General features: G+C 38.1%; 7 protein-coding genes and 2 long non-coding RNA genes across 10 annotated transcripts; 1 reads left to right on the forward strand and 8 right to left on the reverse strand.

Moving 5' to 3' along the window:
* Nucleotides 1-49,388: 49,388 nt before the first annotated feature.
* LOC141622019 (uncharacterized) lies at nt 49,389-50,540 on the reverse strand. The gene is made up of 3 exons (XR_012532834.1): nt 50,120-50,540; nt 49,690-49,940; nt 49,389-49,609 (listed from the first exon to the last, which is right to left on the reverse strand). It is a non-coding gene; the product is annotated as an uncharacterized LOC141622019 (long non-coding RNA).
* Nucleotides 50,541-51,285: 745 nt separating this feature from the next.
* LOC141622020 (uncharacterized) lies at nt 51,286-52,397 on the reverse strand. Its single transcript, XR_012532836.1, has 5 exons — nt 52,383-52,397; nt 52,088-52,141; nt 51,544-51,953; nt 51,402-51,462; nt 51,286-51,317 (listed from the first exon to the last, which is right to left on the reverse strand). It is a non-coding gene; the product is annotated as an uncharacterized LOC141622020 (long non-coding RNA).
* A 755-nt stretch (nt 52,398-53,152) lies between these two features.
* Nucleotides 53,153-58,242, forward strand: LOC141618006 (serine/arginine-rich splicing factor RS40-like). 2 transcript variants are annotated; one of them, XM_074435130.1, is made up of 8 exons: nt 53,206-53,290; nt 55,069-55,178; nt 55,946-56,264; nt 56,472-56,584; nt 56,706-56,935; nt 57,146-57,673; nt 57,779-57,838; nt 57,994-58,242. In XM_074435130.1, exons 4-8 carry the CDS (start codon nt 56,489-56,491, stop codon nt 58,028-58,030), a joined length of 951 nt encoding a protein of 316 aa, XP_074291231.1. In that variant the 5' UTR covers nt 53,206-53,290; nt 55,069-55,178; nt 55,946-56,264; nt 56,472-56,488; the 3' UTR covers nt 58,031-58,242. The 2 variants fall into 2 exon arrangements, with proteins under 2 accessions (XP_074291230.1, XP_074291231.1); XM_074435129.1 differs by lacking the exon at nt 55,946-56,264 and having other exon boundaries at nt 53,153-53,290.
* A 770-nt stretch (nt 58,243-59,012) lies between these two features.
* On the reverse strand, nt 59,013-62,048 carry LOC141618007 (BAG family molecular chaperone regulator 3-like). Its single transcript, XM_074435131.1, has 4 exons — nt 61,342-62,048; nt 60,329-60,585; nt 59,644-59,790; nt 59,013-59,555 (listed from the first exon to the last, which is right to left on the reverse strand). The coding sequence occupies exons 1-4, from the start codon at nt 61,580-61,582 to the stop codon at nt 59,217-59,219; spliced, it is 984 nt and encodes a 327-aa protein (XP_074291232.1). The 5' UTR covers nt 61,583-62,048; the 3' UTR covers nt 59,013-59,216.
* A 733-nt stretch (nt 62,049-62,781) lies between these two features.
* LOC141620687 (uncharacterized) lies at nt 62,782-63,578 on the reverse strand. Its single transcript, XM_074437494.1, has 2 exons — nt 63,337-63,578; nt 62,782-63,265 (listed from the first exon to the last, which is right to left on the reverse strand). Exons 1-2 carry the CDS (start codon nt 63,576-63,578, stop codon nt 62,782-62,784), a joined length of 726 nt encoding a protein of 241 aa, XP_074293595.1.
* Nucleotides 63,579-63,929: 351 nt separating this feature from the next.
* LOC141620688 (uncharacterized) lies at nt 63,930-65,569 on the reverse strand. Its single transcript, XM_074437495.1, has 2 exons — nt 65,023-65,569; nt 63,930-64,399 (listed from the first exon to the last, which is right to left on the reverse strand). Exons 1-2 carry the CDS (start codon nt 65,567-65,569, stop codon nt 63,930-63,932), a joined length of 1,017 nt encoding a protein of 338 aa, XP_074293596.1.
* A 4,098-nt stretch (nt 65,570-69,667) lies between these two features.
* LOC141620690 (uncharacterized) lies at nt 69,668-70,443 on the reverse strand. The gene is made up of 2 exons (XM_074437496.1): nt 69,928-70,443; nt 69,668-69,823 (listed from the first exon to the last, which is right to left on the reverse strand). Exons 1-2 carry the CDS (start codon nt 70,441-70,443, stop codon nt 69,668-69,670), a joined length of 672 nt encoding a protein of 223 aa, XP_074293597.1.
* A 1,812-nt stretch (nt 70,444-72,255) lies between these two features.
* Nucleotides 72,256-73,084, reverse strand: LOC141620691 (uncharacterized). The gene is made up of 2 exons (XM_074437497.1): nt 72,544-73,084; nt 72,256-72,488 (listed from the first exon to the last, which is right to left on the reverse strand). Exons 1-2 carry the CDS (start codon nt 73,082-73,084, stop codon nt 72,256-72,258), a joined length of 774 nt encoding a protein of 257 aa, XP_074293598.1.
* Nucleotides 73,085-82,219: 9,135 nt separating this feature from the next.
* On the reverse strand, nt 82,220-83,291 carry LOC141622021 (uncharacterized). The gene is made up of 3 exons (XM_074438102.1): nt 83,027-83,291; nt 82,591-82,713; nt 82,220-82,497 (listed from the first exon to the last, which is right to left on the reverse strand). The coding sequence occupies exons 1-3, from the start codon at nt 83,285-83,287 to the stop codon at nt 82,264-82,266; spliced, it is 618 nt and encodes a 205-aa protein (XP_074294203.1). The 5' UTR covers nt 83,288-83,291; the 3' UTR covers nt 82,220-82,263.
* Between the last annotated feature and the right edge of the window lie 60,888 nt (nt 83,292-144,179).

Genomic DNA, 144,179 nt, shown 5'->3' on the forward strand with positions numbered 1-144,179 from the left:
TATCTAAATGAAAGGCTACAATTTCATCTCAGCTAATTATCTTCCTTAATCACTCAAACTCCCTTAAACACTCAGCCTATCCTAACCTCTTCTCATTATCCCACCCACCTACTCTCTCTCTCTATATCTCATTTTCCTCTCATTCTCTCAAAACAAAAAAAAACAAAAAAAACCAAACTAAAAAAAACCAAAAAACATAAAAACCAAAATCAAACAAATTCAGAAAAAAAAATGACACTCCACTGCCACCCCGACCACAACGCCGCCTCCCTCCACTGCCACCCCCGCATCTCTCCACCACCGCACCTCCCTTTCTCCTTTTTTTTTATTTCAAACCACCACCCGACACAGCTCTCCCTCCTTCCTCTCCTCCCCTGCCGGACCACCAAACTCGACGGCGGATGACAACCACCAACGCACACTTCCATCTCCGTCCTTCCTCTCCTCTCAAAGTTCTAGATCTGAAAAAAATACACCTACACATTCGTCCTCCGTCTACCACGACTGCCCTCTTCTTCTTCATTTTTTTCAAATGTGGTGGTTGGGATGTATTGTTTCTCTGTTGTATTAGTTTCAAAATCTAGTACTTATTTTTTTTCTTTTTTAAATGATGTTGGGACTTGGGATGTTGTTGCGTGTTTGTCTTTCAGTACTTATTTTTTTTCTTTTTTAAATGTTGTTGGGACTTGGGATGTTGTTGCGTGTTTGTCTTTCATTTTAGTTTCATTTTTTTTTTTATAATTCTTTCAGATTTTTTTCAGAATTATTTATTGGTTTTTTGATTTTTCAGATTTGGTTTTTTTTTTTTTTCTTTTCAAATCTACTCAATATGGAGTGAGTAAAAAATGGACCAAAGTTATTTTTGTTTTTTGTTTTGTCTTTGTTTTCAGATTTGGTTTGTCTTTGTCTTTGTCTTTGTTTTTTTTTTTTGGTTATTTTTGTTATTTTGGTTTTTGTTATTTTTGTTTTTTTTGTTTTCAGATTCATATCTTTGTTTTTGGTCTAATTTGGTTTGTTATTGTTACATAATTTTTGGTCTAATTTGGTTTAATTTTGTTATTGTTACATAATTTTTACATGAACCAAAGTTATACAAAAATAGACCAAAGTTATACAAAAAAAGACTAAAGTTATACAAAAATTGGACTAAAGTTATACAAAAAATTGGACTAAAGTTATACAAAAATGAACCAAAGTTATACAAAAATGAACCAAAGTTATACAAAAATGGACTAAAGTTATACAAAAATGAACCAAAGTTATAAAAAAATAGACCAAAGTTATACAAAAAAAGACGAAAGTTATACAAAAATTGGACTAAAGTTATACAAAAAATTGGACTAAAGTTATACAAAAATGAACCAAAGTTATACAAAAATGAATCAAAGTTATACAAAAATTGTACTAAAGTTATACAAAAAATTAGACTAAAGTTATACAAAAAATGGACTAAAGTTATACAAAAAATTGGACTAAAGTTATACAAAAATGAACCAAAGTTATACAAAAATGAACCAAAGTTATACAAAAATAGACCAAAGTTATATAAAAATGAACCAAAGTTATACAAAAAATGGACTAAAGTTATACAAAAAATTGGACTAAAGTTATACAAAAATGAACCAAAGTTATACAAAAATGAACCAAAGTTATACAAAAATGGACTAAAGTTAGTCCATATTTGTATAACTTTAGTCCATTTTGGTATAACTTTGGTTCATTTTTGTATAACTTTGGTTCATTTTTGTATAACTTTGGTTCATTTTTGTATAACTTTGGTTCATTTTTGTATAACTTTAGTCCAATTTTTTGTATAAATTTAGTCCAATTTTTGTATAACTTTGGTCTATTTTTGTATAACTTTGGTTCATGTTTGTATAACTTTAGTCCATTTTTGTATAACTTTGGTTCATTTTTGTATAACTTTGGTCCATTTTTGTATAACTTTAGTCCTTATTTGTATAACTTTAGTCCATATTTGTATAACTTTAATCCATATTTGTATAACTTTGGTTCATTTTTGTATAACTTTGGTTCATTTTTGTATAACTTTGGTTCATTTTTGTATAACTTTAGTCCAATTTTTTGTATAACTTTAGTCCAATTTTTGTATAACTTTAGTCTTTTTTTGTATAACTTTGGTCTATTTTTGTATAACTTTGGTTCATTTTTGTATAACTTTAGTCCATTTTTGTCTTAGATGAAAAAAAAAGTATCTCACAAAAAAAAAACGAGATTTAAAACCCGAAATCTTAAAAAAAACGTATAACAAGAAGAGATTTAAGAAAATGAATAAAAAATGAGAACTAACAAAATAAAAGACAACTAAACTAAAATAAAAGACAAAAAAAATAATGAATCGAAAAAACAACTCAAAACATACAAATTAACACAAAACGAAAAAAAAAAAAACCGAGGTGAAAAAAAAAAAAAAAAAAAAAAAAAAAAAAAACAATCAGCGGCGGTGGGGTGGCGGCGGCGGGGTGGTGGGTGGTTAGTTGGTGTCGGGTGGGGTGGTGGTGGGTGGTGGTGAATGAAGATGAGAGGAGTGAGTAATTTATTTGGGTTTTGGTTTTTTGGGATTTTGGGGTTTTTTTTAGAGAAGAGAGAAAAGTGAGATGTAGAGAGAGGAGGAGGAATTGTGATAATGAGATGATGAATGATTAGTGAGGTTGTTTTATTGAATTGATGAGTTAATTAGAGAAAAGGTGGAGGGATTAATTTGTAGCCACATATTGACATCAAATCCTAGCCTTCCATTGCCTTGATCCAATGGCCCTTAGAAGGACTTATGGACTCAAATATATAAGTGGCCTTAGTTGATCCTTCCTCTATATATATATATATATATATATATATATATATATATAGGGTCGAGAGTCAGTGAGAACCACTAGTATAATGAGAACTGTGAGAACCATTCACAGTCCTTGGATCTCTAATTATACTAGACGACTGAACTGAGTCATCCCCCAATTGTCGCGCATCCCCCAACCCTCCAAACATAATTCATTTTCCAATTTTCCTTTCTCTCTCATATTTCTTTCTCTCTCTTTGACCATCAAGCTCCGCTCCACCGCAATCGGCCACCGCCTGTCCTCGTCGCTCACTGATGCGACAGTTATTCTTCTCTTTTACGCCCCCTGCTGCGATGACCGCCATCCTCACCTCCACCTCCGTCGTCCCCTATTGTGGCGACCACCGTAACAAACCAAATCCATATCACTGTTATTTATTCTCACACTTTCGGTGTCGATTTGCTGCTTCGAGTTGATTTGTACGCAGCTATTGCATCGAATCTGAGGGTGCTATTGTTCTAATTGATTCAAGGAGGATTAAATTGGCATCCTATCTCCAATTTCAGGTGTCTTCTAATCCCTAATTGCTTTAATTGCATCAATTTGTTGAATTTGTGAAATTAGGGTTTGAGGAATTTGTTCTTTGGGTTCAATTAGTTCAAGTTATGGTTGACTTTCAGAGGATGATTTACTCAGCATTAATTCAATAATAGACTTTTCATTTCCTCTAAAGAAATGGAGAGGATCCTAGTTCTCCCGAGTTAGCTTAATGATGGATGATGTCTTACCTCCATTGTGTGTAATGCTTCCGATGACTGCAACTTGAATTTTTTTATTCAACTTTAGACTACTTTTGTTCCGTATTATATTTGCTGCACCCTATACCACGCCCATGCCCACATCAACCACAAGACGAATAGATATCACCGAGGCCATCACCCATCCCAATGTGTATTGACTATCGAGGTTTAGAGTAGTAAGCTCAATAAGATTAATTTTGATCAGGAGTATGAGAAATATAAATAACTCTCATTGCCAGCATCATAATTGTAATTGAATAAAACTACAGAGATGGATTTACTCAACATTTTGTGCTGATAGACTTAGTCTTTGGTTGTTCTCCCATATACATCAGTAATTTTTTTAATTAATTTTGTCAGTATATGCATCAGTCAACATGGAACTAGTTTATCCAATCTATCACCCAACTGTCCATCTTACATCTGAATAACTATACTCTCTGCACCTCCTGTGCAATTCTCTAGAGAGCAAAAAACATTGCTGCAATGACAAAATCATCGTCGCCGTTGTCGTCATCATCTATACATGGTCCATGGTCCATCTACAAGCTTTTCTTTTCTATATCTCTTATCTGTACACTTTTTATGTCTTCCTACCTATTATTCAACAAACCCGCCTCAGGTCCGACCTCAATTCTGCGAAATACCCTCCAAAATCCTTGTTTTATGCTCAAAGTGTTTGTTTCTGAACTGCCCAGGTCGTACAACTATGGGCTTTTACAGGATGTTCAGACTTGAGTCGATTATTGGGCAGAAATTCCAGGCCTTATCCGAGTAGATTTCGATGCTGATTTAGGTGTTAAATTTGCTAGCTTGCTTTCGTTTTTGCTGCAAATGGAGATGCGCATACTGGAGATATGCGAATTATGAGGTCGGTTTGGCTCGACTCCTGCTATGTCGAGTCATTGTGCGGGTATGAGTTTCTAGCAAACTTAATGCATTAATCTGAGACTCAAACTGAAATAATCAATTTCCACTACCAATTGCAAGGGAAGTGAAGTAGCAACTTGAATATTCTTCATGTTTCTTCCCCTGATAGAAGTGGATTAAACATCGTATGTTGGCAGATGTTGTCAAATAGTTATTTGCATTATCAGGCAAATGTGCCACCTACAGATCAGAGCAGCATTCATCAACTTTCTGAATTCAGCCGAGTCTAAGTAGCATAGGTCGCAACAGTTAAGTTGATAAAATTCTTACCAGCTCGTAAAGTTCCTGGCCTTGTTCAACAAATACTCATAGCATACCTGAAATTTATTTGCGACAAATTAGAATCACCAAAGTTCGATTTTAAACTGATTGAAGTACAGTAGTATTGAACACGGAGAAATAAGCATCATCAAAACTCTTATTTCTGGCTGTAGAAACATGCAATGCCTTCACACAGATGTCTGCTACATCCTATTTTACTATGAAGTTACTAGGCTGGAAAACAGGATGCACATTTTACTTATTTCGAAAGCCAATTAGCTCAAACGGGAGAGCATTGTGCAATGCAAAAGATGTGGGTTCGATTCCTACATTCGCTAGGAAATACCGGCGTTTCTTTTACATTCTTTTACATTGTAATTGCCAAGGACTGGTAGTTTCTATGCATAAGCCTAAAATGCCTTGAAAAGGCCGATAAATACATTAAATCTCCTTCACAGTCATTTCCCTTATTTCATGCACGTAGAACCTTATTTCATGCACATAGAACCTTATTTCATGCACATATAATCAAAATTAATGTCCTTAACCAACAGTAATTAGTAATATAATATAACCCACTAGTGCAACTGAAGAACTTTTTAATGCACATAGAACCTTATTTCATGTATATAGAACCTTATTTCATACACTTATAATCTTATTTCATACGCATGTAAAATTAATGTCCCTAATCAATAGTAATTAGTATCATAATAAGAACTTTTTCATGCACATATAACCTTATTTCATGCACATAGAACCTTATTTCATGCACATATAATGTCCTTAACCAACAATAATTAGTAACATAATATAACCAACTGGTGCAACTGAAAAACTTTTTAATGCACATAGAACCTTATTTTATGCATATAGAACTTTATTTCATGCACTTATAAATCTTATTTCATGCCCATGTAAAATTAATATCCTTAACTAACAGTAATTAGTATCATAATAAGAACTTTTTCATGCACATAGAACCTTATTTCATGCACATATAACACTTATTTTATGCATGTACACGTGACGGCTATCCTAAAATCATGGGATTTTTTATTTATTAGGTTATATGAGATTCGAACCCATACCTTTGTGCAAAATGTGCACATCGCTCTACCATTGAACTAATAACCTTTACAATACGCTATAAATAAGTTAAGTAGTAAAGTAACCATATCACTATATCAGTATGATGAAAAGACATCTAAGTATCATATATTTATACACAAACAAAATGATAATAATACACAAACAAATACCTTTATTTTAAGTTTACTTATACCGACATTAATTTGAGGCACTTGGGCAAGTCATTTTACCTGTGCACGTGTGTATGGTCATTAGTGTGGGATAATTAGACGTGTATTTGTTGGACGCATTGGCATTTCAGTATAGAAGAGGGACCCTAAACCAATTTGCAGGAAAAAGGGCGCGCCTAAAAGAAATTTCAGGGTTACTACAACATGCTTAGCATACGTACTATTTGTCTTTCGCCACCCCAAGACATCGAGGTGGACAAGCTTGCATTTCTACACAAAGATCCATGTACAAATATAACTACACAAACGATAATTTGGTGAATAAGTAACAGCCAGAATTGCATCCTTTAATGGATAAAAAAAAAAGAATTGTCTGGTATACGGTTTTAAAACAGATATATGTATTATACACATCGTATGTGCCGTCAGTCGCACTGGGAACTACTGACGGCTGAGTAGCTATGGTATCATGGTCGTTGCACGGCTGAGTAGCTATGGTATCTACAGTTTGCTAATTCCTACTTACCCTATTAGTGTCTGTTTTTGTTCCTTTGTGCAATCTTAAACCAAATGAGTAGTAACAGAAATATCCAAACAACCAGCCCATCACACCATGTGGGTGACCTAAAGCATTACATAAAGCCTTTTACACAGGCACAAGGGACATAATTTCAAGGCACACTAGTTTAATTAGGAGGGTGGTGCAAATTTAAGATAACTTAGCCAAGAATTAGTGTGCCTACAACATTTATTTACGTACAGGAGATCACTTTAACAAAGGTTGTTGAGTGTTGACACCGATTTTAAATGACTGTATAGTATCAGGAAATGAAAGAGGGAAAGTAGGGGATGAGATAATATCCTGGTAATGGATGGGCACCTGGATACAGGATAGTGAAGTCCCAAAGCCACACTAGCAACCCAGGCCTTGAAAAGAAGATGCTCTCCATTAAAGCTGCCACCTTTAGATGCTTCCTTCTTTCACTATAAAGACACCCCTCATCCCTATATAAAGAACTCATTAATCAGTAAGGCGAAATAAGACAACCAAGTTAGCAATGACAAGCAAAGAACCCAACAATCAATTACCCTGTTTCACTCTACTGGGAGGCGCGCTTTCGAAGCAGAAATGGCAACCCAGTTGAAAATGCACACCTAAAAGGAACAAATCAAAGAGGCCAAATTTGTAGAAATTACAACCATATTAACCAAATCTAAATGAAAAATATGAAAAAAGTAGAACCATCATCAGCTATTAATCCAATATAAATAGAAATCGTATTAAATACAATTCAGAAACATGCATAAAGATGTGGTACCTTACTGAATGAATGAAATTGAAACGTCAGAATCATGAGTGGAATTTAGAAACACAAAATTAAGGTTATGATCCTAAATAAATAAATCAAAATTAGCAAGGAACACAAGAGATTATAGTGATAGATCAATGATTAGCTGCTTAAATTAAAGTAACTAATAGGAACTAGTTGAGATCCCGTGCTAAAGCACGACATTTATGAGGGTTAAATAAATTGAGCTATAATAGTATGCTGTAAATCTATAATGTACTGATTATAATGTTAGTAAAATTATAAAAAAAAAAAAAGAAAAATTTATTATTCAAAGGACTTTTAGATTAAGTTCTTTTTGTGTGAACCTATTTTTTTTATTAAAAATAACGATACCTGACTATTATGGAATAGTATAATCTAATATAGGGTAAGTACTCCATTATATAAAGCGCATATTGACCTTATAATGGAAACATATATAAACAGTACACGACACATCTAGAAGGACGATTACAAACAATTAAAAACACTATTTACCCCTATATTCTTTTTTCTTTTATTTTTAATAGGAAAAATTAGAATTATTGATTCTTACTTCTTATCCTTTATTAAGAACAACCCATATTAATAAGGATTAGTTAAATTTAAAAAAAAGAGGACAATTTATTTTAGATAAAAAAAAAAGCAAATAAAAGTGAAACCTTATCAACTCCAACCACCAACTTAAAAAAGAACAAATTAGTATACTACGGGTATATTAAGCGTGAATAATGACAGTGTTAAGCCTATTTTGAGTTGGCATTTGATTTGATTGTAATATTTTATTTTGTGGATGCAATCTTTAGTCAATAAATTAAAAGTCATAATTTTAATATGGGCCCACCATATTTGTCAATCAATTGAGCGGGAAAATTGTGAGCAACTCTTATTCTTTTAGTTTAGTGGGATTAGCGAAAAACGCAGGTAATTTAAATCGAACGACATTTGAGAGCAACAAAATAAAAGAAAGGACAAATTAGGAATGCAACCCTAATCAACTAATTTGAATCATAAAAATCGTAAAAATTGAGGAATAAGAAAGAAATTGGGGAAATTGAGAAATTACCTAAATTTGAAGGAATAAAGCAAGAGAATCGTAAATGAAACTAGAGAAACAAAGAAGGAAGCAGCAGAGAGAAAGCCGGTTGATCATTGTACATGAAGTCACAGTAATGGCGGTTGAGTGTACAATTCGAGATGAATGCGGAGGTGAGGAGAAAGATAGTATGAGCAGTAGGGAGGATTGCGAAAACGAGATCGAAATGAGAGACAGAGGAGCGAGAAAGCAAAGAAAGTAAAATGACGGTGTTAGAAGGATTGAGAATAGGCGACTTAATTTCAATCGTCCGTATTTACTTAAGATATAAGTGGTTCTCATGGTTCTCATTATCTTGATGGTTCTCACAGGATCCCGAATCTATATATATATATATATATATATATATATATATATATATATATATATATATATATATATATAGATAGATAGATAGATAGATAGATAGATAGATAGATAGATAGATAGATAGATTTAGGATCCTATGAGAACCCCCTTCCCATGAGAACCGTGAGAACCTCGGGTTCAAAACCTTTGTACCAAAGGTTCAGAACCTTTATATCAAAAGTTCAGAACCCTGATACCAAAAGGGACTGTATTCAGGAGGAATTTCATGGTCATGTATTCAGCTATAATATTCAGTTTGGTGATACATACGCGAGTATTGTTGAATCAACTTATGCTAATCTTACGACACCAACTTCTAGTAGTGTATTTATTGATTATAGGTTGTTCATTACTTATCTGCTTCTTCCTTCTGATAGTTTACGTTTAATTGCTCAAAAAACGAATTTGGATGTGAGCTTATTCCAGAAATTTAACGTCGGTGTACATTTTAAGACGGGAACTAGTCGGGTGTACAGTCCGGGAAAAGGTGAAGACTTTGTTCTCATATGGCTGTAATTTAGCCATTTAAACTTGATTAGTTTTTGACTTTCTTATTGCTCGATGTCAGTTTTTGGTTGGTTTGTTTGTGGGTGCTAAATCGGTTGATTAGAGGTATTTAAGTATTGGATATGGCTCTCCTTTTAATTTTTTGAACATGTTGTTGTTTAATCACGGGATTGACACCTAGCTTGCTATTTTTGTTTCAACCTCCCGTGTTTCATTTCCCCCTCAACAAACATGTTACTTATGGTCCATGTCATCTTTATGAGTGTTGCTATTGTAGTTTATTTTAAGTTGAACGGTCGAAGGATAGGAATGTATGGAGTTGTGTAGTCTGTAACATTACTTACTTGAGACTATTCCCACGTACCTTTAGTACAAAAGTTCTAAACTTTTGGTTTAATAATTTTGTACTTTTAGTACAAAGGTTCTGAACCTCAAGTTCTCATAGTTCTCATGGGAAGGGGGTTCTCATAGGACCTTAACCCTATATATATATATATATATATATATATATATATATATATATATATATATATATGTGTGTATATATATATATATATATATATATATATATATATATGTATATATATATATATATATATATATATATATATATATATATATAATAGTAAAGTTCTAATGAGTCCACCTATATATTTGAGTTCATAAGTCCTCACTACATCCCTTAGATATCCCACTAAGGATGGTTGAGATTGAAAGCAAAAAAGCATACTTAACACTAATGAGTTTCCTATACACTAATTAATCCACTTTCTCTCTCTAACTTTAATTATACATTCACTAATGGATTAATTATACACAAAAAAAAATTGAGCATAATTTGTTTTTTTTGCACTGAAACTTTATACAAATGTTACTACACTTTCACTGTTTTAAAAGTGTAATTTCAACGGAAAAAAGTGTAATTTTAACAAAAAAAATTGCGGTTTGACGGATTTTATTTTGAAATTTGAAAATTTGAAGCAAATTTACAATATATTTTGCGTTTTACGAGTGTAAGTCAGTTTTTCGACAAATATTATTTTGAATTTTTCCAATTTTAACACAACTCATTGTGAATTGAGTGACTTATAAGTGTAACTTTATTCTTTTAAAAGTGTAATTTTAGTCCATTAAAGTGTAATTTTAATCCATTAAAGTGTAATTTTAGTCCATTAAAATGTATTTTTAGTCCATTGAGGGTGTATCTTTAGTCCATATTAAAAGTGTAACTTTAGTCCATTAAAGTGTAATTCCAATCCATTGAGAGTGTAACTTTAGTCCATTGAGACTGTAACTTTTGTCCATATTAAACATGTAACATGAGTCCATTGAGAGTAAAACTGTAGTCCTTGAGAGTGTAACTTTAATAGATATAAGTGTAACTTTAGTAGAGAAAAATGTAACTTTAATAGAGATAGCTGTAACTTTAATAGAGAAATCTGTAATTTTAATAGAAAAAAGTGTAATTCTAATAGAAAAAAGTGTAACTTTAACTTTAATAGGGATAAGTGTAATTTTAATAGAGAAATGTGTAATTTTAATAGAAATAAATGTAATTTTAATAGAAATAGTTGTAACTTTAACTTTAAAAGAGATAAGTGTAATTTTAATAGAGAAATGTGTAATTTTAATAGAGAAAAGTGTAATTTTAATAGAAATAAGTATAATTTTAACTTTAAAAGAGCTAAGTGTAATTTTAATAGAGAAATATGTAATTTTAATAGAAATAAGTGTAATTTTAACTTTAATAGATATAAGTGTAATTTTAATAGAAGAAAGTATAATTTTAATAGAAATAAGTATAACTTTAACTTTAATAGATATAAGTGTAATTTTAATAGAGAAATGTGTGATTTTAATAGAAAAAAATGTATTAAAGATAATTAAAATTTTAATAGATCTAGGTCTAAAAAAAATAACAAGACGATAAAATGAGAACAAAAAATGAGAAGAGCAAAACAAAATTCTGAAAAAACAAAAAAAAAAAAGTGAAAATGTGAAGAACAAAACACAATAAAATGAGAAGAACAAAAAAAAGAGTGAAAATGAGAACAAATAACAACAAAGAAGACTAAAATTTCTGGAAAAAAAAAAAAAACAAAAAACGATTAAAAAAAAAAGAAAAAGACACCACCACCACCACCACCATCAACCACCTCACTCACCACTACCACGGTAGCCCTCACCCCTACGACTACCACCACCTCCACCATGGCAGCCCCCACCCCACGACAACAACAACACCCAACCACAACCCGCCACCAACCTACCACCTACGCAGCACCCTCACCACGTCCTTCCCGCCAACAATGGTTTCAAATCTAGAAAAAAAAATAAAAAAAATAAGATCTGAAAATAAAAAAGAGAAAAAAGAAAAGAAGCAACAGAGGAGGAGAAGAGGAGGTGGCCGTCGGGTTTGGTGGGGCTGGACAGGTGGCTGTGTTGGTGGAGGAGAGGAGGAGGGAGATCGTAAATGGCGAGGAGGAGGTAGGCTTGCGTGAGTTGTTGAGGGTGGTTTTAGCGGTGGTGACAAGTTTTGGGGGTTGGAGAAGAGGGGAGAGGCTGTCGTCATGTGGTGGTTGGAGGTTGATGGTGATGGAAGGGTGGGGTTGAAGAGGAGACCAGATCTGGGCGTGTTGGTGGACGGGTGAGTGATTGGTGGCGGCGTGGGATCGGGTGGTCGTGGGAGGAAGGAGTGGTCGGTGGTCGTGGTGGTGAGTTGTTGCCGGGGGTGGTAGGAGGAGAGGCGGCAAGGAAGGAGAGGGTGATGGTGGTAGTGGTGGCATTCGTCGGGGTGAGAGTCGGTGGGATGGTGGTTGTAGGGGGTGAGGAAGGGATTTTTGAATTTTGATTTTTTTGGGTTTTATTTTTGATTTATTGAGTTTTTTTTAGAGAGGGATGAGAGAAATGTGTGAATTGTGTGACATGAGAGATAATTAGGTGGGAGAATAAATTATATATAGTGGATTAGTATTTAGTTAATATGGATTAGTAAGGGTAGTGAGAGAGAGTGCTTAATTACCCTATAATCCCCTCTTTTTTTGCTTCAATCTCAACCTTCCATCTCCCTTATCTAATGGTCCTCAAGAGGACTTATGGACTCACACTTAGGAGGGGGACTTATATGATCTCAACACTATATATATATATATATATATATATATATATATATATATATATATAGAGAGCAAAGTTCTTCTAAGTCCCTTTTTTTTTTTTGAGTCCATAAGTCCCTCCCACAACCATTGGATCATGCATGGTGGAAGGTTGAGATTGAAAGCAAAAAAACACACTTAACACTAATTAATTCACTTCTCTCTCTAGTTTTAATAATACATTCACTAATTCATTATCATACACAATTAACACCATATTTTGTCTTATACTTCAAAGTTTATGAAAATTTTGTTAACATTTTTCTGTTTCGGTTTTTTTCGTTTTTTTTTTTCGAGACAAGTTTTTATTTGTTTCGTTTTTTTTTTTTTTCCAGACAAGTTTTCGACATTTTAGGATTTTACGAGTGTAATTCTAACAGCAAAAAGTGTAATTTTAAGAAATATTTTCGAGAATTTAGCGTTTTACAAGTTAACTTCAATCTTTACCGAGTGATTTTAACGAATAATATTTTGAATTTTTGTCGTTTTATCACAAGTTATTGTAATTTAGCATTTTACGAGTGTTATTTTAATGACAAAAAGTGTTATTTTAGTCCAGGTAAGTGTAATTTCAGTCAATGAGATTGTTATTTTTAGTCAAGGAAAATGTAATTTTAGTCGAGGAAAAGTGTAATTTTAGTCGGAGAAGTATAATTTCGGTCCACGAGAATGTAATTTTAGTCCATCGAGAATGTAACATTAGCCCAATGAGAAAATGAGAATATGACCAAGTCCATTGAGAGTGTAACATTAGTCCAATAGAGGTAAGTGTAATTCTAACAGAAAATAGTGTAATTCTAACAACAAAGAGTGTAATTCTAACAACAAAAAGTGTAATTTTAGCCGAAAAAAGTGTTATTCTAGCAAAAAAAAAGTGTAATTTTAACAAAAAAAAGTGTAATTCTAACAATAAAAAGTGTAATTTTAGCCGAAAAAAGTGTTATTCTAGCAAAAAAAAGTGTAATTTTAACAGAAAAAAGTGTAATTTTAGCCGAAGAAAGTGTTATTGTAGCAAAAAAAAGTGTAATTTTAACAGAAAAAAGTGTAATTCTAACAACAAAAAGTGTAATTTTAGCCGAAAAAAGTGTTATTCTAAAAAAAAAGTAGAATTTTAACATAAAAAAGTGTAATTTTAATGGAGAAAAGTGTGATTTTAACAGAAAAAGGTATAATTTTAACAGAACAAAGTGTAATTTTAATGAAGAAAAGTGTAATTTTAACAGAAAAAAGTGTAATTTTAGCCGAAAAAAGTGTTACACCAACAAAACAACAACAAAAACAACAAATAACTTCAAAAAGTAAGATGCAATTGACGGATCTCATTCTTTGGTTAACCTTTATGATAGTTTAACAAAAGTTCAGTCAAAAGCCACCATTTAGAATATAGATGGAAGCCATTAATCAAAAGACACATCCCAAAAAAATTTTGTTCACAAAAAAGGTAACAGATGGGAAAATAAAAGAATAAAAAAATAAAGATTAAATGAAAAGAAAAAGAGGGACAGTCGTCCCCGTCAAGCCGCCGCCTGATGTCGCTCCTCACCGCCACTATTTAGCTGTAGTCACCGCTCCTCACCGGACCACAATAACTCAGGTCGGAGGGTTTTTTTTATCTTGTAGGGGTTGCGACCGACGGTGTTGTTGGTGGCGGTGATTGATGGAGGTCGTCCCGGATCTACGGAGGGAGGCGGTGGTGGGTGTTGATTTGGTGGTTAGGAGGCGACGAAGGTGAGTGGTCAAGAGGGGATGTATATGATGTTGGTGTTGTCGGATCTGAGATGAAGAGGAGGTGAGATGGTTGGTTAGTGTTGTCAGATAAGAGGGAGGTTGTGAGATGGGTTTTTTAGTTGTGGGAGGACTGGTCGTAGGGGGTGGCGTGAGGGGGTGTGATGGTGGTGTGGGGCTGGGTGGTGGTCGTGGGTGTAGGGGGAAGGCGGGATTTTTTTTTTTTTTTTTTGAATTTTAGGGTTTCTGAGAGGGAGAGGTTTTGAGAGAGAGTGTGAAATGATATTGTGTGGATGAGAGATTAGTAGGTGGGAGGAAAAAGGTATATATATTAAATTAGTGAATAATTAGGATTAATTAGTGTGGTAGTGAGAGAGTGAGTTTTGTTAGCTTTAATCTCCTTTTTTTGTGTGTAAATCTTAGCCTTTTATTTTCTTCATCCAAGGGCTATAAGGGGGACTTATGGACTCAAATGTAAGAGGTGGACTCATTTGATCTTTTCACTATATATATATATATATATATAGAGAGAGGAAGGATCAACTAAGGTCCATTATATATTTGAGTCCATAAGGTCTTTTGTGAGCCATTGGATGGAGGGAGATGGAGGGATGAGATGAACCCACCAAAAGTCATTATACAACCAAATTAACACACTTTACTAATCCACCCTAATTAACCACTAATTTACTATATATTTGTTTTCTACCCACCTATTTCTCTCTCATCTCACACATTTCACTCTTCTCTTCTCTCAAAAAAAAACCCAAAAAATCCAAATAAATAAAAAACCCAAAAAATCCAAATAAATAAAAAAAAACCCAAAAATTCCAAATAAATAAAAAAACCCAAAAAATCCAAATAAATAAAATTCATTTCTCTCTTCCTCATTCACCACCACCCACCACTATCCCACCCGACACCACCCACCGCCCACATCCACCGCCACCTCCACCACCGCCGTCGGTAATTATATAAACTCGTTTTTTTTTTTTTTTTTTTTTTTTTTTTTTTCCAGATTTTGCGTCTCGGTTTATTTTCGTCACTTTTTTTTTTTTTTTTTTTTTTTTTTTTTTTCGATTTTGTGTTAAATTAGTTGTTTGGGGTCGGTTTATTCTATTTCTTAATTTTTGTTAGTTTTTATTGTTATTTATTCTTTTCAAATCTATTCTTATTATACGTTTTTTAAAAAAAAAATTCGGGTTTTAAATATCGTTTTTTTTGGTGATGTACTTTTTTTCAACTAAGATCTACTAAAATATTGACTAAAATTATACAAATAAGGACTAAAGCTATACAAAAATTGACTAAAGTTATACAAAAATGAACCAAAGTTATACAAAAATATACCAAAGTTATACAAAAAAAGACCAAAGTTATACAAAAATTGGACTAAAGTTATACAAAAAATTGGACTAAAGTTATACAAAAATTGGACTAAAGTTATAAAAAAATGAACCAAAGTTATACAAAAATGAACCAAAGTTATTCAAAAATCGACCAGAGTTATACAAAAATGCACCAAAGTTATACAAAAATTGGACTAAAGTCATACAACAATGGACTAAAGTTATACAAAAAATTGGACTAAAGTTATACAAAAATGAACCAAAGTTATACAAAAATGGACCAGAGTTATACAAAAATGCAGCAGAGTTATACAAAAAAGTGGACTAAAGTTATACAAAAAATGAACCAAAGTTATACAAAAATGAACCAAAGTTATACAAAAATGCACCAGAGTTTTACAAAAATGCACCAGAGTTATACAAAAGTTAGTCCATTTTTGTATAACTCTGGTGCATTTTTGTATAACTACAGTGCATTTTTGTATAACAGTTCATTTTTGTATAACTTTGGTTCATTTTTGTATAACTTTATTCCAATTTTTTGTATAACTCTCTCGCATTTTTGTATAACTGGTCCATTTTTGTATAACTTTGGTTCATTTTTGTATAACTTTGGTTCATTTTTGTATAACTTTAGTCCAATTTTTGTATAACTTTAGTCCATTGTTGTATGACTTTAGTCCAATTTTTGTATAACTTTGGTGCATTTTTGTATAACTCCTGTCGATTTTTGAATAACTTTTGTCTTTTTTTGTATAACTTTGGTTTATTTTTGTATAACTTTGATCCATTTTTGTATAACTTTAGTCCATATTTGTATAACTTTGGATCATTTTTGTATAACTTTAGTCCATTGTTGTATTACTTTAGTCCAATTTTTGTATAACTTTAGTCTTTTTTTGTATAACCTTGGTCTATTTTTGTATAACTTTAGTCCATATTTGTATAACTTTAGTCCATTTTTGTATAACTTTGGTCCATTTTTGTATAATTTTAGTCCAATTTTTTGTATAACTTTAGTCCAATTTTTGTATAACTTTAGTCTTTTTTGTATAACTTTGGTCATAAAATGTATAACTTTAGTCATAAAATGTATAACTTTAGTCGTAAATAGTAAAAAAATCAAACAATAAATATGAAAAATTTGAAAAAAAAAAAAGAATAATAACAAAAACCAAAAAAACTCATAATAACAAAAACAAAAAACCAAATAAGAATAATAAAACCAAAAAACCAACAACCCAACCAAACCCGAAATCTGAAATAAACCAAATAACAATAAAAAAAAAACCAAATTTAAATATCGTGTGTATAACTCTAATGCACGTAGTGTATAACTTTAATAGACAAGATGTATAACTTTAGTCCAAAAATTTGTGTAACTTCAATTTATACAATGTATAACTTTAGACATTAATAGTATAACTCTATTTTAATTATTGTATAACTTTAATAAAAAACTTGAATAACAACCCATCAATAACCAACAAAAATTAAAAAACCAAATAACAATAACAAAATAAAGTAAATCTGAAAAAACACTAAAAAAAAAACGAGACAAACACAAGCTAATTAAAGAATTAAAAAACCAAATAACAATAACACAAAAATTAAAAAACTAGATCTGGGAACCATTCCTATGAGGGATGCCGGTTTTGTAAACAAAACAAAAACAAATCGAAAAAACAATAACAACAAAACAAAAAAGGGACATAACAACAAAAGCATCAACGCATAAACGCATAAACAATAAACAATAAAAACAAAACAAAACAAAAAAAAGGCTGCCGGTTTTGTTTACAATAAGAACAATAGCAGATTTGATGCGGGAGTATGGAAAAACAAAACAAAACAAATCGAAAAAAAGAAAGTTAAAAAAAAAATAGCAGATTTGAAGGAGAGGATGGAGAAATGAGTGGTGGACTCGGTGGTGATGCGGGAGGAAGGAGGGCGGCATAAGGCGGTGGTGGCGTTTTCTGGGTAGATCTGAGACCAGAGGGAGACGAAAGATGGCGGTGGTTTCGTGGTTTGTGGTGGCTGTCCGGTTTAGTGGTGGGGTCAGTGGTGGATGTCCGGTTTGGTGGGGGTCGTTTTCGGAGGCGAAAGAAAAGCGAGAGGCATGACGGAGGGAGAAATGCGAGAGGAAGGGCGGAGAGTCATGACGGAGGGAGAAATGGTGGATGTCCGGTTTGGTGTTGGTGGGGTGGTGTTGTGGTTTTTGGTAAGGGTGGAGTAAAGGAGGGAGGACGGTGGTGGTCGGGTGGAGTAAAGGAGGGAGGTTGTTGGTGGGTGTGGCGGGTTGGCAGGGGTGGGTTTTTTTTTTTTTTTTTTGGGTTTATTTATTGAGAGAGAATGAGAAATGAAAATGAATGAGAAATGAGAAATGAGAAATGAAAGTGGATGGGGGAGTGGGTGGGAGATTAGAATGGGAAAGAGTTGTACAAATTAGGAAGAGTTATACAAGGATTAGGGAGGGAGATTAGGGAGGGAGAATTGTGACCCTTCAATGAGATGAAATCTCATCCCTCCATCCCTTCCATCCAAGGGTTCTTATAAGGACTTAGGGCCTTATATGGTATGAAGGCCTTATAAGAACCCTTCTCTCTCTCTCTCTCTATATATATATATATATATAGAGGAAGGATCAACTAAGGTCCTCTATATATTTGAGTCCATAAGTCCTATTGTGAGCCATTGGATGGAGGGAGATGGATGGCCAAGATCAACCTCCAAAAGTGTGTTTATGTACTAATATCACTCATTCTCTCCTCCTTCACTAATCCTTCTAATTAATCACTAATTCACTATAACTTCTTTTACTCTCATCCACTTCTCTCATATATCACACAACTCATCTTCTCTCTAAAACCCCAAAAAATAAAAACCCAAAAAATCCAAATAAATAAAAAACCCAAAACCCAAATAAATAAATAAAACCCAAAAATCCAATTAAATCAAAAAACCCGAAAAATCGATTAAATCAAAAAACCCAAATAAATCATTCATTCTTTTCTTCCTCATTCACCACCACCCACCACCATCCCACCCGACACCAACTCACCACCCACCACCGCCGCCACCACACCGCCGCCACCTTTTTTTTTTTCGCCTCGGTTTTTTTTTTTTTTTTTTTTTTTTCGTTTGGTCTTTATTTTCATGTTTTGAGTTGTTTTTTCCATTCATTTTTTGTTGTTGTCTTTTATTTTCTTTTATTTTGTTACTTCTCCTTTTTTATTCATTTTCTCAAATCTCTTCTTGTTATACTTTTTTTTAAGATTTCGGGTTTTAAATCTTGTTATTTGGTTTATTTTAGATTTCGGGTTTGGTTGGGTTGTTGGTTTTTTGGTTTTATTATTGTTATTTGGTTTTTTGTTTTTGTTATTATGAGTTTTTTTGGTTTTTGTTATTATTTTTTTTTCATATTTTTCATATTTATTGTTTGATTTTTTAACTATTTACGACTAAAGTTATACATTTTATGACCAAAGTTATACAAAAATGCACCAAAGTTATACAAAAAATGGACTAAAGTTATACAAAAAATTGGACTAAAGTTATACAAAAATGAACCAGAGTTATACAAAAATGAACCAAAGTTATACAAAAATGAACCAAAGTTATACAAGAATGGACCAAAGTTATACAAATATGGACTAAAGTTATACAAAAATGAACCAAAGTTATACAAAAATGAACCAAAGTTATACAAAAAAAGACTGAAGTTATACAAAAATAGACCAAAGTTATACAAAAAAAGACTGAAGTTATACAAAAATGGACCAAAGTTATACAAAAATGGATAGTTGCACCAAAGTTATACAAAAATGAACCAGAGTTATACAAAAATGAACCAAAGTTATACAAAAATGAACCAAAGTTATACAAAAATGGACTAAAGTTATACAAAAATGGACTAATTTTTTGTAAAACTCTGGTGCATTTTTGTATAACTCTTGTGCATTTTTGTATAACTCTGGTCCATTTTTGTATAACTTTGGTTCATTTTTGTATAACTTTGGTTCATTTTTTGTATAACTTTAGTCCAATTTTTTGTATAACTTTAGTCCATTTTTGTATAACTCTAGTCCTTCATATGTATAACTTTAGTCCATATTTGTAAAACTTTAGTCCAAAATTGTATAACTTTAGTCATATAATGTATAACTCTATGCATATGATGTATAACTCTAGGCATATAATGTATAACTCTAGTCACAGTTTGTATAACCCTAGTCATACAATGTATAACTCTAGTCACTTTGGTTCATTTTTGTATAACTTTAGTCCAATTTTTGTATAACTTTAGTCCATAGTTGTATAACTTTAGTCCATAATTGTATAACTTTAGTCCATTTTTGTATAACTCTAGTCCTTCATATGTATAACTTTAGTCCATATTTGTAAAACTTTAGTCCAAAATTGTATAACTTTAGTCATATAATGTATAACTCTATGCATATGATGTATAACTCTAGGCATATAATGTATAACTCTAGGCATTTAATGTATAACTCTAGTCACAGTATTTATAATTCTAGTCAAAAGATGTAAAACTCTAGTCACAATCTGTATAACTCTAGACATACAATGTATAACTCTAGGCATTTGATGTATAACTCTAGTCAAAAAAAAAAAAAATAACAAAAAAAAACAAAAAAAATAATATGAAAAATCTAAAACAAATCTAAAAATCTAAAAACTAGATCTAAATAAATAACAACATAATAAGTAAATAACAAAAAAAAAAAAAAAAAAAAAAAAACCAACAACCCAACCCAACCCGAAATCTGAAATAAACCAAATAACAATAAAAAAAACCAAATAACAAAACCAAAATTAAATATCGTATGTATAACTCTAATGCACATAGTGTATAACTTTAATAGACAAGATGTATAACTTTAGTCCAAAAAATCAAATAACAATAACAACCAAATAAAAAAATAACAACCAAATAAAACCAAATATGTAACACTAACAAAAAAAATACCAACAATAATAAATAACATTAAAATACCAAATCAGAAAAAAAATAAAAAAAATAGATCTAAAAAAAACACCACACAAAATTAATACCAAATAACTCATGAGAATAACAAATTATATGCATAAATCTAACAAAAAACCCGTAAATCTAACCAAAACCGTAAATAAAACAAAAAAACAAAAACAAAAATAAAACAAATAAACAAAAACCAACAAATCTGAAAAATAAAAATCTACAAATCTACAAAAATCAAAACCAAACAAAGCAATTACAAAAAAGAAAAAAAAAAAGAAAAAAAGAGAAAGGAAGTCAGCTCGGCGGTTTTGTAAACAAAACAAAACAAATCGAAAAAATCATAAACAATAAACGATAAACAATAACAATAAAACGGGAAAGCAGGGAGTCAGCTCGTGGTGGGCTCGGTGGTGATGGGGGAGGAAGGAGGGCGGCGTGAGGAGGGTGGGTTTTGTTGGAGATGTCGGGGTGGTGGCGAGGACGAAGACGGGAAAGCAGGGAGTCGGGGTGGTGGCGTGTGCTGTGGTGAGGATCGTGGGCGGCGTGAGGAGTGTGGGTATGACCCACAACAACCACGCGCAGATCTGGACGAGGACGAAGACGGGAAAGGAGGGTGGCGGTAGGGATGGTGTTGTTGTTGTTGTTGTTGTTGTTGTGGTGGTGGGCCGGTGGCGTGAGGAGTGGTGGGTGTTGTTGTTGTTGTTGTGGAGGTATTTGGTGTTGTTGTTGTTGTGGTTGCGGTGGTGGGTCGGGTGTGGTTACGGGTTAGAGAGGAGGGTGGCAGCCGGGTGGAGTTGTTGTGGTGGTGGAAGATATGGTGGTGGGTTGTGGGTGGTGGGATTGTTTTGGTTTTGAAAGGAAAGGTGGGATTTGTTTGGGTTTTTTTTTGGGTTTTTTTTTTGTTGGGAGTGAATGAATCAGGAGAGGGAGTGAATTATTGAAAGGGGTGAATGAATGAATGGATGAGAGGAATTTATGAGAATGAGGAGGATTAAGAAGGGAGATTAATTGAGTTAGGAAGCTAATTAGGGGAGATCAATTTGTGGCCTTTCATTGATATGTAATCTCATCCCTCCATCCCTTCCATCCAAGGGTTCTTATAAGGACTTAGGGCCTTATATGGTATCAAGGCCTTATAAGAACCCTTCTCTATATATATATATATATATATATATATATATATATATATATATATATATAGAGAGAGAGAGAGAGAGAGAGAGAGGCCGGATCCGGTGAGGCACCTCATTATGGCGAGGCGGCCGGTCTCACCAAATTCCTTCATTAGACTTAGAGCGGACTGTTAGCGCGGCGTCCTTCAAATTGGGCTGAAATTTTGGCCCAAATATTTTGTAAATCTGAAAATTTATTCTATTCTTCATCGATAAGTTATTCTTCATAGACAAGCTACATCGATTCATGAAATTGCAGCTATCATACCAAATCTGCTCCATAAAAACTAATCAATTGCAGCCATTCTTCGTAGATTACAATTGCAGCGATTTGCCGATCAACAAGCTACATCAATAATATTGACATTTGATCAATTTCAGAAGACTTCATTCGATTAATTTGAAGGTAATTTCATGATTTTGATGAAAAATTGAATATATTCATATATTTTTATTAATTCACTAATAAGTGATGATATAAGGTTCGAATTTGATCAAATTGAGCGATTTTGAAAATAAAACGTTCAAATTTGATCAAGATTTCATACTATTTCTATTGTAGATGGGTACGTATATTGATATCGGCGCAGGCGGCCCGAGATTCAAGCATATCCGAGTATTTTTGTCAAAAAAGCAGTTTTGATTAATGATGTAGGTGTATCTATTAGTACTCTAAAGACACCCATGATTAGATGATCGAATAGCTAAGTAATTTATCCGCAACAAACTGCACAAATTATTCTCAGTAAACTTTACTAAGGCATTTGCAGGCAAAAGTAACAAAAGGAAAATGTCAAGTTGTAGCATGGCATCATCTGTACTTTGTCCTGTTTGATGAACACTAATGTGCTACTCTAGTACTTTGTCCTGTTTGATGTTGATCAAGTCAATACCGAATAGCTGATCTAATCTGAAGCTTTCAATGCTAAACTGTTGAAAGGCGAACTTTTGATTTTTGAATATCACCTAGAGTTATTGTCTTACATCTGAGTGTTGTGATTTGTTGTTAAGAGCTGCTAGTATTTGTCTTTTGATATTGTTCACCGTTAATTCATTATTAACTCTAGACGCAATTTTCATTGCTAACATATTGAATTAAAAGTAAAATAACATTGTAAAATAAGAAGTTCGCAAGTAGTAATATGCTTCCGTGATGCTGCCTTGGAATATTATGCGTTGACCCTTCAGTGTCTTCACCTTCTTGGCGCATTGTGAAAAATGTTGCCTGCAAGGCTGCTGTGTTCAACTACTTCATGAGCTTCATAGAAGCAATGAAAGGGTGTACAATTGGAAGTAAAATGATTTAGGCTGCAATGTAAAATGATTTTGTATAATCGCCATAGTTTTCATTTGAATTGTTTTCTCGTCCTCTTTTTCTAGGAAGACAATAGATGTAAGCGTCAATGTGAAGAAAGAGGAGGTGACTGACTATGCATGGATTCGGCTGCTGCTATGAAATTCACGTATTTCCGACTTTTCGTTTGCAAGCCTAAAGGTGAAGCTGCATCTTGTTTTGTTGAATGGCATGAAAGAAGTTGTTGGTCTGTTGTAAGGAGCATGATGAAATTAGCTTGATTATTAAATCAGTAATTATCGGAAATTTCAGTTGTATTTTCTCTAAACGATAAAACAGAATGCTGCGTTATGAGAACCAATTTTCTGAGCTTGTTTTGTGAAACTTGGTCATCATAAATGGTTAAAATCACCTTTTTTGCTCTTTTCCTTATTTGGTGAATTTCAGACCTTATTTTGTGAATCTCATACCTTATTCAGTGAATCTTAAGGCTTGTTTTGTGAAACTTGATCATCATAAGTGGTTAAAATCACCTATTTTGCTTTTTTCCTTATTTGGTGAATCTCAGGCCTTATTTTGTGAATCTCAGACCTTGTTCAGTGAATCTTTAAGCTTGTTTTGTGAAACTTGGTCATCATAAGTGGTTAAACTCACGTTTTTTTGCTCTTTTCCTTATTTGGTGAATCTCAAACCTTATTTTGTGAATCTCCTACCTTATTAAGTGAATCTTAAGGCTTGTTTTGTGAAACTTGATCATCATAAGTGGTTAAAATCACTTATTTTGCTTTTTTCCTTATTTGGTTAATCTCATACCTTATTTTGTGAATCTCAAACCTTGTTCAGTGAATCTTAGAGCTTGTTTTGTGATATTTGGTCATCATAAGTGGTTAAAATCACTTTTTTGCTCTTTTCCTTATTTGGTGAATCTCAGACCTTACTTTGTGAATCTCAGACCTTGTTACGTGAATCTTAGAGCTTGTTTTGTAATACTTGGTCATCATAAGTGGTTAAAATCACGTTTTTTACTATTTTCCTTATTTGGTGAATCTCAAACCTTATTTTGTGAATCTCATACCTTATTCAATAAATCTTAAGGCTTGTTTTGTGAAACCTGATCATCATAAGTGGTTAAAATCACCTATTTTGCTCTTTTCTTTATTAGGTGAATCTCAGACTTTGTTTTGTAAATCTCAGACCTTATTTTGTGAATCTCATACCTTATTCAGTGAATCTTAAGGCTTGTTTTGTGAAACTTGATCATCATAAGTGGTTAAAATCACCTATTTTGCTCTTTTCTTTATTAGGTGAATCTCAGACTTTGTTTTGTGAATCTCAGACCTTGTTCAGTGAATTTTAAAGCTTGTTTTGTGAAATTTGGTCATCATACGTGGTTAAAATCACGTTTTTTGCGCTTTTCCTTATTTGGTGAATCTCAAACCTTATTTTGTGAATCTCATACCTTATTCAATGAATCTTAAGGCTTATTTTGTGAAACTTGATCATCATAAGTGGTTAAAATCACCTATTTTGCTCTTTTCTTTATTAGGTGAATCTCGGACTTTGTTTTGTGAATCTCAGACCTTGTTCAGTGAATCTTAGAGCTTGTTTTGTGAAACTTGGTAATCATAAGTGGTTAAAATAAATGGGGGTATGATTTTCTTTCACATTCTTTCAAGATGGAATGAACTAAAGCAGCACATATTCAAAAAAACCGCAATTGTGAAATTCTGAAAAAAACTATTGAGCTTCTTTAGTGGTAATCCTTTGCTCCTTTAGTGGCTCTGCACGACGTTTTGGCTTATGCACCCGTTTGTGCACATCTAAGTTTGAGCTTCTTCTACTCATCCTCAATTTTGCACATCTGAGTACGGATTTGGCTAACTCATCCTCAATGTTATTGTATTTAAGTTTAATACACTAGATTCTTAAATTAACTAGGCTATATGAGATTCGAACTCATACCTTTGTGCAAGATTTGCACATTGCTCTCCCATTTGAGCTAATAGCCGTTAAGATATACGAGTACATAACAAAGATTAAATAAGGGGAACCTTAAGCTAATAGCCTTTAGATATGCAACAATGAAAAGCCTAACCTGCGATTGATTGTCAATGTGATGAACATCCCTAGATTCATTACCATATGACTCCGTGATTGTAGAACGGGCATCAGGAACGAACTTCTGAAAGTCTCACATGAACAGCCCTAGATTCACATAATCTAGTCTAAGCTTCACAAAATCAAGTCCAGGTTTCACAAATCAGGTCTATGTTTGCCAAAATCAGATTTCACATAATTAGGTCTAGGGTTCACATAATATACTCCAAGCTTCACAAAATCAAGTCCAGGTTTCACAAAATCAGGTCTATGTTTGAACCTTATTTTGTGAATCTTGGGGCTAATATTGTGAATCTTGGAGCTAATCTTGTGAATCCTGGACCTAATTTTGTGAACCCTGGACCTAATACTGTGAATCTTGGACTTGATTTTGTGACTTGGGGCTAATCTTGTGAATGCTGGACTTGATTTTGTGAATCTAAGACCTAACTTTATGAAACTGGGTCTTTATTTTGTGAATTTAGGATATGATTTTGTGAATCTCATTCAAAATCAGTGTTAAAGAATAGCCACATCAACCACACTCATTTTTCACCATCATCGAAATGTAAGGACTAGGTGAAGATCAAACCAAGGATTACCTCTTGTGCCTCTATAGTGAGGTTGAGTGTCCCAAAATTGTCAGCAAAATGAGCTCAGGCCAACTCATCGCCAGATATCAAGGAGACATATATGTGCCTAATCGCCTCGTTCAATAAACAAGATTGTTAAGATGGTACTGATACACGAAACTCGGTTTAACGGAACTCAATCTACGTTTGAGAAATTCCCAGGAGCTTTCATCACAATCGGTTTGCACCACTATGATTAATTGCAACAGTGAACCAACCAAGGGCAAGGGAGAAGATTCAATCAAAATGATCATTGTTTAGAGATAACGAAATCGCAAAGCATATCCGAGAAGACGGAAGCGGCAAACGAAACATTCTAATCGGGTTATCACATGTTCGAGTCATTTCGGTGAGGTGCTCTTGGATCATTTCAGGTACGAGTCAATTTGGGTTTGGACGGTTTTGGCGTTTTTGCGGAGTTCATCTTGTCATTTTCTGGTCGTTCTAGGTCATGGCTATTAATTTTAGTAGGCTTGGTTACGGTCTGATTATCTGGTCTAATTGTATCCCTTGGTCCACACAGGGACTGAGTATATCAAGGTTCCCAGACCGAATGAGATTCCAATTGTCATGGATGCATATGCATATGCTCTCCACGGATGACTGCTCTTTCTCAGTGCATTAAACTCTGCCATTAAAGTTGAGACGGTGCTCAAACAGCCCATGAGACCGAACGGGATGCCTGTGGCATTAAGAACACTAATATCAGCCCATGAGTATATCAAGGTTCCCAGACCGAATGAGTTTTTGCACGATGATCCCTGATACTTAAGAACACCAATATCAATCCAATACCAGTAAACACAAACTGCGCAACTCTCGCCATCTTGAGCATTACGAGTATTCTTCAAGCTTAACCGTCTCACAGCTCAAACATACACTCATCATTTCCTAAAATATAAACTCAAGATCTCATCAAATTCCACTACAACTCTCTATAACCAGCTCATGCAATCACAAACTCTTGTCATTACCGCCATAACTTGCTTAATTCTCCGGATCACTACCTTCAAATCCGCTAGTCCACTAAACCACACAACAATCATTCTCATAATCACTCGCATTACACACAAAACCGAATTCCAAACCTAGATCATTCCGATATTACACAACAACTCAAATAAACACACAATTCACAAAGATAACACAAAGCAATTAACAAGTAACTACGGCTTAAAATATCAATCTAATACAGAATCATGATCGCATCATGATCGCATTAGACAGGTGTAAGAAAATACAACGCCGGACAAAGAATGCTTACATCTGAACATTAGTGGATCAAAATTACCTAACTTTCGGATGATAATGGAGATCGAAAAGCTCAGTGGTCATGGTGGACGGAAGCTCGGTGAGAAATGGCGGCGAAATGCGGGGTGAAAGAGGGAAATTGAACGGAGTAAACGCGATTGAGTAAATGAATAAGGGGAAATCAACAGTTTGTTGGGTTATATAAAGGGACACGTGTCAACATCTGAGGCACTTGTAGTTGTTTAATCCAATGGTTTAGAAGGTGTCCAGCCGCCTCACCCTAAGAAGGGTGCCTCACATGATTCAATCTCTCTCTCTCTCTCTCTCTCTCTCTCTCTCTATATATATATATATATATATATGTGTGTGTGTGTGTGTGTGTGTGTGTGTGTGTGTGTGTGTGTGTGTGTGTGTGTGTGTGTGTGTGTGTGTGTGTGTGTGTGTGTGTGTGTGTGTGTGTGTGTGTGTGTGTGTGTGTGTGTGTGTGTGTAAATGCTATAACATTCATTAAGATTAAGAATTCAAGAGTAAGATGAAAGGTTGAAATTAGGGTACGAACTTACAATGAATGGGAGAAGAGGAAAAATAAAAGTGGAGTAAATGAATAATAAAACATCTTGAATGTGTTATTATTATTATTATTATTATTATTATTATTATTATTATTATTATTATTATTATTATTATTATTATTATTATTATTATTATTATTATTATTGTTATTATTGTTATTATTATTATTATTATTATTATTATTATTATTATTATTATTATTATTATTATTATTATTATTATTATTATTATTAGAACTTAATTAGACATGAAATATTATAGCATATTAGGAGGTTTTTGAGAGTTGTCACATGACAATTAAATACTACTCAAGTTAGTCTTTTAATGGTATTTTATAGATGATTTAGCTAGTCATTTAACTATATTGTATAGATAGAAATATATTTCAACGCGGACATCGGCAATCCAATGGCATTTTAGCAAAAAAATTGGGAAGATGATATTTTGAAAATTATATATGTAGTTGATTCATATGTGGGTGGACTAAAAGAACAGGGATTACTAATCCGATTTTGGTTTTTTTTTAAAGAAGGAAAAAAGAGTGGATTAAAAAATAATTTATTGTTAGGTGTCTTTTAGTCGATGTCTACGTGATATTTATAATCCTAGGTGGCTTTTAGTCGATGTCTACGTGACATTTAATAGGTGTTTTAAGTAGCCTGATAATAAACTTTTATAGATTAGAGTGACATGCGGATTAAGATGTGGCATTGCAAATGCATACGTGGCTTTTCCTTATCCTAAGTGGCATTGTCTGCGTGGCCTTTTGAGGCTAGCATTTTAATAAAATTTTATAGATGATGTTAAATTGCATTGCTTTTACATTTGAATCCCAAATAGTTGTCCATGTACTTAGTTTTGACTTTTGACACGTTATTCATGAAAACAAAGCTCATAATTCAAGTTTTGACCGTAATAATATGCCTTATGCTAAGTAAATTTGACAATATTATGGTGGTAAACCACTTAAATTTCTGAAGTCTTTAGAGTTTCCTAGGCCAGGAACATTAATAAACTGGTCTCATTGTCAATTAGGTTTAAGAGTGTGGTTCTGCTTGTGGAATGTGTAATATCAAATTGCATAAGTGTGACATTAGTTTCTTAACTTTTTGCGTGTTCATATGATTAAATACATGAGGATAGGCGGTTCTTACCGTTCAAATAAGCCATACATTACCCTTTTTGTTAGCCCGTTTGAATCATGTAGTCGTTTCATATCCCATCTAATAACTACAATCCAGAATTTGCATACCTTATCGGGACAGTCCCAGTTGCTTGTTTATCATGTTTATTTTACTACTATGGTTGGAATTGGGACTATTATTGTCAATTGTGGGTGTAGTAGAATTTGTTAGCAATTGTGTTGTATCCCTTATGTTGGAAAAAGAAGAAAAATATGAAGCAAAAGAAAAAGAAAGAAAAAAAATCGAGAAAAGTGAAAGAAAAGAAAAAAGAAGAAAAGAAAAATATATGCTTCATTATCATTTGTTAAGGGAACATAAGGTTGGTCACTAGAGTCTAATGCATATTTGGAGAGTACTTCATAAGCTCTCATGCGTTGTAAAGTTAAGATTATTTCTCTAAATTGAGTTTATTTGTATCTGTCATCATAGATTTGGTTTCGATTTTGGCTTAGCGCTGCGACTACCGTCTTAGCTCCACATATCCATAATGTGCCATTGGCATAAACCATTTCTATCCTTTTTAACCCATTTTCCACCTTATTGTCCTTGATACATGTACTTTTATCTATATTGTGAATGCGTATTAATTGGAGAAATTTCTATCACATTAGAATGCATGCATGTTTCATAAGTTGAGTGAGTGTCTTAATTCTTTCTATCTTACATATAACTTACCCATACTTATGAGTGCATGAGTGAATCCGCGAGAATCCGACTAATTTGTCTTGCAAGATCGAAAGGTATTTGGCATTTATCTATAGTACGGTGACATGAGACTTAAGACTTGAGCTACGTTTTCTATTACCCGTGCCTTTGAATTTGTTTTATTGGTACACTTTGGTCATTACTATGTTACAGATATGAATAGCTTGGGATTTGTATATGCAACAATATTAGCTCTGAGTAGTTTAATCGTCATTTGTATGACTGCCTTTTGTATTGTGTGATGCTTTGCTTGGGGGCAAGCAAAGAGATGGTTTGGGGGAGTTTGTTGAGTCATATTTATATACATTTATATGCCTCCCCTTAGTTACTTTTGATACGGTTTTCATGCTAGTTTATATTAATTACATGCCTGTTATGCTAGAATGTCGATACTTTCGTTATTCGGTGTTTAATGCAGGAATGATGCATTTATAGAGTAAAGGAATGAAATGAGCACTCTCGTAGTGGGCATGAAGGAATACACGGAGCATAGCACGGGAATCTTGAAGAATAAAGGAAGAGAAGTGAAAAAGACAACACGAAGAAAAGAGCTGAAACAGGGAGAGTCCTCGATCAAGCCCAAGCAGACTCGATCAACTGAGAAATGTACTCGATCAAGTACACCCAAGCTCGATCGAGTACACACTAGTTTCAGGGTTTTTCCGCAATTTCCTTAAGTCGGTTATGTTTTACTATAAATACCCAATTCGTACCCTATGTTATTTTTACGCTTTTATTTTACCTAGCTACGTATAATTTACCCTAGAAAACTCTCTAAAAACTCTTAGTTTAGTTTATTGCTCTTGTTTCCGGATCTAGCACTCTCTAATTACGGTATTATTGTTAATATTTCTTCTATTATTAATCATTCATTTATTGTTCATCTTTTATGCTTTTAATTATGTCTTCTATTATTATTGTTATTGTTAAATCTCTCATCATGCATAGCTAAACCTCTAATATAGGGTGAATGGGGATCTAGGTTGTTAGAAGGGGAATTAATTAATGAATTGATAGTTAAATTGCTTATTCGTTGATGTTCAGTTTATTGTTCTTCACCTAGTTTATTAATTACTGGCCATGGTTAATTGACTAGTATAGCGATTTGAGACTTTCACCGACCGGGTTAGAATCAATATAGGCTGCGATAACTGAATAGAGATAATTTAATGATAGCGATTGCATGTTAAATTAGATCTAAAGGAAATATTGAATCGACCGATCTTATAACCTTAAACAACGTAATTAGCTCTGTTAATGAATTAAATCTGACCCCCGAATAACTACCTAGTGAACTTGATCCCTAGACTCTTTAATATTATTGAAGTTGTCTTTTATTTACATCGCAATTAGTTTTAGCAAACAAACATCCTTCAAGAAAACGGTTACTTTAAGACGAACTTACATATTAGCAAACTAGATTAATTAACTCGCCTCTATGTGGATTCGACCCTTTCTTACCACTAGCTACCAGTTAGTAGTAATTTATGATTTATTTTGATAGGCCAACGACTGAAAATAACCTTATCACTCTCTCTCCCAATTCTCTCATCTCTCTCTACCAATCATGAGTTAACCTTGAGCATTAATCCGGGAAGGGGGATAGCTTATGCATGGAGTCATCGAGTCGGTTCGTCGCCGTCGTCGGCATCTGTTTATTTGTCAAGGTGAGTTTTTGGATATTGGTTTATCGTTTTGTGTATCTTAATAGTTTAGTAATAAGACATAATCGTGGTTGTAGGGTAAGATGCGGTTTCGTATTTGGCATGGTAAATGAGTGATGCATTTATATGAAATAGCGAAAAGGTAGAGTTTTCGTACTCAATTTCAGTTCATAATTGTTTGTCTGGTTGTGTTATGTGATTATCTTGTTATGAGTATCTTGATGATTTGATTCAGTTGGAGTATGGAGATGGTATTGGTGATGTTGTTATTGTTATTGATATTGATTGTGAAGCCATGGTCGGGAGATGGTCTTCACCCCTATGTTTGCCCCTTGTGGCTCCCGTCACAAGGGGGATGTGCACATAAATGATCTGGGTTTGCTCGTTGCAATGAGCGGGGCTTAGGTGGTCAAGGCTACGGTCCCTCACCGACGGTGTTGGTTACCTGTTGTGATGGGAAGCACTGGATACTATGTGATTAAAGTGGTGGAGTTTGGCAATCGTAGGCTTGAGTTATATTGTACATTGAGTTACTTTATTCTACTGTCCTTATATCCTGCTACTGACTTGCGTGGTGTGTTTGTGTGTTTCTTCTCTTTGTCTGTGTCTGTGGTGATCCATTTGATATTGCCGGCAAATGGTGAGCAGTGAGACTTTTCAGGTTGTTATGGTTACTGTCTCGTTGTAGCTGCTGGGTTGGAGAGGTCGCACGAGATAGAGTTGGCTTTAGTCTATAGTAGTGTCATCAGTGGTATTTCTTATTATATCATAGTTAGTTCTTGTCTATTTGATTCCGATGTAAGTTTGTAAAGAGATTTATTAATTGTTCTTTTATAGTCTATTTGATATACTTACCTCGGGCAACTAAGATGGTAGCGCCTTTACTTACTAGGGAAGGTCTTGTTAAGGCTACCTGGTAAGTGGGGATGTTACAAAGTGGTTTCAGAGCGATGATTTTGGAACCTGAACCAATGAACCAAATGAATGTAGAGTGTCAAATTAAAATGAACCTGGTGTATGTGTGTTGGGAGCCCTCTTATGTCGGTTTTTGGGTGAGAAGGCGCCCTCGTCTCAGAATCTCGGCCCTAACATGCTTAAGCCAGCAACTCCGAGCGGGGTAACAGTGTGGGATTATGTGTGTGTGTGTGTGTGTGTGTGTGTGTGTGTGTGTGTGTGTGTGTGTGTGTGTGTGTGTGTGTGTGTGTGGTGGGGGGGAGGGGGGGGGGTTGTATGGTGTGTGGCTATTTTGGTTTTCATATCGTATGTTGGTTTGAAAGTTGGATCAGTTATGAAACAATGAAAGGATATGTGGATGTGTATTTGTACGAGCTTGTATGGTTATCTTGAGCCCTATGTGTGTTGGCTATAATAAAAAGCAGAACGTATAATGTCAGCGGTATAGTATGTAAATATGTTTATATTATGTGTGGATGACATGTGATATTGTTTCACAAAGAAATTGAGTGAATACTTGTATGCATATGACATCGTTGATAATTTAATCAAGCTTGAATCTTATTGTGTGTGCGTAACATGGTAAGTTTTCTGAAAAGAATTACACGGAGATACGATGCATTTTGTGCGATTAAGTTGAAGTAGGTGTGTGTAGTTATTAAGTTACATAATATGTTACATGGTGTGTGATAGAAATAGGACCTAAATGTGACGAGTTCTGAATAAGTTTAGACTCCGAACAATGTTTTTCGTGTTCCAGAGACGATGGCGTTTATGTGAAACAAATTCTGTTACTAATTTAGGGTACTCGACTGAGTACGCCTTACTCGACCGAGCACGTTTGCACTCCGCCGAGTGCTCAGAAAACAGTAGCTACTGTATTTTGCAAATCCTGAGTACTCGACCGAGTAGCCATGTACACTCGACCAAGTATAGGATACTCAATCAATGAGGCGATGAGGTCCAGTACTTGACCGAGTACGCCTACTTTTACCGGTTCAGCGATAGAATTTCCGGAACAATATAAACACACTACCCTCATTATTTCGACTACTACTCTTTCTATTTCACTCAAAATCTCTCAAAGTTTTCTCTCCCAACAAAAACCCTTGGTGATTTTGCTATCTTACTCTTGGTTCATCATCTTATCCTTCTTCCATTCAATCAACTTTCTAATTCAAGGTAATGTATCTTTAAAGCTTCTTATTCCTAATTAATTGAAGGTGTAAGGTTGCTCAAATCTGAAAGTTTTTGCCTTTAAATTCGAAGAATCATGTTTTAAGTGTTGTTAATTGGTAGTAATTGCTTCAAATAATCGGTTTGTGTAGGAAAAAGATGATTTCTAAGCCCAAAATCCCCAATTTTGTAACAAAAATTTTCTAGGGTTTTCCCCAATTTTTTTGTTTTTTGTCACTTTAATTCCTTGTAGGATGCTTATAGAAGTTCAATTGGTACTAGTAATACTCTACCAAATTGTTACCATGTGTATTTTGATAGAAAAATCTGTTTTAAACTTTGTCTTAAAAGAGGACAAATCTGAAATTTTCATCTTGATATTGTGTGAATTCCGGAAAATTCTTGTTGAACTTGTATTCTTGCAGCATACCTAAAGTTAGAGAACCCGCTAAAAAGCGTACCCGCGCAAATACCGCGGTGGAGCAAGGACAAACGAGTGAGGGGCCCCTCGTTCCTCCGGTTGACCATTATCCTACGATAATCTTTGCCAATTTTGAACAACAAGCTGCATTTGTCACTTTAATGGGACGTACTGTAACATTCTGTTTTGGTGATTGATCTTGTCTCGTGGATTATCTTGGTATCGAGTTTGCTAGCGAGCGTATGGAAGTAGGACAGAGCTGGAAATACTTATGTTATGGTTATTCGATAGTACTATGGAGTTAGTATTAAGAGACTATATTGTAGTTGGGACGATATCGTGAGTCATGTTATGGAATTAAGTGTGGTTGGTAGACTTAGTGTTAGGAGTCCAGGTTTTATAGGTTGGGTTAGAACTTCGGGAACGAAGTTCTTTTTAAGGAGGGAAGACTGTAATACTACGGTTTTCCTAAGCTGGTACTCGGCCGAGTATGGCCTACTCGGTCGAGTAAGGGGTGTCGTGTATCCTAGTTTGGCTACTGCCCAGGAACACTCGGCCGAGTATGTGGAATACTCGACCGAGTAGAGGGTACTCGGCCGAGTATAGTCTAGACCGAGTATCCGGTCTGACGGGTGTTATTTCCGCGGCTTTGATTAAAATGATTAGAGATTATATATAATCGTTCGTCAGTTTCTAAAGCCATTTCTTCCAAAACATAAACTACGTTTCATTCTCCTCTAATCATCTTCATCAATTCCAAGGCAAAGGTCGTCGATTGTGGGTTCTAGCATCTTATTCCGTGTCAATCGTCATAGTAAGTGTCTCATCCTTATTGATCTATTGTCGTTCTTATAAGTTAACAAACCCTGGTTTGGGTTAATTTGGGGGTTTAGGGTTTGGTCATCATATGTGTGTTTATTGTTGTTTATCATTGTTGTAGGTGACGATGTGGTATTTGTTATGCATATTGTATGATTGATTGCAGCATAGCGGATTGCGAAAAGGTAGGGGTTTTCCTACTCTGTTCCTATTTAATTGATTTGAGATTATGTGGTATTGTGTACGATTGGTTGTCTACTGATCATTGTTGGAGTGTTGGTGTGGTGTTGGTGTGGTGTTGTTGTTGGTGTTGTGATGATTGTGGTGGAGTCACTTGCGGGAGTGGCTTCACACCCTAGTTAGCCCTCTGTGGAACCCGCCACGGGAGGGGATGTGCACATTAAGGGACAGGGATATCGCTCGTTGATGAGTGGGGCTTAGGTGGGGATTGGCTGCGGTCCCCCACTGGCGGCGAGGGTTACCTGTTGCGATGGGTAATCTGGCAGGGCTACTCACTTCGATATGTAGTCGGTTACTGTGTGAGTTCGGGAGACCAGAGGAGGATGATGATCAGCTGGTTACCTTTTGTACTTGTCTTGCTTTGATTATTCAGTAACTGACCCCGTTGTTGTTTTATAAAATCTGCGGTGATCCATTCGGGGATGGTGAGCAGATTGTGACAGGTGATGCAGTCCTTTAGCTATGGGCAATCGTGGGGAGTCATTACTCGAGTCTAGCTTCCGTTGCCAAGAGACTTAGCATTCATTTCTAGTTGTCTAGCTTTTTCAGTTGTACTTTGGTTTTGGTTTTGGAAACATGTAATCGTTAAACTCAGTTACACTTTAATAGATGTGTTTTGGATTGTTGCTTTTGATATACTAACCTCGGACAATCGAGATGGTAACAGCCTTTCATGCTAGGGTAGTCCTTGGTAAGGTACCTTGGTATGAGGGGGTGTTACACGTACCATGAGACCAACCCGTTATGTGGATCCGGGTATCTTGAAAGATTTGGGAATTGAGTCAGATATAACTCACATATTCGACATTTTGGGTTTTGAGGGGTTGTATCATCTCCGCAAGAAGTCTTACTCTTTTCTTACCCTAGAGTTCTGGAGTTCGTTTAAGTATGATGTGGCTGAAAAGACCGTCCGTTTCCATCTTATGAACACCGGCATTTCTTTGACCCTTGACCAATTTACTGAGCATTTGGGGTTGGAAACCGAGAAGGAGTGGTACTTGAGTAACGTGGCGACTGAGAGCGGGGCTCCTAGCTACCTTCCTTACATTACAGGCCGTCCTGCCCCTGTCTCTAGTGCCATGTTAATCAATGATGTTCAACACGTGTCTCTTCGTATCTTCTTAAGGATGATGACCTGTTTGCTTTACGGTCGAAGTGATGTGAGCATGCTAAACACCCATGAGGTTAGGCTTCTGATGTCCTACCTTAACCCCCTCCGGAGGGAGCGTTTTTACTACGCGTTGCCGGTGTAGTGTGTAGAAGTCTAGCACTTATAGCTCATTCCAAGACCCGTTGCCTTAGCTGTGGGGCCATAGTGGCCCGGTTGGCCTAGAGACCGACCGACTTTGTAGCCCATACCGAGTCGACTTCTGCCTTGTTTGAGACCGCCCCTACCATAGATGAGGATTAGTTGTGCCACACCAAGTGGTTGAGGCGTTTGGATGACGGGGCCTTAGCTTGGAGGGTGAGAGCACTAGATGGATGAGGTTGCTTGATGTAGAGCACTTACCCGTGATTGATCACTTGAGGGAGTATGACCCGAAGAATGGGGAACCCGAGCCTCAGCCACTGTTCTATCTTATCCCTCCCGATATCCTTGAGGACTTGCCTGAGCCGATTATAGCTTCTAGTCGGCAGTAGAAGGTCGTCCCTATCCCTCGTGAGACATGAGGAATGAGGGTGACTGGAGAGGCGGCGACCGAGTCCCTTACACTTCACAAGGAGGATGTACACATTAATGATCTGGGTTCGCTCGTTATGATGAACGGGGATTAGGTGGGCATAGTTATGGCCCCCACTGGCGGTGTTGGTTATCTATTGCGATGGGAACTATTGGATACTATGTGATTGGAGTGGTGGAGTTTGGCAATCATTGGTTTGAGTTATATTGTACATTGAGTTACTTTATTCTACTGTCCTTATATCCTGTTACTGACTTGCGTGGTGTGTTTGTGTGTTTCTTCTCTTTGTTTGTGTCTGCGGTGATCCATTTGATATTGCCGGCAAATGGTGAGCAGTTAGACTTTTCGGGTTGCTATGGTTACTGTCTCGTTGTAGCTGCTGGGTTGGAGAGGTCGCACGACATAGAGTTGGATTTAGTCTATAGTAGTGTCATCAGTGGTATTTCTTATAATGTCATAGTTAGTTCTTGTCTGTTTGATTCCGTTGTAAGTTTGTAAAGAGATTTATTAATTGTTCTTTTATAGTCTATTTGATATACTTACCTTGGGCAACTAAGATGGTAACGCCTTTACTTACTAGAGAAGGTCTTGTTAAGGCTCCCCAGTAAGTGGGGGTGTTACAAGAGAATGTCTTGCTAGAGACTCCTTAATAAATGGGGGTGTTACAGCAATATTTTCCTTATTTGAATATTTAGTAAGTTGATACATTTTTATTTTAGTCATTCTTTTATGTATAAAATTATTATTAGTTTTTTTCTAAAAACTCACTTCCCACAACCTTAGGAAGGAGTAGAAATCGCGAGTGATAGGAGTAAATATTTCTTCTTCTCCTTTTTCTTTATCGTGAAATGTAACGTCATATTTTAGAATCGTAGATATTTGAGTTGAACTTATAATATAAACTTCTCCATTTGGAACTCTACAATGTCTACATACCTTTTGTCATAAACCCTATTGATATGAGTTTCTCAAAATCAACTTGAACTACTATTTGATTTTCCAAATCTAGGTTGCTTGCGTGTAAGTCTTGAATTCACCTTTATACTCCTCCCATCGCTCCACAAATTTTGACATCGCCACTCAACTTAAGGTGGTTTTTTAGGCGTTTAGTTTATGTTACCGAGTCTTTATCTAATCTCGATAAGGTATGTTGACTTTTGGGAGCTAACTAAATTGCCACCCCACTTAAGGTGGTTTGGAGGCGTTTAGTATATGTTACCGAGTCTTCATCTAATTTCGATGATGAGTCGTTTATTATAACGATCTGAGAGATTTTTTTATTATTTGACACAATTGTCATTTTTTTTAATTAATAAAACTTCTATCATTTCTATTTTTATTAAGATTGACATTTTTATTTTAATTAATTGTTTTGCTTTGCTTGTCTTAAGCAACCATCGTCAACATTGTTCGCCTATGGAGAAAAAATAGAAGCGAAGATGGTCACAACTATAATTTTTGGACAATTATTGTAATTTTTGATATTCTGTAATATTTATGTCTTTAGATTTAATTTTGTAAATTATGTAATTTTAGACGTTTTTAATTAGTGATTAAATTAAAATCAGTGATTTATTAATCAGTGATTAAATTAAAATTAACGTCTCTAATAGCATCACTAATTATTGAATTTAAATAATTAAGAATTGAATTTAAGTAATTAAGAATTTACATTATGAATTGACATTTGATTAATCAGAATAGGAATTTATTAGAGGAGAGGGGAAAAGGTAATTAAATGGGATATAAAACGGGTGTGTGTGTGAGGGGGGGGGGGGGTGCCAAATTTCTGAATTTAATTAGTCAATGGGAAGCGTTTAAAAAACTTGGCTTTTATACTATGTAGATTTCACTTTTTATGACAATTTCTATAAACATAAAATCCTTGTGAGAAAACAATTTGGTCAAAAATAAAAGAGATTAATATTGGTCAATACCAATTATGAATGACCTTTTCCTTTCTAGCAAAAATTACTTTAGACAAAAATACACTCCGTACACCTCCTAAAATATAAAGTTATTTTGACAAAAATGAGTGTTTGGCAGTAACTAGATTATACATCTGATATACTACCACCAGTTGTATAATTTTTTAGCATTATAATAAAGTTTTTGAGTTTTGTTTTAAAAATTATGAGTTTTATAATGTAGTTTCAGAGTTTATTCACTTAAACATTAAGCTCAAAAAATTATTATATATAACTCAAAAACATTACATACTCTCTCCGCCCCGATCAATAGTCGTCTATTTCCAATTTGGGGTGTATCATTGAATAGTTATCCATTTCCATTTTTGGTAACCTTTTGTGGGCCATTTTCCATGTGCATGTGGGGTTAAGTTATTTGTGTGGTCCAAATTCACTCATACTTGTTCCCTTATTCTTTGTATAAAAACAATAGACAACTATTAATCGAGACGAAAGAAGTATATGCTCAGTTAAATTTGAGTTTTGACCGATTTTTTTTAAATCTAACCTATCAACTTTAATAAGCTTAGAAAAATATAAATATGCTCAAAAATAAATAAATAAGGCCCGTGATGTGTCTAATTTATATATGATTCTACTCCCTACTTTGGCTCGGTTTTATTTGATTATTCCACTTTTATAAGTGTATTTGTGAGCTAATTCCGCGTTCTAGGTGTTTTTGCTTGTACTCATTACATTTTGTAGGAAATGAAGCATTCAATAGCTTTTTCCCGTCAAGTTAGCAAGCACCAAAGTTCACGAAGCTAATGGAAACAAGACTTGACCATAGAAGGCATTTTGGGAAGGATTGGGAAATCCCGAGCATGAAGAAACCAACTTTGGTTGGTGGACAAGTAAAGAAATGGAGCACATGAAGTTAAAGAAGCAAAGCTTAGGATCCCCTTTTGTGCAATAAGTCGGGGGAATTAAGAGGCATTAAGACGGGTCTTTGAATTCCTTTTGTCAATTAATCAAGAATTAAAGGAGAATAGCCGGATTACCACGACCCCGATCGGGGTGGGGTGTCCCCGATCGGAGTGACCCTTATTTATGTCATTTATGTTTTAAAACCTCTAAGTCTTATATAAGGAGTGTTGAATCCGTCATTTATGATATACTTTTACCCACCTTCATATACTTTATTTCAGTTTTGAGAATAGTTTAGATTTCCTTTAAGCATTTTGCTTATTGTTCTAAATAATTTCCTTTAGCAATTTCAAGATATAACTCAAGTTTTCTTTACAAGTTATTTGGGTTTTATTTGCGTTCTTCATATTCAAGTTCCATTTCCGTGGTTTCGGTAATCTTATTTCTAGTACTTATTTCGTTCCATTATCATCATGTTTATTATATCATATGTTATTAGCTTAGTTTTTAATATGTGTGAGTAGTTCTTTACTCTTGGGATTAGGGGAGCCATGCATAAATAATATTTGTAATTGTTGAAATAGGATGCTATAATCTCGATTAATAGTTTCTATCACATGCTTGTATTGTTTTGTTAATCTTTGATTATTAATCACAATCTTAGATTTAATTTATTAATTCACTTTTAAAAGTCGAGAGGCACGAAAATGAATTAGACTAAGCATGTTTTAGTAGACCGATCCAGTAATAGCGAGAGCTCGCTAGAAGCCGTTCTATGGTGGACAATAAAGCCGAGAGGTGGTTGTCATTAGACCTAAAATTATAGTTACTAGATTTAATGCCCGGGCCATGCCCGGGCCTAGTGTTTGGAGCTTTTGTAACAATGAAAAGACTTGAATCCAACATATACTCTCAGAGATTTTGCCTATAGTAAACACATTTCATTTCGTCCCTGCACGCGCAACTTTAGGTGACCAGTTACATTACGTTGTGACACAATCTCATCTCATTATACAAAAGACCATTTTTTAATAAGCATTAAAATAAACCCGTTTTGACATGTATTTATTTATTAGTAATTCTTGTGTGAGACGGTCAGACGATCGTCTTTGTCTCCTGTACGTGTACGTGACAAATAATACAACTTTCAATTAAAGATAGATTAAAAAAAAAAAAAAAACTTTCCAAACATGTCCAGGACATTACTTTCAAAAAACTTTCCTAACCCCCATATTTGTCTGTTGTTAATTGTACATTACTTTCAAAACCTTCATCATTCTACTTTGATTCCCCAAATCTTGTTTCTCCACTATACATACTTATATCCGATGAATGACACATCTATTTATTTCCGAAATCATGATTCAATTTCTCCAGAATGCTGCCATTAATTCTCCTGCCGAAAAAGGCAGTCTGATTGTTTCACCTAACTCCGGATATCACGCTTGCTCGATTGGTTAATGGTTATGCAATTTAAGGTATTTCCATCTTTGTGTTTTGTAATGTTATATGCCTCCTCCAGTCCTCCGTGTCAATTATCCGTTTAACTCTGACTAATTTATTAATCAGAATAATTATAAAAGGTGAAGAAAGCTTTATTTAATACTTTGATTTTCGGCACCCTATACAATTGTCCAAATAAGAAACCGGCATAGCATGGATTGTTCAAAATAGAGGGTGCAGATTGGAAAATTCTTCTTTATAGACGATGTTCTCGTGTGACCTTTGAACTATTGGGCTGAATCGTCGATGAAGAACTTTATTCCTTGGTATAAGAACCTTTTCACCCAGTTTTGAATCCGTAATAATTTTCCCTTCGACTATAAATTTTCCAAGGTGAGTTACTGAGTTAACAGTTTTGAACTCGTTATAATTTTCATAAAATTTCCAAGGTGAGTTATAATCAGACGTGTACCATTACATAACCCATGTGACGGGTTTATGTTTCTCAACAACATTATGGCATCCCTACCTTAAGCCTTAACTCGTGGTGTAATACCTTCTCACCCGGCACAACTTTGCCATGTTTGGGTGGTGCCATTGTTGTACGTAATTCTCAAGAATATCTATGAGATACGAATACGAAATAATTGGTGTGTGGAAATTGGGATACAAAAAGACCTGTATTTATAGTCTGTATAATCCTCCTAATTTGAATCAAATTTTATGTTATACATGAAACTGCCTTGGACCTGGGAATTAGCTGGATGATGTAGTTTGATTGGGAGTATATTTATTTAAATATAAATATATAGTCTTATGATGTGAATAGAATTGTAATTGTTGTACATATCACTTTATTTTTATCATAATTGATAGAATTGTATAGGTTATAGGAGTGTTGTAGTGTACGATTGTTTTTTTATAGTTGATATTTTTCTCTTGTAAAATTATTTAGCATTATTTATTAAGCCGAGGTGTTTTGACAATGTTGGAGACTCTGTAATCGCTCGAAAAAAGCTTTCTTTATTAATATAGATAGATTATCAATTCCTAGTTTGACATGAGCATTTACATAATTGCATGTGTGACCCGACTCCCCTAGACTCTTTTATTATTACTAGTCGTTGCGCCGCGCCCTCCCGGGCGCGGAGCCTCGATTTGTGGTTCTGTGCGTAGTAAGCTTTGAGGAAACTGTGCGAATATTTAACGGTTCTGTGTATGGTACATTTTGTGTATAAGCCTACCGATTTGGGGTAATAAAGTAGAATATGTAATTCCCCGCCTGTTTGCAGTTTTACCTTTGAGATTATGATGCGCCAAAGCAAATAGTGCATAGAAAGTTAACAACATAGTATTGTAGAAAAGATAGTTACTTATACACAATATTTAATGTGGATCTATTAGCCGTTTGTTACTAAATAAGCGCAACTGCCAAGAGCTAGTTCTTGATATGCCTTTGCATTTTATTACAAAACACCGTAACATTAGACGGCCGTTGTTTATTCGTGGCACAGCGGTTAATAAACTGGATCAAAACTTGCTAAGGCAGCTTAAAACCGTCTTGCTGTTTAGGTTTGAGAGATTTGCTACACCACCCACTCTAGCTGCTGTGTCCTGGAAAGAGCTGTGGTAGGCACTACCTATTCATACACTTTGGTTCTCTGAATTTTGGATTCAATGTACTTGAGATAGCTATCCCGTTCCTGCAGATCCACGAAACATGTACATATATTGTATTGGTTGTAGGATAGTATTTGTGCAAGTGGCCAACAACCCTGTATAAGGCTATAGATGCAATGCTCACATAAGGGAAGGTGCAATATGCAGCCTCAAACAAATTACACAAGGCATTCAATACCAACAAAGCTCACAAAACCAGCTAACCTACAGATACATTACCAAGCTCCCAATTTTCAAGAATTAATAGATACGAGCGTAGTGGGGATAAGCACAAAAACAATCAATGATTTTCCAAAAAAAGCAACCATTTTATAAGGGCACTCACCAAAAGGTTCAAAAAATGCCTTTTAGAACTTAAACTTATCATTCTAAATAATACCACTAATTTTCCACCGCAACCCATCTTTTAAACACAACTCCTTGCTACTCTCAATGGGAACACATGAAATTCATCCTTTTATATCAAGCACTTCTATGAGTTTAGGCACAAATTCTCATTGTTCGTCTTAAGCTTAAGATGGGTCAAACAACATACAACATATACAGATAAGACAAAAGCAAAATGCTTAGATATTAGAAAAATACTTGTCTTGACTATGCAAATGGTGTGCTACTTGACCCGTTTTATCTTAAGATGGATATATCCGCCTTAAGAGAGACTTATTGTTAGGACTTAGGAGGTTAGGTGGCTCTCCACTTGATGGAAGCCAAAACGAATGAAATTGCAAAGAAAAGCAGCTAGAATGACCAGGATCATAATAATCAAATTAAAGTTCATTTAAAGTGATAGCATTGGGCATGTGTTGTACCATGTTAGCTAAAATATATAGTTTTCTTTTATAGTGAACAAAATGAAGAAATGTTGATGTACTCTCTTACTATTTGTCCATATATTTGTAATTAATGTTTAAATGGGTCACTCCGTCTCTAAGCTTAACTAAATCTAAATACCAAACATAACCCCCCTTGATTCCTGACACTTTTCATACCTTCTACATCCCATAACCACCTATTGACAACCACTTGTACTACGATAACAACATATTGCTTTGAAAAGGCTTTGATGGTCGGCTAACCTCAACTATCAGGTGAACCCATCACCAAAAAAAAAGAAAAACGTAGAAATTGTCCTCGTTGATACATTAATGAGATGGACCAACACGAAACTGTGCAATTTTTTGATGACAAGAGTGCAACAGTTCATGTGAATGTAGCTCTTTTCCTCATTATGTCAACATTCACCAAAAATGAACCATCTCATTGAACAACAAATTTTTCAAATCAATGAGAAAAATTTCAACTCAATATAGCAACAAATTTTCATACAATACAATCAACCAACAACAAAATACATTACAATTCCATTATTATAGAAACAACCAAATACACTATAATTTTCATTTTAAAAAAAAACATGAATTATTATGATATGAGAAGGGGCAAGAGTTACTTGAGTACGAGGTTGAAGCTTCTGAAGATGCACCAAAAATGACAATCTCAGGTAAAATTTCGAGCGATAATAATCATCAAATGTTATTTAGATCTAGAAATCACAACCAAATTGTAATAATTTGAGAGGAGGCAACTCGGTGTACTGGTTCATGAGTTCATTTAATTTAGCCACTAAAGAAAACAATTGAAATGAGAAACCAAAAAGAAGACGGCTGATCTTGAGGGGAGATTACAATTCTACTACTACTACTGCTCCTAAAAGTGATGTTTGTACACTGTACAGGTGTATAATCGACAAGCTTACAAATAATTCAGTTGTCATCGAAGTTTGAAAGATACCTTATAGGGGATAATACCACTTTCGTCGAAACGTAGGTAAAGAACCATAAAGAATTTTAGGTTTGGGCCATATCACTTTGGACATCGTATGGCCATGGACCGGGTAAGTTAGATAATAATATAATAAAGCACCTTGTAATGAACATTGTCGTGTCCTTTCAGTGCTGCGTCTTCCTCTGCCTCTCTTAAATCTGGGTAAAAATAACAATGACACCGACTAAAAAAGCGAGCCCCAATTTAACTAATCGTCTACCAAACCTCATTAGTAGGCATCAAAGTAGAAACGTAAATTGCCTTTCAACTGATCAGAAACGTCAGTATAACAAAGTAGCGTAATAAATATATCTGTTTACTACAATGCATTAAGTAATATGTTCTGTTACTTCAAATTCTGGTGTACTACAAAAAGACCAATTCTCATGTTGCAGATAGTTGAGCTAATATCATAATAAGTGCCATTTAAAACCCAACTATGGTACCATAAATACTTGGCAAATATTAATGATATTCATGCTCTGAAACCCAGGAGTAACAAAAACGACTTCTGCAATAGAAACAGACCCTTCGGGTTATGGATGGCCGCCGAAACCGCCTGCACAGGATTAAAAAAAAGGAAAACATTTTTTAGTCCAAGTCCTTTTGTGTAGTTGTCTTCATGAAAGCCGTAATGAACCCGGTATAAAGGACCTGCTTTACTTGATCTAACTACAAGTACGTAATGATAACTATGAAGTGGTAATTCTAGCTCCTAAACACAAAATCCACAAAAATATTCATCTATCCTGAACCTCTACCTCCATCCCGTACTCACGTCCACTTAATCACTCACCAAACTCAATATGAATATACAAGACGAACATTGGCGGTATCGATTTTTAGGGGAGAACGGGTTTAAAACCTATCAGCACACTGTAATTATTCAATCGAAATCATAATCTTTTCACTTCAATTCTATCAAGTGAACACCAAAACCACACATGAAAATAATACCAATAAATTGGAGTTTGGGATTAAGTACCTTAACTGGATTTGAATAGGACTCAAGAGTAGAAACTAATGACTTGTTGTCACAGCCCTCGTCAACTCACACATCTAGCATCCGCTTCTCCGCCGCGAGTCACCATCAACACCGCCATCTTTAGTTGCGCTACCGCAACCAGCCTCACCCTCTTTAAGAACTATCAGAATCCGTCTGCAGCTCTCAGGATGAGTAAACAACAACAACAATAACAAAATGTCAACATGAAGCCTTTAAAAGCCCCAAAAATAAGGGTAAACTAATATTAACGATGAAGGGAGAATAGTTACGTCGTTAGGGTTTCGGAATTAGGAGTAACCTTAACTACAGGAAGATATACTGCTTTACAGAGCTTATTGGTTCCTGGAAGGAATATTGCAACTATTTGTTTGACTGGTTCAAGATGAACAACTGAGTCTGCGAGTGCCATATGCTTGTGTTTCAATCCCCTCCCAATCTCTTCTACAACAGTAGGAAAAAAACACAGAGAATTAGAAAAATTGAGACCAAAATAATTTAAACCTTCTATTAACATCAAAAGTCCACCATCTAACACCACCCGCCACCGCTAGTTGCACCGTAATGTGTCAGACACAAAAAAATAGTTAAAACAAAAAAAAGTAATGATATATATTAATAACAATACTATACAAATAACACTTATAGGAAATATTAGAGATTAAAACAAGCAGAAAAAAACTTACAAATGAAGGGGAAAATCTCGCAGCTTAATTAGTTTTTTTCCTTCTTAGGTGCTCCATGGCCGACAACCTGGTATTCGATAACCTTAAACATTGGCATGCCCACAATTTGAGATCTAGAAAAAATCGGAATGTAGTAAATAGTCTTTCCGGGAAGTAAAAAAAAAAGGTAAAGAACACATCCAAAAACAATTTATTCATTCTTTTCAGATCAAGTTTATCGATAAAGTGAACGCTACGGATCACCCTATACACACACCTCACCACCCTCTCCCCTCCAAGCCCACCCCCACAGATCTCCATCCTAAATTACCCCTCCCTGGTCGTAAATTTACTAAAACTACCTCTCGCCCTTTCTGAAACCCGCCGCCAACTGTGGCCCTACTACCCCCTCCTCTAGTCCCCCATGAGCAATTATCTAAGAAAACATTTACCAATTTTCATTTCCCCATACCCATTCTTTCTTTTAGTTCATCAATGAATTCATCTTTTCCAATTTGGTTGTTCGTCATGTTTGGTTCATTAGGCTAATGTTTAAGCGGCCTCCTTCGATTCCTGTTCTAAAGACAACGGCAACCAGACCCTTTTATGCCAGGTGAAGTCATAGGCAAGCGGAGCTCGGTTATTACTAACTTGTTTGTTTTGACATGGTACTCTCCCAAGTATATCCTACCATATCTCATAGGCCCCTCTGAAGCTCCGACTATACCTAATAGGATATATTATAATTAACATGACAAAACAATAAGCTAACCCATCGGGCTGCATAATGAACTATTCGAATCACTTAAATAATAAGCATCCAAAACTGCCATTCATCTCCAAACATCATCAAGATCCTACTATGCTAAAACTTATTAATCAATATTCTGAATTCCAGAAAAAACAAATCAGAGCTAAATCAAGACCCCATATCAGAAAACATAAAGCAGTTAAGTTTATTAATAAAAAAACTTTTAAGTATTTAATTCAGTGATTCAACAAGTCTCCTAATACTCAGCAAAACAATAAGCCAAAAATCAAAACTAAAAGAATTAGATAAAATTCAGAAAGCAATAAGCATAATAATAGGGAATTCAAAACATAATGATGTTAATAAACCACCAGGGCAGACCTAATTACTCATATAAAGATCTTTACAAAACCTATATGATTACCAACATCTAGTGCACTAATTAAACCATATTTTTTTTAAAGCAATCAAAGTAACAACATTATATCAACAACTAATTTTAATTAACGAGCTGGAATTGTAATTCATACCTTTCAAAACGCAGCTATCTGCATAAAGCAACCAAGTAAACCAGCCGCAGTAGTTCGGAAGTTCAATATATCCGCTCAGGTTGTACATTGATAGGCTTACCTGAATGAATTTCCTCCCTGAACAGAAAAAGAAAAAAAAAACGATTGTGATGCTAGATTTGCAAAGGATGAACCTAAATGAAGTAGTAATTGATGAGGATATTCATCAGTAAATGTAAATATGGTAATTAGAATTTAGAATCATATGGGGAAAGTCTAATTTACCAGTGCTCCTTAATCAGAAGCACGAGATCAGAAAACAAATATCCTCGCTGTAGTATACTTACAGAGAAGTGTACAAGTCTCTAAAATCATAGTCATTCTATGTTTCACTTAGCTTTGAAAGCACTCAAGCAGCATGCAATCATTCATTCGAGCTATAAAGCATCAATACCTTATGCAGAAGTGATTCCATATTCTAATCCAAGACAACTTTAAAAAGGTTCCATCGCTGCGCCAAACCTGCCGCAAAGTAATACACCATCTAATGCCTGACCAGCAGCTGCCGGTCTCTCCCACGTGGTAATTGGTTTAAGAGCTGCAAACAGGTTTCAAAATGAAATTATAATCAAGAAGCATATAGGTCAGATTTTTTCTATGAATCAAAAGATTTAGCATATTGTACCATTGCATGCACCTGAAGACCAGCTTCAACCCAATCAAGTTCAGTACTCTGGAAAAACTTGGTAGCTGTAAGAGATCTGAAAAGATGTTTATTCTTCTACTTTAGGGGGTCTATGATCCAGCTCATTCAGCACAAAACACTTTTGATAGTTTTTGATAGCTGACTCTCACTTTGACGGTGTATGACGGCGTGCTGCAAATTAAAACCAGAGTGATAAGCATCAGAACAGGAAACAAAAACAATACTCATCTCTGCATAGGAAGATATTCATCACTAAATATGAATATGGCAATTAGAATTATATGGGGAAAGGCTAACTTACCAGTGCTCCTTGAACCACTATGAGCCAAGTGGTATATCTTCAGCACATCGTGTTCAACCAGATCTCATATTAAAGGGCCTTGGAGCATATAACAATGAAATCTCAGCAGCAATAGTGTCAGTGTATAGCTGTGTGTCAATGAGCAGTGGCTGGTGCAAAAAACATAAGCCACCGAACCAAGCTGAGACTAAAATAATAAATAATAAGACGTAAAAATGCAAAGTAATTTTGTAGAATACAATTAATTAGGGTTAGAATCAATACCCCGTCTTCTAAGGGCACGCTCCCACTGCCCAGCAAGAGGCAATTGCAACCGCAACAATGACAATGTACTATATAAAAGCCATAAAAGGAAGCCCACAGCTTAGCTTAGGAATCAAAAACCCTAGGAATACAGTAAGAAGGAAGATAACGATAATGAAAATACAAATAAACAAACGAACAACTTTAATGGAGAGTAAAATCATGCAAGGGCAATGTTAAATAGGCCTGAAAAGCAACAACAACTGGGCCGCAAAATATGATAAGAGGTGGTAAAAAACATGGACTTTAAAGTGACACAAGAATCAACATAGCAAGTAGCAACAAACTCAAAAATTGCTTTGTTAGTAGAAAGTGGTAGAAACCTTTGAAGTAGAGGGTTGGCCCCGAATTTGAGCTCTTACTCCGCAGTCGCAAACAACTGTAACCACAACAATCTACATATATATAAAAGGAGTGGAAGCAGGCAACAATGCCGTAATACCTAAGATCAACACTCTTAAAATAAAAAGACAAACGAAAAAGAGCTATGTAACCAGATCCACGAGATACAATAATAAACACTATACCTAAATTGTAAAGTGAGTGGAAGCGTCCGCTCTACAGCATTACAAACACAACACGGACAAGCTAACAAATATATAAAAGAGAGACATAAAAGGAAGACAGGAACTCAGATTATATCACCTACTGCAGGCAACGAGCTAAAACCCCCAGGAATACAATAATAGGAGGCGTCCACTGCCATAGCCAACAGACCTGCAATCACAGCATTGTCAATCTAAAAAGCTGAAAATATCGAAAAGCAATAAAAGGAAGATAAGACCCGTAAAACCGCAGCCACCCCATGGACCACTTCAAGAACTGAAAAAATTCATACAAGTAGTAAAAGGAAGACAAAAGCTATAGAATGGCTCACCTATTGTAGGTGAAGGGGTCAATCCAGAGGCGTAACAAAAACAGCTAGGTATTTACCAAGAAATGGAAAACAGCCCTGTATGTGAACATCTGCAAACTGTAAGCAACCTAGCTAGAAAACCAACCTCAAAACTGTAAACCATAAGACGGGAATACGCAAGAGGAACAACGCTTTAATAAAACACTAAAACCCAAATAATTAAATAGGGTTACAACCGATACCTCATGTTATGAGGTCAATCTCTAACTCCATTGCCGATCCAATATAAAAAACGATGACGACAACCTAGTCAACAAAGCCAGCTCTGATTAGCAACCAAAAACCCCAGGAATATAGCAATAATTAAGTAGGGTTAGAACCAATACCTCCCGTTATGAGATCAACCTCTACCTCAGTAGCGAAGACAATTTAAACCATAACGACAACAACCTATTTATCAAAGCCAGCACCGATTAGCAACCAAAAACTCCACGAATAAAGCAATGATAGAAATAAAAATGAATTAAAAAAGGAATACAGTAACTAATTAGGGTATGGATTTAATACCAATACCTCTTGATATGAGCTCAATCTCTAACTCCGTAGCCGAGACGATTTAAACCACAACGACAACAACCTAGATATCAAACCCGGTTCCGATTAGCAACCAAAAACCCAAGGAATACAGCAATAATAGTAAAAAGAAATTAAAAAATATAAAAAATTGGCTAAAGTGTAGTGAGTGTAGAGCAAAAACCTGAAAATGAAGAAACACAAAAACCTAAATTGATGAGAAATAGTAGCGAAACGAAATACCTGAGATGGGAAAAGTAATCGTCATCTGAGGATGAAGCAGGGGATGGGGATTGAAGAAGATGAGCCTTTGATTGGTGCGCGGTGGATTGAGATGAGGGTTGTGGATGGTGAAGCTGTAAAGTAGGTTGGAGAGTGAGCAGCAAGATGAAAAGGCGGAATGAAAAAAAATGAATGAAACATAGGTTAAGTTAGAAGGGAAGGATGGGATTGAAAGTGAGAGATCGACGATTGACAATAGGCAAGCACTATTCATCGCTACAATACCAAATCTTACTCGCCGACGATTAACCTTCCTCTTCCCCTGCCTTGCCTTCTTGAGGTTTTAAGTGGTCTCCAACTTATCTTTATCTAAACTCTTTTGGAGGAGTCTAGGATTATCGTGCACTTGAATGCCGATCGTCCTGCCAGTGTCCGCTTTCCAAGTCTGCTGCGTTTTTACAATTTTAAGGGTTGAGTGATCAATCTGACACAGAACTATTGAGCCAAACTTCATCAAAAAAACAAGATCCCACTTCTAATTTGTATCTTGTGAATCCAATGACCTGCCTCTCCCCTCTCTATACCCCTTCCCCATGCTTTGTGCCCCCTCCCCCTCCATTTCTTTAAACAAGAAACAACGGCGAGGACACCGCACGTGAGAAAACAATCTGAACAAAACCAAGCAAATACGTTCTCCCTCCTTCCCTCTCATCAAGAGTCCATGGCGATGATACTAATCTCTAATCATTACAAGAATCTATATCTCACTGAAACACCCCTGGTAATTAAACGTCTTCATTGCCAACATTTGTTTCCTAAGTTATCTACATGTTCGATTTTGTATGGGCAAGTTTAAGTTCGCTGATTACTATGAGATTCAAATGCATGATATGTAAGATCAGATTGGCAAACAACTTCAGAGTTGTCCAATAAATGGATAGGATATACAAAGAATGAGATAAGAAAGAGTGAAACTCACAGGGGCAAGAAATGGAATATAGCCAGCTCTAGGATAGAACCAGCGAGCAATGTTGGCATCAATCTCCATGGAAGCAAAATCAATCCATTGCTCTACATGGGCCAGACAAATGAAACAGGCACATACACGTCAAAAAAAAGCTCACAACATTAAAGATGGCCTTGTATATTTAATATGTAATACTTACGAGTCAATCGGTGAAGCGCCAAAAAAGAGAGTTGTCGGGCTTCAAGCGTGCAACTGCAGCGAGAGAAGAAAGGTAATTAGAAGTAATAAAAACTACAAACAATCATATACAACACACAAAGACCAACAGGGACATACTGTATCTTGCGATGGCATTACTTTCAAAAATGGCACCTTCAGGAGTCTCCAGGACAGAGATCTGAAAAAAGTATTCCTCCAATAATCACAAGTTCAAATGAAACAGAAGCGTAAAAGTAATGTAAGTGTTGCAAACTCTTACCTTGCCAATGGGGTTCATTTTCAGAAACTCAAGAGTTTTGTTGGAGACACCCATCTCAAAATTCTCTGCTAAATCAACTTTAACACCACTATACTCTGCAGCAATGAGTGCTTTGTAGGCATTCTTGTTATTGCTCCCGGTATGTAAGATCTAAAAAATAAAATTCAGCAACAAGAGGTTAAAAAGATCATAAATTCTCAAATGTAAGAAATCATCAGTCACAAGTCGGAATTTAGTACAATCTCAGAATCCAGATAAAATACATCCATCCTAAATCTACGAATATTTACAACAAACCTAGAACCTAGAACACAATTGACAACTACAACCCTTAAAACTGAAAAAAGGTGAATCTAGAACCTGAACTTTTGGCCGATTTTCGTTGCCCTCAACAACTACAGCAACAACATCTGCAATCACAACCACAGTCCACAAACCCCGAAAATATAATCAATATAATAAGTGAAAAAATCATATGATAGCAACAAATAAATTGGAGATTAAATTAAACTACCTAAAATGAACCAAGCCAATTTGATCATACCTCATAAACTCAAATCGATTGACATGGCTGAGTTGCTCTAAATCCGGCAGCAACCTTAAACAAAAAACAAAATAGAAAAGAATGGATTTGAGTCATTCGTGTTGACAATAGTTAAGTTAAAATTGACAGCCACATAAACATCATTATGATAAGGATTGAGAAAGGAACCCACATAAACAAAAAACAAAAAAATCAGCAACATATTGTCTACTTAACAATAAGTTAAAACGAGAAAGGAACCAGATTAGTTTGAAAAAATCAACAAATAATAGGATTCAAGATTAGAATTAAATACCTAGGTCTTGATTAGAGAACTGGATCCCGGCCGAGAAGCAACAGACGGATGAAAATGAGAAGAATGGAACCCCAAAAAGCACAGGTAAACTATTGAAGCAGGGCTTGAGGATCAAAGATGATGAGGGTTGAGAAGAGAGTTGTTGATGGTGAAGGCGTGAAGTAGGTTAGAGAGTGAGACGAGAGGCGTTAGAAAGAATGGAAAAGAATGAGTGGAGCAGAATGACAGAAAGAAAAGGTGAGACTGTGAGAGTGTGGCTGTAAGTGAAGGAGAAATGGAGGGATGAGATTTAGAGGGGAGATCTAACGGTGGAGGGTGAACTTGGGTAAGCACTATTCATAGCTAGAGTTATCCCAAGTATAAACTTTTTAAGGGGTTAAGGATTATTATTATTATTATTATTATTATTATTGATTTTTACATTATTTTATCACAAGTTTTACCAATCAAACCAAACACCAATCGTAACCGATCTTGCTAAAATTCGCTCCATGACAACTTGTTTAGCAACTCCCGTCTCCTTGTGTTCGACCCCTATTACTTTACTACTTTGTTAGTCTTGTTAGTCAAGTCTAGGGTATCATTGTTAGGTGTGCGATAGCCTATCAACCCAACATAATAAATCCGATGTATATTCCCTTTTTCCGGTGTTTGGTGTGGATTTTTTTTTTAATATTGTAACCACTATCGTGATATTCATTTTATTTAATTATTTCGGTGTAAAACCGCCTTATATACTGTGTATAGTAAGGGTAAAATGGACTAAACATTTTCTCTAGTAGTGAACGATTTATAAACCCCTTTGGCCCTCTCTCACTCTTTCGTCCCAATAGTTTCCCCCAATTTCACTTCGCTTCAATTTCTAGGGTTTCACTTGTTTTCAATCAGCTCATTTTGTCAATTTCAAGGTATAATTCTTATCGAAATTAATCTTTTATTGATTTATGATCTGCAATTTCCCTTTCCATCTTCTTTAAGGCTTTTGTGTAGAATTATTGCGGAAATTCATGATTTTTTTATTTGCTAGATCTAGTCTTGTTCAAAACTCTGTAGCATAATTCTGCAGTTCTTCATTTTTTCATCATATATGAATGTGCATTTTGTCGAAATTGATAATGATCAACAATTTATTTGTTAATTTAGAAATTGATGTCAGGGGATCTTTTTCAATCAATTTATCTGAATTTTGGTTGCGACGTTAGTAAAATACGGAGATAATGATATGAGTAATTCGTTTGAATGATTTGTCAAGCTTTCAGTGGATTATTAGAGAAGTGATAATTCGACGAAAACTATGACCTATTCCATAGGGTCAGTATTGTGTAAGGCGGGTTGTAAATATTGTGTAAAACGGATGCAAGCCTTTTATTTTGTCTAACGGATTGTTTAGAGAAGTTTTAATTAGACGAAAAGTATAAACTATTCCCCTAGCCTTCACAACCTTTTCACTTTATAACCAAGGGGTCATTTGTACTTGCTTCTGAAATAATGACTAAATATTTTTGTTAGCGAGACTTTGACTCATGAACACAAAGTGTGTTAAACTCTACTTCTAGTTAAAGTTAAGGGGTTAACTACCCCAATTGAAACTTTATAATGGTTTAATTGTACCGTTTAAAAACGCCAAGGGGTCAATTATAAACTTATGATGGTTTGTTAGGTTGCTCCTGGTACAAATTTCTTTTCCTATCATGTTTTCATTAGAGAGCAATGGAGTATGATGGACCAAAGGGTGACGTTTTACAGTGTGTGACGTCTTGACATCTACTTTTGTTTGATTTCGCTTTATGGTTGAAGTTCATTTATAGAAGAGTGGCTTTTAGTGGACTAAGATTTTGGTTTAGTGTAGATTATGATTATGATGTGTCCAGTGTTTGTAAGTATAATCGCAGCGAATTTGCGAGCCTAATACGTCTTGTAGGCCTACTCAGGACTAGTTTCTTCATTAAAATATTAATTTCTTTCCGTTGGCCTACTCTAACTTAACGTCACTCCTACTTTTGGTAAATCTCATGTATCACTTAGAAAATCAAAATAAATTACAATATGTTTTTATCTAAAATCATTACACAATGGGTTTTTTTACATATATGTTTTTGAAAAGTAATTTATAAAGAAAATAAATAAAAATAAAAATGCACACCAAAATATATAAAACATGGTTTCCATTTATAGAGCATGAAAAATTATGAATATTGATTATTTCTTTTTTTTTTTCGTTTATTTGTAAAATTATAGTTCAATACTTTTTTGAAACTAAAATGGATGATTTTAATTCTCTTAATAAATCTCCCCTTCCCAATACAATGCTGCCACATAGCTTTCGTGAAATGGGATTTCAGGACGTTTCAAGCTCTCTTATCTGGAACGTTTTGCCCTTGTCTCTCAAACATGGGCTAGCTTTTCTATTTCTTCTACTTTAATTTTTCTACTTTTAAGTTTTGTTTTTATCGTAGATTTACTGTCGCAAACCCCACGAATGGTCTGCGACTCTGCGTTGTAGGATTTTTATGTGTACTATTATTGGTTTTATAACTCTTATATTTTTTGGAAGAATAAACGTGAATGGACCCCTGGATATGGAGCTGAACATTCAACGGATATCATACTAAGATGTAGATCTCTATATGCATGTTGAATGTCTTAAAGTGGTTCTGTAACTTGTTTGAGAATTGTCATGTTTCAGAATGGCACGGCCAATCTTCTGTGGAAACTTCGATTTTGAGGCTCGTGCATCTGATCTGGAGCGTCTGTTTAGGCGTTTTGGCAAAGTTGATAGAGTTGATATGAAAAATGGTAATTACTGTCTTGTTTGTATTTCTTTACCTAATGGTTCATTCCAGTTGTGGAACTGTTCTGAAAATTGATTATTCTTAATTCTTTTTTTGAGGTTAAACAGTCTAGCAACTATTTGTATTAGCTTTCATTTTCTTTAGAATTTGCCATTGTCCTCCCTCGCCATTTTTATATCCTGTTCAGTTTCATTTACACGTAGTTATTAATTTTTCTTTTGCGAATTTGCCATTAGCCTCCCTGAGCCTTTTTTTTTATATTGTGTTCACTTACCACTCTAAGCTCAGCTTTCCCTTTTTTCTTTGTGTGTTCATGACTCAACCTATAAAAAATGTCACTTTGAAAAAAAATTGTAAACTGTCAAAACTATCAAAGAAGTTTCGGCTGTTTTTCCCTCCCAAAGGCAAACCATGTTCGAAAATATTTCCGATAAGTGCCAAATATAACACGACAGCTTCTGCATACATGGAAAGATCTCATTGCTGCTGAAGTCTGTCCTGTGGCAATTTATTGGACATCCGACTTCTTTTGTACTGAATTCGAACTTCAGGAGATACTACACTGCAGACAATTATAATTTCTGTTGGAGATTCAGCAAGCACTGAGCAGCAAGATCTTGACATCTCTTCATTGGGCAGCTGAAAAGTGACACTGAATTCCTCGGGCCAACTGTGGACTTTTATTTCCAGTGTTGAGTTTGGGGTTCAAATTTAACTTAGAAGTGTTTTTAAAGGTGTAAACCCCCGTACTCAACGATTTCTTTGGCGCAGGATTGTCTTGCCATATACTTATTCCTGGTTGATTTGGATGGTCAATTCTTGTCGCCTTTTCCTCTCCTTCCACAAAGGAGAGCCCGTTGAATCCATTCTGATGGCATTTACGTCCTATAATTGCACGGGACATCGTTGTCTTCCATTTCTTGTGACATTTTTCCAGTCATTAATCTCCGACATGTTTCACGCTATTTAATGCCGACCTCGCAGTGGAGGCACCAGCATACTTGGAGATGCCCCTTATCCTTGACTTACCATGACATTCTCATTTGCCATTTTCCTTGACATCATTTAGTCAATTCCAGAAGATTTGTTGGTAAATATACTTAGCTTTTTGCATTCTGCTGGTGTATGGGATTTTTTTTAAGGGTTGTTTCTTATATTCTTGACTTCCAAAATGCCTGGCAGGGATATATACAAGTTCTATGGTGTTGTAGTGAGGTGGTTGTTGAAGTTTAATTGAGTATTGCTTTGCAATGTCATCTGTTAAATTCTGTTGCTATATTTTTTTTTTGTTTTCTAGGGTTTGCATTCATCTACATGGATGATGAGAGAGATGCTGGATATGCCATTCGAGCGCTTGATAGAACAGACTTTGGCAGGAAAGGGAGGAGGCTTCGTGTTGAGTGGACGAAGGTTATTCTCAGTGATTTTAATTTTCTTTTATTTAAGACGTAGCATTCTCTTCTGCATCTTGTGTTACTCCTTTTTACCACTTTCTTCTTCTCTTGCTAATATCTTCTTTTTTTGGCTGTAGCATGAACAAGGTGGCCGAAAACCTGTCAGTTCAAGAAAGTCAGCTAATCTAAGGCCTTCAAAGACTCTGTTCGTTATTAATTTCCCATCTCATACTCAAACAAGAGACTTGGAAAGGCACTTTGATCCTTATGGGAAGATTGTGAATGTTAGGATTAGAGGAAATTTTGGATTTGTTCAGTATGATTCTCAGGAGGATGCAACTAAGGCTTTGGATGCAACAAACATGAGGTCAGCTTGTTTTTAAGAAGCTTTGGGAATAATTCTAATTAGCTCAATTTTTGGATTTTTTTTCGTGTAATGGGAGCTCCAAGGGTAATTTTTGATGCTGACGGGATTCATACCCGGGTCATGGGTACCACCTCCGATGACTTTATCATCTAAGCTAGCTGACATTTGCAATTTAGTAAATGCTTGAAATGATTTTCGTTCTCTGTGCAGCAAGTTTTTGGACCGGGTCATCACTGTGGAATATTCTTCCCGCGGTGATGATGACAGCAGAAGAAATGGCTATAGCCCTGATAGGAGAGTTCGTGATAGGTCACCTCGGAGACGCTCACCAAGCCCTTTTAGGAGAGAGAGGGGAAGTCCTGATTACGGTACTGGTCCTAGCCCTATTTCCTACAGAAGGGAAAGAGGCAGCCCTGTATATGGTAATGGCTCAAGCCGTAGTCCTCGTCGATTACAAAGGGCCAGCCCGGGTTACAATCGTAAGCGGAGTCTTACTCCTCGTCGTGATGTAAGAGCTTCTCCTGAGTACCGAGGTCGGGGTAGGAGTAGGAGTCGTAGTCCCCGTGGAGAAAACAATGGAAATGGCTATGGTCGGCAGCCAAGCTTGGTAGACAGCGATAGGGAAGAAGGGGCCATTCTTGATGATGATCCGGAACCTGCCAGTCCAATTAGAAAGCACAATTCAATGGACAGGCCCATTGGTGTATCTCGAAGCCCTGTGGATAATAGATATAAAAGGTCAGCCCTTCTTTTCCGGAAACACTTTTTCATGGATGGGCTCTTACATCGTGACAACATTCTCTCGTGCTATGATATTTGCTTATATGTATTTTTATGATGCAGCCGGTCTCCTTTGGCGCTTGACAGGCCTGTTGGTGAATCTAGAAGCCCTGTGGATAACAGGTACAGCCGGATTCTTAACAATCTAAATTCCTGCTGCTGTTTATGCTTATACTTCCATTATATGGGTTTTTCTCATTTTATATTATTGAAAGACTGTCTCACAAGTCATTAGAGACCAAATGGTTTACTTATATATATATATTTCTGTGCTGCAGCCGGTCGCCTAATGTTCGAGAAAGATCACAATCCTGATATATCAACGGTGCTTCTGAAGCGTGGGTGCGCTCTGGTGGAACTGATGTATCATTTCTTCTGCATTTCACATCTGGGAATCTGCCAGAATGTCATTAGTTTGTAGTCCAGGTCTGTATTTTAATGTATTGAACCATAAGTTTAAAATCCTAAACTAGTCTGTTGAATACTTTTTTTTATCTTTGGATGAAGAAGCAACATACTTTCTTTAATGTGCCCTTTCTTGTGGTTTCCTGTTGTTAGAGAGAACCAACATCCTAAATTATTGACAGCGTCGTGATCTTATTTGAGAATAGTTTACAAACTGTTTCGGGAAAAATATATTGGAATCTTGGTTGGAGTATAGTCGACTGAAGAAGCTTTTAGCTGGATATTAGCTAATCTTGATGTAGTTATCAGTAGCACCTCTGTAGTCTTGGTAAGCCGATCGGGTTGGGTTGATTCACTTCAGGTAAATTCTACCTTCTGTGTTAAGTCGAGTGTCGTTTCGATTATGTTGTTATCGAGTCACTTCGAGTAATACTCGATATTTCAAAACCAGGTTCTACTCTCAAGTCTCACCTACTACCAACTGGGATACCCCATCTAATTTTTTGTGGTGAGGTCACTTTGGGTACAATCTAGTTTGCATTCACTCACATTTGTCAGGAATTCATTATGTGTACCACACATGAAGCCAAGTACCTGGTACCATCCTTTGAAAGCAAGTAGCTTCAGCCAATAATACTACTGACTTGTAACAGAAGGGAAACAGATACACTACCAGACACATCAGATGTTTCAAGATTGCTTGATTCCAATTAACAAATATTTAATTCGTCCAATAAATCATGGACTGTGTAAAGGGAGCCACAAAAGCGATTTTGATACTGGCGAGGTTCAAACAAGCAACTTTGCTTATGAAGTTATGAGTTTACCAACTATAACCGACATGAATCATCATTTGAAAATGTCATATAAAGAATAACGAGTCTAACTGTATATATGGAAGGGCCAATACGGTAGTATTAAACCATTAATCACAGTTTATTTGCATATGATGAGCCGATGAGGAAGCCAAACATGAGGTGATAACAATAGCTAGATACAGTAAAGAATGGAGAGACTGTATGAAGTATATATAATTCACATCCACACAAAAACACAAACATATTTTGCGGTATATGTCGTATATATAATGGCCTCCTTACTCCAAAAGTTCCCATGGGAACATGAGTTTTTCCGGCTTTTGAGAAGTTGATTCGGGCGATCTTGTAGGAGATAAAGCGATGAGTGGAGGTGTCGAGTCAAACATCTCCCATTGGGTAGTCACCAATGTCTCTGGTGTCGCATCCCTTGTCTGCTGTTGTTGTGGTCGTAATGGCGAGTGGCCTAGAGACGGCTTTTGTAGTTGTTTCGGGGGTAAAGGTGGTTTACCCCCATTTGCAGCTTTTTGGTTACTCGTATTAACTTCATTTGCTGCTGGCATCGAGTTCTTGGCCTTAAGCACATCTAGAGTTTCGACATACTTTTGAACTCGACTCACCTGCACAATTAATTTGTTAACAACCAAAACACGAAAGTATTTCAGAAGTATCATAATTGAAGTCGATAGAAGTAAAAAAAAAAACTACCTGCATCTTTCTTTGTAATTTGACATCTCCATCTGCCGGAATACCATCTAATTTGACGAGTTCATTCATTAAAAGTTCGATTGCATTTACTATAACCTTTTCCGGTACTCTTCCCCCTTTCAAGATCACTGATTCAAGGGCTGATACCTGCACAGTTACCATTTCATTGGAAGAAGAACAAACATTCCATAACTATACAAAACCACATCGACTTCGATTTCAGGGCATCAATTAATTTACTGCTTTCTAGACTTGAGAGTTTCATACAATTTCTTGAATATCATATGTTCAACTTCCAAAGGAGTCACAATCATTATTCTATGCAAAATAGTTGTCTAAATTAACAACTCGCATTTATTCTATTATGAAGTACCGATCAATTCAATTATGAGTTCAATTATCATCCTGCATCTGTAGATGCAATCTCATAAGTTTGCGATTTTTTGTACATCCGATTTGGGAGACTTTTCCATACGACAAAGACATATTCCTTCCAATATTCCAGGCTCGGTAAACTTACCCAACCAGAATGACTCGATCCAAACTAACTCTTATCTCAACCGACAAACCAAATATGACTAAATGCAAACACACCCAAAATTAACTTCTACCAAAACTAACCCGACCTAAATAACCCATTTACTAGGTCAAAATATTTCACTAAAAGGGATAAACAATTGACTACCTGACCGGCGAGTTTGTCAACAACCAAGCTAATCTCAGAGACAGCCTTAGCAGCTTTCTCCATCTTGGCATTTCTTCTTGTTTCATAATACCTTTTTTCTTGACTAATCGGATCTTCCTCCAACACCAACTTTGATTTATCTTTTACTCCGACGACATCCAAAAACTGTTTTGAATCCCTCTCTTTTTTCTTATAGAACACCTTCTGATCTTCATGGTGCAACCCTGTTGGTCCAGTTAACATTTTCTTCAACTCCCCTGCATTTTTATTCACATATTATTAAACAAGTCAACCATAATTATCAAAGTTACTAACAGAAACTAAAAGTATCCGACACTGGTGCATATTCATGTGTTAAAACACTTAACATGGCTACTTTGGGAAAAATACTTATGTTTTAGCTTAAAATATCTCATGTCCATGCAAACCGAGTAATAAGTTTTTCAATAGGTCTTGGTATAGACGGGTGGGGTGAACAGGCGGATAAAGACCTCTAATAAAATGGGTAGGGGGACAAGATGGGGCACCCTCATGTGCTTCCCACTTTATGGCAAATGGGTATTTTGTGAGGGAAAATGGTATCCGTCTATACGTATAGACGGATAGTGTCCGTCTATAATTGTGTAAGTTTTTATCAAAAAAAAAAACTTCTTACAGTATTAAATCGAACATTTTCCAATCTACCCATCTTACTATATCAGCTATTCTTGCTTATGACGAAAAGTAATTTGTGACATCACAAGCATCTCCTCATTTTAACATTATTTTAATCCGTTATTAGACGTTTCAAGCTCATAACAAGTGCTAATAGCAATTCAACCTTTAAATAGACAGCAAATTTTTTCCAATTTATATTCTAATCACAAATTTCAAATCTTAATTACGTCACTAATAATACAAAATGTTGACGTAACAAAAAAAAAAAAAAAAAAAAAACAAATACATAGCAATCACAATTCACAAAAAAAAAAAAAAAAAACATAAATTAGTAGAATATCAACAAAAAAACATACCAAAGGTAGCCTGGGAACTAATATGAATTTCATGGTAAATTAAGCCGTACTTAACCCGAACCCGAATTGTCGGTGGTAACTTAATGGGTTGATCTGTATCAATTCTCTTCTGTACCAACATCCCACTTGGTCGTTTCTCCCAATTCTCGGGTTTTTCTTCGCCACCGCCGCCGCTTCCGCCGTTAACTCTGCTGCTCTCATTCATTGACATCCCATTTAACTTATTCCTCAAACTCATCATTATTCTCCACCCAAAAAAATGCTTATTAAGACTTAATATTACACTAAAAAAACAGAATTTCTTTTTGTACTTTTTCTCTTGACCAAAAATGTAAGAAAAGAATAAAAGAAGAAACAAAATGGGCAAAATTTATTCCCACTATTTTTGTTAAAAAATAAATGGATTTTTGAGAAAAGAATGAAGGCACCTAGTATTTGGTGAATATATATAGTGTACAAGTTTTATAATATGATTTTGACATGTGCAATAACTTTATAGTAAAAATGAATTAAAATTTATATGGAATTATAAATTATTGGTAAAGAGATGGAATAATTGAAAGATGAAAATGAGAAAATGCGAAGAAATGAGGACAGATAAGAGAGAGAGGAAGGTTGATATAATAGAAGTAGAAAGAAAGATAGAGTATAGTTGGAATATAATGGACCGACAGCTTATGGTCAGATGTACATACTAATATAATAATACGGAGTATGAGCAGGTGTAATAATATAAATATTAAATCTTTGTTTTGACTTTTCATAATACTCCGTAATACATGCAGACAATACACTATACCATAGACTCTACTCCGTATCGTTCAAGGTACGTACAATTGTAGAAACAAAAAGTTACTTAGAAACGAAAATATTTTAACTTAGTTATTAAGATGAAGGTATAATGGACATTAAGTTCACTCATTCTCGAGATGGTAGAAATGTCAATATAAGACCTCTTATATAATGGCCAATGGGTGGTCACTATTTCATTTTACCTTTGTTTTTTTTAGGGGAAAACCATAACAATAAATCAAACAAAACAGCAGAATTCGTATCTGATGGTAGCTCATCTAACCATACTACCTTACTAGCTACTCTAGGCACAACATGAGCTAAAACATGGGCCACACAATTATTTAGACGATTCGTATGTGACCACAAAACTGACTGAAAAATATTACAAAGGGCAATAAAATCATCAATGATCAACGCGAAGATATTTCGTCCCTTGTTCTTCCCGTTCAGCGCATCAATGACCTGCAAGGAATCACTCTCCATGACCACATGCTGGTGCCCTTTACTCGACGCCTCCTGTAGACCATCCAAGACCGCAACTGCCTCCGCGATTCCAGGCTCCCATGTCACCTCTCTAGCAATCAACAACCCCCACAAAACCGTACCATGCTCGTCCCTGCAAACTGCCCCCGTACCCACCCCCTCTCATTCCTTAACACCGGCATCAACATTTACCTTCACATAACCCGCCTCTGCTGTCCTCCATCCCCCCTGCTCCTGTCGTGCCACTCCTCCATGTCCTTTCCCCAAACGTCTCTTCCCATCGACCTCTCCCTCGTCCATCTCAAACACCACATCCTTAACTCTCCTAACCGCCCTCTTCGGATCCACCATGGCCCCTTCAAAAGCAGCTTTGTTCCGGTGCTCCCATAGTGCCCAGCACCCCAACATAAACAGCCGGCTCTCCACCCCCGCCAACTCCCTCCAACGGTGCTCAATCCATTCCCTAACCCCACACTCTACACCCTCTTCCTCACAACTCAAGCCCAAGCCATTCCACGCCCACTTAGCCACCCCACAATCCCGAAACAAGTGCAGACAAGATTCATTAAAGGCAGAACATAAATAGCATAAAGAATACTCACCTTTAACTCGAGTAGCGATGTTGTCCGTTGCTGCTAGCGCTTTGCTACACAATTGCCGAAGAAAAGCTTGACACGAGGCCACACAAGAACTTTCTAAAGCCGATTCCAAAGCCACCTCTCCTTCTCCCAATCCGAGGACCCACTCTTATCCCCCATCTCTCCTGCCAGAGCCGCATAAGCCATCTTAACCGAATAATCACCTTCCCGCTCTAAATCCCAATACCACGCATCACAAGGTCCGTTTGGACTAACCTGTATATTCAAGACTCGGTCCATCTCAAAAGGCAACAACAACGATCCCACCTTCTCGGCATCCCATTCCCTCCCGTTCGGTTTCAGTAGTTCCGCCACTACCATGTCCTCATTTCCCACCCCACATGGTAAGATAATACGGCCCGTCTGAGTCCCTGGAATCCAAGCATGCCCCCATACTTTCGTACCCAGTCCGTTACCGGTTCTCCTCCGCATCCCACAATTAAAGACTTCTCGTGACTCCACAATACTCCTCCATGTATAACTCGGTCCCGCCCCCAACCCCGCGGTCATGAATTACCCATGGGGATAATATTTCGCCTTTATTACTCGAGCCCATAAACTATTTGGAGCAGTCACAAGGCGCCAAGCTTGTTTACCGAGCAACGCTTTGTTAAACAATTCGAAGTCATGAAACCCAAGGCCACCTTCACTCTTCGGCCGACATAACTTCCTCTAAGCAACCCACGAGATCCCTCTTTTTCCTTCCCTGTGCCCCCACCAGAAGCGAGACACCATCGAGTGAAGCTCATTGCAAAAATTAGCCGGGATTTTAAACACACTCATCACGTAGGTAGAGAGTGAATTGGCCACAGCCTTTATAAAAACCTCCTTACCAGCCCTCGACAATATTTTCCTACGCCAACCTTGCAATATTTTGCTCAACTTGTCACGAAGGATATTGGTTATCACCTTTTTTGACAGTCCTATAACCGTCGGCAACCCCAAATATCGCTCCTGTTCCACCACTTCCGTCACTCCGAGACACTCAGTCACTCGGCCCCTCATAGCATCCGTTACTCCTCTACTAAATGAGACCATAGTTTTATCCAGGTTTACTAATTGCCCCGATGCCGCTTCATAACTCCTTAATATATCATTGACGACCGTCGCTTCATTCACATTAGCTCGCGCAAAAAAAGATACTATCATTCGCAAAGAGAAGGTGAGAAATAGTCGGTGCACTACCCGTCACACGAATCCCATGGATGGCATCTCTCTCGACTGCTTTCCTCACCAAGTTAGACAACACTTCCGCACATAAGATAAATAAATAAGGGGACAAAGGATCACGTTGGTGTAAACCTCGTTCCGTCCGAAAAATTTCAGAAGGCACTCCATTTACCAAGACCGAGAAAGTCACCGAAGTAACACACACCATGGCTCTATGAATCCACCGTCGATCAAAGCCCATAATCTCTAGCACCCTTCGCAAGTAAGCCGATTCAATCCTATCATAAGCCTTGGCCATGTCTAATTTAATTGTCATGTACCCATCCGTCTGTCTGGAATTTTTCATATGGTGAAACATCTCAAACGCAATTAGTATATTATCAGTAATAAGTCGTCCGGGTGTAAAAGCACTTTGGTTTTCTGACACAATATCTCCAAGAAAAGTTTTCAAGCGATTCGCCACGACCTTTGACACAAGCTTGTAAACCACATTGCATAGACTAATGGGCCTAAAATCTCCAATTTTATCCGGCGCTTTCTTCTTAGGAATTAAACACAATATTAGTCATATTAAATTCATCAGGGGCCATCTCACCGCGTAAAATCCCCATAACCGTCTTAACCACATCGGGTCCAATAATATGCCAGAAAGATTGATAGAATAAAGCATTCATATCGTCCGGATCCGGCGCCTTTAATGGATGCATTTGATTCAATGCTTCAACCACCTCCTCTTCACGATAATTCCCACGTAAACCCACGTTCATTCGGTCTGTGACTCGTCCTTCCAGTCCTTGCAGCAGCTCGTCAAAATTAGCCGGATTCGACAAAGTAAAAATGTGACGGAAGTATTCGATAGCCACCCCAGCCACCGCATCATTCCCCGCCTTCTCAACACCCCCATCATCAATAAGTTTACTAATATAGTTCTTCCTCTTCCGCTCCCCTGCCCTCATATGAAAAAAATTCGTATTGCGATCCCCATCTTTCAACCACAGGGCTCTCGATCTTTGCCGCCAATATTGTTCCTCCTGTCTCCTAAGCGTGGCAATTTCAGCCACCAATTTTTTCCGTTGACGAAGCTCCTCCACCGTTCGAGCACCCACGGACAGCCGCGCCAGTTGCTTTCTCTTCTGCTCCATTTCTTAACTAATCTTTCGGACACTAGTTTTCTTCCATTTTTGCAGCTCGCAGGCACACGCCTTAATCGATTCTCAAGCCCCCCTCATCCCAATTCCACACCGCGCACTAAAGCCTCTTCACAGCCCTCTTCCCCAACCCATATTTGTTCGAATTTAAAACTTCGTCTGGGATCGTCACCAGCCACTCTATTATCCAACACAAGTTTAATAGGGGCGTGATCAAACCATTCACGCTCTAAGTGAAAGAGCTTTTCGTAGGGAAATAACTCCAACCACGGTTCAGTACCCATAGCTCGATCATTCATGCTCTGCTTATTATCAACTCCCGCCTACCCATTGTCCCACGTAAATTGGTATCCCTCCCATCCAATGTCCTTCAACCCACATTCATTGACCGCTGCTTGAAAGTTATTCATCTGCCACTGTGCCATGCTCCCCCCTTTCATTTCATTCGAGAACAAGACCTTATTGTAGTCACTATTGCAAAGCCATGGCAAGGACGATTGGGCTCCAAGAATTCGTAGCAAATCCCAAGACAAATGACGGTCAGCTACAATAGGCCACCCATAGAAACCCGTAACCCTTCATTCCCTATTCCCTTCCCGAACTAAAAAATCCATATGATGAACATAGGCTGATCTAAACGTACAATCAACCTCCTTCTTCCACAGAAAAACGAGCCCACCTGACCGTCCCATACTATCCACCTCCATCCCAAAGTAACCCTCCAATCTTTCCCTAACCCTCCTCATTTCACGACCACACAATTTCGTCTCGCATAAAAATAGCATGGTTGGGGCTTCTCTTCGCATAAGATCGCGAAGACCGTTAACAACGTCAGGGTTGCCTAAGCCCCGACAGTTCAAACTTAAGAGATTCATTGGGCCTGGCGTGGTTGAGAACCCTCAACCACCGCCTGAGGTATTAAGATGCCTCCGTCTATGGACACTCTCGACTTCTTCATCATCTTGGAATTTGTACTACTCTCCCTCATTCATTTTCCTCCTTCCTGCTTCGCCGTACTCTCACTCACAGAATACAGCTCCCTCGCCAACCGTTTCCATGACTTTCCTTGCACCAAGCCCGCCTCTTTCACACACTGCCTCATTCCAGCCGGCTCCCCCTCTTCATCTGTTTCCATCACACAGACCGCCTCCCTCCCCTACCTTCTCCCTCACCTGCCACATCCATGAAGTCATATCCCCCCTCTCCCGTACCCCCTGTTCTTCCTCCCCATTCCCTTACACTTTTCTCATCCACATAACCCCCATCATCCTATTGACTGCAGCTTATCGATCATTCGTGAGATATCCGCCTCAACTTCCGTCTTCTTTTCAGCATCGAACTGGGCATTTAAATCTCTACGTGCCTTTCCCGCAATATCTTGTTGAGTTTTTGTTACTTTCCATGGGGAAGCACGCAGCATTCACCGAAAACTAGTTCTTCATCGTCATACGGACCATTTTCACAATCTTTTTCTCCGTGCCCGAGAATCCCACACCCATAACAGTAAATGGGGAAATTCTCATATTTGAAATCGAACTTGACAACCTTCCCCATCTTCAGCTTAATAGGAACACGTGTCTTCAATGGTTGTTAAATATCGTGCAAAACCTGAATACGAATTGCCATATCCACCTCACTATTCGGCCTTAACTCGACACCAACAAAGGATCCCAAGCATTCTCCTATTTTCTTAGCATTATTGGCACTCGACCTCCCCACTACCGGTAAGTCATATACTCGTGTCCAAATTGGAATATGAACGAGAGGCACATCCGCCAACTTACCCGTCGGATTTGGTTCATTGAAGCACCACGCATACTTGTTGAAGTGCCATGATTAGCCTTCTCACACCTTAGCCTTATCCCGCTCCGAGCCAAATCGAAAAACGAAAAATTTCTCCTTAGCATCATATATGTTACCAATCAGGGGTTTAGACGGATTCCAGATCTTTGTCATCATATCGCTGGCCGCCTTTGCATTTACTGATTTGGACGACCATATTTTATTTGCCCACGAGCATAAGTTTGTATTTATCGCTTTCGTCGTCCCTATCATCATCCCATTCAACCACATCCACACCGCGTTCCCCCTATTCGCCATCGACTTTGAACCGTTCCGTGTGTGGTCTTGTATCGCACACTTCCCCTGAACCTGCATAGAAAAACGAAAGAAACAAAGCAGAAAAGATCTTCTCATGATCGAAATCGAGAGAAAAACCTCGAGTTGCAGGAGAACTCTAATAGAAAATTAGACGGAACCCTAGGAGACTCTAGGAGAGTATTTTTTACACCATAAATTACTTTGGGAGTTATCCTTTGTTTTTTAGTTAGTTTCTAGTATGTTTAATGATTATGTCTCACCATTTTAGTGTAAGACTATGAACAATCATGAATTCTATTAATGATTGATGAATATCATGATGAATGATGAATGTAGAGATTAAGATTAATAAAGAAAGAGGGTTTAAGAATTCAGAGAAATAATCTTTTGTATTTCATAATTGGTAAGTTACAATGATGATATGAGAGTGTATTTATAGTAGTAGGTTGGTTGTAGTTAGTTACTTACATCATATAACTAACTTATAACAACTGACTCCTAACTAACTGATTCTAACAAACTCTATCTAAGGTTGTTATTCTCATATTCCCCCCTCAAGTTGGACTCCATTTGGGCAATTGGAGACCAAGCTTGGAAGAAAGATAACAATTTTCATTGACTCCCAAGGGCTTTGCCATGATATCAGCAAGTTGCTGTTTGCTGGTTACATGCCTGGTGATGAGGAATCCTTCCTGTTGCTTGTCATGAACAAAATGGCAGTCTACATTTAGGTGTTTTGTTCTTTCGTGGAACACATGATTTTGTGCAATGTACTCTGCTGGTTTTTTATCACATAGAAAAGGAATGAGATGCTGAACATGTATCTGCAACTCTGCCAAAATGCATGTTGTCCATACCATCGCATTTGTAGTATAGGACATGGATCTATATTCAGCTTCTGCTGAACTCTTGCTGACAGTTTTCTGCTTTTTCGTTTTCCAGGAGATTAAGGAAGAACCTAGAAGAAGGCAAAACCCACTGAGAGACCTACTGCTGAACTAACAGCCTACCCAATCTGCATTAGAATATGTTGTAAGAGTTGGAGCAGCAACAACAGAGTAGAAGAGACCTACATTGACTGTCCTGAGAGATATCTTATAAGATGTTGAGCTGCCAAATAATGAGGTTCTCTTGGCTGTGTCAAAAACTGGCTTAGATGTTGGATAGTATAGGATATATCTAGTATAGTCAAGCTAAGTAGAGGGGTCTACCAATTAGCCTTCTTTATTTCCCAGGTTCTTGTAATAATGTACCTGAATCAATGGATAATTTTAATCCTTTTTGCATAGGACAAGTAACAGGTTTTGTATTTGCAAAGCCAACATCTGTAATAATATCCAATGTGTACTTCCTTTGATTAAGTATGATTCCTTTCTCATTTATGGCCACTTCTAACCCCAGAAAGTATCTCATAGTTCCCAAGTCTTTTACTGTGAATTTGTTGTGCAAGACAATTTTAAGACTCTGAATATCAGCAATGTCTTCATCTGTTAAGAGCACATCATCCACATAAACCAAAGCTGCCATGAACGTTTTAGTGATTGGATTGACTTTGAGAAATAATGAATAATCCAACTTTGACTGAACAAACCCTGATTGTACCAAAAACTTGGTCAATTCAAGGTTACATTGCCTTGAAGCCTGCTTAAGACCATATAAGGATCTCTTCAGTATGCAATCTTGATCTTTAGAGGCCTTTGTATAACCCAAGGGAGGCTTCATATACACTTCTTCATCTAGATAACCATGAAGAAGAGCATTGTTAATATCAAGCTGATGTAGATGCCAATTTTTCATGGCTACAACTGCTAATAAGATCCTGACTGTTGAAAACTTTGCTATAGGGGAGAAACTATGCTTGTAATCTTTGTCCTTCACTTGATTGTACCCCTTTGCTACTAGTCTTACTTTATACCTTTCAATAGAACCATCTGCTTTGTGTTTGATTTTGTACACCCACTTGCATCCAATGGCCTTCTTGTTTGGAGGTAATTAAACCAAATCCCAAGTGTGATTAGCATCTAAAGCTGTAAGCTCAACATTCATTGCTTTAATCCATTTCTGATCATGGCAAGCCTGATGATAATAACTTGGTTCATAGGCTTCAATAACATTACACAATGATTTCACATAACCTCTGTCAAACATCTGCAACTCATTTAAAATCTTAGCATGTAAAGCTGTAGAATGTTTCAGGCCAACTTTTGGACAATGAAACCCTTTGAGCCAGGTGGAGGGTGCCTCATTCTTACTGATCTTCTTATAAGGGCATCTGATGCATTTTTGTTATTAGTCTGAATGACATTCTCAGCTGCAACATTCTCATTATGGACTGTTGCTATGTCATTATGTGTTGCTGAAGGTTGTTCAGTGTTATTGAAATCAACTATCCTTTGTTCAACAACTGAATCAGTGTTGATCACCTTATTATTATTGTTAGATACATTGGGTGTGCTTGACTGACCATCATCATTTTGAGCTGAACCAAAACCATGGACTGAATTGTCAGGATTATGAAAGAAATCCAAGGGCAAGTAACCATAATCACTAGTTAAAAAACTAGAATTGTGCTGATCAGACTTTTCATGTCCCAATGTATGATCAAGTTTATAAGGATAGATGCATTCTTTGAAAATAACATCCCTACTTGTAAATATTTTATGATTCTCCGTGTCATAAAGCTTATAACCTTTTTGGTTGAAAGGATACCCAATGAACAAGCACCTTCTTGCCCTTTTTTGAAACTTATCAGTGGCAGTGGGAGGCATTGAAGCAAAGCATAGTGAGCCAAAAATTCTAAGCTCACTATAATCATGCAAAGTATAAAATAAAACCTCAAATGGTGTTTTCCATTTCAAGGCAGCAGAGAGCAACTTATTAATTATATAAGTAGCAGTGAGCAAACACTCCCCCCAAAATTTTAAAGGAACAACAGATTACAACTGAATAGCTCTAGCAGTATCTAGCAAATGTCTATACTTTCTTTCAACTGTGCCATTCTGTTGTGGCCTCCTAACTATAGAACTTTGATGGACAATATCCTTGTCCTTAAAGAATTGTCCATATTGAGTTTGAAAAAACTCAATCCCATCATCTGACCTAATGATCTTTATGTGAGATTGAAATTGTGTCTCAACATAGAAAATGAATGATTTGATCAAGTCAGGAACCTGTGTCTTATTATGCACCAGAAATGTCCAAATAAGCCTAGAATGATCATCTAATATCGTTAGGAAGGACCTAGCACTTGTGAGAGTTGGGATTCTATAAGGTCCCCAAACATCCGTGTGGACTAAATCAAAACAATTACTTGCATATGAAAGACTTCTTTGAAATGGCAAGGCATGATGTTTGGCTAGAACACAAGTATCATAAAAAAACTTCTTTATTTGAACTTACTCGAGTTTACATGCATGCTTCATCTTATCTAAGGAACTATGTCCCAATCTAGCATGAAATACACCAACATTTTTAGCAGAATCAAGCATTACATAACTAAAATTCTGAAGTGTAATGCTATTCTTATTACAATCTATGAAGTCTAACTTCTTATTTAGTCTCATCTTAAAGATATCTCCAACTCTCTTGGCCACATCAACTGTGTCCTTAGTTGAAGAGTCCTGAAAAACACAGTAAGAATCCAAAAATAACACAATTAACCCAGTAGCTGCAATCAATTTGCCAACTGACAATAAATTTTGTTGAAAATCTGGAATATACAGAACATTCTGCAATGTGATAGAACTGCTGAACTTGACTTTACCAGATTGTCTAACTATTTTCACAGTGCCATCAGGTAAACCAACATAAACAGGCTAAGGCAAGTATTGAAGATCAGTAAGCAAGGCTAAAGTACAGGACATATGGTTAGATGCCCCAATGTCAATAATCCATTCCAAATTAGTAGAAAGACTGGCATCTGCCCAAGCATGAAAAGAAGAAACCATACCAGCAAAATTCACAGAAGAATGTAATGAAGGAGAAGGATTGGTTGACTGGTCTGAGATAGCCTGCAACACCTTTGTCATCACAGAATTAACAATACCCTGAACAAAATCAGCATTAACATGAATATTGTTGGATGACACATATGGCATTTGAGAAGAAGAAGAAGCATTAGGCAGAGCAACATGAGAATTATCAAAAGGTGTGGCAGCTGCATATTGATAATCTTGATTGTCAAGAACCAAGCCAACATTATTAGCAGACCTAGTATAGGTATTAGAACCTCTTCCTTTGCCACTCTTTTCCATAAGTGCCCTGTACTTATAACATTTTTCAATGGGGTGACCCTTGATTTTACCATGAGTACAAGTCATAAACTTGCGACATTCTGAGACATCATGGCTTGGTTTCTCACAGTGAGTGCAGTACTTAGCACCAACAATGGGATCATCTGCCTTTGGGCGTTTCCTGGAAGCTTCATCAATAGAAGTAGTTGTTGAATATTGCCTCTTGGTTGCATACGTCACAGATTCCAGAACTACACCAGAAGTAACATCATTGATGATCTTTTGTTTCATCAATAGAAGTAGTTGTTGAATATTGCCTCTTGGTTGCATACGTCACAGATTCCAGGACTACATCAGAAGTAACATCATTGATGATCGATCTTTTGTTTCTCTATCTTCATCAATAGAAGTAGTTGTTGAATATTGCTTCTTGGTTGCATACGTCACAGATTCCAGGACTACATAAGAAGTAACATCATTGATGATATTTTGTTTCTCTATCTTCTGTAATAGACTCAATGCCTTGTTAATTGGTGGCAAAGGCTCCATTGTAAGCAAATTGGTCTGCACTTGCTCATATCCTGCATTTAGTCCCATCAGCAGTTGAATTAACTTGGACTGATTCTCTCAAATAACCAGACGTTTGAGCAATTGACAAGTGCATTTCCCTATTATCCACAAGTACACTGTGGTATGGGATCCATCCGATCAATATTCTCCCAAGACTTTTAATCTGCCTATAATACTCAAGCAAGGAGAGATTGTCTTGAGAGAAATTGCTTAAATCCTTCTTCAAATAATATAATTCCAGAACATTTGGTTGACCAAACTGTTCAACAATGTCAGTCCATATGTTCTTGGCAGAAATAGCGTACTGGAAGTTCTTACGTAGCTTTGGCTCCAAAGAGTTCTTGATCCACCTTAAAACTAGAAGATCACATCTGATCCAAGAATTATATTTCTTGTCAGTTTGCGCAGGAATTTCGCACTTACCAGAAACAAACCCAACTTTATTTTTAGACATAAGAGCCCACAACACTTCCCTTTGCCATTGTAAGAAATTGGTGTAATTGAAGAGGGAGGAGAAGAGTGTCAAAGATGGTTGATCGGTAGGTGAGATGAACAGAGGATCATCAAGAAGTGAATAGAGACTATCATCTGAAATGTTTTCAGGCATTTTGTAGAGATTTGAGTGATATAAGAATGTTTAAAAAAAAAGTGATTTGAATTAAACTAAAAAATTGAGATTAAATTGGGGAAGCGAATTATTAGGATCAACCTAGCTCTGATACCATATGAACAATCATGAATTCTATTAATGATTGATGAATATCATGATGAATGATGAATGTAGAGATGAAGATTAATAAAGAAAGAGGGTTTCAAAATTCAGAGAAATAATCTTTTGTATTTCATAATTGGTAAGTTACAATGATGATATGAAAGCGTATTTATAGTAGTAGGTTGGTTGTAGTTAGTTACTTGCATCATCTAACTAACTTATAACAACCGACTCCTAACTAACTGATTCTAACAAACTCTATCTAAGGTTGTTACTCTCATAAAGACAGTCTTTCTCATTCCTATATATTGGCCTCAATTAACACAAAAACCTAGGAAGTAGACGACGGGGATTAACAGAAGTAGTTGTCCTCGCTAAACAATGGAATTTTTTGTTTTCCAAACCCTAACGTCAAACCTTTGATTGAAGGTTTAAAATCTCGACGTGGAGATTTCAGTATACTCCGTACTTTTTAGCATAACATTTTGTAATCTTTGAATCAGACTATTCTGTTTTATCCGATGTTAAGTCCGCGTAGATGTATTTTATTGGGGGTATTGTATTTGTATTTATTGTATAAAAGGTGGGATTTTTGAGTTGTAATATTTTTATTTTTGCCGCATTTGTCTGTTTTTTGGAAGTAAATCTATAAAATATTATTAAAAGGCTAGCCTAAAAATGCCACGTAGACAATACCACGTGAGATGAAAAAAAGCCACGTACACAATAACAATGTGACTTGGCAAAATAATATGACATGGATTATCAATTTATTATTATATTGCATTAATTTAATTCGCTTATTTTCTTTAAAAATCCATCCATATTCCATTAGTTTTAAACTTAATTAACTAAAAAAACTATAATAAAAAAATACGCATTAACTATAAGTTAATAATTTCAAGATATTTCATATGGAGTAGTATTATATGTATTCGAAATAAAAAAACTGAATACATAAGAAATTAAGAACGAAGAAGAATAAATGAAGTTGAAAACAAAAAATGTTTTGTATTGTCACTAATTCACTACTTTTTTTTAAAGGCACTAATTCACTATTATTGTTACTATAACTTTGTTGTATATAGAAGATGTTTTATAGAACTATTTAATCGACAAATGAGTATTAAAGATCATATAAAATATTTTCTTAGGAAAATATAAAATATATGAAAAAGAAAATATTTATTTAATTTAAGTAATTTACAGACAAGTTCTATAAATACTTAAGTGAAATTAAACACTAATAATAGAATTTTAGAAGGGTAGTAATACCGTATATTTAGTTCATGAAATTATTTCACGTAAAGTTTTGGAAAATAGTTTTGGAAAATATAAAATATATGGAAAGAAAATATTTATTTAACTTAAGTAATTTACAAACAAATTTTGTAATACTTAAGTAAATTAAACACTAATAATAGAATTTTAAAAGGGTAGTAATACCATGTATTTAGTTCATGAAATTATTTCACGTAAAGGATAAGCTTTTGTAAAAAAAAAAAAAAAATTGCATTGTTTAATAATATATAGTAAGTAAAACTAAAATAATTATATTTAAAATTTTGTGTTCATGATGAATTTAAATGAGATCTTCTCCATTCCACTTTTATTGTTTAATTATCCTTTAAAATTTATTCCAAATTAATTGTTTTTTCGAAATTTAGTATGGTAAATGATTTAACTATTAGTATCTATACAATATAATAAAAAGAAAAAGATGAGTAGTTTATTATTTGACGTGTGTCATGTTAAGCAATTTTAAGTGCCACATTTTATGTTATTTTTCTTTGCATTTTATTAGGAATAGTAAGAGACTATGAGTTGGTATGTATAAATTATGACACAAAGAATTATCATAATTAAGTTTATTAGTGAAATTATGATACAATGAATTTGCATAATTAAGTGTATTAGTGGTGACTTTTCAGTTGCTCACTGAGTTTGTATAAATACCTCCTAATATAGAAATAAGAGAACCAAGCAAATACAAAATCAATATTATAACTCTCTAAAGTCAAACACATTTTATATCACTCATCCTTAATTCTCCATAGGTCATGTGAAATGTACATTGAAGACAAACATGCCATCCGCCTCCTCTTTATTGTGCTTTGAAAAACAATGGTTCAATTTCATATAAATTTTGGATCTCAAAGGCGCTACATTGCTACTAAAGTTTAAACTTTTTAGTTTGTTTGCATGTTGATTTCTCCTAATTGTTCATATTTTTCATAGTATAAAGCTACAAATTTAAAAAATTAATATTTAAGTTCTGCGTAAAATAAAAATATTCAACTTCATAGTTATGAAGTCAAATAACCAACTCTGGTTCCTTCCTTACTAATCTCTAAATCACATGATTAGTATTTGTAATCTGCTTATAAGGTGATTAATTTGCTTACATGTATTTTTTTGTTAACATGCAGGTAGTACGTATAGATTATGTAATTTAACAAGCCAATATGCAAGATATTGTGCATTCATTAAGTATTTTCATTTACATTGCTAAGACAAATTCGTCCTATTTTAAGATTCCGACAACAATTATTTGGGTCACAACTATTGTTTGGATTGAAACGTGATGTAGAATATTCGGTTGTTATCCTATAAAGTAATTAAATACAATGAAAAATGATTATGCATATGACTTGAGGCAACAAGTTACATCATCATGTTTAGAATGTTATGTAGATTATAAGTGTAATACAACTCAAATTCACAAGATAGTCCACCAAAATGAATTTAAGTTTGCATACTGTCATTAACATAAGAATTTCCACGTAAATAAAACTATGTGTTTCTTCTTTGTTTATAATGTCATCACATTAAGTACACGTCGACTTACTAACAAAAAAGTACATCTCGACTTCGCAACCTACTTTGAACAAACATATGCATGAATAAGTTTTAAAAAGGATTATACTTTGTATTAACTACCCACTTCTCAAAAATAAGAACCAACTTTTAAAATGAATAATGTTTAATGGTTTCACACATTTTACAAAGTTATATATTGGTTGTACATTTTCCAATATGTATAAAATTTGTTCTTATTTTAGAATTTGGTTCTTAAAAATAAGAACCAACTTTTAAATTCAATAGAAGAACTTTTCAAAATACAGTTCTTTGCAACAACCCCAATGCTAAGAACTACTATTACTATTGCTCTTAAAGGTACAAAATATTAACTATATTAATATACTTATATACCTAATGATTTGTAACATTTTCACGAGACCGAAAATGTATATTGTTCAATGTATATGCTCATTTTGTGGGAGTTGGGATGTCCTTCTCACAAAAGAATTTTGTGGAAGTATTGTTTTCTTATTCCAGTTTCTAAGTTCTTTTTCCTTTATTTTCATGATGAAAGTTGAACTGTTAAGATCGATGTGAAATGAAATTTAGACTGTTGAAAAGAAATGAAGAGTCTATTTCTTTTAGGAAATAAATATATAGAATCCTAATTGGTTTTGTGGTAGACTGGTAGATGCAAGCTTGAATATTGTGATGATTGAAATAAATTAAAAGTTTGTTATTCAAAACTCGACATATTTGTTGATGTAACATAAATTAACAAACGGGTTATTTAGATCGGATCTTAATCACGCAATTTGAAGGGTGTGATTCATAAGATTGGATGAGTTGTATGTCAAGTAATGAACTTTTGATCAATCGGCATCAGGTCATATTGAGGTTGATTTATACTCGACGGTAGGAGCGGATGTGGATTGTTAAGCTTACGGAGTACTGAATTATTTTTAATGGGACAATACTTAACAAGTTGGTACGTAACGGTGGACGGTTGTTGAGCTCATTTCATATTAATTTACAACTTTATATTAATATTATTATTAATAATAGAGCAATTCTCAAACTACAAACACGACAAAATCCAGTTTTAGTAGGTACAATTAGCACACTTCTGTCTTGAGAATTTGTCCTCCGTGAAAGACTTTTTAAATGTTAAAAAGTAATCCATATTCCCTCTTACTAGAATTAGATTTCATGAAAATTTTGGACAACAAAAAAATGAGTATATAGATGGGAATATAATTAAGTAGGTCTCTACTTGTCTAGTTCTATCAAGGTACTCCGTATTTGATTTTACGGAAAATTCATGTGGTATTGACGTACCATTAAACTTTGCTACTTTATATGGTACCTAGTATTCTATGTTTGTGTACATAATAACCTTTATATTTGATTTTCATGCACAATATACCTTTTTTTGTCGTTTTTTAAAATTTCAAATGACCATAAATCTTAAACTAGAATTCAAAATGATAAAAAGGGTATGTTGTGCTTAAAAATTAGATTTCAAGGGTTTTATATACACAAACTTAAAAAGTTGGTAACCACATGAAAAATGACAAAGTCCAAGAATACTACATGAATTTTTCATTGATTTTATTATCAAATTTATTTATAATACTCCCTTATTTCATATATTATTCCCTTTTTAATAAAATAATACTCACATATATTACAAAAAGTGAAACAACATATATGAAATATAAGGTAGTATATGATCTGTGAACGTCAATATTCTAAATATCATATATTCATATGAGACGGCGACAGTGATCCTGAAACTCTAGTATACTGTATACCCAATGGCATCAATTGGCATGGGATGGCACCCTAGCATTGAATTCTCAAGTTTGGAAAAAGGTGATGTAGTCTTCCAGCAAAAGTGTCGACTGTCGGTACAAGATCTACATGAGTATAGAAATGAGCTCACCATCAAATTGTCTAACCACTTACATTATGCATAACATAAATATAAATTCTAAGTTTATAAATCAAAACTGGTCTATTAATCATTATTAAAATTAAAAGGTGGTGAGAGACTGAGAGGTCGATTAGGATGTAGTTAGTCTAAACTAATATTGAGTATGATTTAGCAACTATCCTGAAAATTAAAGAAAATGAAAGCTTAACATCCACAGCTGCCCAATTCATACCCGTAATAATTTCCTTTTTTTTTTTGGTGATAGAGGAACCCGTATTTGCTATTTTTTATGCGTATTGGGTAAACCCCTAAGAATACATAATAACCTGCAAATCACGTATATTACGTAAGTCATCCGAAAGTAATAGCCTCGAATTCTAGAAGGCATAGACTCTTCTAGGAAACCACACATCACATATTCACATTTTCCCCTATCACATCCAATTTAGTCTTGCTTTATAGGGGATATATCCATCTATGGTAAAGAAAGTAGCTAAATAGTTGAAAGTGGTGACATTTTTGGCCCCCGTCACCCCACTTGTTACTTGTTCTATTAGAAATGTGGTATTGTATTTAACCCGTTTTTAATTATAGACGAATATGTGCAATCTATAATGAGATTTTATGCACATCTAGTACTATACTTTATGTACGTACTACTACTATGTAGTAATAGGTAGTTGTATACTGTGTCAGTGTGTAGTTCGTGTGATAGTAATAACATTCAATTCCGATAATTTGTGTACCGACTACTTTTTATGTTCTTTATTACAGAGTAGATTTTATAATAAAAAGTAAATAAATAATTGGACAAACGGAGTATTAATCTTTAATTAGTGTAAATTTTATTTCATTGTGTTATCCGATATTTTAAGAGTTTTTCCATTTATTTTGCTTTAAAAAAAAGAATTTGATGAGACGAAAGAATAACCATTAGGTATTTTGGACGAGTAATTATAGTTTAGAAAATTCAATTTGTGGGCTGCACGTGAATCGTGACTATTTGTTTTTGAAAACTACCCATCTATAGTAGATAGATTAAAGTACATAAAAATCATGTTGTTATGATAATTGATAAAAGTTGATTATATATATGATTAAAGGTTATTTGTGGGAGTACCTTTTACTAGACAAAATGTAGTCTATAATAACTTTCTATTGCAACTTAATATTTGAAATATTGCCATGTTGACCATATTCTTACAAGGGTGAAATTATCTAACCTTTTTAGTTGGTACAATTTTGATATTTTGTGATTTAAAGATATTTAAGATATTAAGTAATTTTTCATTTGATAATCCAAGGTAAAAAAAAACAACGTGTTCATAACTAACGATGTCTCTCAATATAAATTTTAAAATAATTTTAAAACTTATAAAAATGAAAGTGACCCATTAAGACGAAATTTTCACTAGTATTATCTCACTTGATATGTAACTTGGAAGCGTAAAAAAATTAAAAAAAAAAAAAACAAAAAAAATATTATTAAAAGCAATAAGAATAACTGAATAAGAATTCATTTAAAACAATGGACCACGGTCCATAAACTGTATATGATGGTGCTGCTTCACCATCCACAAAACCACAAGATTGCGTAAATGGGCTCGTACATGTGGGCTAGCTATTGGACCCCCAGTGTGCAGCTAATCAGACCAACCATTTCTGCTCTGTTCAGTTTAAAAGTCAATGCTATATTTTCAACAGTAACTTATCAAGTCAAAGCTGTATTTTTTTTTTAAAAAAAAAAAAAAACGTCAAATGTGATTTTTTTTGTAATTAATTTGAGCAATTTCGGAAAAAAATCTTATATAACAGTTTTATTTATAACCTGAGGAAAGTTATTAAGCACCTTACTAAAAGTGTTTTACAAATTAGATGAGCTAGCTTTTCAATCGACGGTGTTATCTTGCCACTTCGAATCGGCAAGTTATACAACCCGGGCTTGGCTTCGGCTTCGGCTTCGGCTTCTCTTGCTCAATGCATACTGAACAAGTTTTTCAGACGTATTAGCTCACATATCGAGTGACAATACTGTCATGATCTTCAATTCTTGATTGAAAACTTGTCGGCTTCAAAATCGCTCATGTGACTCTCTTTACACACTAAAAAGAAGAATGTAAAAAGTGTAGACAACTAGTAAATCTCATGATTTACAATAATTGCAAATACTATTTATACATTTTGTGCCTAATACTCGTATTAATTACAAATTTTGTCTATAGATAAGCCTTAAAGCAAGTAGCCTAGTAGGTCAAAGTGCTTGTTAAGTCACTATATCTTCCTTAGGTCACAATCCTCAAAGCCAACCCAACCAACAAAAATGTTGGATTTGAAAACCTACTAGTAAGTAGTAATATACACAGCTTGCTCAGGTAGCTGGCTTACATGTTGTCTGTTTAGCAAAGAAGTTTTGTCTAATAATCTAAAGGTGGCTTTTCCTTTCATAATAGAGACCAATGATGTAATGCACAAGTTTCGGCATATTACGCCCCGTCCAGCTTCACTCAATTAGCTTTATTCCTTCTAGATTTACTTGATATGATACCATATCTGGGTTTGTGACATGAATCGGAATCTATAGTTGAATGTCTTAATCTCGGTCATTGTCCATATATATGGATGGCATGTACCGCCTAAAAATGCAGTCGTAATAACTTACAAAGGGTTTTTAATAAACTAAACATAACTTTTGACACTTACAAATCTACAAGTTTAGTTAGATGGAAAAAGTCTATAAGGAAAGAACCAGCTTCAGAAAGGAAAATGTTGAAGAAAATGCAACGAAGCATCGGTATCAGAATGTACCTCTTGCGCCTGCAGTCACCAGGGGAGACTGAAAAAGAAAAAAAAATACGTAACCAGGGTACACACTTTGCAATCACAAGGAGGTACATGATTTTCAGAATGGACAATACAAAAAGAGATACTAAATCGGATAGTTAGATATAAAAAGAGATACACATCCTGCAATCGGATACTAAATCGGGAAGGAGTAAATTGTGTAATCTTAACCTAATTAACCTATGCAGCATTGTTATACTAGTTGAGTAGCAATTTCACATCTTCAGTAACTAGACTACTACTACCACAGAAAGTATAGCCAAAATTACACAAAAGTCTACAATAGCAATACAGAGAAACAAAGGTATTACCTAGAATTCATTATAATGAAATTTGCTAGATAGTTAGATGCCAATTTTTCGAAAACATGTTATCGCACAATCAAGTCATAGTACATATATAGATATTGGTATCTCTTCGTCATCTTTACACTTAACATTTAGAATGAAATTCAAAATTTCCATTCCTTCATTACTTATTTAGATGTGATCAACACTTGCCCTCCTTAGTTCTTCTTATGATCCCTTGTTTGTACTTTTGAACTAGTACGGATCTTCTTACATTGTACTCCCTCTGTCTCAATCGTTTATTCACCTTTGATTAAAATACCATTCACAATTAATATAAAAGGTAAACAACTAATTGAGACGGAAAGAGTAATAAATGGGATTATTATCCCTATCACCACATGGACTTATTATCATAAAACTAGTTAATTATAATGAAAGTCAAAAGGTTGATGATATGAAATTGAGCATACAACATAAAATCTATAGTTATTCATCTCAGGAAATTATCGCAATAGCCTAGTACTCCCTTTCATTCGCTGGGTTCGGATCGGATCAAGTCCATTGGTTTCATGTTGGCAAGAGTTTATGCCGGGTTATTTATAGATAATAATCAATTTCCAGCAACAAAAATTCAGGTCGCGTTATATTTGGTGGTGTCAATTCGAGTTTGGATCAAGCTCGGGTCTTTAATTAAGGCATCATGTCGATTTTGTCAGGTCTACTTCTAACACGTAACCTCTAAGCTTGAACGGGGTTGTTGGGTCCATTGATTCCAACTACGTTACCAGCTATTGCTATTCAGGAACCACCTGGATTAACTACGACGACACGTAAACCATAGCCGCTAAAGTGTCTTATGCAAGGAGTAATAACAGCTTCGCAAACATGGGGAGCTTGAAGCACCTAAACAACATCCAAGTGCAACCTCATACTTTATTTATTTCCTAACTTGATATCCTTTTAACATAATAAGCAAACGTAAAGAATTGACTGAAACGAATTAAGGGGAGTGCTTTTTCTCTTTCAAGCTTTACTATGTCGTAATAATGTAATGTACTACTTGGTTGAAACAATATATCAAGGGGTACAACACTGGACATTTGATTATGCACATTTTCTTATTTGCAAATCATAGTCTTGAACAATTAAGTCGAGAAACTCGAGTCAAGCCTTTGTTTAAGCCATTCAGGCGATGTTCACGCACTTCAATGGATCATACCAGAGATGGATAGAATAGCAAGATTCTTATTGATATTATCGGGAGAGGGAAGCATAAGTAGAGCCAATAACTGCTGTCCGCGAAGCTCAACAATGGTAGCATTATACTCAGCCGAACTGGCAGAATCCATGTCAATTGCGGAAAAGGTCATGTAAAGAAGTGGACCACCTCGGTAAACAGAATTCACCTTAAGTAGCTTCTCCAACTTGAGTAGTTGTTTCTACAAAAAGGATAAATAATTACAGATGAGTATACTACGATATTTATTTGACATAAATGTAAATAGAGGCAACAGAAAAAGCAATAGACCGACCTTGGTAAGATTGTTATATTGATTGATAGCTGTTGTGGCAGAATGGTGGAATGCATCAATGCGTTGGAGCTCTTCGCCTGTGTAGGACTTGACATTCTTGCCGTTGCCCTTATGACGAAATAACTGGAGATCATTATGGAAGAAACCAGTATAAATTATTAAACCAGTATAAAATGCTCCACAACAAGATTTTTAACAAGCGTGATTGACACATACAAACAAACCAGTATAAATTACTAAACTACACCTAACGGACAATAATTGTCAATTTATTAACAAGCGTGATTGACACATACAAACAAAAAGGTCATTTGAGTCGGGTCAATTAGGGTTTAACACTTGTCTATTTCAAGTAGTATCGGCAATGAATTAATTGATATACGAAAAAAAAAAAAAGAAAAAGAAAAGGATAGGAAAGGGAAAGGGGAAATCGAACATGAAGATAAGAGAAACGTCGAGCCATGAGAGCGAAGTCGAGTAAATAATTATAAGTAGCCTCATCGTATAATTTCAAAGAAGGTCCGTCAATTACGATTGAAATAGCATGACAACAATCTGGAGGCGGAAAAGGATTACCACAATAGAGTTTGTGAGGCACGAAATATGCTTCTACTTCTTCCTCTTTACTACCTTCTATCTCCATCTTTTCAGGCTGCTTCATCTCTTTTTTCTGTATAATGCTCTGTATTATCCCCATTTTTGTTTTATTACACAACTTATTTTGCTATTTTGCTATTGATTTTTCACGACTCCTCTTTTTATTAGTGAGATAACTTGCCAAACAAGATACGTATTGCTTAACAATATAATAATGATACGATATGACTCTGTTTGATTATTAGATTTGAGATACTTTTGATTCTAAGGATATATGATATGGCAATGTACGAGTATATGGTACTTCCTCCATTCAACTCCACTCTACCACCTTTCCTTTTCCATCCATTCAACTCCACTCTACCTATTTTCTAAAAAAGAATGCCAAATGACCATTTTGTTTTCATACCCCATTACTTATTTACAATATTTGCCACTCATACCCCACTACTTCTACATCAAACTCCACCATTTTCCACTCATACCCCACTTAATTACATTATACCTCATTATTTATTTACAATATTTTCCACCCAACCCCACTCTTCTTAATATTTGTGCAAAATACAAATAGGTAGAGTGGAGTTGAATGGAGGAAGTAATATATTGGATCTGAGATTTGAGATATTTTGATTATAATAATATAAATATATGATAATGGCGTATATGGTAATATATATTGAATATACGAGATATTTTTGATTATAATAATGATATGATATAGCGGCGTATAGGTAATATGAGGAGACTTTCTCTTCATTTCCTAAAAAGAAACGGAGAGGCCATTTCCTTTCGGTGGTCCAGATCGTATTCCGGTATCATCGAACGACTCAAAATTTATGGATAAAAATAAAAGGATAATGAGGTTTGGTGAGAAAAGTATTATTAAATTAGTTTAAGAGAGAAAATGCCCTTAAACGTTACCATTTCTCAATACCGTAACCAAAAGGCTAACAGCCTAACACTTGTTACTTTTCCCGTTAACTCACTCCTTAATTAGACCCATCTTCCCCAATTTAAACAAAAATCCAGATAAATCACTTATAACTCGGCCATTGTCATCTTCTTCACCACCGTCTCCATATTTTCACCATTGTTCATCATTTGTCACCTACTATTCTGAAATCTACACATACTACCCCCAATACACAAATTCGACAACCCAATGAATCACTTAACTCAACCCCATCAACCATATAGTTTTCGAGCTGCTACATCCTACGACTTATTCATAACATGGTAGCACATTAGAGATATATAGGAATCTTCTTTTTCACAACTAAATCTTCATCACCAAAGTAAAACTAATTAACATCTTGAAAAGATGTTATGTAACATAATACTATTACACACTTTCAAGCATGAAAAACAGAGAAATTACTACCTCTAATCCTAGGTCACAAATTACTCCGGCCATATAAAGCAATGGTCTTCCTCATTAAACACGCAAATTGCACTCACTAGACTTAATTGACATGAAACATTAAAGCATTAAATTGGATGTGGGCGATTCACGGTCATCCGAAGACTAATCATAATCAGAATCTTCATCTTCATCATCGTCATTTTCAGTCCATACATTAGCGGGGATAAGTTGTTCATCATCGGGAATATCAAGCCATACATTAACGGGGAAAAATACTTGTACGAGGACATTAACCTCATTGTATTGAACACTGGAAGCTCGGGTTACTCGATAGTGGCCCCTATTTGGTGCGACCCTCAGCATGGAGTCTCAGATCCAGTATGCTTTCCTCAAATCCGAGTTATCATATCCACTAAGCACAACTGAATGGTTGATTCGATACAGACTATCTTGAGGGTTCATGAAGACCCCTTCCCTCAAAAGTGTATATATTCTTGTTGGGTCCTGCATATGTATTTAATTTTTTTTAATCAAGTATTTTTCACAATATAACAAGGTATAAATAAAGTTAGTGCAAGTATAAATAAAATTACCCTTTGAATTCGGTTGAGCTCTTCCGTATCATACTTCATCACTGCTACTCCAGGACCATCGTCTAAGGCCTCCATAATTTTGTCCTCTTGATTGATACCATATCCACTGTTATGTGCGGAAGCGTGTTGAGACGATGCAATAACAATAACAAAATAAAGAACACAAGAATTTACGTGGTTCACTATCAATATGATAGCTACGTCCACAAGGGCCAGGGAAATATTTCACTATGTATCGAGAGAATTACAGATTACAAAAGACGAGCCCTCAAACTTGCCTCACCAAGTTTTCTACCTTTCTCTCTTAATTAACCTAGAATATAGTCGGATCTTTATATAGTATTATTCCACCCAAAACTATATACCTAAACTAATTAGAAAATTAACCAAATAAACTAAAAGACCAAAAGCCTCGTGTATAATGACTAACAAACTACTTCCAATTAGGAAAGTGGGGGGCCCCACTAATTTCCTAAAACCATGTCATATTTCACGCAAGAAATACACCCTGAAGTCCTGAACACAGTAGTGCGTGCGATCCGCACAAAAGTACGCACAACTCGGTCATTACTTGACTTAGTTCCTTAGTTTATTTTTGCTCCATCTTTTAATCTCACTCTCACATACCCAAATCAAAAACGACTCGGACGAGTCATATTCTAACAATCTCCACCTTGACTCGGACAGTCGGATCTACGAACAACTTCCAGTCAACTGAGCCCTCCACCATAGTTACACTATGATTGCCGATAGCAGTCTCAAACCATGAGACACCGTGCTAGCTCCACCTTAGCCAAGATGAGCTACACTATAGCCAGAACCTGACCCACACCGGAGTCAAATGCCTACACCGAGGCATGGACGCTCCCGTCGGGGCTCCTTACCTGTGCTCGCGCCGAAGCACTCACACCCTCGCCAGGGTGATCCTGCGCCCTCACCAGGACGCGCTAGCTAACTGGTGACTCCCCATAAAATCACCTCTCGACCCGACATCTTCTGGCTTAGACTTGTTGCTCGAGACAAAATAGCTACCTTTTAGTATACAAGGCTCGAAATTTCCAAACCTTATCATACCACTCCGTAACTGAAAGATTCTTTGTTGTTCTTCTTGACGATCTGTTTTATCAACCCGGCCTTTAGGAGTATCCCCTAACTCCCCCTTCCCGTTGACACAATCATCCTCAACACAAGATGAACTCTTCAATTCGGTTGTTGAACTTCTTCTTGTTGATCCTGATCCATCGACCACTAGAGCCTCGGCAAGCTCCACCTCACCTTCGACATCATCAACTATCAAACCAGAAACAAGATTCAACCCCTCTAGACCAACATGCCTAGTATGACGCACCTCTACATTACCACAATGTTTAGAAGGTGACATCCCCCTAGTCAATGCCTTACCTTGTAAAAGATACAAGTTACCTGCACTTGACTTTGACTTCACACCACGAAGAAACTCCCATGGACCCTTGCACACACTCAATACTCCACCTTTTCCTTGAAATTGAAAACCCCTCCTGTCTAACATTCCAAGAGAAATAAGATTACTCTTAAGTTGTGGAACATGCCTTACACCCTTGAGATATCTAACCTTTCCATCATGCATTAAAAACTTCACAGAGCCTACTCCAATGACCTCACAAACCGCTCCATCACCCATGGTAACAAAGGTGCTCTATGATGACTATATGTCGAAACATCCCCGTTTAGAACACATGTGAGATGTGCATCCACTATCAAGAACCCATCTATCACCTAAATGATTCTTTTCTTGGACCACCAATGCTAGATCATCCTCGGAGTCGTAATCACTTTTTGATTGTTGTGCAAACCGCAAAAGAAGCAAAATTTCCCTTCTTTGGCTTAGGACATTCTAACTTCCAATGACCCTTTTCCCCACGATTTATGGCAATAATCACTAGAACTTGGTCCTTTTGACTTAGGCCTATAAGACTTCTTCTTTTTCCCTCCGATCCCAACTGTTTCCTTTTCGACTTTAGCAACCAATCCCAAAGCCCGATTATCTACCACAACATTAGTTGCCTTACAGGCGTAACTCCCTAGTGTGAAGCGACGACTTCACCTCCTCTAGGGTCAAAGTCTCCTTACCCACCACAAGTGACTCTACAAAGTTATCATATGATAACGGTAAAGAAACTAACAAAATAAGCGCAGCATCCTCATCTTCTATCTTAACATCTAAATTACGTAGATCTAGTAAAATAGAGTTAAGCTTATCTAGATGATCCCGAAGTGACATACCTTCTTGCATTCTGAGGCCAAACAAACGTTGTTTCAATAACAATTTATTGGTGAGTGTTTTAGTCATATAAAGACTCTCCAATTTTGCCCACAAGCCAGTGCGTTTCCTCACCGCAACACGTAATAACATCAATGCGGACATAACAAGATTGTAGCATGAGCCCTTTCCTCCATTGTTACCAACTCAGGATCCTCAGTCACCATGACTGACGACTCAGCACCTGCCACCGCCCCTGCGGTAGTCTTTGTCACCTTTGTGGAGAAACCCGACGTCAACGGTCTCCAGATACTGCTTCGCCGCTTAAGCAAAGCTCTCATCTTTATCTCGCCATAGTCCAAAATTATTCCTTCCCGTAAATCTGTCGATCTTTGTAGCTAACTGTTGTGCCATCATCTCTCCCAGATCAAATAACCTAGCTCTGATACCAATTGTTATGTGCGGAAGCGTGTTGAGACGATGCAATAACAATAACAAAATAAAGAACACAAGAATTTACGTGGTTCACTATCAATATGATAGCTACGTCCACAAGGGCCAGGGAAATATTTCACTATGTATGGAGAGAATTACAGATTACAAAAGACGAGCCCTCAAACTTGCCTCACCAAGTTTTCTACCTTTCTCTCTTAATTAACCCAGAATATAGTCGGATCTTTATATAGTATTATTCCACCCAAAACTATATACCTAAACTAATTAGAAAATTAACCAAATAAACTAAAAGACCAAAAGCCTCGTGTATAATGACTAACAAACTACTTCCAATTAGGAAAGTGGGGGGCCCCACTAATTTCCTAAAACCATGTCATATTTCACGCAAGAAATACACCCTGAAGTCCTGAACACAGTAGTGCGTGCGATCCGCACAAAAGTACGCACAACTCGGTCATTACTTGACTTAGTTCCTTAGTTTATTTTTGCTCCATCTTTTAATCTCACTCTCACATACCCAAATCAAAAACGACTCGGACGAGTCATATTCTAACATCCACTTATGCTGGAGAGTCCGAAGATTTGGCAACCTGGTTTTCTACACTTGGGTTCTTCCTTTGACCCGCTGAAGTAACCTGAACCATAGTCTTCCTCCAAACTCAACCCATGTATCCTGATCCACTCCAGCACATTGTCGGGAATTGCAACATATCTGCCCATGTGAGATCCAGACGGAGTATAGTTGTAATAGTTGTCGAGCAACTCTTGTTTCGACAACTTTATTTGATCATTATCCTCATGGGTGATACCATACTTGGCTTCCAATGAATCAACTATCGCGTTTAGCCAGCACAAGTCATCTTCTTGTTCTTCGATGTCCCAGAAAACTCCCTTATTAGACCAATTAAAAGAGTCCCCAGCTCGCGGCTCATCGGCAGATTCATTCTCCTTAATTACAAATTACCAACGTACGAAAAACTTACACCAATGTACATTATTCAAAGAGCTTAACTTAAGTAAAACCAATTATAATCAAATAACAAAAAAAAAAGCCGAAAGTGACATCAGTAAATACCACCAAAACTCTTCAACAGTATGTCACTATCAAAATGCTTTTTAAGAGAACAACCCAAGCAGAACCTTGTTTACGATTTATGAGGCCACTAATGTAATTAAATGTGTTGCACTATTATTTAGGTTAAACCGATAATAAAAGTGATCAATAAAATTGCAAAAAGGCTACACATATACAATGGTGTATGAAATTCTCATACACAACCAATTATATTGCGCCACGTGGCAAACTTTAGTTAATTAGTGTGGTTAGTTTAGGGTTACATTAATAACTTAATACATGTTAGTTAATTTGTTAACCACGCCTAGTTAACAGCATCTAGGGTTAGGTTTTTTTTTATTTGTTATTTTTATACAATTAAATTTACTATTACTATTAGTTTTAATTTCTACTTATTATACATCGTCTAGATTCCGAGGTTACATACCTCAAACTCTTGAGAGTTGTTGTTAGAGTCGGACTCACTGCTATCGGAATTATTACTTGGCTGAAATGAAATCAACAAAACAAGAAAAAAAGAAAGGTAAGTGAGTATTTGTTTGTTTTGGAAAGAAAACATAAACAATAATGTACAATTTCTTATAAATAATACATAAAATATTTGAACTCGATTCAATTCTAGATATATAAATCTAATTTATTATTCATGTTTTAGGACCCTAAAGCCGTCATTCCAATAATTTTGAACTGAAACTTAGTTCTCCTTGCGATAATTAACAAAATAAAAAATACATATAAGAGATTACCCAGGTCTCCCTAGTGTTGTTGCCATAATCGTGCTCATAGTAATCTACCGCCTAAAATTCAAATCATTAAATAAAAATATATTATTACTGAACAACTCATTTTTAAATCAATCAAAGTATATAAATTAAAATACATAAAAGATTACCCCGGTCTCCCTAGGGTAGTTGGGATAATCGTACCCATAGTCATCTACCGCCTGAAATACAATCATTAGGTCAAAATGTGTTGTATAATATTATAACGAAAAATTGACAAGGCTCGAAAGTTTTTACTACAATATACCATAGTCCATAACCTAGTAAGTACGTCTCTATATTTTAGACACACAGAGGGATGGTAATTACTGTACAAGCTAAGAAGCAACTTAAGCATGGCAAAATTGCTCTTAAGCTGTATGTACACATAAATGATGAATATGATTTTCGACGCAGCTGATATGAATAATGAATTCTCTATACTAAATCAACATGTGCATAACCTATATTACTTCGACACTCCATATAATCCCGTGTATCTGTGTCCAACACTTGACACTTGGATACACACCAAAATAACTCTTAACCCACATCCCAAAATGGCCCATTTGTGAGGTCTATTTGTACTCCTACTCCTGTGAACTCATGATCATAGGAGAAGTGTAAAAGGATGTGAGCCTATCACTAAATTCGGTATAACACAATGTCAAGGTTTCGTCTTTTCGATGAATTACACGAGTTTTCATCAGCATTCAGCAATACTACAATATACCATAACTCAAAGCCCAAAGCGTATATATAATTAATTAATTCACAAAGTTTTAAAATTGAAATGAATTTTTTTTTGTACTCCACAATTGACACATACAAACTCGTACATACACAAATTTACGTCTAAGACATTTCATATTACTTTTGAAATGAACTAAAAAATGACCCGATATACACTATTTATATATAAAAAATGACATTAAATTTGCTATAACATAACTTATTATGTTTATCAACAAAAACAAATTGAGTCGATAAATAAATCAGAAGTTACCTCGCCGCTAAGACAACCTCCCATTGTTGTTTTATCACGCTTAAAACTTTTTAAGTTGTTTTTATTTTATTTTGTTTTGCGAGGAAGGGTGAGATTGTGTCTTTAAATGATGTATGTCTTTGGTTTTATAGATAAATATGTTCTAGTTCAATAAATTTTAAGTCCAAAAATATAAGGTATTAAGTAATACTATGTAATAAAGGCCTGGGTTACTTGTATGCATGCATGACCAGAGGATGTAGACGTATGTAGAGATAGACATAGATGTGACCTTATTTTCATGATGGCTTGTACTTAAGTTTAGTTTCAACCTGTGAGTTTTAGAGGTCGTAATCAAGGTCAGTTCAAAGCAGGTCGTTTATATCGGGGCCAGTTGTACCGGGTCAGTGACGAGTTCGAATCGGTTACCGTTCATGTAGTGTCATCTTTGAGTCGCGTTATCAGCATATATTTTATACCATGTAATTTTAAGTGACAATAATTAAAATTAATGTCAATTTGGTCTTACTTATATGGTTATTAAACTAGTTCGTTATCGGCCATCTATTGGATTGAGTTAATATTGAGTCACGGGTCGATCAGGTCGGGTTCGGGCTGGAAAAAATAATCCTGCTACATTATTTTCACGATGCCTTATTAGGGAGTAACAATATATGCACACTGCACACATAACTACAAACTTGAAAATGGCTTGTTAAAAAACCTGCTCTTTTTAAGACGAGGGTACCAAAATCTTAAATCCACACACAAAGCCCAATAAAAGAAATATTACATATGCGTACTACTTCTAACTGCAGATCTCACTTGCGTGCGTAATGTAATACTCGGAAAATTCTTGTGTCCTTCGGGAGGATGATATTCCTTACACTTAAGCTATTATAATATTCTATTTGGTATATTGCCTTTGAGTGTAAGAGTACTGTCTGTTGGAAATAGGGGCTTTTTTAGCCAAGAGTGTTTTTTCCAAATGTCCCACATTGGTGAGGAGTGGAGTGATTTATGTGTTTATAAGTGTACTCTCTCCTTTCACTATCACTAGTGGGTCATGGGAGGCTTTTGTGGAAACTTTTGCGAGGTCTTAATTATTTTTCGCACACACGCGTGCGTCGTGCCCGCCGCTGCCGCCTGCCGGCCGATTCGGGATTCGGGATTTGGCAATCGCTGCGGCGGCTTAGCCTATCTTTTTGGGCGGATTCTTTTGCGGTTGTGTTGTGAGAATAAACTGTCTAAGTTCATTCTCACATGTGTCTTATTGATTGATCAATAAGATTTGTTAGTGGTGAGCCTTCGCTCCGGTTTCGTGCGGTTTGACTGCGCATTCCGGGGAGCACGTTTTGCTCTTAACCGCCCGCTTGGCTATATAAGAGCCTCACTTCGCCTATCAGAAAATACAACTCAATACTTCTCCATCTCTTCTTTCTCTCATAATCATTTCTGGGTAAAGTATTATTTCGTTCCAGGTCTCTTACTCTCGAGTGGGCGAGTGTAAAAGGCGGCGAGAGTGTAATCCTTGGGAATACGGGTCATCGCCGATCGCCACCACGGTCGATCCGGGCAAATAGTTTTCAAGTCAGCGGTTCTTTATCTGCGTCACTACCTTAGGTTTCGGTATTTTCGATTCTATTGTCCTTTGTTTTATTTCATTTCGCATAACAATTTGAAAACTATTTAGTTGCTGTAACTATGTCTGTTATGTCGAAAATTGTGCCTGATATGTCGAAACTGGAGTCATTAGACGGTCACAATTATAAGCGCTGGTCCCAGAAATTATTGATGTATTTTGAGCAGTTAGAAATTGATTACGTTTTATTTAATGACCCGCCTAAGCCTATCACCAATACTGATGCTGAGAAAACTCCTCCTCCCTCTAAAGATGTTAAGTCCAATGAAGAGGATATTGCAAAATTCGTAAAGGACAATAAAACAGCTAGGTGTCACATTTTGAATAATATGACAAACACCTTGTTCGACTTATTTGCTGTGAATAAGTCCGCTAAGTTTATTTGGGAGGCTTTAGAAGCTAAGTATGGGGCTGATGACGCGGGGAAAAAGAAATATGTTGTGGGAAAATGGTTGGGATTTCAAATGGCTGGCGGAAACCTATCATGGATCAAGTCCATGTCTATGAAAACTTATGTGTTGATGTTGTCAATGAGGGGATGACACTTGATGATATCTTTGTAGCCAATGTCCTGTTAGAGAAATTCCCTCCCTCCTGGTCTGATTACCGAAACCAACTTAAGCACAAAAAGAAAGACCTGTCCCTTAAGGAACTTATAGGACATATGAGGACCGAAGAGGCTAATCGCCTTAAAGACCTTCCCGCTAGTCAATCCGTGGATCGTTTCGCCGTTTCGCCGTTAAAGCTAATCTGGTTGAGTCTGGTGGTCCATCTTATACTGAGAAATATAAGGGTAAGGGTAAGGCCAAGGTTGGTCAGGGTAAGAACCAGGGTCCTGCTAAGAAGAATGGTCCAGGGAAGCATACCAAACCGGTTCCTAAGATTCAGAAAGCTGCTAAGGGTCTTATTGTCTGCTATGTTTGCGGAAAACCTGGGCACAAAGCCTACCAATGTTCTGAGAAGACATCTGTTGAGGCCAATGTTGCTGTGACTGATGATGTTATTGCAGCTCTGGTTGTGGAAGCTAATATGGTGGGTAATGTTGCTGAATGGGTCTTGGATACTGGAGCTTCAAGACACCTCTGTGCTGATAGGGGGTTATTTGCTGAGTTCGAGGAAGTTGCTGATGGAGAATGCGTCTACATGGGTAACTCTTCATCTGCAAAGATCACAGGCAAAGGCAAGATCTTTCTCAAACTCACCTCGGGGAAAACACTTGCTCTCAGTAATGTTTTATTTGTACCCTCATTGCGTCGAAACTTTGTCTCTGGTGCCTTGTTAAACAAAGCTGGTTTGAAACTTGTTTTTGAGGCTGACAAGGTGGTAATGTCGCGTAATGGGGAATTTGTGGGCAAGGGTTATCTTTCTGGGGATCTTTTTGTATTGAACACTGAATCTGCTATTAATAATATTGCATCTTCTTCTGCTTATATCGCTGAGTCTATTGATGTTTGACATGGTAGGTTAGGTCATGTGAATGTAGATTATATTAAAAAACTTAGAACTATGAGTTTAATTCCGAGTTTGACTAGTCAAGAATTCTCTAAATGTGCTAGCTGTGTTGAGGCTAAGTTTACAAAGAAACCTAGTAAACCTGTGACTATTAGGAACACGAGTCTTCTTGAGTTAATTCACACCGACCTAGCTGACTTCAAAAATGTTGCAAGTAGAGGTGGCAAGAATTATTATGTTACGTTTATAGATGACTGTTCTAGATACACCCGTGTCTATTTGCTTAAGACTAAAGATGAAGCAGAACAATCTTTTATAAACTTTAAGAATGAAGTTGAGAACCAACTTGAGAGGAAAATTAAAAGGGTAAGGTCTGATAGAGGTGGTGAGTATAAATCCAGTTTTCTAGCTGACTTTTGTGCTGCAAACGGTTTAATACATGAGACTAGTCCACCTTACTTACCCCAATCCAATGGTGTAGCTGAACGTAAAAATAGAACCTTAAAAGAAATGATGAATGCTATGCTTTTAAGTTATGGCCTATCTGACGATATGTAGGGGGAAGCAATTCTTTCAGCTTGTCACATTCTTAACCGTGTACCTCATAAGAAAATTGACAAGACACCCTACGAGATTTGGAAGGGCTATCCTCCTAACCTGAGCTTCCTTAGGGTATGGGGGTGTTTAGCTAAAGTGGGTTTACCTGATTTTAGGAAACCTACCGTTGGACCTAAGACCTATGATTGTGTGTTTATAGGTTATGCTCAAAATAGCTCTGCTTATAGATTTATGTCTATGAGTGACCGTTCTATATCTGAGGCTAGAGATGCCGAATTTTTTGAGCATGTTTTTTCTTTTCAGAAAACTGTTGTAACATCTCATAGTTTATCTGTTGCATCTCCTGATTTGTCTTCACATGCTAGTGCTAGCACTTCTATTGATGTTTCTGTTGAACCTAGAAGAAGTAAAAGACCTAGAAGCCCAAAGAACTTTGGTGATGATTATGATACAACTATGTTATCTGAACTTGGATACACTGTTTGTGCTAGTGATGAGTTTGTTTCAGCTTTTTTAATAGAAGATGACCCAAAAACCTATAGTGAGGCAATGAAATCCATTGATGCTAATGTTTTGGTAAATTTCTACCAATTTAGGGTTAAAGTGACCGCCCTTTTTAGCATCGTATCAGGGGGTTAAATTATATGTGATTTATGACGTAATACGTACGTAATTAAGGCGGAGTAACGATATGAACAAAGTAAAGGACGAAATAGGGAAATAATGACACAAGAGATTTTGGTGACGCGGAAAACCCGATGTGGGAAACAACCGCGGGGGGAGTCGGAATCCCGCCAATATTCCACTATATGATAATTGGAGCACAAGTACAATATACAATTGTCCGGATCTGATGATGAATAATCTGCCCGGTGCATAAGGGAGACAGACGGAGTATTAACCGGATGTCAGGGGCAATTTTGTGGGCATATACGTATGTTACTTTGGTGCATGGTATTCATGGTGTAGCAATTGAGGTAATCATTAGCCAATGATTAAGGGGAATCTTTGAATGATTTATAAGGTAATTTGCTTTATGCGTAGGTTGTGTAATTAAGAGGCTGCACCTTGCTTGCTTGCTTCCTATTTGTCGTAGCCGTTATGTGTGAGTGTTCTTGTGCGGATGAATATCGATCCCTTCTCTTGTTTGTCTTCCTTGTATTTATAGTGAATAAACCCTAGTGGGTTTATTAGGGTTCCCTACTCAATTACCTTGTTCCTCAAGGTAGAGTTTGGTAACAACTTGGACTTTCCTTATTCAGAATATGGCAACAATTAGGATTTCCTTGTCTTACCCAGGATCTTATTAATATCTTAGTCCAAGCCGAACTCTTCTTCACCTGCTGTCTTTGGCGGATTATCCTGCTTCCAGACCTGCCTCCCTGGCTCGGTCCATGGGCCCGACTCCCCATGTATGTAATGAGTCCATTGCTCATTAATTAACCACTTATCTCGTGCCACGTAGCCTAGGCAAAATACGGTAATTTTGGCCCTAACAGTTGCCCCCAATTTCGCTTCTCAGCTTTGTTGAGAAGGGAAATTGATTCTTGAAGCTCTGCTTACTGTCGCTATTCTGCTACCGGTAAACCGTTGCTATCTTTCTGGATTATCCGCTATTCCGCTTTGGATAGGGCACCAACCCTTCGTGGGCATCGCGGGAACAGATCAAGCTACGATGGAGAAGTTTGCTGGAATTCTGCTGGAGCAAGCTGCTAGCTGCTTGCCGGATCTCACTCCTGCTAGATATACTTGAGATAATTCTGCATCCCTACTTTATACTCAGAATTATGGTACCCTGGCCTGCTTGATTCTGCTGAATCGTACTCTGCTGTCCCTGTAGACTAATTTCCGGCTCCTTGTTTCTGCTGATCGGGAAGTAGATGTAAGATGATTTTTTACTGATGGAGACTCGTGAACTCCTGTTAGCAGACTTTTCAACAAGCGGACTCCAGGCGGATTTCTGCTGGAGGATGCTCAGAACAACTGGTGGACTCTAGGATCCTGATCACTGACGTTGGGGTCCTGATGGCTGGTGCGGGGAATTAGATGGCTGGTTCGGATTCGGCGGGGCTCGGGAACCAGGACGGCGATGCTAGAGCCTGGTGGTCAACTGGAACCAGACGGCCGACGCTGGGACGGGACGACCGACGCCTGGGACCAGACGGGGCCGACGCTGGGGACCGATGGTCGGGCGGAATCTCGTTGGCGGATGCCAGGGAGCAGATGCCTGACACTAGGGACCAGATGGCAGATGCTGGGATCCAGACGACTGGCTCTGGGAACTTGACGGTTGGCTATGGGAATCAGAAAGCTGATGTTGGGAGCGGGTGCCGAGTCCTAAACCGGACGGCCGACATCGGGAACCAGAAAGTTGATCTTTGGGAGCGACGGTGAATCCCAGGGGGCCGACACTGGGAAGCACTTTCCACCTGTCCTTACCATACTGTTATCTGGTCACCAAGGGTGAATCTGGTGGCTGGAGCATTCGGCATAACTTTGATGTACACTTGTTATGTATGTGATACCTGCAAAATGTTAGTAAGAATGCATGTGCATGGATGAACTCTCTAATGTATGAGGCAGACTATATGATGGTTAGATATGCTGTAGACTATCATATGTCGTGAATGCAATGTTAACCATGATTATATGCTCTGTCTCCGTGGTTTCTTTTGCCTTTGTCTGGAGTTTAGTTCCCACTTTTGATTTATCAGGAGGCTGACCTGGTTCCAGGTGCACAGCCCTTGCCCCTGGTGACAGATATTTGATAACATATTTTACCCATGACGTAAAATATCTTATCACTAGGATTAGCTGACTAGAGCATACCTTCATTGATTGTTTCTGACTAACAAGGATTGTTGCGTTCCTTGTGGTTCCAGACGTTTGAAATTCCGTGCGTGCACCTTTTGCTCTCTGACATAGCTATGGAATTACTGAGTTAACGTTAAGGTATGGGTGGTCTTAGTATGTCGTACCCTGCGCGCTACCTCGGCGTATGCTCCCCATGTGGCTTGACGTAAGATAAACGTCTTCGTAGCCTCACATGGCAGGGGCTGGACCCTCAAAGTGTCCCTTATCTGACAAGCAACCAACATCAGTGTCAAAGCCTTTCTCCCTAGAAGCGTGAAAGATAACCAAATAGTACAAATACCTGGTGCTATCTCATGGTGTTCCAGAGCAACATCTGGATCCAGGAAGCCACATCGCGTACCACTTGGGTTTTTAGAAAATATTTTGTTTTAAATAAAGAGGAATAAATAAAAAACATAAAAACAAATTTTAAAACTAAAAAAGGACTCGATAAAAAGATATTAGTAAAAAGGTTTTTGCTTCATGGACTGTTGAAAGGTACTCTGTACACTAAAATTTTGGCACTTTGTCAGACAAAGTACTGTCGGGGATTATACAAGATTTGACCTCGCATGGCCATCAATCTGTACACCCTATTACCTGGCGCTTTTAGCCTGTCATTGTCCTTTTCGATTGTAAGCAAATTTTCCAGCCTTGTGATTTTTGGTATTTTCAAATATCCTTCATTGCACTAGGTCCTCTACAGCAAGAGTCCTGATTCTGACGTTGTTATCATATGCCTTTGCTTCTGATTGCTCATACGATGTCATGCGTATGTGAGCACTTCTTAGTTCAACTGTTGTGGCTCTTTCTTTTTGCTACCGTTTCGAGTTCTCAACATTGAGTTTGTTGTTTGACCAAGCTTGCTCGATGGACTGTTGGCTTCTGGCTGTCGCGTGAGGGATGTAGTCTCTGCCCCCTGCATGACTTTCACGGCTTTGCTGTGGATGGCATGCAATATAATATGAGACCCATGCTTGCTTTTTACTTTCTTGTTGAGAGTAGTGTCATTTCTTCTTGTCATTTGTTATTTCATGTTCTGGTGTCCAGGGAACCAGGCTGGTGGAAGCATGTGTTGTTGTGATTTTTCACTTTGGGAAGCTGATGCAAGGATGTGTTCTGCAGCATTCTGGTTGCTGCTTGTCTCCCATATATTCAGGGTGCTAGGAGTTTTTATGTACCAGCGGTACGTTGATTAAATTGCCCCCATGCCATTAATTCATGTCCTGCAAGCTACTGGCGGAGCTACCTATTCTGCTGGCCCGACCTGTGCGCGGGGAGGCTGTTTCTGTAGGCCGAACATTTGTTGCAGGGAGCACTCTGCGTTCTGCATCCGACGTTCTGCGTTCTGCGTCCTGCGTTCTGCATACTGCGTCATGCATTCTGCATACTGCGTCATGCATTCTGCATACTACATTCTGCGTTCTGCGTTCTATGTTCTATTGTAGACACCTCGTTTCTGCACCTCTCGCAAACCACCCGGTGATGATTGGGCCGCATGTTTGATCCGCGGAACGATTTGTGACAATTCGTAAGATTATCGTCAAGTGATTGCTCAAATATTAATGTCAACCTCTTAGTTGTCATCTACGTCCCGATACGGTCGTTTTGGCAGTAATTAGAGTACATTCGGAGTCCGGGTCAAAAACCGTCTCCATTTTCTGATAGCTGTTAAATCCCGAGTCAGAATGTTCTGGAATGTTCCGGATAATTCTATTCCATATTTCTCAAATTTTATCTTTTGGCAAATAATATCCCGTAATATTTACGTAAGATATTTAAGATAATCGAATTAATTCCGTCCTACCATAACTAAGACACGGAAATCTTTCTTAAACAGGAGGAAACCTCCTGGGAATAGACGCAGCAGGTGCTGCGCCTCTTCCAAGAGACGCAGTGGCTGCTGCGCCTCTTCCCAGGCCCTTCTTTGCATGATTTACGTATCTTTTTTATATCTTTCCGAGATTCACTTCCAAAGAGTCTCCGAAACCCTATTTCCTCCGCGTGTTTAGTATAAATAGGAGCCTTCGTTCCTCATATTTCTCACGCGAGTGTCCGCCCTTCTCTTCTCCCTTTGCATTCTAGACTTCGTTCTTACTAATTGGCGCCTACGTGCTTGGACTTCCGACCACGTAAGCTCGGATCTTTCCGGGTACCAGCCTCTCCGTTGCATGACCGACCAATTTGACCATTACACTCAATCAATCTAAATTAATCAATCGTTTTCCTCTTACGAGGGCACTCTTTCATTGCATTCGCGTCGAGCATTCACTAGTCGATACTTAGTTCATCTCGTTCCGTCAACATGTAAGTCTGAGGGTGTATAATTCTCTTTATTTATTGTATTTTATTTATTCATCGTTGTAAGATTTATGTCGAAAACATCTAATTAAAACCGATTTCCAAAGCCGTCTTTAAAACCTTTTTTTGCGGATTTCCAGTAGGCAGACGTCGAGAAAAGACGCAGCAACTGCTGCGCCTCTTCGAAGGAGCGCAGCACCTGCTGCGCCTCTTCGTGAGGCTGCCGCAGTTCCTGCTTCTTTTCTTCTTCCTCCGTCCTCTGTAATTCGTGCCAAAAATATTTCTTTTGTTTTGTTCGTCTGTTAATTCGTTCGTGTATTCATCATTAGTAATTCATATGTATATTATTCATTCATCATTCACATGTTTAGTTCATTATCATTCCGACTTAAATCCCTTATAACCAATATTCGCGGGTTTTCGTCATTAATATTCAATTCGAGTTTTAGAAGTTCAATTTCATCATATTGAGTTTCTGGAATTTACCTTTGATATATTTTCATATTTTTGTCATATATTCGCCATATTCATCATGTTTAGCATTAATTCGTTTAATTAGTTAGTTTATTAATTATTCATTAACATCGACCCTTCACATAGTTAATCCGTTTAATTTCCGTCTCATCCATGTTTTACTGTTTTATGACCTCCATCATATGTAAATAATCTGCTAATTACTTTCATCCGAGTCAATTAATTTAATCAATCCTTAATTTACCAATTAACATTAACGGTTTGCGATTCGCCACGGCCGAACTCACCCTTGGAACAGACGCAAAGAATCGCTGCGCCTCTTCCAAAGGGGCGCGATGCTCTTTGCTTTGTTGTTCCAGGTTGAGCTCTGTCTCTGAACTCCTTTCTGCCTTGACGTAGTTATTTAGATTGCGTATTAACTGACTATTATTCGTATTATCACGCTAATATCTGTTCGTTAATTATTTCTTTTATTCTTTTTCTCAAATTATCCATTTTAAAGGTATTTTCGACGTAAATCGCCTATCCAATGTAATCGTTGTAATTTTCATCATTGTAATTTTCAATTATTCCATTTATCATTTGTATGTTCCCACCTGTAAATCGACATTAAATCCCTACTTCGACCCAATTGTATGCTAATTACGTGTCAACCGACTTAGTTAAATCTTCACATGCTAGGATTAAAACAATGGATGTTGCATTGCATGCATATAGCCGACGATATATCAAGTACGAATAACTTCCCTAATCATTAGTAGAGGCCGCTATCGAGGCGGGCGGGATTAGGTGTTCGATCAAAAGAGCTTCCTAATACGTACCCTCACCCCTTACTCCAGATCTCCGTGAGCACCCGTGTTCATTGGCATCCACGAGAGTCATTCTAGACATAGAATGCTAAGGGTAACGATTGCTTAGTGTTCATGTCACTACTTTGTGTCTTGACATGACACGAGGTATTCAAACGGTTCCAATTTCCCATAAAAATTGGTGGCGACTCCATACAAAATGCAAACGCTTGTCCCTCGTTTCTCAACCAAGCGCCCCCGTGGGCGGCCCGCTGTCCACGAGTTTGGCGACTCATTGGGGATATACACTTACGTGTAGCTAGGGTGAAACTTGAACAAGGTTAGGGAATAAGTTTGTGCAAGACAATTGTCGGTTTTCATAACTCGGTCTTCCTAGACCGTTTAATTCGGCCTTCCTAGGCCCAACCCAACCCATTCGACCAATCGTCCCGTCCAAACGGTCCTAATTCTTATTTGGGCCTAAGGATGGATAGCGATTGACGTCATCCATACCATGATGCTTACTCTTGTTTGTATCAAGGGCCTTCACTACTTGAGGAAATGGACTAGGAATCGGCCTTACTCTTGTTTGGCACGAGCCTCTCCACAGACTTCGGGTTTGATGGTTCGGTATGGCAACCCACCCTTTAAAGCAAAACCCTTCTAAATGCACTCAGCATCCCGTTATAATGCTTGTATAAATGTGTATACCTTACGTGATCACCATTTCAAAACAAATCATGACGAATTTTCAAAAATCAAAACCCAATTTCAATCAAGAATTTCGAAAAAGGGGCCTTTAATTAGCACAAAATCCGGTCAAAACTCTGTCCGTTTGTCGTGTCAAAATTCGGGCCATAAGCCCATTTCAAACCTCACCTCGAGTCCACTCCTACAACTACACTACAGTTGGCTAGGACACACATTTTCAAAGACCTTGTCTTTCTTCAAAACTCACTCAACACAAGTGGCACACACCCACTTCACGAGTCAAAACTTTTCCTCTTTTAGCAAGTGTGATAGAATGGTCGATCGTGTTTTGATTCGTCGTCGATCTCTTATCCAGTTTCCAAGATGCCTGGGTCAAGTGATGAAACAAACCTCCAGCAAATTCAAGAAAATAGTGATCGAATCCTAACCGCGATAGCCCAAATGCAAATCACTCAAGAACAAACCTATGACCGCCTCGAACTTATCGAAGGCCGTATCTTTGATGTAGAGGGAAAGCTACCTCCCCCTAAAGGTGGAGTACTACAATTTTCCGATGACGAATCTAAAGATGAGAATCCTGTCCAAGGGACAACTGCAGCTGAGAAAAGACTCCAATACCTAGAGGAGCAATTGATGTACCTTAAGGGGGATGACATTTACAGGGAGAACAATCGTAAGTATGAAGCCGTCAATTCCAAATTGCCCACTAACTTTAGCATGACGGATATCCCTAAGTTTAAAGGACATGAGAATCCTTTGAACCACATCCGCGCCTTCAAGGACTACATGTCTATCAAAGGCATCAAACCCGAGATGTTCTTAAGGATCTTTCCTTCATCTCTCGACACCATCCCAAAGCAATGGTTCTACACTTTAGATCACAAAAAGGTCGCTACTTGGGAAGACGCCGCGATCGAGTTCTCGAAACAATACGCGGATAATGCCGAGATCCAAGTCAACATGCGCACTCTAGAGGTTCTTACCCAAAATGACAAAGAAGGATTCACCGACTTCCTAAGTAGGTGGAGGAAGACTAGTACCCAACTAGTTGAACGCCCGGATGAGGCCACTCTTGTAGAAAAGTTTGTGGACAATCTCAAGCCCATATATGCCAACCATTTGAGATATCAAAACATCAAGACCTTCAAAGACTTAACTGTACTAGGGACACGAATTGAAGACGACATCCGTAAAGGACTCTTGTCCAAAACGGTAGGTCGAGGGTACCAAGGGTCCACAAGTCGTTCATACGGCTCTACTAGCAAGACCGACGAAGTTAACCTTCTCGAGCCATCCAAGAAAACTAGCCCACCAAGGAAATTCACAAACCTTGGGGATACATACTCCAATGCTCTAAAAAGACTAATGAAGCAAGGTAAACTCCAACCCATTGGGCCTACTCCCGAACCTGAAAGGAAGTCCAAATTCTGGGATGAAAATTCCTACTGTGAATACCATAGGGGCAAGGGGCACGATACAGAAAAATGCTACAAGTTGAAACACGTGCTTCAGGATATGATTGAAGACGGTCGACTTCCAATCCCACCAGGAGGTAAACCCAACAACACTCAGAATCCTCTTGGAGTTCTAGTGATTACAAGTGACGAATCTACCTTAGATTGCTCACATCTCATTTCTCCCACCGAAAACGAAATTCATGCAATTGAGAAAGAAAGACTCTACTCTACCATCTCCCCTACCATTTCCGACTTCATCGCATGGGCAAGGAGTGTAGATAGACAAGTGTGGGAACTAGAAAACATGGTAACGACCTTACGCGATCCCAAGGCAACACCTAAAGAACGCATACCATTGACCTTCGCTCAAAATGCCACTATGCAAGAAGTAGTCGCCGTGGTCGACAAGCTAGTCGATCAAATCATACAACTAGAAAGTGACATCATGAGGATGAAGGAACTAGCTGCAATCAATGGGGTTTGGGCTGATGACGATGAAGACGAATATCTCATTGAAAACTCTTTGGTAAAAGAAATAGTCCAAAATGGCGAAGATCAAGATGTGGATCACCTAACTCGCTCGGGTCGTCCATACCAAAGTACTACTCAAAGCGGTCCAACCAATGTCATCACACCAAATGACAACGAAGACGATCCCACTGATCATTTGCTCAAGCAATTACAGAAAACCAAGGCTGATCTTTCAGTCTGGCAACTAGTGGCAAGCTCATTCCCGCATCGCCAAGCTTTACTGCAAGCTTTGGCCAAATTGAATGTAGCACATAACTCTACTCCCGAAGATGTAGTCAACTTGGTCTTCCAAGAATCACCGAAGTTAAGTAATCCTATTACTTTCTCAGATGAAGACTTGCCACCTTTCGGCGCTAGTCACAACCTTGCTCTATACATCACTGTCATCTGTCTAAAGAAGAATGTGCCAATGACCTTGGTAGATGATGGCTCATGTCAACGTCATACCCCTCAAAACGGCATATAAATTAGGCATGAAAGAGTCGGATTGGACTCCCACCAATCAAGGTGTACGTGCATACGACGGTACGCGACGAAAGGTGGTTGGACTTGCTAGCCTAACCATAGCCACGGGGCCAATCGAGCGAAAGGTCAACTTCCAAATAGTGGACATCGAAGCTTCATTCAACATATACGGGGAGGCCTTGGATTCACGCTTCCAAAGCAAAGTGACATCCACCCTTCACCAAAAGATCAAGATCCCACTCAATGGCAAAGTTGTGACGATCACTTCGTCGCCTATCAAGGCAATAATTGAGAAGCAATCAAACAATCAAGTCCTTGCAGATCCCATATACGAACTTGGGGGCTTCCAAAGTGTAAATGTCATAGGAAGTGAGTTGGCACCCTTATACTATAATCCCTACTCTAACTTGGTGGTCAACCACATACTAAAAAATCAGGGATACTTCCCTGGAATGCCTTTGAACCCGATTCGGAAGAACACCTTCGCGCCATACAAGAAAGGCAACTCATCGAGAATACCACTTGGACTAGGGTACAAACCCACAGCTGAAGAAGTTCTCGAAATGCTCGCTCAAGTCCAAAATCGCAAGTATGTAGGCGTCCAAATGAGGCCATATCTCCCCACCTTAAATGGATACTTCGTTCAGGAAGGAAGTTCAGAACTCTTTCACGGGTTTCCCGAACCTTGGCATTACCTTGAGAGGAAGTTAGCCGGAATCGAGATCTTTCACGATTGCTACTTCATTCCTCCCGAAACGGTTCCTACCGTCAAAACCCGTCAAGCACCTTGCTTTGACGAACAAGCTGTTAGCCTCTTATTTGGAGAGGACCGATTCATTAGGGCCGCGCAGGATGAGATCATTACTACAATACTTCAAGACGATCGTTTCAACCCCACCGCATTGATCACAGAAATCGACACAAAGCAGCAGAAAGGATGGAGGAAATCCATCAAATGGACCAACAATCAAGGAAGGCTCTTCAAGCTCACTACTGGAGAAGGAGAGATGTTCAAAGAAGAACCAGAAGACGACGAGTTCGAATCGGAGTCGGAGTCGGAGTCAGAGTCGGAGTCTAGAGAAGTCATTAGAGAGTCTACTCCTGTTGTCATCCCCACTCCCTTCGTTTCTCCTAGCCTAGCATCGAGTAGTCACAGTAGTTCGGGAAATGCCCCAATTACTGTTCCTTTACCGCCACTGACCATGGATCAGTTGGCTTCTTTGTTTCAACTTTACTCAAATCTTAATATGAATAAATCAGGTTCTGCTTACTCTTTGCGTTATCTTGAGTGCAATTCTGTTTATGATGATACTGAGGATGACCAAGACCCAGACTTGACCGAAATACCTCCCTACGTAGCCAAAGAAATATTACAGGAAAGGGAAGGGGGACCAGTAATTGAGGACACCGAACCCATCAATGTAGGAACTGAACTAGAACCCAAAGAACTTAGGATAGGGACTACCTTGAGCTCTACCGAACGGACCGATTTCATAGACCTACTAAATGAATTCAAGGACGTTTTCGCTTGGTCCTACAAAGACATGCCAGGGATCGACAGGGATATTGCCGAACATAGAATTCCAATTAAGCCAGGTTTCAAGCCTGTGAAACAGAAGCTTCGACGAATGAGAACGGAGTGGGCTCTAAAGATTAAGGAAGAAGTTGACAAACAATTCAAAGCCGGGTTCATCAAAGTTTCCGAGTATTCTGACTGGGTAGCTAACATAGTACCCGTACCCAAAAAGGATGGGAGAATCCGAGTTTGTGTTGACTTTAGGGATTTGAACAAAGCAAGTCCAAAAGATGACTTCCCTCTGCCTCACATCGACATATTAGTGGACAATACTGCAGACCACGCACTACTATCCTTCATGGATGGGTATGCGGGTTATAATCAAATCAAGATGGCCATGGAAGATATGCATAAGACCGCGTTCGTCACCCAATGGGGAACCTATTGCTATACAGTAATGCCGTTCGGATTGATCAACGCCGGAGCTACATACCAACGCACCGCAACTACACTCTTACACGACATGATGCACAAAGAAGTTGAGGTATATGTAGATGACATGATCGTCAAGTCCAAGGAGAGAGAGGGACATATTGCGAACCTTCGCAAGGCTGCGGAAGTATAACATGAGACTCAATCCTCAGAAATGCACATTTGGGGTAACGTCTGTCAAACTCCTAGGATACGTCGTTAGCCAACGAGGTATAGAAATAGATCCTTCCAAAATCAAAGCTCTGATTGAAATGCCACAACCTCAAACAGAAAAAGAAGTCAGAGGATTCCTGGAAAAGTTCAATACATAAGTCGATTCATATCGAAACTTACGATGATTTGCGAGCCCATCTTCAAGAAACTCAAGAAAACAGACCACACCATGTGGGATGATGATTGTCAAAAGGCGTTCGACCGAATCAAGGAGATATTGGCTAAACCACCAGTGCTCATGCCACCACAACAAGATCAACCTCTTGGTTTGTATCTCACGGTAACCGAAACCGCCATGGGTGCCATGCTAGCTCAAACCGTAGGAAGTGAAGAAAGAGCTATTTACTATCTAAGTAAGAAGTTCTTGGAATACGAATGCAAATACTCACAACTCGAAAAGACATGCCTCGCTCTTGTGTGGGCAACAAAGAAGCTACGTCACTACATGCTTAGCTATTCCGTCAAGGTATTCTCCAAAATGGATCCAGTCAAATACCTCTTCGAGAAACCCGTCCTCAACGGACGCCTAGCAAGATGGACCATGATGCTCTCGGAATTTGACCTCAAATATGTGCCACTGAAAGTAATAAAGGGTCGCGCCGTCGCCGAATTCTTCGCAGAAAATCCCATCGACGACGCACAAACCATAGATACTTGGTCATTTCCCGACGAGGATATACTTCAAAAACAGATGTAGACTGGGACCTATACTTTGATGGAGCATCAAACCTAAGAGGATTTGGGATAGGAGTGTTGCTCATTTCTCCCGAAGGTGAGCATACACCGATTCTTTGTCAAACTCGACTTCGAGGTGACAAACAACGCCGCAGAGTATGAGGCTTGTTTAATTGGACTACAAGCGGCAGTAAGCTTAGGCATCAAAAACCTCCGAGTGCATGGAGACTCGTCACTAATCATCAACCAAGTTACGGGATCCTGGAAAATCCGAAGTGAAAGCCTAGCACCCTATCAGGCTAGGATAGACCAAGTCGCTCAATTCTTTGATCACGTAACCTACTTACACCTACCTCGAGAAGAAAATCAATTTGCAGACGCTCTTGCGAAACTTGCATCTTTGATAAACATGCCAGACTACATGATGTAAATGCCTTTGTGTATCGAACGACGGTCGGAGCCGGCTTATGTCCATCAAATTACCGATGAAGAAGAAATCGCACAGGAACCCTGGTTCCAAGCAATCCTAAACTTCAAACTTAATGGCACCTATCCACCAGATATGGACAAGAGGGGACAACGAGCTATACGCCTATTGTCTTCACAATACGTTCTCATGCAAGGAGAATTGTACAAAAGAACACCTCTTGGTGTAATCCTACGTTGCCTTGATCATTCACAGGCACGAAAGGTGATGGAAGAAGTCCACGACGGAGAATGCGGTCCTCATATGAGTGGACCTATGATGGCAAAGAAAATCACACGTCTAGGGTACTATTGGACCACAATGGAATCCGATTGCATCAAATATGTGAGACATTGCCACAATTGCCAAATCTTCGGGAATGTACAACATGTCCCTCCTTCGTTGCTCTATACGATGACATCTCCTTGGCCATTCTCCGCATGGGGAATTGACATAATTGGGAAAATAACCCCCGGTAGGAACAGGAGGTCACTGTTTCATCCTAGTAGCAATTGACTACTTCACCAAGTGGGTAGAAGCGGCTTCCTACACCGCTCTTACGGCCAAAAATGTAGCCAAATTCATACAAAATAACATCATCTGTCGATATGGTTGCCCACATGAGATCATCAGTGATAATGGGTCCCACTTCCAAGCCGAAACCGAACAATTGCTAGCCAAGTACAAGATCAAGCATCACCACTCTTCGCCCTATAGACCACAAATTAACGGCGCGGTGGAAGCGGCTAACAAGAATGTCGTCACAATCCTCAAGAAAATGACTGACAATTATAGAGATTGGCCAAGCAAAATACCCTTTGCTTTATGGGGGTATCGTACATCAGTTAGGACGCCCACTGGGGCTACTCCTTTCTATTTGACTTACGGCATGGAAGCCGTACAACCAGTCGAGCTAGAAATACCATCCCTGCGCATCCTACTCGAAAGTCAAATCCCTGAAGCCGATTGGAAGAGGGATAGATACGAAGAACTCATCCTTCTGGATGAACGTAGGCTTCGTGCCTTACATAATGTCCAAACATATCAAGCACGTATCAAACGAGCTTTCAACAAAAGGGTTAGGCCAAGAAACATCAAAGAAGGAGATTTAGTTCTCAAATCGGTCAGAGCTCTTTTACCTGTCGACCCAAGGGGAAAGTTCAAACCTAACTGGGCCGGACCATATCTAGTCAAATCGATACTCCCAGGGGGTGCGGTTAGAATCACAGACCTAGACGGGAATGAGTTCTCAAACCCCACAAATCTCGACCAACTGAAACGATACTATGCCTAGAACAGGAACAAAAACGCGCCTCGCGTAAACCTACGTGTCGCTCTTGTGGCACTAAATAAACGGCCCCTGGCCCATTTGAATGTCACTATGCTCGTGCATCTTGGCAAACTTGTCATCCTCATATCATCAAACAAACTAAATTCGCACCTCCCGAGTAAGCAAAGGCTCATGCTTATTTTCTATGTTCATTACAAGCTCTTGCTTCGAACAATTATTCTTTTACATTTACTCGAACTACGCACAAGGGTTTGATTTCGCTTTTTTAAAGTGAATACGTAGGCAATCCTTCACGGGATTCAACCCACCATTATATTTAAAATGTAAATAGAAGGACATTTGCATTGCATTTGAAATTCGACAAGAATAATTAAAGAAAATCACAACGGTTTCATAACCACTTAACCTTTTTATTTCATTCAATTTCTAATAATAATAATACGGCAAATAATAAAAATAGACTAGGCTAGGATTCTAAAAATCCCTCCTTTCTTATTACAACAATAATAATAATAATAATCAAATAATAAATAAGATTTGGGCTATTCATCCACCTTTCCCTTGCCCTTGTCGTTCTTGTCATATTTCTTGTCACGACCTCGAGCCGGGCGCTCTTGCACCACTTCAGACCTAATCTCCAACGGTCTTTCTCGAGGCCTGACTCTTCCATTCTTACCAACCACCATCTCCGCGACAGGAGTAGTCTTCGATTTCTTCGAAGGATGAATGACTTGGAACCCGGCTTCTTCTTCTTCTTCAGTCAGATGCTTCTCTTTCTCTTTCTCTCCCTCGCGCACCTTGTAGTCAACGGGCTCACGCTTCCTCAGTCTTTCGCGCTCTTCCGAAGTTGCTGCCTTCCTCCACCTCAGATAAGAGTCCGACACCCACAAGGCATTGGAGGAGAAGTTCAAGAACCACATGTTTCTTTGGGCCCACTTCATAGCCCACTCTCTTCGGCTCTCTGTAGTAAGCGCCATAGCGATCTCATGAACGGTGTCAAGCCTAGGGATCATCGCTTCAACCCGACTTGCCTCATCAATCTCTCGGGAAGATGCATACCATAAACTCCAGTCCAGAATGCGCGCGGACCTAGTAGGATCCAAAGAAGACACTCCAGTGACGGACTTGAGGTGCCACCACGGAACGACCCACCCGATCGGCGGGCCATCATCGGTCTTGACTTGTTCTTCCAATAATCGACACTGGGTGAAGTCCACCATGTACAGCCGTGTCCTCATCGAAATCATACGGGCATGATAGGAAAGTGCATGTACTGGGGGCTCGAGCAATCGGAGCCGTTCCATAAGCCAAACCTTCCAAAAAACAGGTATTAGACACCCACAAACGAAAAAAAAAGAAAACAAAAAAAAACGAGAAAAAAGAAAGACACAAAAAAAAAGAAGAAGAAAAAAAAGAAAACAAAAAAAAAAAAAAAAAAAAAAAAAAAAAAAGAAGGGTGTCTTTTACCTGTAGGATAACGGGACTCCCCAAAAATGGAAGATCGCGGTTGGATTTCCTATTGTCCAAACCCAAGATGATCTCCCCCAAACATAGACAAAGTCGGGCTCTGCGCACTCCATTTGCTCAATAAGACCCAATAGACGAGGATCACCTCTCAAATCTTCATCAACATGTCCCTGAAAGACATAAACATGAAGCAAACAGAAGCCAAATGCTCTCCTCCTAGCAACATAAGAGACAATAGGGTCGGCCCTGTTGATGAATCGGTCTATAAAATCTAGCATCCTCACGCCCTTCGGAGTAACAAGGCGATCCACCTCAAGTCTAGCAAGTCCAAGCAAATCTCTAAACTTGCTCTTATACCCCTGAGCAGTAGAAGGGATGGCAGGTAAATGTTCGGGGTCCCACCCGCCAATAGCAGCAATTTCCTCCAGGAAAAGGACAAATATCACCTCCGGGAACGCACAAAAACATGGTAATTTGGGTCCCAATAATCAAGGCAAGCGTCCAAGAACGGTTTTACAACCTTAATGAGTTTCAAACTCAACAAAGATCCAAGGTTATAAGCACCCATGTCATGTTTCTCAATGTTCGAAAACTCATTAGTCCATTCCTTCAAGCGAATCTCTAAGGTATTCATGATGGTAATTTTCTCTTGAAAATTTATTGAGAGTCTTTATGTGTAAGTCGACGAGGAAGAGACGGAAGAATTATATGATTTAAAGCTTCGTCGACGCTTCTATTTATACTAATTGCTGTTTCCAAAATCCGTCAGAACCGACCTGCTTGGGAACAGGCGCGGCACCTGCTGCGCCTCTTCAAAGGGACGCAGCTCTTGCTGCGCCTCTTCCCCAGCCTTATTTCTGTGATTTCCGCGTTTGGATCTTTCCTAATTCTATATGCGAATAATTTCCTATTCCTACGGGATTTTATTTTGGTAAATCCGAGTAATTTACCATGCTTCAGGTTTCCTTAATCCACAAGCGCGCATTTCGAGGCGACATCGACATTTTCCGCCATTTTTTCTCACACTTTTATATTTAGTTTTCATTTTAATTCTTTTTTTATTTCAACATTTACTTAATCATTTCATTTTATTAATTTCTACTTTCTAACTTATAGATTTCTCTTTTTCTTTTTTTTCGGGGGTAACCCTCCCTACCGTCCGGTCATTTCCGACAAAATTTTTGAATATTTTTGCATTTTCACATCCTTTCGAGTCTCATTTTGCACTAATTAAAGGCCTTATGTGTATAAAAATGTATGTCTTACGTGATTTGTCTATGTAAATTTCGGCAGCATGACGGTGTAAACCGTTGTCTACCAAACCTGTTCAAAAGCTAACCTGCAGGTACAAATAACGCAACCCAGCAACAAAAGGCACTCAGGCCGTCGTATATACAACAAAAAGCAAATATACAAGCAAACTGGGGGCTTCGCCCCAAACAAGTTCAAATGTGCGACTGGGGGCTTCGCCCCAAACAAGTCCAAATCTAAACTGGGGGCTTGCGCCCCAAACAAATCCAAAAATGTTCAAAATCAAAACCACGCAGACTACTGCTGGGCACCCTCCAACTCGGCAACCCTCGCCATAAGGGCGGCGATCTCGGCATCCCAAAACTCGAGCTCCCTCGACAAACGAGCCGTCTCCTCCCGAGACTGGGTCAACTCTCGCTCCAGCTCACGATCGGCCTGTGGACAACAAGAAATTGGCTCATGTCAATCAACTCAAACAAACTGAAAAACCAAAGATCAAGGAAAAACAAATGAGGTTCATACCTGACGACCTCGACCGCCAACGAGTGCCTCAATGGCCGTAGCTCGTAGCCGGTTGGCCACCCTCCATAGTGCCACAAACCGAGATGGCGCGACCTGCATTTCAAAAGAATTTTCAGTAAACTGAACCAGTTCAATCAAACATGTTCTTACACGAAAATTGCGCAAAATAGGAGCTCACCCTCCGAATCAGATGCTGCCAGTCATCTAAGCCAGCATCCGTCACAGCTACGTCAAAGTCACGCAGCTCGGAGATCGTCGTCCTCCCAGTCGCGTCAGTGTACTCGAGGGTCTCGGGGTACACTGGGGGCTCGATGCCCGCCGCCTCAACCTCCTGCAAAGACAAATGGCTCTCATTAATCGACGACCTTTCATCGTAGTTCCCGAAGTCAAATCAAAAATAAAGGATACTCACCACCACTGGCCAGTACGCCAACCTCCCGTAAAGGAACGCCGCGTAGTCCTCACCAGGCAGAAGAAGGTCGTCGCCGCTGGCACCAGCCAAGTCTGCCTCCCTCTCAGCCTCAGAAGGCTCCCTAAACATCGTCCTCGGAGGGTCAATGGGAACCGTCAATGCGCCCCGACAACACTGACGAGCTAAACGCTCGCCTAAGTACCACACAGGACCCATCGACGTCCACAGCAACAGCCGACTCGGGCTCCTAGGTCGGAGGACCTCAGCGACAAAAGGAGGCGCTCCAGCGTACTCCGCCCAAGGTCTGGGCACCCACTGCGATGATATGAAGGCAAAGGTCATTCCTATGATCAATTTAAAACAAAGCATGAGAAGAATAAGTGCATGCGAATGGGATACTCACGCTGCTCGGCTGAAGAGCGTTCACATCTCGCCGGTAGACGTTGTGAGAAGAACGCTTGCTCTTCGTCCGGCACATGACCCAGTCCCTCACCACGGGATAGGCCCTCTCCAGTGGCTCCGTCCTCTTGGGCGCGAGGCCCGGGAAGTAAGAGTACACCCACGCCTGTAAAGCATAATAATCAATGACGATCTTTCGTGATTCAACGAAGAAAAGAATTTACTTTGGTCTAAAGGAAGGTTCATACCTCCAACAGTAGCCCGGGTCCGACGGCACCAGGAGAAGTCCCCTTCTCCATCAACTCCGGACGAACCATGGCCCTCATGAAGCGGATGAGGACCGCAAAAACCAGCAGATGACAGGCCCCAACGCCCTAGGGAGCTCAAGTCGAAAGAAAGGGGAGAAGCTTCGTCGACGACCTCTCGCCCTTGTCTCCGAGGTAAATCGAAGACAAGAACCACCAAAGCCAAAGACGAGCCCTCTCTCGTTTGTACAAGGAGGAGGAGCAGTCTCCCTCCCATCAATCACCACCGATGCCGGGGTCTTCCCCGCAAAGTAATCTCGAACATAGGTCTTTGGGTACCAAACCCGCACGCAACAGCCTTCGCGACGGCGGGTTCCAGCCAATCAACCCCTCGCCTCGGCCGAATCCGCCCTCATGCCGTCTCCGGCCACACCATCTCCTCGGTCCGCACGGCGGACGAGAAATCATGCCGTAATCCTCCAGGTGACTCCCACCTCACCAAAAGGCGGGTGAAACGTGGAAGTCGTATCCCAAAATCGATCCAAGAAAGCGCGAACCAGGCTAAGGTTGGCCCGCAACTTCCTCTTCACGATATCCCTCCAAACTCGAACCGGAGGAGGACCGAACGCTCCACGCTCGATCATGGCTCTCCTCCGCCGACAAAGCCGCTCGTAGTGCTCCATTGCCGTCGTGTACCCGAAACGACCGATGTTCCCGGCCTCCTATTATGATTCGAAATAAAGCTATCTTTAGTTTTAAGTAAATTTGAAAGGAAATTTGAACAAAAATAGAAAGGGATAGGCAATGAGTTAGGGAATTCCTATTTACCAAGCTCTTCACTGTCCTGTAGGACAAGTGACCCTCTGCAGCCCACACAAGGTTCCTACTCTCCCAGGTCTCCGCCCACGCGGGAGCCCCTCTCAGCTGACGACCCCCTCGTCCGAGGTGGGCCCGTCTCGGAATCTCCTCCTCCTCGGCAGCCTCCTCCTCGGGAATCTCGTCCGCAGCAGCCATCACCGCAGCGTTGAAGGCCTGCTCCAAAGCCTCCTCCACAACAGCAGCATCTACATCCATGGGAGTCCTCCCAGAAGTAGAAGCATCGTCACCTGCAACATTAAAGCAAATACAGGCCGCGTCACGTGACGGCGAGCCTTTGTTAAGGGTTTTTTTGAGCCTCCAAGGCCCGAGAATTCCCCATTTCTGGCCATCCTTGGCCATATTCCCGCCAACCCAATCACTCATGTGACAAATTGGGTCAAGTCAAGTCTAAGTCAAAGCCTAGTCCCGGGTCCAAGTCGAAAATTCGGCAGCATTTCGCTATAATGGCGGTTATGCCCTAGAAAGGTGCCCTGCAAAAGTTGTCACCAACCAAAATTCCGAAATGACGGGAAGTTTACCCATCATCCAAGGGTTCCAAATATCAAATTTCATCACGAATGGGCAATCCTAAGGCCATTTTCGAAGCAATTTACGATCTAGCTGTGAAACCGTCTCAAAATTCGCTCAAGGGCTCAAAACCCGATGAAAATTCAAAGCAAATACATGGTTATGTTCCTAACATTACCTACTATCCATTTCTAGCATCAATTCGGCGAGACAAATCCATTTGGGGGAAAAGCCCCAAATTTTCGATTAAATGGGTCGAAAACCCTAGATATTGCGGCTCAAAATTCGACAAATACGGATGATTAATGCAAGATTAAGACACATACCTCGATTAGTCATATTTAAAGCAAGCTTTTGAATCCAACCTTGACGGAAATGGTGAAGATTTGAGAGAGAATGAAGTGATTTATGTTTCGAATAAAATGAACAATAAACCTTCTGATTTCGCGTTTTTACGCAAGAATTGCCAAATTGGGAAAAAAAGAAAGCAGCGGCGCTGCGCCTCTTCCAAGAGACGCAGCTCTTGCTGCGCCTCTTCCTTTTGTTCCCTCCATACGAATTTTCAAAAGTTCGTTATGAGTTTGTTATTTGTGGGCCCATCTTTGGTGCGCCTTTTCTTCAAATGCTATTTTACCATTTTGGTCCGTTTCGACGATTTTCTTCCGTTCCGGCCCGCGTTTTATCCAGCGCGACAATATTTTGCAGTATTGTCCAAACCCATTTTATCCCGCGCAGCAGTATTTTGCGGTATTGCTCAATTTATTTTATCCAGCGCAGTAGTATTTTGCAGTACTGCTCACTCGAAGTTTCTCCCATGACGATCAAGATGTTCCTAGTCGTCAAAATAATCACCCAACGAGAGTTTGCTTGAGGACAGAGACAAGCAGATTCCCCCCAAAGTCATCAATATGGTCACCCAGCCAGAGTTCGCTTGAGACCAACGCAAGCAGATTCAGCCTCCAAATTTCCCAACAAGAGTTCGCTTGAGACCGACGCAAGCGGATCCTCAGCAGTTTCTACCGATGTCCTGCTGCTTTCAATATTTCTTATTTCCCCGCGAAGTTCGATTAAGTCTCAGGTATGGTCTCTTCTTGTGGCTGGCGAGCTTCCTTACGTAGTCTAATGGACTTTAAACGACCCTCCCCGATAGTCGACAGACTCTAAAATGTTCCCGACGATAGGTCCTTGGCTCAGACCCCTTGAGCCGCCTCGCGTCGCCATAGTCGTCAGGTTGTAATCTTCGATTGACCTGATGACTATACTTTGACTTTCGCCTTGTCCAAGCCTCAGTCAAAGTGGGGGCTCTGTAGACACCTCGTTTCTGCACCTCTCGCAAACCACCCGGTGATGATTGGGCCGCATGTTTGATCCGCGGAACGATTTGTGACAATTCGTAAGATTATCGTCAAGTGATTGCTCAAATATTAATGTCAACCTCTTAGTTGTCATCTACGTCCCGATACGGTCGTTTTGGCAGTAATTAGAGTACATTCGAGTCGGGTCAAAAACCGTCTCCATTTTTTCGATATTTGTTAAATCCCGAGTCGAATGTTCTGGAATGTTCCGGATAATTCTATTCCATATTTCTCAAATTTTATCTTTTGGCAAATAATATCCCGTAATATTTACGTAAGATATTTAAGATAATCGAATTAATTCCGTCCTACCATAACTAAGACACGGAAATCTTTCTTAAACAGGAGGAAACCTCCTGGGAATAGACGCAGCAGTGCTGCGCCTCTTCCAAGAGACGCTTGATGCTCGCCTGCGCCTCTTCCCAGCCCTTCTTTGCATGATTTACGTATCTTTTTTATATCTTTCCGAGATTCACTTCCAAAGAGTCTCCGAAACCCTATTTCCTCCGCGTGTTTAGTATAAATAGGAGCCTTCGTTCCTCATATTTCTCACGCGAGTGTCCGCCCTTCTCTTCTCCCTTTGCATTCTAGACTTCGTTCTTACTAATTGGCGCCTACGTGCTTGTACTTCCGACCACGTAAGCTCGGATCTTTCCGGGTACCAGCCTCTCCGTTGCATGACCGACCAATTTGACCATTACACTCAATCAATCTAAATTAATCAATCGTTTTCCTCTTACGAGGGCACTCTTTCATTGCATTCGCGTCGAGCATTCACTAGTCGATACTTAGTTCATCTCGTTCCGTCAACATGTAAGTCTGAGGGTGTATAATTCTCTTTATTTATTGTATTTTATTTATTCATCGTTGTAAGATTTATGTCGAAAACATCTAATTAAAACCGATTTCCAAAGCCGTCTTTAAAACCTTTTTTGCGGATTTCCAAGAGTGACGTCGAGAAAAGACGCAAAGAATCGCCGCGCCTCTTCGAAGGAGCGCAGCACACCACTGCTGCGCCTCTTCGTGAGGTGCGCATGATTCTCGCTTCTTTTCTTCTTCCTCCGTCCTCTCGTAATTCGTGCCAAAAATATTTCTTTTGTTTTGTTCACATTAATTCGTTCGTGTATTCATCATTAGTAATTCATATGTATATTATTCATTCATCATTCACATGTTTAGTTCATTATCATTCCGACTTAAATCCCTTATAACCAATATTCGCGGGTTTTCGTCATTAATATTCAATTCGAGTTTTAGAAGTTCAATTTCATCATATTGAGTTTCTGGAATTTACCTTTGATATATTTTCATATTTTTGTCATATATTCGCCATATTCATCATGTTTAGCATTAATTCGTTTAATTAGTTAGTTTATTAATTATTCATTAACATCGACCCTTCACATAGTTAATCCGTTTAATTTCCGTCTCATCCATGTTTTACTGTTTTATGACCTCCATCATATGTAAATAATCTGCTAATTACTTTCATCCGAGTCAATTAATTTAATCAATCCTTAATTTACCAATTAACATTAACGGTTTGCAGTTCCGGCTTCACAGCCAGAACTCACCCTTGGAACAGACGCAAAGAATCGCCGCGCCTCTTCCAAAGGGCGCGCGTTTCGCTGCTGCTGTTCAGGTTGAGCTCGTCTCACGAACTCCTTTCTGCCTTGACGTAGTTATTTAGATTGCGTATTAACTGACTATTATTCGTATTATCACGCTAATATCTGTTCGTTAATTATTTCTTTTATTCTTTTTCTCAAATTATCCATTTTAAAGGTATTTTCGACGTAAATCGCCTATCCAATGTAATCGTTGTAATTTTCATCATTGTAATTTTCAATTATTCCATTTATCATTTGTATGTTCCCACATGTAAATCGACATTAAATCCCTACTTCGACCCAATTGTATGCTAATTACGTGTCAACCGACTTAGTTAAATCTTCACATGCTAGGATTAAAACAATGGATGTTGCATTGCATGCATATAGCCGACGATATATCAAGTACGAATAACTTCCCTAATCATTAGTAGAGGCCGCTATCGAGGCGGGCGGGATTAGGTGTTCGATCAAAAGAGCTTCCTAATACGTACCCTCACCCCTTACTCCAGGTCTCCGTGAGCACCCGTGTTCATTGGCATCCACGAGAGTCATTCTAGACATAGAATGCTAAGGGTAACGATTGCTTAGTGTTCATGTCACTACTTTGTGTCTTGACATGACACGAGGTATTCGAACGGTTCCAATTTCCCATAAAAATTGGTGGCGACTCCATACAAAATGCAAACGCTTGTCCCTCGTTTCTCAACCAAGCGCCCCCGTGGGCGGCCCGCTGTCCACATCTATGCCCTACGTCCTGCATTCTGCGTCATATGTTGTAGGAGGAGCGATTTTATATGAGGGAAGAGTGGCAGGTTCTGAAGACCGTGTGACCACTCCTGCTGGTAGGGAGATCTCCTGCAAGAAATTATTCTAATAGGGTCAGCAGATGGCATAGCCAACGACTTTCCAATGGTCAAGACAGTAGTTGTTAAGCCTGGAAATCCACAGACCACCCTGATCAGCATCTCATCTAAACCTGACTGCCAGGCTCTCAGGGTGCCAGGCTCTTAGGGCACATAAAGTTAGGCGTCAGGCCATGGAGAGGACAACGGTCCAAATATCAGGACAATATTTGACTATATCCGCGTATATTAATGGAAATAAATACGTAGCATTAAGTATGAAGATTGTGCAGTAAATACGGTAATTAAGAGGGAAATATTCAGCAATTATTACCAGCAATTATGGAGAATATTCAGCCTTCAATGCTTGATCATGCAGCCGTTCAAGATAAGAAGCTATATAAAGAACACTTGAGAGATCTGAAGAAGGACATCATTCATACGCAAGAAGATATACACATATTACATAGAAATACAAGTATTGTTGTTATCATAAGAATATTCGCTCAAATCATATAGTGAAATCCTCTCCTGGCTTGGTGCCCGTGGTTTTTTCCCATTCAAGGGTTTTCCACGTACAAAATTGTTTGTCTTCTTATTTTTGTTATCTTATTTACAGCTTAATATCGTACCATCAACTTTGACGAGAAATCTAATTAGAGCTAGTTAACCCTGCACGATATCACCCTGAACTGATTTCGCCTTGCGCAAAATCCACACAAAACAATTGGCGCCCACCGTGGGGCATCTAGCTCTTTAATCCTTTTTTATTATCTTACAAAAACTTAAAAACCTACAAAAATGGCCAAACCCACCGTTGAAGATCAATTGAATGCAGCTCTCTAAAAAATCGCTGAGTTGGAAAGCCTGAAATAAAAAGTGGCCCAAATCAAGCAGAAATCCTGCAACCGAAAGAATCGAGTCAGCCCTGAAGCAAAGATTGGAAAAAACCCAAGGGGCAGGCTCTAGATTCCAACCAGGAACCCCATTTTCATCAATCATCAAAAACATTGATTTTTCCAGTTTTGGGAGCCCAAATACTCCTAAAATCACTAACGTAGATGGTGATGAAGAGCCGAAAAATGATGATAAACCTGATGAATCTGCAGCGGCTATCATGATGGCGATGAGTTCAGAGATCAAGAAACTCAATGAAAAATTTGACAAGATACCAGGAGTACCTGCCAGTATGGAAGAAGCTGCCCCTGACAGCTATGCTGATTCACCCTTCATAGACGAAATAGCCAAAGTAGACCTACCAAAGAAGTTCACAATTCCATCCATGAGGGTCTATGATGGAACCACGGATCCACAAAATCACGTGGCTCTTTACAAGCAGAAGATGTTGGCTGCATCCATTCCTAGCGAATTCAGACAAGTTTGCATGTGCAAGGGGTTTGGAACGACCCTGACTGGCCCTGCCCTGCAATGGTACATCAACCTGCCTACTGGCAGTATCCACTCCTTTGCCAACCTGATTAACAGTTTCAACCAGCAATTCGCAAGTAGCAGGGAGTTGGAGAAACGATCCAGTGACCTTTACCGAGTTACACAGAAGCCTGACGAAACTCTCAGGACATTCCTTGCAAGGTTCAACAAAGAAAAAGTATCTATACCCACATGTGATGTTGGAACAGCAGTGGAGGCATTTAGACAGGGGTTACTACCACATAGTGACTTATACAGTGAACTCACTAAGTATCCCTGCCACACCTTCGAAGATGTTCAGGCCAAGACCCTTGCCTTCATCAGGCTGAAAGAAGATAAAAGCTACAAGCTTGGATCACCCAGTGGACCAAGAGATCATGAAAAAAGCAATAGGAAAAGCAACAGAGGGAACAATTACAGACCTACTCCATATTCCAGGCCAGATCAGTTAGAAGTCAACCTGACTCATGAGTATCAAGGTAAGGCTAAGGTTTATCCACCTATCTCCGAACATAACTTTTGTGTTGATACTGCAGGATTGATCCAGAGGCTTGACAACATGGGAACAGCTGTTAGATGGCCCAGGAAGGTAGAAAATCCAAATCCCAGAAGAGACAATTCAAAATGGTGCGAATTTCACATGGATATTGGATACACCAAGGATGATTGTTTCACTCTGAGAAAGGAAGTGGCCTACTTGCTGAAATCAGGATACTTAAAAGACCTGATCAAGTCAAAAGGCAGGAATGCAAACCAGGATAAAGAAAATCAGGAGCACAAGCAGGATCGCGACCTCCCTCCACCACCACCACTCTATGAAGTAAAATTCATATCAGGCGGTTCAGAGATTTGTGGCCTGACAAGCTCAGCGGCAAAAAAGATAGCCAGGACACCGAGGACCGTGTCACCCTGCAAGCTGGATCCTGTTCCAACAATCTCTTTCAATGATTGCGACCTAATGGGCATCCCTGATGTTCATCACGATGGCGTGGTCATTTCTATGCAGATCAGAACAGCCACAGTAAGAAGGATCCTGGTAGATGGAGGCAGCTCAGTAAACCTGATCATGCTTGACGTACTGAAAGCCATGAAGATAAACGAGGATCAAATCACCAAAAAATCCAGCGTCCTAGTAGGGTTCAGTGGTGAAACCAGGAGCACTCTAGGAGAGATTCACCTCCCAACCTATGTGGAGGGAGTCTCCTATGAAAAGTTTGGGGTCCTTGACCGCTTGTCATCCTACAACGCCATCCTGGGCAGACCCTGGATTCATAATGTCAAGGCCGTACCATCAACCTATCACTAGTGCATTAAGATACCAACAGACTAGGGCATAGCCACAATCAAAAGGGATCACAAGACAGCCCAGGAGTGCTACACAGCAGCCTTGAAACCTTCTAAGGCAGGTAAGTCCCTAGCATAGCAATTACGTGCCACTGTCAGAGCACGTATGTAGCACCTCCCGAATGGAAACAAACCAGGTAATTCTAGACCACGAGTACCACGACGGTATGTTTTAATAGGATCTGACGCACGGATAATGTCGGGGCCGAACTGGTAAAATTCTTTAAAAATAAATCATCTTGGTTTGCTTGGTCTCATTTTGATATGACTGGAACTAGTCTTGATATTATTACTCATAAGCTCAATGTTGACCCATCTTTTAAGCCTGTGCGTGAGAAAAGGCGCAAATTTGCGGTGAAAGAAACACCATAATAAATGAAGAAGTAGAAAAACTCTTGGATATGGGGATGATCAGGGAAGTAATGTACCCTGAGTGGCTGGCTAACGTAGTTGTTGTGCAGAAAAAGAATGAAAAGTGGAGAGTCTGTGTAGACTACACCGACCGAACAAAGCTTGCCCTAAAGATCCATTCCCCCCGCCTCATATTGATGCAATGGTAGACGCAATGACAGGTCACGAAATGTTGACATTCATGGATGCTTCCGCGGATTCAATCAAATAAAGATGCACCCTGCCGACCAGGAGAGTCTGCATTCATTCTGAGGCATCGAGGCATATCTTGTTACACTTCGCCATGCCTTTCGGCCTGAAGAATGCAGGGGCAACGTACCAGCGCCTGGTCAACATGATGTTTAAAGACCAGATAGGTGACATCATGGAAGTATACATAGATGACATGGTGGTGAAATCCAAGAATGCAGAAGATCATGTGAAGCACCTAGAAATAGCATTTGAGATATTAGAAAAATATAACATGAAGTGAACCCGCAAAGTGCTACTTTGGGGTCTCTGCAGCAAATTTCTTGGATATATGGTCACAAAGAGAGGCATAGAAGCAAGCCTGAACAGAGATAAAGGCCATCCTGGAACTACAGTCACCCAAGTCTGTCAAGGATATCCAAAAATTGACAGGCCGGGTAGCTGCCCTGAACCGCTTTATATCAAGATCTTCTGAAAGATGCAAAACATTTTATAACTTACTCAGGAAAAATAAACAATTCCAGTGGACGGACGAGCATGAGGCAGCTTACCAGGATCTAAAATCCTATTTATCATCTCCACCCTTACTGGCTAAACCAGAAAAGGGAGAACCTTTGTTAGTATACCTATCTGTCACCGACACAGCAATTAGTGCAGTCCTGGTGAAAGAACAGGATGGGAAGCAACATCCAGTCTACTATGTAAGTAAAAGCCTGTTAGATGCTGAGTTGAGGTATGGACTACTTGAAAAATATGTTTTAGCATTGATAATGTCATGTACCAAGCTGAGACCTTATTTTGAAAGTCACCCAATTATAGTCAGGACCAATTTACCAATAAAATCATCTGCGTAAAACTCGAACTTTCAGGCGGGATGGCCAAATGGTCGGTCTGATTAGCACATATGACATCTCCTTTGAACCCAGGGGCGATCAAATCGCAGGCCCTAAGATTTTGTGGTGACTTCACCCTAACCGGAACAGACCTAATAAAAGAGGTCAACCAACTAGAAAATAAAACCCTAGACCAAGAATGGACCTTGTTCATAGATGGGGCATCCAATGCCAGGGGGACAGGGTTAGGATTAGTACTTAAATCACCCCAGGGAGATGTAATAGCTCAGGATGTAAGCTGTGAGTTCAAAGCTACCAACAACGAAGCAGAATATGAAGCCCTGATAGCAGGCTTAAAGGTATGTCTAGACCTCGGTGTTCAAAACCTAAAGGTAAAAACTGATTCACTCTTAATTGCCAATCAAATAAAGGGAATTTATACGGCTAAGGATGCAAAAATGATTTCGTATTTAGAATATGCAAAAAACCTTACCGCTAAATTTCCTTCATTTGATATCGATCAAATACCTAGATACCTGAATACCGGTCGATGCTCTGCAGCCCTAGGTTCAAACTTTACCCCATTTGTTTTTTATAAAATACCAATTGTGCACTTATTAGAGCCGACCATCAACAAACCTGAACAGGTCAACCCTGTCAATCAGGATAGTAACTCTTGAACTAAACCTTATTATGATTGGTTTCTCCAAGGAATACTACCTCAGGGAAGACATGAGGCAAGGGCCTTTAGAATTAGAGCTTCATCTTATGCTATCATCAATAACACCTTGTTCAAGAGATCGCAGGCTGGACCCTACCTGAGATGCTTAGAGCCTGACGAAGCCAAGCTAGTACTTCAAGAAATACATGATGGACACTGTGGCAATCATAAAGGAGGAAAGAGCCTGGCAAGCAAAGTTCTCGGGACAGGCTACATTGGCCTACGCCGAGGGTCGATCGCTGGAATACTCTTCGAAATGCGAAGCTTGCCAAATCCATGCACCAATCATACATCGACCATCCGAACTCCTTCATTCAATTTCCGCACCTGGCCATTTATAAAGTGGGGCATGGACATTGTGGGAAAACTGCCTGTAGCTCCAGGACAAAAAGTCTTCATGTTAGCTATGACTGATTACTTCTCCAAGTGGATCGAGGCTGACTCTTACAGGCAAGTAACCGAAAAAGAAGTAATATCCTTCATCGGGACAAACATTATTTGCAGATATGGAGTCCCATCAGAAATAGTATGTGACAACGGAACTCGGTTCGTGGGGAAAAGGACCCAAGCGTTACGCCAAGAATGGAATATCAACTGGTAACATCAACCCCTGGATACCCAAAAGCTAATGGCCAGCAGTCAAGCAACAAGGTAGTCATAAGTCGCCTAAAAAAGAAGTCGAAAAGAAGACGAGCGAGCGGATGGGTCAAGAACTTCCATTAGTACTATGGGCAGACAGACGACTCAAAAAGCTGCGGCGAAGGCCAAACACCTTACTCCCTGGTGTATGGCTGCGAAGCTGTCATCCCCGAAATACGAGTACCAACATCCGGATCCAACCCGAACAACGTTGAAACAAACAAAGACTGATGCAAGATAACTTAGTCCTGACGGAAGAACTAAGAGACGCCGCCAAAATCAGGATGGCATCATATCAACAAGCAGTTGCCAGGACTTACAATAAAAACGTCGGTCGGGGTCTTCAAAGAAGGAGACCTTGTCCTACGCAAAGTATTTCCAAATAAAAAGGAAAAGTCAGCGGGCAAGCTAGCTCCCACATGGGAAGGCCCTTACTTATTTGATTCAATTGTTGGACAAGGAGCATACAGGCTCCAAACACTAGAAGGGAAAATGATCCCAAGATCCTGGAATGTAACTCATTTAAAACTATTCCATATGTAAAGATCGATCAAAGGCTACGATCGGTACAAATTCAATCACTACTCAACCGATGTGCTATGTGATGAACTACATGCTTTATATGACCTGTCGTATTTTATACCCGCTCAACTAACCCATCTATTTACTTTTTGAATCTGAACAATTATACATAATAAAAGATTATACGCATAAATATTCAGGATTGAGGGCTACTCTACTATATATATTCTGAAACAAAAAATTTGCACTTAATCGTGCCTAACGAGTTGGTAACCACCACCGGATACGTAAAAGTCGGGACCAATCAGGCATGAAATAATTGCGACCGACTAGGTTTATCGCCACGGATAACAACCGGCTAGACGCAAAGAAGACGGTGCAAGGGTGTTTTATCCCGACCATCGATCTAAAATGCCCTCTCGACGGGCCGAATACCAAGCCCTCCTCCAGGCAGGGGAGACATAAGCCCTCCGACAGGCCGGATTTCCACCCTTTCAACCATTATAGCAAAAAACTATACTTGGTTGAAATACTCATGACAAAGACTAAAACGAAATGTACAGGTTATTTAACCAGAATAATGTGCAAATAATGCAAACAAAATACTTGACAGGTCCAACAGGATGAAACTCACAAATCAAGCAAAGACAAAAGTGAAATCAGCCAAAAGAAGGCCATCATGTCTATATTAATAAACCCTTACCCCCTGGGGCAAAGGTGCCAAAATATTCATAAAGGCCAGGGAGAACCCCCCTGACCCAAAACAGGAAAACGAAAATAATGTTTGTCCAGGGACATCCCCCCTGGATGGGCCAAAATACCAACTGAGAATTAAAAAATATTACTGCTTCTCCTCAGAAGCAGCAGCACCAACAACTTGCTCCCCACTCTTAGCCGGCTCGGCCAACGCCCCCGCTCCCCGGAGAGTCGACCTCCTGTTCATTCTCCAAATTATGCAGGTCAGGATACTTCGAAGCAGCAAAGGCCATCTCAGCTGCAGGGTCCCATTTTGCCCTGGCCTCGACAGGCTCCGACATGGCAGCCGCCCTTCCCTTGATGTAGAAATAGAGGGAGGCATCATCTAACTTGAACTCCAAGTCATCCCTCTCCTGGGTAAGCTCTTCATTCCTATCCAGGGCTTCCTGCAACAGCCGTTTACTTAAAGCTGCCTCAGTCTTAGCAACGTCCCTCTCAGCCTGCACCCTTGTCAAATCAGCAGTCTTGGCAGCCAAGTCAGCCCTTGCAAATTCCAGCTCAGACTTCAACCTATCATAATCTGATCTCATCAGATCGATCCCGGCTACCAAAGAAGTAGCGATAGGCATTATGGAGACAGTCGCGGCACCCACGACCAAAGACAAGAAAAGTATGAGTAACTTGTACCAACAATAGAAGACTACCAAAAACAAAACACATGGAAATGATTCCAACATACCTCCCTCACAGCAGCCAGGGCACCAGCCAAGAGGCTGACTGAATGATCCACTGAAGCAACTGCCTGAGTAGCAGTCTCAACAGGGTCAAGGGTGAGCATGACATCTGATTTAGAAGCTGCATAGTCCCTGATTTTCACCCTAGCAGCCTCCATATTATCCAACCTGGCTCTCACCTCCCGACCAAGGCGTAAACGTCAACATCCTCAATCCTCCTTTTCCGGGTGCTGAACTTGTTTCAAGCAGGGGCAGCAGCAGCAGATCGACCTTGGCATCCCCACTCCCCCGGGACCTTCCTCCTTGATTTTCGCCACCTGGTGAAGGTCACCATGCCAAACCTGGCAAGGCGACAGACGACCGGTAGCCGCAACACGAAATACTATATCAGCAATACAAACAAAACATTATCAGGAAGCCCAGGTAAAAAGAAAAGAAGAATTAAAATAGACTTACAGCCTGAGGTACTGGCACCAGCAGCTCCTGACACTTTAGCCACCCTAGGAGCCCCGTCAGCCTTCAAACAGCGAGGAAGATGACCAACCCCGCAACAAAGAGGCCAGGACCTCTCCAAAGGAGGAATAACAAGGAAAGCAGAAACATTGGGAGTAGGATACTCAGTTTCAGTAACCCAGTCGTCAACTGCACACATAAAAGGTATGACTTATTATTTTTTCATTCTTTCACTAACGGAAAAGACATGCAGGTCAAAGAAAGAAACCAAAAGACTCACCAGCCACACAGGCCTCATGATTCAAATACGCCAGGTCAGGACCCACAGAATTGGTCCTGACAAACATATAACCAGCAGCCCAGCCCTTATCATGGCCACTGTCTAAATTGCTCAGAAGGGGAGTAGTTGACGGCCTGACCTTAAAACTTATACGGTCAGGACTGTTTGTTTTAATAGCATAACAGGTCTTCAAGTCATCAAGAGAAAAAGAGATATTGTGTTTTTTACAGAGGTTCTAAATAGAACATACAACTTTCCACACCATCGGCATTAATTGATAAGAGGGAACACCAATCTCCTTAATAACCTCAACCATAAGAGGAGAAAAATGAAGCTTACAACCTGCCCTGAAGGCCCAGTCGTGGATGCAAAACCAACCAGGACATGCCCAGTCAGCCCTGATAGGAGAATTCTCGAGGATCCGGACTTCAAAGATCATCAGGATAATCCCCTTATCCTTCAAAATTTTCTCGAACTCAGGCTTCAAGCTGTTTGCAGGAGACGGATCCTTATTTAAAGCCTTGGTAGACTTGAATTGAAAAGCGCCATGAGATATTGAAATCATCTCCAATGGAGGATCACTTGACTTATCTACTGCGGGAGATGGAGTAGCAGAAGAAGCAGGTAGAGTTTCAGAAGAAACTTCCTCAGGATTCTGAGGAGGAGGAGTAGCAGGAACCACTGCCCTGGTGGATTTTTTCTTTGCAGCCATTGTTTGAAGAATTATGGAAGATTGATTAAGCGATTTGGGAAGTTGAGAATTAAGAAAACTGAAGAGAAAGAAAGTTAAGAGAAAGAAGACGAAGAAATTATGTTGATGAGTTCAAATTAATGAAGCACCCAAGTATTTATAGAAAAGAAGATTAGGGTTTCAGCCGCAAAATAATTAAGGAAGTTGCAGTAAATAGACCACGCGTCAGCAGTTGCAGTAAAAGAGCCATTACAGGAAACTGATCAGGGAAAATTAACCGTTGGGTGATCTTATCAAAATTGAAGTTATCTCCTCATTTTTTCGTCCTGGCACTACCAATGAGGAGATAAGGGGCAATTGTTAAGCCTGGAAATCCGCAGACCACCCTAATCAGCATCTCATCTAAACCTGACTGCCAGGCTCTCAGGGTGCCAGACTCTCAGGGCACATAAAGTTAGGCGCCAGGCCATGGAGAGGACAACGGTCCAAATATCAGGACAATATTTGACCATATCCGCGTATATTAATGGAAATAAATACGCAGCATTAAGTATGAAGATTGTGCAGTAAATACGGTAATTAAGAGGGAAATATTCAGCAATTATTACCAGCAATTATGGAGAATATTCAGCCTTCAATGCTTGATCATGCAGCCATTCAAGATAAGAAGCTATATAAAGAACACTTGAGAGATCTGAAGAAGGACGTCATTTATACGCAAGAAGATATACACATATTACATAGAAATACAAGCATTGTTGTTATCATAAGAATATTCTCTCAAATCATATAGTGAAATCCTCTCCTGGCTTGGTGCCCGTGGTTTTTTCCCATTCAAGGGTTTTCCACGTACAAAATTGTTTGTCTTGTTATTTTTGTTATCTTATTTACTGACTTAATATCGTACCAATCAACCCGACCGTAAATCTAATTAGAGCTAGTTAACCCTGCACGATATCACCCTGACCTGATTTCGCCTTGCGCAAAATCCACACAAAACAGTAGTTATTCAAAATAACAGGGTAACAAGATTACAAAGTTACGAATTAGTTTAAGAGCGACATATGGACATGAATCTTATTGTTCTTTGTTTACCGATGGTTTTAGCACATGAACGAAAAGCATAAGTGATAAGATATTCTAGCTTGAATGCTACTCCCAAGTTGTAAGGACGTCTGCCTCCAGGTTCTGGGTTGTGGCCCCTGGCTGGGGACCTGTCTGGTTTCAGATACTTTCAGGTGTCTGACTCTCAGGGTCACTGCAAGCTTGGACGATCAGGTTCCCTCCTGGTCCCCTCGTGGGGATCTGGGTAGCAGGACTGCTCTTGTCCCTCTTATTGGAAATTCTGCTAGTGTATCATGTACAACTATGATTTATATTTCCTTTTTAGGTTCCTGATGTTTTCATCCACCTAGGTCTGCTGGACTAGAGTCAGGTGCAAAGTCTACCATGGTTGGTGACTTAATGGTCATTCAAGTTTAAACTTCAAGTTATGAGTACTTAGACGTATGGTTCAATTGGTCATTGGTCATTTATCCTAATAGCTCTAGTTTTCTCATATAGGCTTTCAGGTGATAGTAAGTTATCACATGGATACGATAAAGCAATTTACAGAAACCAATAACAAGTATAAGAAACAGTTTTTTAAGTGACGTGTACCTGGTCTCTGCAGGATGCAGAGACTTATTGAGATAATATTCTGGGTGCCCGTAAGACATTAACTAAAGCCTTGGTTACCGTCAGGTATGGGGACCAGGTCCTGGGACTAGACGTGGGGACCAGATACAGGATCTAGGTGCGGGATCATGTACTAGGACTAGGTACGGTAACCACGGTTCTTCTGGTTTCGGGCTGGACGACAGTTGTGGTACCAGGCTTCCCTTGGTTCTGGCTTGGACAGCAGAGGTAATACTAGGGTTCTCCTGGCCCTGGCTCGGACAGCAGGGGTAGTACTAGGGTTCCCATGTCTCTGCTCCCTTTGGATGATGGCTCCTGTAAATGGGCTATGCAGAAGTCTGGCTCACTCTGGGTCCTGCCCTTCATCTGGTTTGCTGCTAGATTCTGGTTGCCTGGGTTACTGACGAAAGGGTTGCTGCGACAACTAATCCTGGTTTCTGTTCTGGTGTCTGCTAACTGCTTTCTGCTTTACGTTTCCTGCCTCCTCAGGTTTCGCCTCTGCTTCCTCCTGCATCCTGCTTCCGACTTCCTGCTCCCTGGAATTCCGTTTCAGGTTCCTTCTGCTTCCTGGATTTCCATTGATGGTTCCTCCTGCTTCCTGCCTCCTGGAAGTTAAGAGAAGACAGGTGGTCGATACTTCTTTATTCTACTAGATCTCAGTGTCTTGGGGACCTGGTTCTGGGTGATGATGAGGTCAACTCCCCAAAAATGATGCTTATTGGGTCAGCCACTCGAAAGTGCCGCTGGTCAGGACAGCTACCCTAAAATGTTGCTGAGGCTGCTGATGTTCCTGAGCCAGAGCTAGTTCCTGCAAAAGAAGGTCAAACAGAGCAAGGTAGAAAAGCTGGTGTAGCTGCTGCCGAGGAGAGAATCATGTTAGGAGGACCTCTCCTCCAGCCCGTTTGTACTCTTGTTTATGAGTGCCTGGCGACTTGGCCTTTTTGTATTTTGCTTTGTTTCGGGATTTTTCCCCGAGATGCAGACTAGGTACGAAACTCGTTTTAGAAGCTCCTTATGAGCTACTACTCTACAAGGGTGACAATTTGCTGGAATCAACATCCAAGCGTCTGGCGAACTGCGTGTTGATTGGTATTGTTGTGTACCGGTTCTTATATTTCAATTGTTTCTTTGCGAGCTCTGATAGTTCCAGCATGACACTCATTCTGATTTGCCACTTGCTAGATTTGATCTGCTTCCTATCATGTAATCGTAGGACAAAGCGAGACCTGCCACGTTAGTTTTATGAAATCCAAACAATTGACGATGAAGATTACCTGTGTACTCTGAATCTTTAGCACTGTTCGTTTTGGGTTCAGTTTACCCATGCTGACTGAGTTTACTTTTCCACTAGAATTTTTCTTACGGTGTAATTTCTATGTACGACGTTATGACAAGAGAAACCAGGCAGTGTTTCTGAGTCTAGGCAATCTCCTTTTCTTTCTGTGACATGTTTTTTTCGCCTTTGAGTATTTTAGGATGTAGAGTTCTGATCCACCTGTTGTCACGTTAATTATTCTAGCACAAATAGAGGTGTAAAGGGTGGAACCTGACTCGTGGAGCTTATTTTACTAAACCTGCCCCCACGTGATAACAGGTGGTCGCTGCACCAGGCTTTCTGATCCTGCAAGAGGGTTAGGGACATGCGGACTAGTACCAAATATGTTACAACCTAACAACACTTCTGCAGTGGTCTGCCCCCAGGGTCGCTGGCTAGTGGAGTTGTAGTGACACCTGTTCAGTTTGTCATTCTGGTTCCTGCTGGCTAAAAGTTCATGAAATAGGGAGGAATTTAGCTCCAACAGAACAGAACTACGAGATACAGTGTTACCTGATGCTGCCTCCATTCTGGTCAGCATGGGAGAGTAGTAGGATGCTAGGCATTCAGGGTATAGCCTGGTGTCCTCAGCTTACTGCAAGCTCTAGATTGTCTCTCTGCAACTGGAGCACCAGCACGACGCCTAGGGATCTCTGGTCCAGAGATTCTGGAGGTCCTGATCTGCCCTCAGCCTGGTACCTTCTAGTCTGTACCCCTGTACTGAACATTCCTGCTGGTCCATCTTCTGCTGGTACACTTGTTGTTGGTACGCTGATGGCGGTTTCTGGTGCATTGACCATTCCTTCTCTGGTAGCTAGAGGCTAGAGGTACTTTGGCGTCCAGATCTGTTGTAGGACTCTAGAGGAACTCTAGGGAGCAGTTCTGCTGCCAGTATCTGGATGAATTCTAGGACCAGATCTTCTCGATGACCCTGGGAAACTCCATGGACCAGATCTACTACGGGACTCTGGAGGAACTCCGGTAATCGGATCTTCGGCTTCGGGGAGCAGATCCACGGCTAAATTCTGGAGGGACTCCGGGATTCAGATCTTAAGCTTCGGGGAGCAGATCTACGGCTCCGGAGAGCAAATATACTGCTGGATTTCGGAGGAATTCCCGGAACCAGACCTGCTGTCGGACTCAGGCTTATGAAGGAACTTCGGGGACCAGATTTGCTACTGGGCTCTGGGACCATATCTGCTGCCGGTCTTCTGGAGGAACTTCGGGGACCAGATCTGCTGCCAGACTCTGGGGCCAGATCTACTATCGGACTTCTGGAGGAACTCTGAAAGTAGATCTACTGCTGGCTTCCGGGGGATCCCAGGAAGCAGATCTACGTCTGACTTCTGGAAGAACTCTGGAGGCAGATCTGCTGCTGACTTCCGGGGACGGTCCCAGGAAGCAGATCTACTGCTGACTTTTGGCGGAGGATCCCAGGAAGTAGATCTGCTGCTGGCTTCTGGGGAGGGTCCCAGGAAGCAGATCTACTGCTGACTTTTGGCGGAGGATCCCAGGAAGCAGATCTGCTGCTGGCTTCTGGGGAGGGTCCCAGGAAGCAGATCTACTACTGACTTTTGGCGGAGGATTCCAGGAAGCAGATCTGCTGACTTCAAGGAGTAGATCTTATACAGGACTCCTGGGGGAACTCTGGAAGCAGATATGCTGATGGCTTCCGGGGAGGGTCCCAGGAAGCAGATATACTGCTGACTTCTGGAGGAACTCTGGAAGCAGATTTGCTTATGGCTTCTGGGGAGGGTCCCAAGAAGCTCTGACTTCTGGCGGAGGATCCTAGGAAACAGATCTGCTGCTGGCTTCTAGGGAGGATCTCTAAAAGCAGATCTGCTGCTGGCTTCCGAGGAGGATCCCATAAAGCTCTGACTTCTGGCGGAGGATCCCAGGAAGCAGATCTGCTGCTGGCTTCTAGGGAGGATCTCTGGAGGCAGATCTATTGATGGCTTTCAGATGACTTCATGGATAATGAGGAGATCTTGCTCGCTAGGAGACATGGCGTTGAAGACTGACTTGATGACAACTTGACTATAGAGATCGATCACCATGCCCCACGGTGGGCGCCAAACTGTTTTGGTAAATTTCTACCAATTTAGGGTTAAAGTGACCGCCCTTTTTAGCCTCGTATCAGGGGGTTAAACTAAATGTGATTTATGACGTAATACGTACGTAATTAAGGCGGAGTAACGATATGAACAAAGTAAAGGACGAAATAGGGAAATAATGACACAAGAGATTTTGGTGACGCGGAAAACCGTATGTGGGAAACAACCGCGGGGGGAGTCGGAATCCCGCCAATATTCCACTATATGATAATTGGAGCACAAGTACAATATACAATTGTCCGGATCTGATGATGAATAATCTGCCCGATGCATAAGGAAGACAGACTGAGTATTAACCGGATGTCAGGGGCAATTTTGTGGGCATATACGTATGTTACTTTGGTGCATGGTATTCATGGTGTAGCAATTGAGGTAATCATTAGCCAATTATTAAGGGGAATCTTTGAATGATTTATAAGGTAATTTGCTTTATGCGTAGGTTGTGTAATTAAGAGGCTGCACCTTGCTTGCTTGCTTCCTATTTGTCGTAGCCGTTATGTGTGAGTGTTCTTGTGCGGATGAATATCGATCCCTTCTCTTGTTTGTCTTCCTTGTATTTATAGTGAATAAACCCTAGTGAGTTTATTAGGGTTCCCTACTCAATTACCTTGTTCCTCAAGGTAGAGTTTGGTAACAACTTGGACTTTCCTTATTCATAATATGGCAACAATTAGGATTTCCTTATCTTACCCGGGATCTTATTAATATCTTAGTCCAAGCCGAACTCTTCTTCACCTGCTGTCTTTGGCGGATTATCCTGCTTCCAGACCTGCCTCCCTGGCTCGGTTCATGGGCCCGACTCCCCATGTATGTAATGAGTCCATTGCTCATTAATTAACCACTTATCTCGTGCCACGTAGCCTAGGCAAAATATGGTAATTTTGGCCCTAACAGCTAATTTTTGGAAAGATGCTATTAAAAGTGAACTTGACTCTATTGTGTCAAATCAGACTTGGGAGTTGACTAATTTACCTAAAGGTAGTAAACCCATTACGAGTAAATGGATCTTTAAAAAGAAAATGAGACCTGATGGTACAATATAGAGGTTCAAAGCTAGACTTGTAGTTAGAGGCTTTACACAAAAGAAGGGTATTGATTATTTTGATACTTACTCTCCTGTGACCAAAATTTCGTCCATTAGGACTCTTGTCGCCTTAGCTGCTATTCATAACCTTGTTATACATCAGATGGATGTTAAAACTGCCTTTTTGAATGGTGAACTAAGGGAAGAGATCTATATGTCTCAACCTGAAGGTTTTGTGATTGAGGGTCAAGAGAGTAAAGTGTGTAAACTGAACAAATCACTTTATGGACTGAAACAAGCACCTAAACAGTGGTATGAGAAATTTAACAACACTTTGATAAGTAATGGCTATGTGGTTAACAATTCTGATTCATGTGTTTATTCAAAAATAATGGGATCTGATTGTGTAATTATATGCCTATATGTTGATGACATGTTAATACTTGGTAATAATTTGGAAGTTATAATTAGAACCAAAGAATTTTTGTCATCACAATTTGAGATGAAGGACTTAGGAGAAGCTGGTGTTATCCTAGGAGTTAAGGTCATCCGAAACCCCAATGGAATCTGTCTAAGTCAATCTCATTATGTTGAAAAAGTGTTGAGAAAGTTTAACTGCTTTGATGATGTGCCTGCTAGAACACCCTATGATCCTAGTGTACCATTGTGTAAAAACTTGGGCAAGAGTGTTTCCCAAGAAGAGTATGCTAAAATCCTAGGTAGTGTGATGTTTTTAATGAACTGTACTCGACCAGATATTGCTTATGCAGTTAGTAGACTGAGTCGTTATACACATAACCCTAGTAATGAACACTGGAATGCTCTACGTCGTTTACTAAAGTACCTAAAAGGAACCGTTGACTTATGTTTGCATTATAGTAAATTTCCTGCTGTGTTAGAGGGATATTGTGATGCGAACTGGGTTGCAGGTAACGATGAGATCTGTTCTACTAGTGGTTATGTCTTTACCATGGGTGGAGGTGCTATATCATGGAAGTCCTCTAAACAGACTTGTATCGCACGCTCTACCATGGAATCTGAGTTCATAGCTCTTGAGTTGGCAGGACAAGAGGCTGAATGGTTGAGAAACCTTTTAGCTGATATACCAGTATGGGGCGGACGGCTAACACCGGTCTCCCTGCACTATGACTCGCAGATTGTTATTGGTGTTGCAAAGAATAGTGTCTACAATTCGAAAAAGAGACACATTCGAATAAGGCACGCTGCAGTTAGACAACTCCAAGACAATGGAGTGATTGCTTTGGACTATGTGAGTCCGAAAACAATCTTGCTGATCCCTTTACTAAAGGGCTGGCTAGGAGACTAGTCGTTGATACGTCGAGGGGAATGGGGCTTAAGTCCTTAGGTCAAGAGTGAGACTTGACTAGGCCTAAAGCCTCTATTCCTATGGCGTTGTATGATTCATAGCCTTTATGGTGGTGCTTTTGAGACGCACTTGATGGATCATACACCAGGCTGGACTTAGGTCCTTAATGACTCATGTGAGAAGTGTTATTGAGAAGCACTTGAGCCACCTACGTAGGTGTAAATATAATAAGACTATGAGAAGTCTTCAGAACACATCTATTAGTACCGAGGTAAACGCATAGCTCTAAAGAGCGCGTTGCACTTAGGAACGCGGAACGATCTTAATTTCGAAGGTATGATATGTGTTGTGGGGGGTATCGACCGAAGCTCGGCTAGGAATTCAAATCGCAAGATATTCTCTAACTGTAAGTAAGTTGTTTTCTCATTTCACTAAAGTGTCAATTCAAATCGAAATATATTGATACCTAAGTATCCAATCCTTCCTTTACCCAGGAATTTCTTTTTCTGTCTCGGACGCCCCTAGTGGGGGATTGTTGGAAATAGGGGCTTTTTTAGCCAAGAGTGTTTTTTCCAAATGTCCCACATTGGTGAGGAGTGGAGTGATTTATGTGTTTATAAGTGTACTCTCTCCTTTCACTATCACTAGTGGGTCATGGGAGGCTTTTATGGAAGCTTTGCGAGGTGCTTAATTCACCTCGCACACGCGCGCGCCGTGCCCGAGCCCGGCCCGGCCCGGATTCGGATTCGGATTCGTGATTCGGGATTCGGGATTTGGCAATCGCCTGCGGCGGGCTTAGCCTATCTTTTTGGGCCGGATTATTTTGCAGTTGTGTTGTGAGAATAAACTGTCTAAGTTCATTCTCACATGTGTCTTATTGATTCAGTCAATAAGACTGTTAGTGGGTGAGCCTTCTGCTCCTGGTTTCGTGCGGTTGACTGCTGCATTCCAGGGAGCACGTTTTTGCTCTTAACCGCCTCTGCTTGGCTATATAAGAGCCTCACTTCAGCTATCAGAAAATACAACTCAATACTTCTCCATCTCTTCTTTCTCTCATAATCATTTCTGGGTAAAGTATTATTTCGTTCCAGGTCTCTTACTCTCGAGTGGGCGAGTGTAAAAGGCGACAGTAGTGTAATCCTTGGGGACTACCGGTCATCGCTGATCGCCACCACGGTCGATCCGGGCAAATAGTTTTCAAGTCAGCGGTTCTTTATCCGCGTCACTACCTTCCGATTTCGGTATTTCTGATTCTATTGTCACTGTTTTATTCCATTTCGCATAACACTGTCCTCCCGAAGGACACAAGAATTTTTTTGTAATACTCTGTAGATATGAATTTATACAAGATTCCTTCTTTATCAATTTATTACTTCCTTCATTATCAATTTATTTATGATGATGACTACCACTATCCTACATAATAAATCCAAGTGAAATAGTATAGAAATAGGTTAATATTTCCTGGTAGAATTATGACTTGGGCAGACCTTGATAAGAGGGAGACGTTAACATTGGACGTGTCTTGTTTACTCCTCGTCTAGAGTTGTTTATTCAATCCAAGCCTACCCCCTAAGCCGTAACTCTGGCCGTTTGGTCCATTGAACCTGATCCATTTAGATTATTAAATAAGTAGCGGATTCGAGCCAACTATTCTAAAAATTTATATAGATTCAGCTTGTTAACCCATTCTAAACTCGCTTGCCCAGACGCATATGTTCACCTTCATATTTAATAAAGTCTCTTCTAGTTGAAGTTTAGGACTTATTGTAGCATCACAGGCGAATCTTCTAAGTGGGCTATATGAACTATAGCCCTACATTAATTTAGGTTAAATATTTTTTAGTTTCTTTTCTTTGAATAGTATCATGGTGACAGAAATGGTAGAAGATGGGCAGATAATGCATTAGATAACTAGCAGGCGGGGGTTCGAACCTCAATAGTGTGTTTAATTTTAGTTTTTGTATTGCATATTTGCATCTAATGTGTAAATTTATGCATGTTGCAGGTTCGCTGAGTTTATACGTGAGAAGACCGTAATGATAAATGACCAATTAGTAAAAGCACATTTATTACGGGGTAGAATGAAGCTACTCGTATATTTACGGAGTACTTGATTGATTACTCAATATTAATTGAAGTTTGACGAAAAATAAATATACGTAAAGTTAATAAAATGAATAGAAGTATTGTTGTGAAATAAAGGGAGGAGAGAATTGTAGAGAGAAGTTAGAGAGATTATAGAAAGACAAAACTGTATCCTTATTTCATTATGAAGGGTATATATATACAATACAATGGGAGAAAGTTTCCATAACACAATATATTCTAGAGTATTCTAAGATATGGACATCCATATAATAATATTTCATAACACTCCCCTTTTGGATGTCCATTACTGAAGAAGATGTCTCGTTAAAAACCTTACTAGAAAAACCTCATGGGAAAAACGCTAGAAAGGAAACGAGTACAATAATCTTCAAACACGCATAATAATAGCTGCATCGTTAAAACCTTTCCGTGGAAAACCCGGTGGGACAAAACCATAGAAAAGGAAAAAGAGTACACACGTGTTTACTCCCCCTGATGATTACATAACTTGATGTATCTTAAAAATAATACATGCTTTGACATTGCTTCTTGATGATCGTTGAAGTAGTACCCATTGTGGTTGATAAACTTGAATCTTCACTCAATAGAAATCCATGACCGCTTCGATATCATATTTCTTTAAGGTTTCACAATCTGGATATAATCATTTCATTATCTCTTGGATCTTCATTTCAATTAATACTTCCGCAATAGTGATATAGTTGCTTTTCAACAAACGACATAACATTATATGTCTAAAACAATTTGTCATCTCAATCAATAATGATGATCATGACTATAGCATAATAATGCGCTTATAGTGCTACCTCGTTAAAAACCTTGCTAGGAAAAATCCATTGGGATAAAAAACCTAGTCGAAGGGAAAAAAAAGTGTAGCCATCATTCCTTAATTCCTTGTATTAAGGAAAATCAATCTGATAATTATTGAATAAATCATTCAATTTCTTTGAGCGATTTTCTTTGCTAAACCATATATATGTATGAATTGACATTCTCATTGTAGACTTTAACTACATTATATTCCAATCATTATGGTACTTCTGAACCATAAGCTAATTTCACATGTTTAGCAAGAATCTCATTTAAATATGAATTCTCATATGCTCAAACTTCAAGTTGAGACAATAACTTTTCAAATAAACTCTATAGGAGTTTTGATGCTCCATTTTGAAACTAATCACGATATCTTTCAATCGTATTGTGGAGGTTTATATATCATGAGTTTTCTATAACTAAATTGATCAACCATTAACAATTGTTGATCATTTATAAGAGGCTCCTACAGGGAGTTATCCTCATGGAAATAAAATATATTTCTTCTTTTAAACATTTATCCATTTTGAACAATATTAGGAAACATGTGCATGCATATGATATGAAACTAATTTCTAAATAACATATTCTAACAAATATGCAATAATAATAATGTATATATTAAAAACTAAGATGCAATGATGAACTTACTCTCTATATGCACATGATGATGACTCAAAATGCAAACTGATCAGTTTTCTACCCATTCATAATTTGGATTGACTTCAGGTCAATAACTGGATTTCTAGTCCATGAGCTCATTTATAATCATTGATTATATGTCGACAACCAAAATGGACTTAATTAAATTTACGATCCCCATTATAAAGTCCATAAAATATCGCGCGCAAATGTATGTAGGTTCCATAAATATATCGATATAATTTCATCACTTCTTGATGATATCAATACTGTTTAATGAAATCTGAATCTGAATATGTACGTGGTACCATTATATTCATTTAAGCCATCTATTATCCTTCAGATATCGTGTCACTTCAGGAACACTTCAAATATAGCAATTATATGTCATACCAACTGCTTGAACTTGCTATTTCACATTCATTGGAACCGTCAATTTATCTTGACTTTTATTATAATTCACTTCAAGTGTATATACTTGTATTAATCTGGTAAAACATATGATTATATCAAATTCAAAACCTCTACTCAATGAATTTAATGTATAACATTTCTCTGAACTTCTGGTTCAGGTATGGGATCAAACAGCTTTTAACTCACATTTCTCTCCCTAAGGTGGTAAAAACTATAACCAATGTATAGTCTAAATATTTATCATAACCATCTTAGATCTCAATTTCTCATATCATCGATGAGAATTTATATGGGCATCTTTGTATAATAACAAAATATTTCTGGAAGAAATGTATAATGCAGTTGGATCTTTAATGCATGTGCTGAATCACAATGCCCAATTCAAGAGATCAGTGATTTCATATAAAAAACATAATGTGATTTTTAATCACGAGAACTACTCGGAAAAATCATTATGTGACTACAAGCCACTCAATATAATGTCAATCCATACATGAACATTTAAGTTCTTTATCGAGTAGTTTTTAGATCTCCAACATCATATATACTCATTCTCAGTGTATGTCTTGCCTTTAATAAAATTTCTACACGAGAGAATTTCAGCACTTGTCTTTTCTTGAAGATAAACTCAAGGTTTATCAAAACGGGTGTAGTAAGAACCCGGATGGCTTTAATTTGTCACATTTGAATCATTTCATGTCAACTTTTTTAGTTTGCCAAAAATACACGGCAGACTTTAATCAAAATTGGATGTATCTCAATAATTTCACTTATCACATGCCATATTTTTGTTGACTATATTCATCATACTAATCTTATGGTTAGTAATACTTTATCCAACCGGATAAATGATGTGACATATGACACAATATGTGTCTCATATATGTAGGCAAGGCTCGTCAATATTCCAATAAGGAATATATTGCTCTTTGAGTATTTTCATATGACCTTTCATGAAATATTCACTTTCATGATATATTTTTCATTTCTTTCAATGAACAAATTTGGCTCAATAAGGCCACATTGTTAGGCTTATCATAACGTCATATTCTTGATCTGTGTTACAAACAGAGTCTTTATGAGATGTCACATTCAACTTCAAAGAATGGATCAAATTTCATATCTCATTATACAGTTCAACTTCAGGTGAACAAGAATCAAGTCGCAAATAAATTTGCCTTTCATAAAGACCGCTTTAAATTGAACAGCGATTCATATACTCATAGACGTGGACTTCTGACCACTTACACTTATACAATATGAATATATTGTACTGATGAGACGGTGTTAAATTATTACACACCTTTCAAACTTTGAACTTCAGGTCAAAGTTATAATATAGACATATGTGCTCATCTTTATAAAATAATCCTTTTAGAACTTTAGGTCCAAAATTATATGACATGTACTTTTTTCAAAACTTTTTTACGGTAAAAACATTGTACATATTATTCATATAGTGCTTATTATTTGATTATATTAATAGATAAGACAATTCCCAAAAACACAAATTAATTAAACAAGACAAGATGATAAACGTAACAGACTGCCTCAAATCCTTGATGTAAACCACTCACATACTCATTTTTTTTTCATATTCATGACAAAATTTACTTCGAACTCTTCAAACAAAAATTAAGAAAGAATTTTAGATGTCCAAAAGCAACGCTTATAGCCTGGATTCATAATACATGAGTGATCAATGATGTAACACAAGTTTGGCAGCTTTGTTCATATAAGTACCCAATTTTGATAATTAGTACGGAGTACAACTGTTACTATTTCTCACTATTTTATAGTATAAATTGTTTATTTACCAAGATATTCTAATAAATAAGAATTAAGAGCGACGACACAAGTCACGACCTGTATATGCGGCTAATTCCTTTCTTACATACTCCGTAGTATACGTTATACATGTTTGAGCAATGTAGATGGACTAATTTTTAGATTATTCATTTTCTCGTACGTGTGTTATAATCATCTAATGTGGACTAACCTATTGATCTCAAGTATAACTAACGATTATGCAGATCCAATAATAAATAATAAATTGGAGATGAAAAACATACCTTATTCAATCGAAGAATAGAATAGATCTGATATAAACCTCCCGATTATCAGATTTTAAATAATAGATGAACAAATTAAGATTATAAATTCCCTTTGGCTCAGATGGTTAAGACTCGTGCTGATAATGTGTTGTGAAATAAAGGGAGGAGAGAATTGTAGAGAGAAGTTAGAGAGATTATAGAGAGACAAAACTGTATCCTTATTTCATTATGAAGGGTATATATAATATATATACAATACAATGGGAGAAAGTTTCCATAACACAATATATTCTAGAGTATTCTAAGATATGGACATCCATATAATAATATTTCATAACAAGTATGTTATTTTCAAGCTAATTTCTTTTTATGAAATTTGAGAAGCATTTTACTTACTCCCTCTGTTTTTTTATATATGACTTTCTTACATTTTTGAGACATTCACTTCTCTCTTCAATATCTCTTAAAATATAAGATTAAATAATATGATATATATACTCATATGAAAGAGTTTTTCTTAAGGAATTTAATGATAACATTTTTATAATTTTTGAACAAATATATTTCTCTAAATATTAAAGTCAAAGGCTTATCTCGTAAATGTAAAATGTCATACTCCCTCCGTACCATACAAATAATAACGTGGTATGTAAGTGCTTGTTTGGTTACTCATTCAATTCATGGGAATTCTAAACTCCCATGAATTGAGTTTTTTGCAACTTGTTTGGTTGCCCCAAATATTGTAAAATGGGGAATTGACAACTTCAAGGGAGTTTTCAACTCCTACATGATGTAGGAGTTTGATTACCAACCCCCCTCTAGGTAATTGAAACTCCCCATCTATTTTCCTTCAAATTTACCCATTTGCCCCTAGAAAAAAAAAGATTTATATGCTATTTATATTAGATAAGGGTATATTTGTATTTATAAATCAAAATCATGTGAATTGAAATAGTGTAACCAAACAAGACATTTGAGTTTAATTCATGGGAAAAACAAACTCCTTTAAGGCAACCAAACATATTTTTGCTATTTCATGTGAATTGTATAAGGGAGTTAAAATCCCGTGAGTTGCAAATTAACACGGGAATTCAATGCCTGGATGAACCAAACGAGCACTAATTGTGGATTTAATTGTGAGTTGGTAGGTGGGTATGTAGTGGCATTTTATGTAAATATCATATAGGTATAAGGATAATTTGGTAATGTTGTGGGCCAAATAAGGAATGTTACCATTGGTGTGGTATGGCCGTATTAGGTAAGTGTTACCTTTGGTCTGGTACAGAGGGAATATATTAAAAAACGGAGAAAGTACTATATAGCTGTTGAGCATATCTAATTAAAGTAAGACGATCTCATCTTGTATTTGTGCATGAAAATTCAAATTTACTAACTTAACTATCAAGTCAAAAAATTTAATATTTTGTATTATTTATAGCATATATAAATTGATCAACTAATTAAATTGAAGTAGAAGATTTTTGCAAGTCGAAAATGCCTTATTTATAGAAATGTTCTAATCATCATCATATCATATCATATATTTCTTTAATGCAATAGTCAATTCTGCTGATATGGCATCTCACATTTTAATCTTAGTCTGATGTGTCAACATATTAGAATAACTACAAAATAATATTCTAATTTTTATTTAATGAAAAAGAAAAAAAAAGGCAGAATATGCTATATGAATATGGAATATTCCCTGAGCTTTGGGTAACTCTTGTTATGCAATGTATCTCCACTCCCACTTACTCTATAGCTTTGAATGGAGAGAATTTTGGTTTTTTTCCTGGCAAAAGAGGATTGAGACAGGGGGATCCGCTCTCCCCCCTTCTCTTTACTCTCTGCCTGGAGTACCTCAACAGAATCATTGGGGTCATCCAACAGCATAGGAAGTTCCATTTCCATCCTCTTTGTCAGAGAATCAAGCTCACCCACCTATGTTTTGCTGACGATCTTATAATGTTCTGTAAAGGGGATAGGTCTTCTATGGAGTTACTGATTCAGTCCTTTGAATATTTCTCCAAAGCATCAGGCCTTGTTATGAATAGGGGAAAATCCAATATTTACTTTAATGGAGTTGATGATCTGCGATTAAAGATGTTGAGGAGCTAGCTGGTATGAAGAGAGGCTTTGTACCTTTCAAGTACTTAGGCGTGAATGTTTCTCCTAAAAGGTTGTCGATCTGGAATGCTCTTCACTAGTTGACAGGATTGTGGAACGTATTCAAAGGTTAGGATCAAGAAAGCTTTCTTCGTTTGGTAGAGTTGTCTTGATTCAGTCTGTGCTCAGTTCTTTGCATACGTATTGGGCTCGTATTTTTATTTTGCCCAAGACTGTTATTGCTAGAATTGAGGCTACCTGCAGATCATTTTTATGGCATGGGAATGAGAATCTTGAAAATCCTGCTTTGGTCTCTTGGGATGCTATATGCCAACCAAAAAAGCAAGGTGGTTTGGGGATTAAGCGGTTCTATGAATGGAACCTTGCAGCTATTGCTAAATATGCCTGGTGGATAGCCGTAAAAGCTGACCATCTGTGGGTCAGGTGGGTTCATTCTGTTTACATCAAGTCTGGTTCCTGGTGCACTTATCAACCTAACAATTCTAATAGCTGGGCTTGGCGTATGGTGTGTAAAGTCAAAGATAAGTTTAGGGGCTTACTCTTTGAGAGTGAATGATGCACGTCTGGTGCTCGTTATACAATTGGGCTTGGCTATAAGTGGCTCTTACCTGACAGGGAACCCGTGAGGTGGTACCCTTGGGTTAATCAGAGGTGGAGTGTGCCTAGACATCTCTTTTGCTGCTGGCTTGTAGTACAGGGACGTTTATTGACCCAAGACAGGTTGCGGAGGATGCATATAATTGATCAAAATTGCTGTGTTCTATGTGGGGTTAATGAAGAAACACATGATCATCTTTTTTTTGGATGTGTGTTTAGCAAGAAATGCAAAAATTTGGTCTCTGACTGGTGAAAGATCAAGTTCCCGGATCAGAACAGTATTGATTGGTGGTTGAAATGGAGGAGCAGAAGCTTTGGGAGGAAGAAGGGAATGGCTGTTATTTTGTCTAGCTTGATTTATTGGATTTGGGCAGCCCGCAACAAATGTAGAGTGGAAGGAATAGTGTGGAGGCCTGAGTTTATTCAGCAACAAGTACGTATTGAGTCGTGTATGCGCATTAGCATGTTTAGAAGTAACAATGATAAATTTGTAATGTGGTACAATAGTATTAAGTAGGATAGGGTGTGGCTTATATGCCTACTATCTTATGTAATTGGGATATTTGATGATTTTAATGGAATTGCTTACCTTTTCCCAAAAAAAAAAAAATATGGAATATTCCATTTCCATTTCTCATATTATTCTCTAATACTAAAATTACGGAGATTCTTTCCAAAGTACAAAAGCGAGATTTTCATTTTCATATTATAAATTAGTAAATTTACTAACACAAATTCTTAAGAGAGATCACTCTCATAATAGGTAATTATAAATTCGGGGAAGTGGTGATTAACCCCCATAACTCTTTGCAATTGTGAAATTAGGCCCCAAAACTTTTAATTGGAGTAATTTGACCCCATAACTTTCACATAAAGTGAATATCAACCCCATCCAAAATCTCACCAAAATCTCATCAAAATCTCATGGTATAACAAGGTATACGTATATTAGCAGGTATACGTATATTAGAAACATACAAAAT

Source organism: Silene latifolia, chromosome X (assembly GCF_048544455.1).
Source record: "Silene latifolia isolate original U9 population chromosome X, ASM4854445v1, whole genome shotgun sequence".
NCBI classification, from domain to species: domain Eukaryota; kingdom Viridiplantae; phylum Streptophyta; class Magnoliopsida; order Caryophyllales; family Caryophyllaceae; genus Silene; species Silene latifolia.

Excerpts from the sequence above, each read along its gene's own strand:
- LOC141618006 (XM_074435129.1), top strand. The coding sequence starts at position 55,070 with ATGGCACGGCCAATCTTCTGTGGAAACTTCGATTTTGAGGCTCGTGCA. Across the intron at positions 56,585-56,705 it reads TTCGTGTTGAGTGGACGAAG|CATGAACAAGGTGGCCGAAA; the intron begins GTTATTCTCAGT and ends TTTTGGCTGTAG. Across the intron at positions 57,839-57,993 it reads AGAAGCCCTGTGGATAACAG|CCGGTCGCCTAATGTTCGAG; the intron begins GTACAGCCGGAT and ends TCTGTGCTGCAG.
- LOC141618007 (XM_074435131.1), bottom strand. The coding sequence starts at position 61,582 with ATGATGAGTTTGAGGAATAAGTTAAATGGGATGTCAATGAATGAGAGC. Across the intron at positions 59,791-60,328 it reads TTGACAAACTCGCCGGTCAG|GTATCAGCCCTTGAATCAGT; the intron begins GTAGTCAATTGT and ends GTAACTGTGCAG. Across the intron at positions 59,556-59,643 it reads AATTACAAAGAAAGATGCAG|GTGAGTCGAGTTCAAAAGTA; the intron begins GTAGTTTTTTTT and ends TTAATTGTGCAG.
- LOC141620687 (XM_074437494.1), bottom strand. The coding sequence starts at position 63,578 with ATGGTAGTGGCGGAACTACTGAAACCGAACGGGAGGGAATGGGATGCC. Across the intron at positions 63,266-63,336 it reads TCGGATTGGGAGAAGGAGAG|CAAAGCGCTAGCAGCAACGG; the intron begins GTGGCTTTGGAA and ends GCAATTGTGTAG.
- LOC141620688 (XM_074437495.1), bottom strand. The coding sequence starts at position 65,569 with ATGGAGCAGAAGAGAAAGCAACTGGCGCGGCTGTCCGTGGGTGCTCGA. Across the intron at positions 64,400-65,022 it reads GGTTATGGGGATTTTACGCG|TATCTTTTTTTGCGCGAGCT; the intron begins GTGAGATGGCCC and ends TGCGAATGATAG.
- LOC141620690 (XM_074437496.1), bottom strand. The coding sequence starts at position 70,443 with ATGCCTCCCACTGCCACTGATAAGTTTCAAAAAAGGGCAAGAAGGTGC. Across the intron at positions 69,824-69,927 it reads ATGCCCTTATAAGAAGATCA|ATGTTTGACAGAGGTTATGT; the intron begins GTAAGAATGAGG and ends AATGAGTTGCAG.
- LOC141620691 (XM_074437497.1), bottom strand. The coding sequence starts at position 73,084 with ATGCCTGAAAACATTTCAGATGATAGTCTCTATTCACTTCTTGATGAT. Across the intron at positions 72,489-72,543 it reads GTCAATTGCTCAAACGTCTG|GATATGAGCAAGTGCAGACC; the intron begins GTTATTTGAGAG and ends GACTAAATGCAG.
- LOC141622021 (XM_074438102.1), bottom strand. The coding sequence starts at position 83,287 with ATGGGGATAATACAGAGCATTATACAGAAAAAAGAGATGAAGCAGCCT. Across the intron at positions 82,714-83,026 it reads GACGTTTCTCTTATCTTCAT|TTATTTCGTCATAAGGGCAA; the intron begins GTTCGATTTCCC and ends AATGATCTCCAG. Across the intron at positions 82,498-82,590 it reads AATATAACAATCTTACCAAG|AAACAACTACTCAAGTTGGA; the intron begins GTCGGTCTATTG and ends TCCTTTTTGTAG.